General features: G+C 49.0%; 3 protein-coding genes and 1 long non-coding RNA gene across 8 annotated transcripts; 3 read left to right on the top strand and 1 right to left on the bottom strand.

Moving 5' to 3' along the window:
* Positions 1-9,274: 9,274 nt before the first annotated feature.
* Positions 9,275-81,057, top strand: XPO6 (exportin 6). 2 transcript variants are annotated; one of them, XM_075899073.1, is made up of 25 exons: positions 9,275-9,766; positions 34,028-34,118; positions 36,672-36,784; positions 40,626-40,823; positions 43,660-43,819; positions 44,409-44,486; positions 47,208-47,664; positions 47,929-48,000; positions 51,328-51,454; positions 53,233-53,342; positions 57,657-57,765; positions 60,320-60,412; positions 63,068-63,137; positions 63,848-64,007; positions 64,900-64,992; positions 68,676-68,820; positions 69,322-69,468; positions 70,752-70,941; positions 72,225-72,380; positions 73,811-73,925; positions 74,809-74,980; positions 75,420-75,581; positions 78,021-78,119; positions 78,890-79,120; positions 80,358-81,057. In XM_075899073.1, exons 1-25 carry the CDS (start codon positions 9,764-9,766, stop codon positions 80,457-80,459), a joined length of 3,453 nt encoding a protein of 1,150 aa, XP_075755188.1. In that variant the 5' UTR covers positions 9,275-9,763; the 3' UTR covers positions 80,460-81,057. The 2 variants fall into 2 exon arrangements, with proteins under 2 accessions (XP_075755188.1, XP_075755189.1); XM_075899074.1 differs by lacking the exon at positions 47,929-48,000 and having other exon boundaries at positions 9,277-9,766.
* A 5,234-nt stretch (positions 81,058-86,291) lies between these two features.
* On the top strand, positions 86,292-92,596 carry NME4 (NME/NM23 nucleoside diphosphate kinase 4). Its single transcript, XM_075899079.1, has 5 exons — positions 86,292-86,467; positions 89,842-89,972; positions 90,682-90,783; positions 91,734-91,846; positions 92,232-92,596. The coding sequence occupies exons 1-5, from the start codon at positions 86,329-86,331 to the stop codon at positions 92,350-92,352; spliced, it is 606 nt and encodes a 201-aa protein (XP_075755194.1). The 5' UTR covers positions 86,292-86,328; the 3' UTR covers positions 92,353-92,596.
* LOC142818563 (uncharacterized) lies at positions 86,796-97,546 on the bottom strand. Of its 3 annotated transcripts, none has more exons than XR_012896085.1 (3): positions 97,408-97,546; positions 95,452-95,544; positions 86,796-88,617 (listed from the first exon to the last, which is right to left on the bottom strand). It is a non-coding gene; the product is annotated as an uncharacterized LOC142818563 (long non-coding RNA). The 3 variants fall into 3 exon arrangements; XR_012896084.1 differs by lacking the exon at positions 86,796-88,617 and adding an exon at positions 93,492-94,756; XR_012896083.1 differs by lacking the exon at positions 86,796-88,617 and adding an exon at positions 93,492-94,753.
* Positions 97,385-119,917, top strand: DECR2 (2,4-dienoyl-CoA reductase 2). Of its 2 annotated transcripts, none has more exons than XM_075899077.1 (9): positions 97,385-97,524; positions 98,577-98,645; positions 99,862-99,913; positions 104,300-104,435; positions 105,906-106,030; positions 108,855-108,948; positions 110,315-110,419; positions 111,501-111,689; positions 113,010-119,917. In XM_075899077.1, exons 1-9 carry the CDS (start codon positions 97,445-97,447, stop codon positions 113,042-113,044), a joined length of 885 nt encoding a protein of 294 aa, XP_075755192.1. In that variant the 5' UTR covers positions 97,385-97,444; the 3' UTR covers positions 113,045-119,917. The 2 variants fall into 2 exon arrangements, with proteins under 2 accessions (XP_075755192.1, XP_075755193.1); XM_075899078.1 differs by having other exon boundaries at positions 111,501-111,718.
* The last annotated feature ends 517 nt before the right edge of the window (positions 119,918-120,434 follow it).

Here is a 120,434-nt window from a genome sequence, read left to right as displayed (position 1 = left end):
GGGCCTGGGAAAGAGCCATGTTTCCTGGCCCAAAGGATCAGGACTCCAATCAGGATCACACATGGATTGGTTACGTGCACACTACCCCTGATTTGTTGTGAGGTGCAAGAGGGAGAGCGGGGAGAAAGGTGGGGGGTGTGGCACTTGCCTGGGGCGCCCAGGCGGGGGTAGGGTTACCTGATAGTCTCCAAAAAAATACCAAACACACGGGCTAAAAATTTGTCAAGCAAAAAAAAAAAAACCACCCACACCAAACACATACCCTATGTTTAATACTTAACTTTAGTATAAACAATCCACAGTCTACATCCTACATCAGACATTTTGCATTAGATTGGGCAGGTTTTATCAATTTCTTATTTTTCAAAAACTCTTCTTAGACTTCCAGACAAGTAAAAGGTATATTAAAAAAACCACAACGGGACAGGGCTTCTCCTCCCCAAGGCATCACTGCTTCTCAGACGCAATCAGCTGAGGGCTCCCACCGCGGATCGCGCCCCGCCTCCCAGCCTGGGACTCCCTCTGGTTGTGTGCAGAAGCTGGGCAGCGGTGGGGGCGGGGGAGCATGGCTGGGAGGCGGGGCCGCGATCGGCGCTGGGAACCTGTGGCTGAGTGCAGAAGCCGGGCGTGGGGAGTGGCTGGGAGTCCCAAAACCAGACTGTCCGGCAGAATACTGGACACCTGGCAACCCTAGGCGGGAGCTCCAGGGGGTCTCTGCGAGCTGCTGCCTGCAGGGACGTGTCGGCAGGGGCGTGGAGCCAGCAGCAGGAAGGCACTCTAGCCATGCTGCACTGCCAGTGGTGGCGGCAGGGACCTCGGTGGCAGGAGGGAGCATGTGGGTCGGCAGGTAGGCCAGGGGATGCAGCAAGGGGGAATGAGAAAGGGCAGCAGGCCGGGCCAGGGGAGAGACCCAGCCCCAAACTTTGGAAGCCAGGCTCCCAGGCCAGAAATATTCCTACTGCCCGGGCACCATGGGTCCATGTAACACGCTGCCTGTGCTGGCGGGTGACCTGGGAGGTGCAATGCGAAAGCAGTGGCAGTATTTACCTGGGCAAATACCACGCCGGCAGCTTTTCATAAGGAAGCAAGAGGCAATCTGGTACCACAATGAGTGCGGGGAGGGGAGGGGAGAGAAGGGTGCAGAAATCGGTCTGGAATTTGTTCTTGTTGCTAGAAACAGGCCCAATCAGCCCTGACCGTACGTCAACATGTTGTGTGACACGAACTTTCTATCAGACACAAAACTGCTGTGACCTGCGTGTTTGGGGGCGTCTACACTGCAGGAAAACGGCCATTTTTCCGGAAAAACAATACAGGCGTCCACACTACCATTGAGTTTTTTCGACCGAAAGTCGAAAGAACAGAGAGGTTTTTCTGACAGTGATAAACCTCATTCTACAAGGAAGAAGCCTTCTTTCAAAAAAGCGTTTTCAGAAGAAGGCGTGGGTGGACGCAGAAGAGGGGGTTCTTTCGAAAGAAGAGGCCTCCAGGGAATAACACGGTGCCCTGATGGCCACTTTGTCCAGACTAATCAGAACTGAAATGCGAGATAGCGTCCGATCAACGTGGACGCTATCTTTCGAAAAAGCACATTGCTTTTTCGTTGCATGTTTGCTGTGTGGACACTCTCTTTCTAAATAAGCTTTTCTGGAAGATCTGTTCTGGAAAAGCTTCTTCTGAAAGAAGCTTGCAGTCTAAACGTAGCCTCTGTAGCACCCTTTTTTCTCCTCCTGCAGGCGTCTCCCCTTTTGTGTCTCAGATGGGACTCTACTCTGGAAAAGCTTCTTCTGAAAGAAGCCTCTGTAGCACCCTTTTTTCTCCTCCTGCAGGCGTCTCCCCTTTTGTGTCTCAGATGGGACTCTACTCTTCAGTCTTTTCCAGTGCCCGTTTTTGCAAGCAAACTTTTCTGTATTGTCTCCCTGGCTTTTTTACAGAACCTGTTTGAACATAATTCTTTGCTACACAAGATCTCTTTTGTTTGGGATTTCTTCCACCTCAAGGTTCCTCGTCCGGCATTTCCTCTCTCTGCATTAGTCTCCCTCTTCCATCACGTTCTCTCTCCTCTGTCCCTCCCCCAGAATTAGCTAGGCTGTCCTCTATACCGCCCTCCAGATGCAAGGGTGGAGGCTGTTTGAGACCATGATGAGGCAACTGTGTGAATTTACAGGCCTCACCCTTCAAATACTGGTGAGTCAACAGATCTGAAGAATTGCCATGGTCCTGCCTAAATTCTCCATGCCTTGTCAACTAGCTACTCTATATTCTCTTTTGTTCCAGTGTGTGTAGGGATGCTCTGCTCTCTCCGAGAAGTGCCTACCTTTCAGGGGTGGACACGAAGGAATTCCTGTAATTAAACACTTTGTTACTGGCTTTGGGATCTTTCTGGACAAGAGACACTATGTAGGTGTCTAGTATTGCTGTTCCCTCTGGTGGCTGTTCTCTTCCCCTGTAGCCTCATTATTCTGTAGATTCCACCTCTGCTTTCTCGGACTGGGCTGTTTTCCTTTGTCTAGTTTGTGTCAGTGTAAGCAGCTCGGCAGAAGCACTATCTCTCCCTCTCCAAACCAGCAGTGTCAACAAGCCCTTCCCTTTCCCTTTGCCTTGGCCTTTGAAGGACTCTCTTTGCGTAATGAGTGGCTCGGAGAAATGTACTAAGGAGGTGGTGGAAAAGGAAACACCATCAAAACCTCAGGAGTAACTAATGAATCCGGGCTGGCATCCCGCTGATGCAGCTATTCAAGTGAAAGGACAAGAGCAAAGAGAAACCCCCTCACAGGCAGACACACGGCCCAGAAACCAGATGGTACCTGATCGACAGGAGTCAGAAAGTAGGTCAGACAGCACGGAGTTCATTACAGAAGCAAGCCAGGCCTTTTGGGCACCTTGCTAGCTACCGCAGGCTCTGGGGAGCCAGGTTGTGCGGCATGGGGCTGCGCCTAGCCGGACATGCAGTGACAGCAGGAATCAATATCACCGTCCATGCCTCCGTATGCCCCCCTCCATTCGCGCTCTGGCATGGCTTACTGCTTGGACCGCAGCTCGCCCCTAGGGAAGCTGAGATGGTTCAGGGGGTTGGTAATGGGCCCCGGGGAGGGATCCACAAGCAGACTTCGCATTGCCACACTCAGTGGCATGAAGCCCTAATGTTTAGGTGCCTAGAAAATCCCAACCCCCATAGCCCACACTGCGGCCCAGCCCCTCTCCCGGTGGCAGGTTAAACCACTGACCCGCAGAAAGAGAAAGGGCAGGAGAGTAAGAAAGGCAGGGGAGGCAGGGAGACGGACGCGGAGTCCTGTGCATGCTGGGAGAGGGGAACGTGGGGCACACCACCCCTGAAATAAGGAAGGGGGGGTTGCAGGAAATCCCGGAGCTAGGGGGATAGGAGGGTGGCTCCTGTGGGAGAAATGAGGGATGCCAGAAGCCCCCACAATACACAGTGAGCTTTGCCCCCAGGCACTATGAACTGTGCAACCCGCCCCGCCCAGTCCATAGCCGCAGCAGCTGCATGTAGGCTAGGGCTGGGCCCCCATTATGGTGACCTGACGTCCTAATGGTATGGGGGCAGTCCTGCTGTTCGGGGCTTTGTTTTATAGGGCGCCTATCACCCCAGAACCCTGGCTCTGTTTCTTACACTTGCTAGCTGGTCCCCCAACCCTCTGCTGGTCCAATGCTAGAGCCTTCCCCATTGCAAAAATCACAAGTCTGCAAAGCACCAGCTAGATGGAGAGAGAGAGCAGGGTGGAGGCAGAGCAGGGGCGAGAAGGGGCAAGGTTGGGGCAAGGCCCCTTAGGGACGGGCCTGTCCCCACCTCCTTTGCTGCTACTTCAGCCCCTCTAGTGGAGCTTGGCAGGGGGAAGCTGGTGCAGCTCGTTTGCATGTGACAGTTGCCACAAGTCATGCCAGCGTTCCCTGTGAGCTGGGCACTTACGCAGTCGCTCGGGAGAGATTCCTATGCCACCCCACTCACTAGCAGAGCGCCTGCAGTTAGGTTTTGTTTCTACTGGTGGTGCACATTTGCACATGCCTCCGTGCACGTACAATTATTCTGCACATAGATGGAAACAATTAGAGGGAACACTGGTCATGACCCCTGCCCAGGTCCCTTGCTTCTGTTGCAAGGGTGAGCAGACATGGTTAATTACCTTCTGTTGCTACAGTTCTAGTGATGGGTAATATATTTACAGTGTGTGGGCAAAACTAAAAAAGGGTCAGTGATTATCAGTAGGTTATTTACCTTATAATAATTCATAAGACAATGGGAAGCAAACACTCTGGGTGTGTCTACACTGCACCCATAGCTTGGAATAAGCTACACAGTTTGAGCTACGCAAATCGCGTAGCTTATTTCGAGTCTACACAGCGCCAAATTTTGAAATAACCTGCTATTCTGAAACATCCCTCGCGCTTCTTGAAACGAGGTTTACAGGGACGTCAGAACAGCGAGCCTGTGATATTTCGAAATAACGGGCTTGCTGTGAAGATGCAGAACAGCTATTCTGGGATACCAAAAATATCCCGAAATCGTGTCTCTGTGACCATAAAACCTTTTCCTACCTTCCCTGCCATTTGCCTGAGAGAAGAAAGGGTTTGGACTCTAAAGCTGACAGGCAGAGTAAACACTGAGGTTCTGTGCTTGATTTTTAACTTTGTGATCTATGAAGGGCTGAACCGATTCTTTTCTCCATCTGTGCTTTACAGGGTGGATATGGCATGTGGTTGAACACTGTGGATGACTGCTCAGCCGCCATCACAGATCCCAAGGAAGAAGTCTGAGGGGGGAGTGATTTTTATTGAGACTTGTCAAATTTGTTCATGCCCGTTTAGCACCAATGATTAAGGAACGTTTAGGGGGAAAATCTCTCTCGACAGAGTTAATTCTTCTCTCCTTCCACTGAGGACAAACAGGGCTCTAAGCCCACTTCTCTTTGCGCTCCAGCAAAATCAAGGAAGATCTGGTCTTGAAACTGGTGATATCAAAAGGAAAATAAAGAAACCCCGCAAATCTTTCAGGCTTTCTTCGTGTGCCATAAAAACAGACACAGTCTCTTTTTTCTCCTTTGTAGGTCATGTTTAATAGCCAGCTGATGTCAGTCTCTTCGGCTGGGTCTCCCTGACCTTCATTCTGCCTTTAACACATGGAGTCATTTAGATTCTGTGCAAGGGAGCCGCGTTTTATCTTGTTTCATGGCACTAAAATCAAAATCCTCGATAAGCCCAGAGCCAAAACAATGGGGTTTCCATGGCTCCACATACTGACAAGCTGAGTGCTGGGAAAAGCAGATTTGTACTGGGAAGCCCAAGTGTTTTCTGTGGACTGAAATACACAACCTGGAGCCCTTGTAAACAAACAACGCATGGGAATAACAAACTGTGATCACAAGATTCGTCCTTTAATGGTCGCCATGGTAACCTGCTCATCTGAAAATGCTCTTATGATATCTTGATTTAACGACCATTGAAATAAATGGCAGCTTGCGGCAAGGCAGACCATGAAATACTCTTGTAAACATAGTTCACAGCTCACTTCAGCGTGGCCCTTAATGGATCCCACTAGAGGATTGTATATTGTGCCATGCAATACGCAGATCAGTTCTTTGGCAGATGAGGAGCACTGCTGAAGGACTTATTTGATAGGTTAATCAGAGCCTGGCTGCAGGGCGAGTGCATCTCTTTGCTGTGCCCCGGTTGATTCTGGGGAGAACATCGGGTTTCTTTGCTCTCTCTGTTGTTGCTTACAGGCCCAAAGATTCCTTCCACACCAGGGACCCAATCGTGTGTTTTGAACCAGCTGGAGACGTACTTCCTGCTTACATGGCTTCAAAACACCGGCTCAGACCTAAGTTTCAAAAGCTGGCCAAATTGTGCAAACTGAACTCATGTGAGTGGCCACAGGAAATGTCTGCCTGCTGAGGGAACAAGGTGCAAACTCTAACCGTGGCGTGAGTTTGCTTGCCTGTTCCTGTGTTTTCTTTCTCTTTCGGGTTATTTCTGTTACTGGGTCCATGGGGATTGTGTGTCTGGGGACCGTCTGAGCCTTTTTCCCTGGATCATCCTCGGTCATCTTTGATCAGCCTCAGCCAGCCTTCTGGTCACCTTCTCTCTGTGGATTAACAAGAGGGCAGGCCTGCCCTAGAAGAGAAGGCCTTAAAAGCAAGAGGCTACACCAGGGGTGGGGAACCCAAGCTCTGGGGGGTGGATACAACCCCGAGTTTGCATGGACCCAGACTTGGGGCTCTCCCCAGCACTGGGGAGCCCACACTGGTGAGGGGAGGGTTTTTTTTTTCTTTCTCACTTAGGTGCAGCCCCTGACTGATTTCTCTGTGGGTCAGTGGCCCCAACCCAAAAAAGGTTCCCCACCCCTGGGCCAAACGACCCGGGGAGTTTGAGACTATGGTTAGGAAGGGTTGCCTGTGCCAACGCTGTTCCTAAGTACACCTGTATCCAGAGCTGGCCCATCCAAAGGATGGCTTAGGGAATCCTCCCCGGGTTTAGGGGTCTCTGTGGGGCTTAGGGCAACCGAGGGAATTACTGGGGGCAGGGCTAGTGTCGGCAGCAAAGGTCGGTTGCAGGAGCCACAGGAAGTAGAGCGACCCACCCCCGGCCTGCTCCACTCGGCCACCTTCCAGCTGGGTGGCTCTGCTTCACCTCTGCAGCGGGAAGTGAGCACCCTGGCCCACTCCTCTCCCCAGAGCAACATGACTGGCAGCCGGACTCAGGGGAGCACCTCAGGCTGGGGCCAAGTTGCTCCACTTCCTGCCGCCGCGGCGAGTGGGGGGAAACCCCTGCTGCCAGCACCGCCCCCCCAAGTACTCCTTAAGTCATGTCACTCAGTGGAGGGAGCTTGGGGAAGTTGGTGGAATGGAGTGGAGCAGGGATGGGAAGAGATGGGGTGCAGCAGAGCACAGCCAGAGCTTGGGGGAAGAGGTGGAGTGGGGCTGGGGCAGAGCAGGGGTGGGAAAAGATGGGGCTGGGTAGGGGTTGGGAGGAGAGGGGTTGTCCCTATCCCCCCCTCCCACTCCCTTAAGAATGGTGCTGCCTGTATCCAGACAGACTGCCTGGCCATGGACGCATCTCTCTCCCCAAAACCTGGTGTGGATTTGCAGAGACTGTGGCCTGCATTTCCAACTCACAGAAAACCAGATAGTGGAGCAAATAATTAAGGAATCAATTTGCAAACCTCTAGCCCAGTGGTCACCAACCAGTAGATCGGGATCTCCTGATAGATCTTGGAGCCTCTGACAGGGGATCTGGACTGGCTTGGCCGGGATGCTCTCAAGTGCTGGCATCTCAGCTGCCCTTGTCCAGGGGCATTGCTGAACATACCAGCCACTTTTGAGAGCCTGCCTAAGCCTTACTGAGCCATCCCTCAGGGGCCACATGAGGTAAGCAGTGCCCAGCTGGAATACGCATCTTGAACCTCTGCCCCAGCCTTGAATCCTCTCCTGCACCAAAACTCTCATTAACAAACGAGTAAAATACAACCTAGATGGAGCTACTATAGGGCGGATACATAACTGGCTGGATAACCGTTTCCAGAGAGTAGTTATCAATGGTTCGCAGTCATGTGGGAAGAGCATAACAAGTGGGGTTCGGTTCTGTTCAATTAATGATTTAGATAATGGCATGTGAGTGCACTTATAAAGTTTGTGGGCGATACCAAGCTAGGAGGGGTTGCAAGTGCTTTGAAGGAAAGGATTATAATTCAAAATGATCTGTACAAACTGGAGAAATGGGCTGAGGTAAATCAGATGAAATGTAACGAGGACAAATGCAAAGTGCTCCACTTAGGAAGGAACAATCGGTTTCACACATACAAATAATAACTAGGAAATAACTGCTAAGGAGTACTGAGGAAAGAACTATAGAGGCCATTATGGACTACAGGTGTAACACTATTGCAAAGGAAACAAACTTCATTCTAGGAGGATTAGCAGGTGTGTTGTGAGCAAGACAGGAGTAATTCTTCTGCTCTGCTCAGGCCTCAGCTGGAGTATTGTGTCCAGTTCTGGGCATCACATTTCAGGAAAGACGTGGAGAAATTGGAGAAGGTCCAGAGAAAAGCAACAAAAATGATTTAAGGTCTAGCAAACATCACCCGTGAGGGAAGGTTGAAAGAACTGGGTTTGTTTAGTTTGGAAAAGAGACAGCACGCTATAACAACGTACAGATTCTTCTATTATTGTAAATGTTTCCTCTGTAGTGCTTTGACCTTAAGAATAAATGTGCTTGCTTAGAAAGAGCCATGTGGTAACTTGTAACTGCGGTCATTTACAAAGTGAGGGAGAAATGATGCAGTCCTGTTTCCTCTGGCTAGCTGTGGACAGGGAACTGTGCAGCCTGGAAAACCCCTGCTGGGGAGGGAGAGAGAAACATGGCTCACCCTTCAGAGAAGTGGCCCCCTGAGCAGGCAGCAGGCCGGCCAGAGGGGGGATACAGGTGCAGTTTCCCTGAGTTGTGGCAGGGAAGCGCTTTGCCTAGCAACATACTAGCCATGCAACACATCACTAGCTAAGCAACACTAGCCATGCAACACAACACAACACTAGCCATGCAAGACAACACAACACAACGCAACGCTAGCCATGCAACACAACACTAGCCATGCAACACAACATAACACAGCGCAACGCTAGCCATGCAACACAACACAACACAACGCAACGCTAGCCATGCAACACAACACAACACAACACAACGCAACGCTAGCCATGCAACACAACATAACACAACGCAACGCTAGCCATGCAACACAACATAACACAACGCAACGCTAGCCATGCAACACAACACTAGCCATGCAACACAACATAACACAACGCAACACTAGCCATGCAACACAACACAACACAACGCTAGCCATGCAACACAACATAACACAACGCAACGCTAGCCATGCTCTGCGGCAGGCGCCGCACGGCCCTGCGCTCCGCTCTGCTCCGGTTGCAAAGGCGGGTGTTCAGGGCAGCAGTCAGGCCTGGTGGCAGCGAGTTCCGCGGGTGGCTGCAGCCACAAAGGGGCCCTTGTGGGGGAGGGGCCGCGACCCCCCTTCAGAGGCGGGGGGAGGGGCAGGAGAGGGACACGCCTCCCTCCGCGGGGCGGGGTGGAGCCCTGGCGCCCCGCCCATGCGCAGTGCAAGGCCGCCGCTGCCCTTTACCAACACGGCGGCCGAGGAGCAGCGCATGCGCACTGCCTTACGCCCCGGCCGAGTTCGGATTGGTCCGGCCGCCGGCAGCCTCGTTGTGGGTCTGTAGGTCGCTTCCGGCGGGGAGGGGCGCAGCCAGCCCTCCCCCTCCCCCCCTCACTGAGGCGGACAGGAAGCGGCGAGAGGGATGCGCCTGGGGCCGCAGCGGCGTTGACGGGCGCAGCAGAGGGAGCGCGAGGGCCCCGCCTACAGCCCCCCCAGCCCCCGCCGCCCCCGAGGGGACAGCCCCCCCGCCCCGAGACCCTCCCCGGGGAGGGGCCGCCCCCACTTCCTCACGCGGCCTCCGGGAGCCCCCCCGCGCGCGGCCCCGGGCTCCTGAGCCCCCGGGGGGCGCGGGGCTTCCCGCCCCCACCCTGAGGGGCCTCGGCTCGTTCTGACCCCCGGCCGGCCCCGCGGAGAGGCCATGGCCCGGCTGGCTCTGGGGCCCGCGGGCCGGGGAGTGGCGGTGGCGGGCGTTGCTCGCGGCTGTGGGGGGAGGCCGGCCCCGCTGCCTCTGGCCATGGCGTGAGCCGGGTGGCCCCTGCCGAGGGACGCCGTCGCCTGCCCCGCTCCCGAGTCGCCATGGTAAGGGGGCATTGCGGGCCGTCGCGAGCCTCGTGCGGGGCGGGGGTGGCGCGCCCTGCTTGGAGACTTGGGGGGGGGGGGCTGTGCCTCGTGGGCTGCTGTGGCTGGATTCCAGCGAAGCAAGGGACAATGTATCTGTATGGGGACGTGCAGTCGCCTGTGCCTGGGATCAGCTGCCACTGGCATGCCTGTGTTTCACAGGGGGGAGTCTGCAGGCCGCTGGCATGCCTGTGTTTCACAGGGGGGAGTCTGCAGGCCGCTGGCATGCCTGTGTTTCACAGGGGGGAGTCTGCAGGCCGCTGGCATGCCTGTGTTTCACAGGGGGGAGTATGCAGGCCGCTGGCATGCCTGTGTTTCACAGGGGGGAGTCTGCAGGCCGCTGGCATGCCTGTGTTTCACAGGGGGGAGTCTGCAGGCCGCTGGCATGCCTGTGTTTCACAGGGGGGAGTCTGCAGGCCGCTGGCATGCCTGTGTTTCACAGGGGGGAGTCTGCAGGCCGCTGGCATGCCTGTGTTTCACAGGGGGGAGTCTGCAGGCCGCTGGCATGCCTGTGTTTCACAGGGGGGAGTCTGCAGGCCGCTGGCATGCCTGTGTTTCACAGGGGGGAGTCTGCAGGCCGCTGTCAACATGGCTGTTCTTGAGACAGAGAAGTGGTGTGTTTCAGCTGTGCTCTGTTAAAGCTGGAGCATGGAAATAGGGCACGACCGGAGTAGTGACCTGTAACAAAGGACCTGGTAAGGAGTGAGCGCTATAGGAATGCCCCTTTTCTGATTGACCGACTGATGCTAACATCAGGCCGTTCTTACGGCAGGATGTCATGTACTCTTTCTCCACGTGTAGCACGTATCTGCTGGGTTTCATGCTTTGTTCCTCTCTAGTCATACCTAGACCACCTCTCGGCCTTTTTACCATTGTGGGTCATCTCTGAGGACGTTGCTTGGGCCATAGCTGTGTGCTGATTAGGTCATGTAGTAGACTGGGTTGGGGAGCCTCAGGTCTGGGAGCCGGATGCAGCCCTCAGCTTGTATGGATCCAGCCCCCAAGACTCAGCCCCTCCAGCAGTAGGGAGCCCACATTGGTGCTCCAGCCCCCCACTGACCCACCGTGGGACTGGAGCACACAAAATCTGGGCTCTGGTGTGTGAGGGAAATGTGAGGAGTGTCTTTCTTCTTCCTAGTTGGGAGCCACAGTGAGGGGTGGTTTTTTGTTGTTGTTGCTTCTCACTTGTGTGCGGCCCCTGAATGATTTTTCTTAGGGTTAGTAGTTCCCCGCCCATGTGATAGACTTAGGATGACTACCAGTGAGCCCACTTGGCTTTTGGCTAAGGACGTAGGAGACTTAGGCCAGTTGTTCTAAACCTGTGGCCAGCAAGCCACTTGCAACCCAATCAGCACCCCCTCCAAAGAGTGCAGTGTTGCACTTGGTTTGGGGATGCCACAGATTAACTCATGCAGTAGAGGCTCACACATTGAGCTTCAGAGGTCCCAGGTTTGATCCTGGCCCCACACATTCACCTGCTAAAGTATTAAAAATGCATTCTAAAAATAAGCTAAACCAAAAGGTCTAATTTCCACACTCGGGTTCACTTTAGTAGATTCCACCGAGCTTTGGGTTCCATGCTGGGCTTAGTACCAGACATGCAGATCCTGCTGCAGAATAGGACCTAAAGTTGTAACTTTTCTTGTACGCAGTTGCTTATAGATACTTAACATGCAGTTTTTACTTTCGAAAGGACTGTATAAGAGCAGATTCTTCTTACTCAGCAAATTTTGTTTGTTCAGAACTGTACTACATTCCTTAGTGAAAACAGTAAGCTTGCATTATCCGTTACTTAAGTTAGTTGTTGGTTGTCTAATGCTATGGAAGTGTAATCAGGATTTTTTCCTTCCTGTACATCATAACATAATAGAAATATTAACCAAGTTCTAGGTATTGGACTGTCATTGTTTGAGACTTTGCTTTGCACCTCTGTTATCCCTGTAGTAGCATTTGATGGTTGACTCCAGTTCATCTGATGAAGAGGGTTTTACCAACAAAAGCGCATGATTCTCTTTATTTTTATTAGTCTGTAAGGTGCCACAGGACTTCTCATTGTTAGTCTATCTGCAAAAACACAGCTATCCATCTGAGTGTCTCCCCCTCTCCCCCATGCCAAATAAAGAAAACAGCTTGACTTTAAGACCACAGTGAGTTTGAGGCTGGCTGTTAGGAGTAAAAATATTCTGTTCCAAGTTCTTACGCTGTCTTTATCACTGTGCTGTAAGGATGCAACGTTTAACTGGTTAACCGATAAGCATTAACAACAGGTTATCGGTTAACCTTGTATGTTAACATCCAGGCTGCTGCCAACAAAGCCTTAGTCATGTAACTGATTGAATTTCTCAATAAATTACATGGTTACTGTTTTTTTTTAAAAAATTACATCCTTACTGTGCTGTTGAAATGGCTTCCAACAGTGTGTTAAATCGTATCACTAGCATCTGTCATGGCTGGGCCTTTGGCTCCTCTCTCTGATGGAAAATCACAGGAGGACTTTTTTAATGTATGGGATGCTGTGTTAGCTAAGATGAGCTGAAAAAAGTACAGCTTGCAGCTAGATGGTAAGTACTGAAATTTGAGGTAGGTTTTTTTGATCCTGCAAGGATTCATCCTATACTTGTGAACCAGCTTATGGGAAAGCTGTGTCTCTGGCACGCAAGCTTTATCCTTGCTGTAGAAAGTTGCACAGTATCTTATGTGTGGAGTTCTCTACCACAATTCTCATCCTCAAGCTTTAGGTGATCTCTTAGACATCCCGAGTCCCACGTTTTTTAATACCTTGAGTAAAAGACCTAAATTCTTGAATTAATGTGATATTTTATGAGGAGAATTGGTCCCAGATTTAATGTGTTTATGATAGACATGCTTTGCTGAGGAGGCTTGCTGCTGCATTCTGCAGTTGTAATACACTGATAATCGACTGTTTCATGCTCAAGTAAAATGCAATGCTGTGCTCTTTGGGGGGTGGCAAAGGTGTTTAGTACCAAAGAGAGGCCCTGATGTTCACCAGGGTGGGATGTGGTCCCCTAACTAGCTGTACATGACACAATCTGTTGCTTGTGGGCATGGCTCTGTTAGAACTTAGCACTAGTGAGGGGTACAAAAGCACTCCTTAACTGCAGCCTGACATGACCAGTTGTAGATGTACATTTTCAGACAGAGATGGATATTGCACGGCTGCAAACATCTCAAAGTTGTTTTCCTGTGCCGCCAACGTGACTTCAGTTTTGCTTGAGTTTAGCTTTAACCAACTATTTTGCATTCATAAGATCTCAGCCAAGCATTGGTCTACTGATGTGATTGGCATTTGAGCCCATGATGTTTCATCAGTTCTGTTGATTCCATGTAAATGAAGAATAAGACCAGAAGGAGAGGTTTTTTGTGTGACTTCAAATGCTGGGTCTGATGGCAGAGGTGCAGTTCCACATCACTGCCATTTGACTGCATTTCGAGGAAGAACTCTGACCTTTTCAGTACATTCCCTGCAATCCTCACCTTCTCCCTCAGGTAAGAGTATTATTTGTTGCCTTTCTGCCTGACTTCCGGATGTCTACTTGTAAGATGAGCACACATAATCTGAAATCAGTAAGGCACAATAAACGTGGAGCTCCATAGTGTCAGAGTAGAATTATCACTTATCATGTGAACAAGTGGACTCTCCATTAAATAATAGCTAAAGACTTCTATAACAAACAAAAATAGTATTTCCCACAGAGGGTACTTAGCCTGGGGGAATCTGCCTCAGGAGGTCAGGTAAATATCATAGCTAAGGCCCTACAAAATTCATTTTCCAGTTTGGTCAATTTCAATTACAGGGCTTAAAAATCCTAAATTTCATGATTTCAGGAATTTTAATCTGAAATTTCACAAGTTTGTAATTGTAAGGGTCCTGACCCAAAAAGGAGTTGTGGGGGCAGGATCACAAGGTTGTTGTAGGGAGGGTTGTAGTACTGCTACCCTTACTTCTGTGCTGCTGCTGACAGTTGCTGGCTGGGAGCACATCTCTGAAGGCAGAGCCGCCCCCAGCATCTGTATAGAAATATGGGTGGCATGTCATGGTATTCCCACCCTTTCTTCGGTGTTGCTGCTGCTGGCTCTGCCTTCAGAAATGTGCTCCTAGCCAGCAGCTGTCATTCTCTGGCCACCCAGCTCTGAAGGCAGTGCGGAAGTGACGGTGGCAATCCTGCTACTTCCCCCTAAAATACCATTGTGCCCTCCCCTCCCCCCGTCCCCCCCAAAACCACATTCTGGGTCAGGACTACCAATTTGAGAAACACAGATCTCTCCCTGTGAAAGCTGTATAGTATAGCGTAGGCGATGTGAAAGGTTATCCGATAAGCATCTCCCTAAACAGGTGATGCTTACTCTTTCCAGTTACCCAGTGAGGGCTAGAACAGCTCCCTGCCAGCTGCCATGGACAGGGGCTGCTCTCGTCTGGAGCAGCCTCAGTCCACGTGTACCTGGGCGTCGTGTCTGCAGCAGAGCTGGGCCATTGCAGTGACTGGGAGCTGACAGAGCCATGCTGGGTGGGGGCTGCTACAGCCCAGATCCTGCTTTAGTCGGTTAACTGATTAAACATTAAGACAACCTAATGTTTAACCGGTTAACTGAATAACCAGGATTTTACATCCCTATTATAGAGTTAGAGCACACAGACCAGATTTCATGGGGGCAGACTTAATGTCACAGTTTCATGGTCATGAAAAATGCATCAATTTGGTAGGGCCCTAATCATAGCTATATTTTTAAGAGGTTGATTAGTATTAGTATGAGGCTGCTCCAGATGAGATCAATATCAAACTAGCCATGCTTGTGAAGAAAAGTAATCGGGTTTCATGCTTCAGGGTATAAATTGATCATCCCAGGAATGAGAAGGGAATTCCCTCCTTCACATGCATGCAGAATAATGCATTTGGTCAGAGGCATTACAGCTTTGTTTTTCTTTTTTCTAAAGCATCAAATATTTTCTGCTGTTACAAGGATCATGATAAAGTATGGTAATGCCTGTGTTTATAACTATTACATTTCAGATTTTCCTTGTATTCATATATTTTATATTTCATTTGTGTAGCACTCGCCTGTGTGTCATGTCTATTCCCACCAAAAGAAAGGTCTTGGGAAGAGTGGTGGGGAGACGCTGGACCGCATAAAAGAAACGGATATTAGTAAGAACATAAGAATGGCCAGACTGGGTCAGACCAAAGATCCGTCTCGCCCAGTATCCTGTCTGCTGACAGTGGCCAGTGCCAGGTGCCCCAGACGGGGTGGACCGAAGACAATGATCAAGCAATCTGTCTTCTGCCATCCTTCTCCAGCCTTTGACAAACAGAGGCCAGGGGCACCATTCCTTACCCCCTGGCTAATAGCCTTTTATGGACCTAACCTCTATGAATTTATCTAGCTTCTCTTTAAAACTCTGTTACAGTCCTAGCCTTCGCTGCCTCCTCTGGCAAGGAGTTCCACAGGTTGGCTGTGTGAAGAAGAACTTCCTTTTATTAGTTTTAAACCTGCTACCCATTAATTTCATTTGGTGTTCTCTAGTTCTTATATTATGGGAACAAATAAGTAACTTTTCTTTATTCACCCTCTCCACACTACTCATGATTTTATAAACCTCTATCCGTATCCCCCCTCAGTCTCCTCTTTTCTAAACTGAAAAGTCCCAGTCGCTTTAGTCTCCCCTCATATGGGACCTGTTCCAAACCCCTAATCATTTAAGTTGCTCTTTTCTGAACTTTTTCTAATGCCAAAATATCTTTTTTGAGGTGTGGAGACCACATCTGTATGCAGTATTCAAGATGTGGGTGTAATATAGTTTTATATGGGGCAGTAAGATATTCTTCATCTTATTTTCTATCCATTTTTTAATAATTCCTAGCATCCTATTTGCTTTTTTGACTGCTGCTGAACACTGTGTGGACGTTTTCAGAGAACTATCCACGATAACGCCAAGATCTTTTTCCTGATTAGTTGTAGCTAAATTAGCCCCCATATTTCTCTGTTAAAATACACTCTAATGAGAATAGGTTACTTAAATGAAGTTGATTTGGATTGAAATTGAAGGGAATACATAGTAGGGCCAGGAATGGACCTTCTTAAAGCTGTTTTTCTCAAATGTGCTTAAAGTTTGTGTTTTGAAATAGGCGGGACTGATGAGAATTTCAGTGTTTGGAACAAATTCCACAATGTGGTACACTTCATAGCTAGTGGAGAAACTGCATTCCCGCAGTCAGTACAGCCATACACATCAAAGTCTCATAGGTCAAATGCTAATGTAGCTATGCCTAATTCTGTTAATGTCTTTAAAAACTAACAGTACCAAGTTAAAGTAATTTTGCTGTTCTGTCGATAACTCAAATCAGTGGGCAGCACTTCTGCATTCTGAATTGTAAGCGAGGCTCTTTTAAATAACTAAAAAATAAAGCCTTGGCATCATAATTGTGTGTGGTGCTGTTGTGAGATGGTCATGGGACAACAATTTGGGTAGAATAGTTATGTACCTTGAAAGTAATTATTGCACCATAGGTTTCTGGGGGAAGGGTCTATGACCAAAATCGATTGGTATCTTGATGTCTCACTAGTACAAAGAGGGATGCCATGCAAAAGTCGAATATAGATTAACCTTATCATTAACGCTGAAGAAATCCCCTTTAATATGCATCCCACACAATCAGATGGCAATATTCAAGCATTCTTCTAGGGTTAGGGTGATACTATAATGTAATGTGCTAATGATGTTAGAGTCCTTTGAAGTGATCTTAGCAAAAGGCTTCATGTCCACTTTATTTATTGTACTCAGTGATCATTCCTTGAATGTTGCCACATTTCAAATCCCACATTAGTGTCACAAAATTGTTCATCCCAACTGATAAACAGAAAGAAGATGGATTTTTATACCAGCAAGGCCAGTTAATCACTGAAATGGCAGTCAAAAGTCAATTATATCAAAAGTAACTTAGATCCAGCATAATTAAGTGGTCAACTGAATTCAAATGAAAATCTGCACAAGATCATTCATGACCCTGACAAATGCAGTTTTACCTCAGTTTGGATCCAACTCAGGATCTTAGGCAATTGTCATATAAAATACTTTTTTTAGCACTTATTATGCATGAAATACTGTGGTACTAAAGCATCTTGTCAAATATCATAGTAGTACACTTGACTGACCAAAAATGACAGTTTGGGTTGCTCTACTGATCCCAAGTATCGTTCCTGATCCTCAGCTTATGTGGGGAGGAATGAAGAGTGTATGATCCTTGAATTCCTTTAGCCGTGTTCCCTGTTAAAAGAACAGTGTTGTCTGGTAAGTGTCTTGGGGAGTGTGTCTTAAAACTCATTTTCTTCTGTGACGTGCTTTAAGTATCTCACATCAGCCCATCCCTTCAGTCATAGGCCTGGAAGGGAGGGATAGCTCAGTGGTTTGAGCATTGTCCTGCTAACCTCAGGGTTGTGAGTTCAATCCTTGAGGGGCCTTAGGGAATCTGGGGCAAATCTGTCAGAGATGGTATTTGCTCCTGCCATGAGGGCAGGGGACTGGACTCAATGACTTCTCAAGGGTCCTTCCAGTTCTAAGAGAGATGAAGATATACCTATATATTAAAATACATTGGTGCTGATCCTTGTTTGTTTCAGTGATGTGAGGCACTCCCTTACTTTAGGCTGGTCTATTCCATGCTGTATGTAAATTACGCTAGTTCAGGTATACACTTTGTGTAACTGAAGTTGATGTAACTTAGGTTGACATACAGTGGTGTGCAGCGCACAGTCATCTTGTGGAACTCCTTGCCAGAGGATGCAGTGAAGGTTAGAACTTTAATAGGGTTCAAAGAGGAGCTAGATAGATTCATGGAGGATAGGTCCATCAATGGCTATTAGCCAGGATGGGTAGGAATGGTGTCACTAGCCTCTGTTTCTCTGGAAATGGATGACAGGAGAGGGATCACATGAGAATTACTTGTGATCCCTCCCTCTGGGGCATCTGGTATTTGCCGCTGTCAGCACATAGGATACTGGGCTAGATGGACATTTGGTCTGACCCAGTCTGGCTGGTCTTATGTTCTTACTATGTTGGTGAGCGGGTCTACACTGAGTTTTCTTGGCAAAAAATATGCTAATGGGGGACTCATTTGTATGAGTCGCAATCTCATTTGCATATTTTCTGCCAGTCTGTTTTTGCGCTGGGGTTTTTGCTTAAAATCAAGCAGTGTGGACGTTTTCTTTTTGTGCAAAAACCCTTTTTTCCATAAGATCAGCGCAAAAACGGATCATCAGAAAATATGCAAATGAGATCGCAACTATTAGCATATTTTTTTGCCAAGAAAACTCATAGTGTAGGCGTAGCCAGAGGGTCTCACCAACAAAACTTCTGCTTCTCAGGGAGGTGTCTTCAGCCCCGCTACAATGATACTGCTGTATCCTTTGCAGTGGTGCTGGTTTAGCTGGTAATGTACCCCTGGCATTTGTGTTTTGACCAAAGAACTAAGTTCTGTGCTGCTCCTAGACCTCAACAAGGCATAGAGAAGTAAGAAGTATACAATGCAAGCAGCATCAGGGTGCAACCAAAGAATGTCTGCATAGAAGGATGCACAGGCTAACATAGCACAGTTTGTACATGTCAAAATGGACACTAACTGGGTGTAATTTGAGCCTTTGTTTTGTAAACCTTTATTGAGCAGGGATCTAACTGTGTTTGTGGGTGCTGTGAAATAAATTTTTGCAACCATATGTGCTATCACTTCCTCCTTTTAAGTGAAAAACTTACTCTGCAAAAATTGGCTATGTCTTAAGCTTCACACTTACCAGGGGATGCTGCCTGATAGCCAGGACTTAACACAGTGACAAGTTTGGCCCTTGCGCTGTCTTGCTGACCAGCTATACATTATATTGCTGTACAACTACTGAGGAAACCTGTTGCTGTACTGAGGTATCCTACAATTGTTGCATGAACAGTGAGTGGGCAGCTTTGTGTCTTCTAAAATTTCTCATATCCCTTTAAAACAAAGCCCTTTTAAAAACAACTCTGAGATGATGTGGTCTAGTGGATTGATCAAACAAATCCAGGAACTTTATAGAGTCCTAGTCCCACTTCTAAAACGTTATTTCCTTTTCGGCATTTGGCAAGTCACTTAATTTGTTGTACTTCCGGAGCACCATTTTAACGGATGAAGGAAATACTCTGTGAAGACTGAGGCTTAATTAATCGTTGTAAAGTGGTTTGTATATAAAGTTAAATTCCATTCGCCTGACTGATACCTGTTCAGTGCTGCAACAAGATTTACCTTGTAGATATATCCCAAAATGCATTGTTCAGTAATGCAACAGAACTGGCCAGCTAGCTAAGTCTGATACGATGTGGACTTTGTCAAAATTCCACCCTGGAATAGGATAAGACTGAGTTTATAGTTAATTTGGGGATGTTAGAGGAAAAGAAGATCAGAATGGAGATTGCTATGGGAAATTATCTTTGACCTTAACTAGTGGGTAGTATGCTGGTGTAAATTGATTTTACTGCATGCACTAGGGACTCCTTATAGCACTCCATTCTATATAACAAGTTCACTGTATCCTTTCAGTCCCTATCTATTTTAGAGACTCCATGCAACTTCCCTTAATCTTCCCCTGCTGGGGCCCCTGGGCACCTCTTATTCCCCCACTCCTATATCAGGGTTGTGCTGTCCCCCCACCTCTTATACCACAGCTCTCTGTGTGTGCAATTCCATTTGTCTCTGTGTCTCTCCCATTCCCCCATTTCCCACACCAGGGGCTTACCCCAATTCTGTCTGTACTGTGGTATTTTTTTATTGTATTTAATCACAGAATTCCCAGGAACAGTCTTGGCATCAGTGGCCAGAACCTTATTGATTTGGGGGAAAATTAGTAAACCAAAAGGAAGGAATGAAGGGAATTTGAAGCCCCTGCCATCTGTTCAGCATCTCCACAGCCTTATTGCAGCTCTGCAATTAAAATGCCTTGACTATAAGGCTTTCACAAGCTCTGCCATCATTAAGCAGTTACCATCTCTTCATAAAAAACACTTTTACTTTTAAAATAAGTTCACTGTCTTTGTAGTGCCATAGGCATGGTTTATGAAATGATGCAAGGAGTCACGCTCTGTTGGCATAAGGAACATGGCCAAAAGTAAATGCTCCATGTATAGTACAAGAGACATGGTCAAAACATTAGGGAAAATGTACTTTAAACCAAGAGAGGAGTTAATACACAGTAAAGGATTGTTATATTGATGTACTTTTATAATAATAATGATGAAGACTAGTCATTTGTCATGTTCACTTATTAAAACTCATGATTTGGTCATGAAATAAAACTGTTGATTTTAAGAAAAGCAGTCAAAGTTATGTAGTCAAAGCAAAATATTCTTTATTTGGTATTCAGCTAATAGGTTAATGTCACTTTGAATCACTGTACCTGTTAAGTCAGGAGGTTTCCTATAACAGCAGCAGCAACCTCTGAAAATTAGTCCAAATCTGTGTTTCTGCTATCCTGGCCTCAAGTACATTCCTGAGATTAATTTGGCAGGTCTCTCTGTTCTCATAAATGAGTTCACCTAATCCTCAGACCTCCTCTGCTGAAACTAAACTCTCAATGTCAGTTATACGTCTGCTGTACCAAGAATTTTGCTTCATAATTTTTTAATGATTTGCTGAATTGACCTCTCCAACCAGTGATGTGTTTTAGAAGTATGGCGTTAGCTGTGTGGTAGACAATCACTCAAAAAATGCTCACTCGGGATACTGTCCAAGAAGCAACTTGATCATCTGTGCATGCTTTGCTGTTTCCTTCTGCAGTCGTGAGTTCTGAGTTGAAGTGGTCCCTCAAATAAGAGGTCTGTTCTCTGAAACACAAGCACTGATGCTATTGCCCTGCTCTTAGAATCCTAGAGTAGATGAGCATGTTAAATCTGTGAGGAAAGTGAATTGCACGCACAAGGTGCCTTATTGCTAGCTCTTTACTTTGAGTTGTTTGGAAAGTTGTGGAATTATCCTAATCTTATTGCTTACTTGAAATAGGTCTTTAGCCAAATATCTGATTCTCCTTAACTGTCTTTCTGAAGGAGGAGAAAGGGAAGCCTTTCTTCTCCTTACTCCACCAAAAGTTTTTGAACAGAGCCTCCACAAATGTATAGATCTCCCATTTTGGGCCCCGTGGGCACACCTTTGTCTATGGCAGTGGTTCCCAAACTTTTTGGCATCATGCCCCCCCCTTTTTGATTTTTGACACCCCCCCCCCCCCCAAATAGCAGCAAAACTTGTTGAGAAAAAAAAAAAGGAAAAAGGGAACTGAACAGGGCAGCAAAACTTGATGGGGGGGAGGCGGGGTCGACTCATGCCCCCCCTGGAATTTTCATGCCCCCCGGGGGTACGCCCCCCCAGTTTGGGAACCTATGGTCTAAGGGCTCCACTACAGTGCTATTGCTATGCTGATGTAGCCCCTTTAGTAGAGCTGCAGCATATGCTGGCAGGTGAAGTAGCTACATCGTCCTTCCGAAAAACATTAGCTAAGCTGACAAACATTCTTGTGTCAGTCTAGTTATGCTTATGCAGGTGTTACAACACCACAGTTATGTCAGCCAGAGGGGTGATTTTTTTCACACTGCTAGCCAGCAGAGCTAGGTTGGCAAAACTTTGTAGTGTAGACTAAGCCTAATGAGTTCTGCCTTTCCGTTTTCTAAGATCTTTGACTTTACCTCTAATTCATTGTTTCATCCTACCCATATTTGTTGCAATAGCTGCATATTCATAGATGCCTGCATACATTTTGATTATTTGTTCTACTAGTTTCTTTCTTTTTAAGATTTATAATTGTGACTTCATAGATTTTAGCTCAGGAGAAACGTCTTTCTATCAGCTTTTGTGGAAGGGACGTATTGTTTTGTTTTTCCCAGGTGATTTAGTATACTGGCCAGTCAGAAAGCCAAACTCAGTATTGGCAACAGGTGACCTTTGTGGTTTACCAGAAAAGATTTTAAATTTTGGAAAAACTTTCTGGTACTTCAAGTAATACTTGTTTTTCCCCTCCCCCTTTTATTTATTTTTGCATCTTCTAAAATGAGAATTTAACAGCCTAACAAAAAGTGTCCTTTGTTTACTTGTGGCAACACCAGAAGGCAAGTAAATGCTTTCTTATAGACTGAAGGTGGCTTAGACAAGGTCTAGTGAGGTTCTCTCTCCTTGAACAGTCAGGCTCCAAGAAGACTGAGAGCAGCTTTTCCTGACCTTCAAAGTTGGTTCCCCAGTAAAATACAGTTTCTTTCTTTCCCTTTTTCCTTGTCAATTTTGTTGGCAGGGGGCGGGTTGCGGCAGAATTTTCAGCAGTTCCTGCTGCTAAGGGGAAGAAGAGGGAATCAAGTTCTTTGTAGCTGCTGTAGCTCTGTAATGTTTTGAGGTATGGTAGAAATAACGTGATCTAGTGGCTGAAAATTGAAGCTTAGACCTATTCATCCTGGAAATGAGGCATGTATTTTTTAGAAGAGAGAATAATTTAATCATGGGAGCAGATAACAAAGATCCGAATGGATTCTCCATCACTGACTTTTTAAATCAAGATTGGTTGGTTGTTTTCCTGAATGAAATTACTTTGGGAGTGTTCTGTAGCCGTTGTTTGTGCAGGAGGTTGGACAGTGGCTGCTTCTCGCCTTGGAATCTGAATCTGAGGGTACGTCTAGACTACATGCCTCTGTCGCCAGAGGCATGTAGATTAGGCTACCAGGCATAGGAAAATGAAGCGGCGATTTAAATAATCGCCGCTTCATTTAAATTTACATGGCTGCCACACTGTGCTCAGCGTGGTAGTCTGGACGCGCGGGGGTCGACATCAAAGGCATTTGTCGACCACCCAGGTATTTAAATCGCCGCTTCATTTTCCTATGCCTGGTAGCCTAATCTACATGCCTCTGACGACAGAGGCATGTAGTCTAGACATACCCACAGATGCTCCATAGAAAGGACTCTCCTACCTTGACTGGGATTAGAGAGGCACTTGGGATTCCCCCAGTCATACAACCTCCCCTTTGTGGGCAGCTGTGGGACTAGGAGAACAAGGTTGATCTCTGTGCTGGGGGCAGCGTGGTGAAGAGAAAAGGCAACTGCCTGCAGGAGCTATTCCCCAAGGCTCTGGCATCTGCTTGTTGCTTCTCATTCAGGGTAATCAAAGGCGGGGGAGGGGGGATGGAGAGGAGGGAGGTAGAGGAGATTGGAGTGCATCAACTCAGGCTGTGCCATACCTAGTCATATATTGGACACTTTTTATACTTCTTCTTCTAGTTTGGGGGTTCTCAAAGGGTGTGTCTAGACTACATCCCTCTTTCGACAGATCATGAGGATCTTACGAAAAAGGCTTCCATTTTCAAAAACTATGTCTAGACTGCGGTTTCACTTTCGAAATAGTGCTTTTTCGAAAGAGCATCATGACATGATTATGCAAATGAAGCATGGGGAAATTCAAATCCCTGCTTCATTTGCAGTTTCAAAGTGTCTAATTTACATCCCTCTGTCGAAAGGCATCGCAAACAGAGGGTTGCAAGGTTATTGAAAAGGGAGTGCACTTAGAGGCTTGCTGTGTGAAAGGGGTCACCAATACAAAAGTTTAACAACTCTGCTCCAGTTGAAATGGGATGGTCAGCCCTCCACTTGTACGTGCATTATACACACTGTGGGTCGCCTCTGCAGCTGAAAGAGGATTCCTGAGAATGAGAACTCCTGTACTAAAAGTATGTCTGTCTTTAATCAGTGGACTAGGTACGTATTCTGATTTTGCTGCTTTGGGAACAAATCTTTACAAAAAGAGAGTAGCGTTCCTCACATAAGGCTAGGTGAGAGCCATCTTAGGGCTTAAAATTAGCCCCCAACTCCCTGTATTGAGTCTACGCACTCATACTTGAGGCAGGAGTTACACTAAACAGCCTCAGCATTCCTTGTACATCCTTTCTCTGAGTCTCTTCCTCTGCAAAAATATGATGGTACCGTAATAGTAGTAGTATTTATCTTGAACCAACATCTGCACAAAGAAATGAAGCGCATCGAATGTTTGTTGCTGTATAAAGCATAAAACTCTAAATTTTGCCCTAAAAGATCTTACAATCTAAACATTTCAGTTTATAATTCTGTGCCAGTTTGTGTGGTAGTATTACAAGAGTTTCAATTAAAGCTCCAGCATTGGTTGCCTCTTTTGCAAGCTGAGCTGATCAGTTATTGGATTGTGTTTAAATTGGCTGGTCTTTTCAGCGGAATATGCCGTACTGTCAGTTTCTTCTTCTGTTCAATTTCTAATTGTATTGGGGAGCTGTATGTCTAGTAAATAGTATGTATGTCTGTATTTTTTAAGGCTCTGTAGGCTTGGGTTACAATCCAATACAAAACAGAGTCCTTGTTTGCTGGTTGTGAGAATTGTTTGTATGTTCAGCCAGCTTATTTTTGACTGTGTAGCTCTTAGTTCAGGTTGTTGACAAAAGTGTAGGATGTAAAGTATTCAGACTCATGCTCCTGAAAATCTACTAACGTAGCTAGTACAATTTGGTACAGGTAGGCAAATATGACACTGTTAAAATGCTTCTGCCACCCACGGAATCTGAACAAGAGAGATGCAGCTCCTAGTGTAAATATTTCCTACAGTATTTCCTTCAATAAATAGCTTATTAGAAAGGATCTTCTTTAAAAGCAGTTTCAAATGTGTTTTTGTGTGATGAGCAGGTGGAGCAATGTTCTGTTTTGAAAGTTCACTTAAAAGCTTCACAATAAAATTTCTCAGCTGCTGCTGACCTTTAACAAGAAAGCTGGGGGAGTTTATTGCGAGTCCTCACCTAATTCACATTGTCTGCTGCCAGTCTGTATTGTTGTATAATCTTCTGTGCCAGTCGTGGTGGTTCATCAGGAAAGCAAAAAGATTCCAGACTGTATTTTATAAAAAATCCTTTTTCAATGACTAGCTCTAAGACATGGCCAAAATATTGGTGATCTTGGGATACATGATGATCTCTGGAACCAGTTTTTCCATTTCTTTTGAATATGCTTTCCTCCCCCTGAGAACTTTCACTTAATTATTCACTGAAAATTTCAATGGACTTGATTAGCTAGAAGCAAAAACTGGTTGTACACATTTGTTTGGCATGTTGTGTGATCTTGTTTGTGCATGTTTAGACGGAATTATCTACGTAAAGGGGAAGTGATCTCAGGCTGTGGCGAATGACTTCTATCACAGATTGGTCCTTCCTATATTACCTTTCATTTTTTGATAGCTTCCAGAAATGTTCTTTGCAGGACAAATGGAAAGAGGCAGTTCCTGTCTCCAGGATCTTTCCAGTCTTTAAGTGTGACACAATGCATAATGATTTGGGGTAACAAGTATTAGGGAGGATGTGCAAGGAAGGGCAGGATTGTAAAGACTGCACAGTTCTTTGCTTTGGGCATATGAACTTCCAGATTTAATGAATAACATTTTAACTGTTCAGTCACTCTTTGCAGGCATTGAGGAAAAAGCAAGGCAGCTGTGTGACTAACCACACTGGGTAGGTATTTGACTTTGTTCAGTGTCTGCTGACCTCAAAAGAACATACATATATTTTATTTTTTCTTGAGTTAACTAATTTGATCCATGCCTGTCATTGTGATAGTTAGGAAAAAAGTTGGATATCCTGTATGGGGTGTTGAAGTGTGGAGTAGTTGGCGCTGGACTCTGGATTCTAATATAAACTCTGATATTGATTTTAACCTTAGGCAAATCATGGTGATTTCTGTGCTTCAGCTTAACTATAAAATATTATAGGTCTGAGATCTTCATTCTCTCATGGTATAGAATACTGTTTGTCTTGGGCACCTCCCCTCTTACTTAGGATCAAACAACATCCTTGTGGCAGCTATAGCAATTGCTCACAAGGGAAAGTAATATATTTATAATAGTACCTTAATGCAGCTAGAATCAAGGAAACAAGTTGGTATCAAGTTGGGGACGTGTTAGCACCCCACAGACTACCAGTGGCCTATAGATCAGTGTGTGAGTGGCTCAAGTAAAACTCATTTCACAGAGAGGATAGTCTGTGGCTGAGCTTTATGCTTTACAACTATTAAGCATAAACATTATTTTACGAATACCATATGCTAATTTTAGCATTGTTATTCCAGCTCTTCTAGCTTCATTTGACAGGTTACTCAAAGAAAATGTGGGCCCTCAATATAGCTCTTTTTAGTTGGGGTCTGTCCACAAACACAAGTGTTCGTGAAGAGCAATAACAAGGCACACTGTACTAGCTTTGCTCATTTGGAAGAGGAGGTGCATACACCTCCCAAAAGGCAGCAGAATTGTATTTATCTTTAGCCCTAATGCTATCATCAGTTAAGAATTTGAGCCCATTTTTTTTAAAACGTGGATTTATGTTTAACTGCTTCAAACTCTGTATGGGATGGTTTGAGAAATATGACATCCCCTCCCCCTCCAGGTCAGGGACAGTGAACAGGCGGCCTGCACACAAAATCCGGATAGTCAGGCACTTTTCAATGGACTGTGAAATTTTTCTGTTGATGTTTTTTAATCGGGATTGTTAATACCATGTGAAAACTGTTTCTGTGCAGTCTGAACCTTGTCTATACCTTTGCCAAGAAATTTGGACCCTGACAAAAAATAACTGATTATCCCCTTTGGAATTTTAAAAACTGGTTGGTCATGCCAGCTTGAGTACTTGTGCATATCAGGAGATGGTATTTTTATCTTAGTAGTGACAGATTTCCATGGCCCTGGCCTCTCTAGCAGTGGCCAATCTGTGACCACTTTCATCCCTTAAATAATTGCTAAGAAAATGTGTATGTATTTATAAACAGAAAATCAGCTGTGCCTTGGGACTTTTAAATGGAAGTGATGTTAAGTTTCTGGAGCAATTCTAACCTAATAGAGTACTCCAAGCAGCTGCAAAGACTGCTCAGCAGCTCGCATGCTGGGCATTGCTTCTCCCCCTCAACCTGCCACAGAGCAAGAGCAGCTCTTGATTACTCCATCACCACTTGATTTGTTTATCTTTTGTTGTTGAGAGATGCACCAATGGTACTTCCTAATGGTTTGCAGTGGATTTTGGCTTAAAATAAGTCAGTTTTGTAGATGGGATGCCATGTTGATGAATTGTTGAAGTTCTGGCTGTTAACATGAATGAAATGGATTACCAGATAGTGGCAGACTGCAAAAAGCAATGTTCTTCAGATAGCGCCATGCGTGTTAGCTGTTTCTGAACATAAAATGAAGCTTCATCTAGTTTCAATTCGTTAAACCACAAAGTGCTTGAAGTGCAATAAGGAAATTCAGAATGAAGCCTGAAGAACTCCCTTAATTTGCAAACAGTATATGAGTAATTTAGTACATGTAATATAGGGATTATTCTGCTGGTGGGTGTATTTTTTCAGACTTGTAACAGGAGACTTGCATTTGATCATTGCAGATATTTCTCCCACTATCAAGGAGACCCTTCCAACACACAGTATCAGAGCCTAGTAGCACATTGTAGACCAGTTTTTGCCTAATGGTATTTGTCATTCAGAATGTGACTAAAAGATAATGTCAGATTGACAATTCTAATACTGTCTGTTTCCCCTTTCAATTGTGCCTCCATGTAGTACATGTCACCTTTCTAGAGATGGAATTTGGTGCCTAAGAATTTTGCATACTTATTACACTTTATAATCCTATCTTGTATCATTAAATGGTGTAAATTCAGAGGCTATGCTTCAGCTGCCTCATTGGTTACTGTCTAAAACTGCCATTATCAACACAAATATACTTGCTTCATAATTTGTTCAACTGCATCTAGGGAACTAAAACTCTAAGGGGTTGGCTGGGTTATTAACCAACTCTGATGCTGAAGGTCACCTGAAGAAAATTATTTTACAATATGAACTTAAAATGGCTCTTATTTTTTTCTGATTCTAGTAGCTTATTTAGAGTTATTCATATCCTTCTGTGGCTTTCAGGTTCTCCAGGGATCACTTGAAGATTTTCTACCAACTCTTAATATAAATTGGTTAATGTGACTATTTTTCATGGTGGTTTAATGCATTTAATTTGGTGTATATTTGCCTTCAGCAAGACATGTGAACAGGTAACCAGTTACCCAGTAAGTGTCACCTAGTAAAGGTGATGCTTAGTACAGGTAACCGGTACCCGGAAGCAGCGCTGTGGGCTAAGGTTTAACCGGTTAACTGATTCACTGGGATTTTACCTCCAACTGAGTATTCTTAAAACTGAGCTACAAAGTTTTTTTTTCCCAAGTAGCTGTTATATTTCATGAGGAGAAATATCTACATTAAAATATATATTAGATGAAAAATCAGAGCTGTAGCACTTCCTGGTTTCTCTATTAGTGCGTGACATTTCAAATACCACAAATACTACTTTAAAAATGTACCATTTTATTTATTAAATAGCATTCATTGCATTGTGGTAGTACCCATTGTGCCAGGTGCTGTCCAAACACCGTAGACGTCTCCATTAGGGAACTTACAGTTTAGTTTGTCATCATAGGAAAGACAATGGAAAGAAGGTGGAGAAGGGTGATGATAAAAAATTGCACCTACAAAAGCTTGGAATATTCTGAATCACTGTTTAAAAAAGTTAGCAGTGCCCAATGGCTTTCTATGTGGTTGTTAATTTACTTCCTGTGTGCAGCTCAGCAATCAATGTTGGGGAGGAATCTGGAGGCAAAAGTAGTGCCTCCTGAGCTATTTTACTCGCGTGTTCCACGTAGAAGGGGGCTCTGCATTTCTCTCTTTTGTGTGGAAGAATGCACAAAGGAGAGAGATGCAGAAGCCAGTGGTTGATGCTGGCACAGTTGCTTTGGGAGGGAGTTGTATATAATTTGATAAGGTGCTCACACAGATAAGTATGGAAGGGCTGAGTTGTTAAGGCTCCGTGTATTGAATTTGTGATGGAAAGGGGAGCCAGAAGATTCCAGTGTGGGGCTGGGGTGGAGCAGGGACAGGGAGATGACGTACGATTGATGTCCAAGATGCTAGTTGCTGCATTTTGAATGCACTGAGGGTTTAATTCTCTGACTAGTGGGTGGTTAAAATTAGGGCCGTAAAATCCCAGTTAACCGGTTAAATGCTAGGCTAACCTAATGTTTAACCAGTTAACCGATTAAGCGGGTCTGGGCGGGGTACCACTCCACCCTGGCTGGAGCAGCCCTCAGGCCATGGTGCTCTCGCTCTGAGCCTGAACTAGGGCTGGCTCCCAGCTCCCATTGGAGTAACCTCTGCCTATGGGATGCCTAGGCTTGCAAGGGACAGCGGGTGCTCTGGAAATGAAGGAGCCCTGCCTGTGGGGCACCTGGGTCTGCCGTGGACAGGGGCTTTCCGGACCAGGGCAGTCCATGTCTGTGGCGGGTTCCCCGAGGACTGGAGCAGCCCCGTCATAGCAGGTGGGGAGCTGCTCCAGCCCCCACCAGTTATCGGTTAACCTTTCACATCCCTAGTTAAAATTTCTCAACCCTTGTTAATTTATGCATATAGTGAGGCCATTTACCCAACACTCATTAGCCCAGGTGGCCTCTGAAAAATATCTCTGCTGTCATAACTTCATGGTGCATATAGATATTAAATAGAGATGGAAGAGTCAACACAAAGGAAAGTGTGTTTGGATTGAAAGTGTGACCAGGGAGTAGAGGTAGGGGCACATGATGTAACAAATCAATGGGGGAGAGAGAGAGATTTTGTTAACTTCATTTTGAGAGGGAAGATAACAGTACCGTGCTACAAAACTAGATGAACTAATGGTCAAGGGGTGTGATTTGCGGGGTATAGATGTCAGCAGATGCTGCACTAGCTCTGTCTGAGACACAAATGAAGTTGTGTTTGTGATATTTGTGAGTGCAGTCAACATTTTTATAAGAACACTTAGATTTTAGTAGGTTTATCTGTATTTTTCTTAACAGGATAGGCGTGTCTTCAAATTCATACCTTATGAAAGCAACAAAAGACACCAGCTTCCTCATAAAAACATTTGGCATCAGAATGTAGGCACCATATATAGAGCATAGTTCTTGTTATGATCAATATTCTCTACTGAGCTGTTAATAGCAAACATTAAAAGGTTAACAGCTTGTGTTGGTATGGAAAATCATTAGTGAAAAGCTTTTAAAAATATTCACTTCCTTTTAAAAAGCATTAAATCTTGAGAGCAAAACCTGAATAATTCAATCTACAGGATTCAAACCTGAATAATTTGTTCTACAGGAACAAATGTTGGTGGGGTGGGGAGACTCACAGTATGTAGGTTTTGTTACATATTTGTGAAAATTTAGTTCTGCTTTTTACAATGTGAAATGAAGGGAAAAGCTGATGGTGGAGGGGAGGGAAAAAAACACCAAACTTTTAAATGGAAAAGTTTCCCAGGAGAACACTTTAAATTGTATTTAAAGTAATAAGTATTCTGGATTGTGGGGTGTTTTTTTTTCTTTACCTGGGAAAATAAAAGGGGAATATCCATCCTGTTTGAATCTGAAACAAATTCATATTTAAGCTAAATCTATGGTTCTTTGGAACCCTACAGCTTTAGATCTACCTGTGATTGGACTCATGCAGTGTTCTTGTGGCTGTTTGGTTCCATGATCGGATGCGTGAAGTAATATCTTGTGTTAGAATAACTTCTGTTGGTGAGAGATACAAACTTTGGAGTCTACACAGAGTCAGCTTGAGGGCTTGGCAAACACACTTTGCTTCTCTGACCAACAGAAACTGGTCCAATGAAAGCTATCACGTCACCCACCTTGTCATCTTAATTGATAGGCAATTTTTGGTGCTTCACTGGATGATGTTTGAATTCAAATATGAAGGCTTAAGTATTTACTTGTAATTTGCATCTTGGCCTATGCATACTTCACTGTAAATACTGTAACATTCACTGATACATAATCAGAATTAGTTGTCAGTCCCACATTATTTTAACCTTTAATAGTCCATTTTATGCCTAAAACAATATACTATATATTGCAGTAAAATACGGAATGTGGCTTTTAAATATTAGAAAGTGTGACGGACCGGGCCGTGTCTGGGCACAGCTGAGGGCGTCCGCTCAGGGCGAACTGCTCGAATCCGGGGCTACTTACAGCCCCTGACTGGTGACCTCTCCACACAGGCCACAAACCAGTCCCACAGAGTGCTTCAGCAACCTGCCTGAAGCCTCCTGAGCAAAACCCCTCCGACACCCCAGATGGCCCCGGGCCTCATACACAGGTGGGGGGTCCTAGCACCCAATCCCACCTACCCCGAACAAGTTCTGTCCGGTTCCAAGAAACCAGCCACAGATCCCTGGTCAATTTACCCTCTGGACCTTACCCACAAATCACGCTGGGCCAATCCTTTAGAATCTATATCTAAAGGTTTATTATTACAGGAAAGAAAAGCATGAGAGTAAGGTTATTAAAGTACAGTACGTTACATGCACCGAATCTCCCAGTTCTCGATGCAGGCTCTAGCAGAGATGTTACAGCTGCTGGTTTAAAAGTTCTTATTGCACATCCTACGATCAGGATGGGTTCACAGGTCTTCCGGGCTCTTCAATCCCTGCAGTGCTGCCTCTGGGATGAAGTGCTGAGCTGAGAACAAAATGGCATCGACCACATGGCCTCTTTTATCCCCTTCCTGGCCTCTTCTGGTATGCAGCAGGTCACCTGGTCCTCAGCCTCTCTCTGCTGGCTGCTCTTAGGTGTCCGCCCTCATGCTTTAGGTGTGTCTTTGGGCCATCAAGTGCCATTGTCCCACAGGGCTTCGCTACTCAGCCTGTCCATAGCCATGCTTAACCACATTCAGAGAAATATTCAGCTTCCACACAGATTACAGATCTACACACACAGACATTATATACTCACATAAACAGTGTACACAGGATCAGAAAACAACAAGCTCCCATTCAATACCCCACATGGCTCCCTTTCATACCAATTTCTGGGGCCAACACCCCCACCTACGGGTGCAGCAGCGATCTGGCTGCTTCCCTCCATTTCGGTAATGTGACAGAAAGATACAAAGATGTCAGTGTCAGTATAAGCTACAATAATTCGGGGTATTCAAAATCTAAAGAGTCAATTTGGCAAATCTTAATTCTCTGACCTAGAAATAACTAGAAGTTGGATATCCAGTTAATTGTTGTTAAGCCTTAAAATACAATGAAAGAATGAAAGCTCTGAAACCAGCCTAGCCATATGTACTCGAACATAAGCCCATTCATTTTTAAGATGATCCCCAAACTTAGAGGGGAAAAAATGGTAAAAAGTCACTGACCCATTTATAAGCCGACTCCAGAGTACAGACTTCCAGTCCCAGCTCGTCAGCATCAGCGCTGGCTGAGGGATGTGCGGGCTGCAGGCACAGAGCCTCTCAGCTCCCATTGGCTGCTGTTTACTGTTCCCAGCCAATGGGAGCTGAGGCTCTGTGCCTGCAGCCTGCACAGCCCTCAGCCTGCGCTGCTTCCTGCTCCCACTGGTCTTCTACCTTGGCTGCTTGTAGCTCAGCCATACAGTCTGTCCTGCCACTGCGATCCTAGTGGTGGCTTCAGGCACGCTGGGAGCTGAGAGGCTCCGTGCCGGCAGCCAGCATGTCCTTCAGCCCACGCTGCTTCCCACGGCTTGGAAAGAACCCATTCATAAGCCGACCTCCACTCTTCACTGCGGAATTTTTTCCGAAAAAAGGCGGTTTATGAACGAATATATACGGTAGTTTACTTTAGGGATCTCAAGTGGATTTTTCTGTGCAGCATCCCATTTTTAATATACATGGGGGAAAGACAACAGGGAAATGTGTACTTACTGCAGTTTAGCAGCAGAATGCTAAGTCGTACCAACCATCCATCATCAGTTGCAAGGACGAAGTTGTATTTATCTTAATGTCTTATTACATGATTGTTCCTTGTAGCATGGTTAAATCTGAATCCAACTGAATAAGGGAATGGGGAAGCTTAGACGTCTCCTTCCCCAACTTGTTTCTTCAGTGGCACTCTAGGAGAAACTGGGTGCCTTGCGTGGAACTGAACATTAACAGTAGAGAAACTCAGATGGCTTCTGTAGGTGGTGCAGACCAAGCATCCTGAAGAAGACTACCTGTCACAGTGCTACTCTGCCTTAGCAGAGTAATTTTTTTGTACTAGATATAGGACTGAAAAGTAGACGCTTGCTTGCACCTTTTGTACAGTTTCAAGGAAGGTCTGGGCTGAAGTCTGTGCTCTTATAGGTGAAAAAGCAATGCATTCCTTGAAAATATTGGCAAAATGACAAGTCTCATGACTATTTCTTAACAGAACCATTAGTGATGCACTGACAAGAGGGATATCCATTGTAAAAGCTAGATGAGAAGGCAAGCATCATGCCTCTATAGTTGCTGAGTCAAGTATCATCCTAACTCTGAAACAATGAAATTAGTTGCATTTATTGCAGGTGGCCCTTAAAGGAGAAATAAAGCTGTAGGTACTTTGTAACTGCTCCATACTGAGGTAGGGTCTTTGAGGTCTTCTAAAAACTAACCTGCAACTGATCCGTGCTGGCAAAAAGGAAAAGAAATTAGGTAGCTCATTCTCCCGGAATCAAATAGAGCATTTATATAGCACTTAGTCATCTCTATGAACATTAATTCTTTAAAAACCCCCACCCCTCTTTCTTTCACCAAATGGAACATGTCACTGGGCCCTTTTCTGCAAATGGGCAGACTGAAGCAAAGAGATGGCAAATTGATTGTGGTCACTTACTGAGCCAGGGATGGGAATAAGTTCGGGACTTCTAGCATCTACTTTTACGTGCAGTTTGCTATGCCTTGCTGCCTCTGAATTTCTGAAATATGTTCCTCTGAACCTGGTGCTCATATGAGAATTAATCCAATGGATGAACTAACGTTGGCAATGTGAACAGATATCTGTAATTAGAAGGGAGAGGAGCTTACTTTATAAAGTGTTGCTCTCATTAACGAGATTGATTGGACAAATGAGATTTTACATAACCTTTGCTTTTTATTCATCCTGGGCATACTCTGTCAGTATCTGTTGACTTCTTTCTGCAGTTAGCAAACTCCCTATTAAACTTCATCCTATAACTGCTGCCCTTTTGTTTGGTAGCTGAGACTGCTCATCCAGCATGCATTGCTAAGAGGCCCATACACTTTGTTTTAGAAGGAGGAAAACTTTACTTACAGTTGAATGTGAACCAGGGTCACTCTGACGTACTTTTCCTTTAAATGTCATTGTCAGGCATCAGAAGAAGCCTCCCTACGCGCTTTGGAGAGTCTAATGACAGAGTTTTTCCACAATTGCACAACCAATGAACGGAAACGTGAGATCGGTAAGTTCAGACAATCTTAAGGAACGGCCTCTTTTACTTCCCCACTCTCTACAGCCCTCAGCATTTTGGGGGTTAGAGGTGTGATCTCCAAGTAACAGCAGCAGCAAACTCCATAGTTTTGTTGTCTGCTGTAGGTGGAAATGGCAAGAGCGCTATTTGCTTCTCGGCCTGAGGGAAACTTAGCTAGTTGCAGGTCGGGTGCCAGCTTCTCTGCCTGTAAACTGCTGTGCTTCATGAAGAGCCTCTGCAACAGACAGCTGTGTGACAAGTGATAAAGCAAACGCATGAAGCTTTTCCTGCACTGTGAGGGGAATAAGGAAAATGTGGGAGAGCAGATCCAAAAGAGAAGGCATACGTTGCCCACACTGACACATTTGCGGTAGCTTCCTGGTAATACACAATGACAAGTGGAGCTATATTTGTGTTCCTTACTAGTGGGTCTGAGCAGATGCATGTTTGTGAAGACCAGAGAAATAACATGTGTAATATGCAACCAGTAGGATGGATGGATAAGATCTGCAACACACTAAAAAATGAGTTGATTGCACAGTCTTCTGATTCCTTTCTACAAGGACAAGCTGTGGATTTATAACCTCACACTTCAGTAATGTAGCCTGTATTCTCCAGGTTCCCTTTACTTGATCGTATATTCTCAGCATGTAAGCATGCTGTCTTCACCTAAAATTTTACCGTCTGGCTGAAAAAGGTTATGATGACTTTTTCTTTCGCATACATGCAGTCAATGGAGGAAAGGAGACTGGGGTTTGATCAACTGTTGGGTTTGATGAGCTTGTAGAACACAAACACATGCAGCTTTTCCCCCAGGCCAGACTTTTACCAAGAGTCACTCAGATGTGGTTATGCTAGAAACAGTATATCTGAGCATTTGAGAGACATTGTAAAAGCCAGAGGGCTATAATGCTCCCTGTCAGAGGTATATGTAGATCTAAGAATGTTTAGCATTAAAACAAGGAAAACTTTACTGCTGAATGTCAATATTGGGGCTTGTCTACATGGGTATTTAGTTGCGGCAAATTGGGCTGTGAATCTCTCCTGTGCTAGTCTACCCCAGACTGACTGTCCATATGGACCCCACTGACCTGCATTAGCACTTCTCTTGTCCTTTTGAAATGGGACTAAGTGACCGCTCATTAAACTGTTGGTGCTTGTCAGCAGAGACCACATGAACTGTCAGTCTGTGTCTAGCTAGTGCAAGGTAGGTTCACACTCCAGCTTGCTGCAAACTGTTCCTGTAGACAAGCCTTTCACCGTGGGCCAGTAGCCTAATCTTTGCCATTTGTTTTTCTTATTTATTAGAGGCAGAGCCGGTAGCATTGGCTCTCGTTAAGGTTTCTTGACAGTTCCCATTATTGGCTCTCGTTAAGGTTTCCTGACAGTTCCCATTATAAGGTGCAGTTTTCAGTTGGTCAGAACTTCGCCATACTTTAGGGTTAGGATTGACATCTTGCAGGCCAGGTGTCTGCCTCAGATTATTTTCCTTTGTGAAAATGTGAGCAAAAAACAGCCAAGTAATATCTGAAAATAAAATTACAGCATTATATTGGTTTGGGCATGGTTTTTTACAAAAGTTCAATAGAGATTTTAGCTTGGCAGCTAAATCCAGAAAAATTCCTTCTTGATTGATTGTTCCACCATGAGGCTGAGAAGGATTTTTACTGCAGTTGCTGCCCCTGATTTCTGTGAGCAGCAGTGGTGCTGGGCACCGGGGATTAAGATCAGGAAGACTCTTCTGTGGTCTCAATGCTCCCCCACTCCTCACTGTCCCTTTCCCCTGACTCTCATTGACAGAGGAAGCTGTCTGATTATAATGCAGTGGAGACGCAAGTCTGAGGTGGAGGAAAGACTAGGAAGAGGGCTTAGGAATATATTGGAACTGGCTGGGCAAGGAAAGGAGCCTGGGACAAGGTGGTGGAAGCAGGAGGACTGGGATGAGTACCCTGAAGTGACGGATAGGAGCAGGCTGGAGAACACTGGCAGAAGAATCTGTTCTCCCTTCTCTCCCCACCCCGTTCATGCCTCTATAAAACCTGCAACTGAAACTTAGAGTTCTGAGCCAGTGTTGCTGACAGAGAAGGAATTCTCCATAAAGTCCCCTGGCAAAATAGATCGTCTCCCTCTAGTACAGTATGTGGTCCAAGAGGATAGTAACGTACTGCTGCTCCCCTATCCTGTTGCTGCCCAGCATCTTATCTTTGTTGGGAAAGATCTGCACTGTAGAGCTAAAGGTTGCATTAGTATCAAGTTAATCTAGCCCGAGACTGTTGTTACATTATGCTTTTGGAAATGTTAAAATAATACACAACAGCTTCTAATGCTGTGCACTTAGTCATTGTGCTTGCATTGAAGGTTATAGGTAGGCTTTTGAAGTAGCTCAGGTTGTCTGAATATTATTAAACTGATACCAAATCAGTTTTGAAAAATATCTGAAGTTCCATTCAGATTTATGGTGCTATGGAAACAGATATTATCTTGGGCTTGAAGACAACTTATGAATATTAATGCGCATGTTTTGTTGATACTTGATTTTCCCAGAGGAGCTTCTGAATAACTTTGCCCAGCAGATAGGCGCCTGGAGATTCTGCCTCTATTTCCTGTCGAGCACAAGAAATGACTACGTAATGATGTACAGTTTGACGGTGTTTGAGGTGAGACAGAAGGGTAAACGTATCCAGAATACCATAATTGCCTTGATTAGTGGATTCTTCAGCTTTAACTCTCATTTGGTGTGATTTGTGTTTGGAATAGTTCTGGGAACGTTTTTTTTTTTTTTTTTTTAATGGAATAGTTCTGTATTGTTTTTAATACTAAAGTGAAAATCAACTGAAGTGCACATGGGCATCACTTGCTGTTATAGGTCTCTTGTAATGGACATTTTTAAAAATGCAGTGTGGGAAGGAATACAATGGAATATTAATCCTTGCATACAGGTTGCTGATTTTAGGTGATTAGGAATTGCCTAGAATTTAGGAGATGGTCTTACATTTTGATATAATTCACAGACTATGAATGGATCCTTCAGAATAGATCTTTCATATCCTTTACAGATCAGAAATGGTGTCTTGGTTATGTATGGCTAGATACCACAAATTAGCATAAAGGGTATAACAACATTCCTTGTATTTTATGGGATCTAAGAGTTCTGGGTGGCAGCTCACCCTACCTTGCCTATGAATTAGTCAAAGATGTAATATCTTCTGGAAGACCACATTCTTCTTTGTTACCTAGCTATTAAAGAGAGCCAGGTGAAAGTTTGAAACCTCAAATGTTAAATCTCTCTGTTTAGAACCTGAAATTTTGAAAATTAATTCCAGCTATTAGCACTGTTTGATCAGCTTTATATGTGAACAGAGATTTTTTCACAAGCAGGACAGTAAACCCAAAACTTATTCCAAGAGGTTTATGGGGGCTTGATATTTGCTGGAAGAGTTGGAAAAATAACAGCGGAGATTTAATGAAAATATTGTCCCCTTCCTTCCCCTCAATGTCCCCTGCCAGCGCCCACACTTCTCTCCTTTCAAAGGAATGCTGCTAGTGGACCTTTGGGGAAAAGGGAGTTTGTTACCAAAAATATTGGGCTGGGGAAGAAAGCTACCAGTTTAAAATCTCATATGCATGGGAGAAGTCTCCTATATGCACAGTACAGCGCTGCAATTGCTCCTAATACAGACTTTTGGTAAGGGTCCTCTGGGTTGTGGGTTTTGTCAATGTCCTGTATTCTTCCTATAAGCACTTTCTTTGTCTGTGTTAACCTGTAGCTCTGGATGCTGGCTCTATTCCATATAATTTTGACCTTTTTGGGAGACTTCATGGTGGCTTCAAGTCTAAATTACACTGAAGCCCGAATACTGTGAATTGGCTTGTTGTGCCATAAGGAAAGCTTCCTAGCTTTTATAATACTCCTCCTGCCTGGATAAGCTATTTCTTTAATTTCTGCCTGCCATGTGCTTGAAAATGGGTAGAAGCAGGCTTCCTGAAGCTATTATCCTCAAACATCTACTTAACAGGCTCAGCTACTAATAGCCACTAATATTGTAAATGGGGTTTCAGCATTGCAGGAAAAATGCTTCGCAACTCTGCCTTCATACAGATTTTTGTCATTAAGGGAGTTAGAACTCCTTTGCTAAAGTAAGCACTCTTCCATTAAAGGCCTATTAACGTAGAACATCTCTTTCTACATTTAAAAATTTCAGGATGCCACATTACATCACTTTCATCCAAAGCAGAGCTTGGTTCTCATTCTGCCTTATGTTTCTTTATTTACTACTAGAAGATTGACCCAGCATTACCTGGGTCCTTAACTCAAATAAGTTTTCTTTTTCTTCATTTATAGTGTTGCTTTGGGGTGCGGCTGGAGATGAGGGGTTCAGTATCAGGCTGCCTGAGGGGGAGAGCACAATCCCAGCCCCTTCTCACCACAGTAGACACACAGGCAAACTTTAAAATAGCTGTCCCTGTCTCCACCCCTGCTGGCCCAGTGGGGTTATAGCTCTGCTGGTCTCCTCTCTGGCCCCTTTCTGCCCTCTACCAGACCCCTCCTTTTCCATTTTTATGAGAAACAGTTGAATTCCAGGCTAACCAAACCTTAGCCTTGTTAAGCTCTGATGAGAGGAAGGTGAATACCACATTTGGTGGGCCTCGCTCTTAACATTTAGGAGGAGCTCTTGAACAGATATGGATGTGTAAGAGAACCTAGATGTCCCTGGTTAAGAGGGCAGTGAGTCTTTATTTGCAAAACTAGACCTGCTCCAGCCTGCATAGTTTATTCTGAGACTCGCCAACCAGTGACTGTTTTACAGGTTCATAAAACCACTGGTTCATTCTCGGGAAGTTAAATATCGGTTCATTGAATAGTTGGTTAACCTCCATTCATTCTTCTTGGTTACTCGACTATTCTATAGTACCCAGGGGGTGGGGCCAGCAGCCAGTACACTCTGGCCTGACTCCCAAGGACCCCCTGCCACTCTGCGCTGCTGCCTCTATCAGCGTGGGGTGCCAGGTGGGAGCTGGTCTGTGAGGGGAGACAGTTTGAAAGCCAGCTCCCCTCATGGACCGGCTGCCTGTCGCTCCGCGCTGCTGCCTCTGATACAGAGGCAGCAGTGTGTGGTGGCAGTAGCCCCTGTCCAGGGGGAGGTCTGAGCTCCTGGTCCCAGCAAGAGCTGAGACTGAGCTAGGCTGCCTGCCTGCCTGCTTAGCTCCTAATACACTTTAAATGCACAGCCACAGCAGGGGGAGGTCCTGGATCCATTGCAAGATAGGACTGAGTGGGCTGCTGGCCAGCCTGCTAAAAAAATTTCTGGTGGGAGGGGGGAGGAAGTAGAGAAATGCATGTAGTCTATAGCATTAACCTATAAGCTTTTGCTTATCAGTTAATTGAGTACACTATTACATCCCTAGGTCATTCAGGCCATGCTAGTAGAAAAAAAGATAGTATAGTAGTGGAAATTAACAATTTTCTATCCCGAGAAATATAAGTAAATGCGTTTTGATGCACAGGACATACATTTGACATTTGGTGTTTGAGCTGCTCTTTGGTGAGTTCTCTGTACCCTATTTAACATAGAATGCTGCTTACATTTAAAGCACTTTACAAACATTAAGCAATACCTCTCCCAGTTCTGTGAGGGGCCTGTCTCACTAACTCCTACATCAATTTCTTCATCTCTAGATGTGCCCAGGGTCACACACAATCACTGTTAAGGGCCAGATTAAGTTCTTGTGCTCAAGATTGTAATCACTGTTACCATTGTATCACATCTGTCACAACACGTAACTATATTTACTGCCAAAGCCAGGTAACTATCGAAGTAGCAATACGTGCGACTGCTAACTTAACCGATTAGGGTAGTTTTGGCCCATACACTAGGGCTATGTCTACATTGGCCCCTTTTCCGGAAGGGGCATGGTAATTTTTGAAATCGCAATAGGGAAATGCGCGGGGGATTTAAATATCCCCCGCGGCATTTAAATAAAAATGTCCGCCGCTTTTTTCCGGCTTTTAGAAAAGCCGGAAAAGAGCGTCTACACTGGCCCCGATCCTCCGGAAAAAGCGCCCTTACTTCAAAGTAGGAATAAGATCCTCCGGAAAAGGGCGCTTTTTCCGGAGGATCGGGGCCAGTGTAGACGCTCTTTTCCGGCTTTTCTAAAAGCCGGAAAAAAGCGGCGGACATTTTTATTTAAATGCCGCGGGGGATATTTAAATCCCCCGCGCATTTCCCTATTGCGATTTCAAAAATTACCATGCCCCTTCCGGAAAAGGGGCCAATGTAGACGAGCCCTAGGTGAGGATGACACGCTTATAGTTGTAAAACTCTGCAAATGAAATATATTGAAACACTAATTTTTCCCTAAGCATTGCCTAATAAATGTCTGCTCCTCCATCTGGTTCTCCAGACCTAGTGTCTAACCACTGAGTATAATGTTGCTCTATAACCAGTTCTCCGTGTGCCTTTTTAAGATCTACTAAATCAGGGTGTGCCTCTCTTTCAGAATCTGATCAATAAGATGTGGCTTGGGGTCCCATCTCAAGATAAAATGGAGATCCGCAGCTGCCTGCCCAAACTCTTATTAGCTCACCACAAAACACTGCCTTACTTTATCCGGAACAAGCTCTGCAAAGTCATCGTGGACATTGGTCGACAAGACTGGCCTATGTTCTACCATGACTTCTTCACAAATATCTTACAGGTAAGGGTGTTCTGGGGAAAGTGGGAGAGTCAGGAAATCTTCAGCGCACTTTGTGGAACACTTTTGTCTAAATTAAAAGCTACCTTTAATGGGAAGAGGGGTGGCTAAGTAAAAACTTTTAAATAAGCAAAGGACTAGACTTGATGCCCTCTCGAGGTCCCTTCCAGTTCCTTTGTTCTATGATTCTCTGATTATAACGATCTTATGAATTTATTCATTGATCATTTTTCTTTTGGAAAAAGCTGAAGAGGAAGCAAAAATTGCTTTTCTTTTCCACCTTCATTATGTTGACAAATAGCCAGCTATTAGCCTCTATTATAATTCTCAGGTTTCAAAGTCAGAAGCGACCATTATGACCATCTAGTCTGACAGCCTGTATAACAAAGGCCATAAAACGTCCTCAGAATAATTCTTATTACGAAAAACATCTCCTCTTGATTTAAAAATTGTATGTGATGGAGACTCCACTAGGAGCCATAGTAAATTGGTCCAGTGGCTACTTATAAAACGAGCAGTCCTGTGGCACCATAGAGACTACAAAAATATATAGGATCATGAGCTTTAATGGGCAAAACCCACTTGCTCAGGTGACCTTCGTCAGACAAAGTTGGTTTCATTATAACTTTCAAATCCTTTCCAACTGTACCACTTCCTAGTCTGTAGCAACACCATTTTGTAGTTGTGCATTTTATTTTTTCCTTTCTAAATGCAGAGTACTACACTTGTCTTTATTGAATGTCATCCCTTTCATTTCAAACCAACGCTCTAATTTGTCAAGGCTGTTCTGAATTCTAACCATGTTCTCCAAAGTGCTTGCAACTCCTCCGAGCTTAGTATCATCTGCAAACGTTATAGGTGTATTCTCCGCTCTATTATTAAAGTAATTAATGAAAATATTGACTAGCACTGGACCGAGGGCAAACCTTTGCCCTCCCAGTTTGACAGTATTCCATTGATAGCTACTCTCAAGAGTGGTGGGTGAATAGCTGGCTTGAAGAGGCTAGTTCAAGTCCTGCCCATTCTGTACCCATTGTGGCTGCTGTCCCCTACGCCAAGGCTAGAGGCTCTACTCCAGCTCTAGTCAACCCCTGACTGCCCTCGGGCCAGCCCTCCCTCAAAAGCCCCTCTTGGCCAAGCTGCCAGCACCCCACCAAGCTACCTTACTCTCCCCCCACACACACGCACCACCCCGAACGTGGCAGCACGGCCCCAATGCTGGATGGCTGCAGCTCCAGCAGGCTTCCTAGAGAGCAGCCTGCAGACGTAGGAGGCAGCCTGGTTTGGGAGGAGAGTGGATGTCCGTGGCCTCCCCTGACTATTAGGGAAGGCCTTGCCTTTCCTTGTCTTCACTATGCGCTGCCCATGGCTACTCCAAGTGCAGTTTTTCTACTGGTGTGCATCCACCATATAGTAGTTTTAGCCAGTGAATGATGTCCTAATGCATGTATAACTCAACTCACCTGAGTAGAATGGAGTTGCTGCCGTGCATCATGAGGCCTTGCGGAAGTTGGCTGCCATTAACGTTTATCAGCAACATAAACTAGAACATGAAAAATGTGCCAGCCTGACCGTCACCAATTAGACATGCCATGATCACTACCTCCAGGATGCTCAGAGTTTCCAAAATTGAAACTCCCTACAGTTTTGTCTACGCTGGCTCTTTTTCACTTGTGTAAAGTGTTGGGCTTTTTTAAATGCATTTCAGGCTAAACTAGTTTCTGATCAGGTTTGACAATATGAATGGGGCAAAAAACACATAAAGCCATTAGACTTATGACTTCCAGCAGTTACCCTATTATTGGGCTATTTTTAGCTATACTTGAAGAGGGAGTAGTGAATGCATGGCATCTGGTGTTTTGGGCTAAAAGTAAAGGCTCCTTTAAGTTTTGAAAATAGTTTGGGGTTCAACACATTCCCTAGTCTCTCACCTCGATTCTTGATTTTATTTTAATTTAATTTTGCCCTAATACCCACTCTGCTCTCTTCTGCACATGTTGGGGAAAGGAAAAGTCTCACTTTAAAGTAAATGTGACTTTTAATAGTATCAAAGTGAGTATGCTGGAGGAGACTAGAGAATCCTTAATTACCATTTCTTTTGATTAAATTTTGGCTGTAGGTACTTGTGGTCCAGTGCTAATATTATGGAGATCTAAGTTCCCTCTAGTGTAAGGCTGCCCTTGCTGTAAGTCCAAAATACGTTCCAAACAACTTGGACTTACAGCGAAACAACTTCAAGCAGAGAATTTTTTTCCCACGGCTGACTTCCATTTGGGCAAACGTGGGGTTTGGTTTATTTGTTTATTTGCACGACTTAAGAGCGGGAAATGGGAGGACTTAAAATGTATCCATTCCTACAAGCATCAACGAACAAATGTATACCTGGGCGACTTATAGCAGGGATGCCTTGTAACCGCTTGGCTGGTGGCATACGTTTGTGCCATGAAAAGACTACTTCAGGAGCAACTTGTCTTTTAAAGTGGTCTGTGAGGCAGGCCCTGTGAGTGGTGACCCCTACAAAGCAAGAGGGGACAGACTCTGAATTGTGAACATTTTGGAGCAGGGAACATGTGTGACAGCATGAAGGCTCTATCATAAGGAATCCCATACTACTTGAATTGACATGACATATGATGATAAACTGGTGCTTCAGGAAAACCAGGAGCCATAGTTCTATTCCCCCCAAAGGATACTGCAGATATGCTCTCGTGGTCAGCATGACCTCAGAAATTTGGGCGTGTCCATAAACTGTCAGCAGGAAGGCTGATCTTGTGGGCTTCAGTATCAATCAATGAACAAAATGGCAGTGACATTATTCACATTTCATTTGTTCTTCCAGTTGATACAGTCCCCTGTGACCACTCCTCTTGGGCTGATCATGCTGAAGACAACATCAGAAGAGCTGGCCTGTCCCAGAGAGGACCTTAGTGTGGCACGGAAAGAAGAGTTACGTAAACTGCTCCTGGATCAGGTACAAACGGTACTTGGGCTTCTCACAGGTAAGTGAAACTACACTTGTAGGGTTGGAATGAACACCTGCCCAGCCCCTTTCTGCAAAGTGTGTGAATGTCAAATGCTGGCAGACTTGCAGCCAGTGAAACAAGAACCCTGCTAGTTATGTAGTGATTGCTTCCTGCTGGCTGAGTTCTCTGCTGTGTAAATAGCTTCTTGAATCGTTTATAATGAAATCTGATGCTTAAAACTAGAGTATGCAGAACAGTAGCTGTAATAGCTCTGCTTGGGCAGCTTTGTTTATAAAGATGGACTTGGACCAAGCAGATATACTAGCATGCATGAGAACTTCCTGTTTTCTTTAATGCTTCATTTATAAAGTGCCGTACCTGTTCTAGTCTCCCTAATCACATGGGGAGGATACTTTATTTGTCTTGTGTGCTGTCACTGCAGTAAAAAAGGAATAAAGATCTAGCCTATACATCTGCAAGTATCTAGCTCTGATAGACTTCTCAGGTCAGTTGCACATACTTTGAGGTAGCTACCCTAAACTGAGTTTGGAGTAAAGATGCCGGCCTTGTTTGACATATCTCTGAACCTAGCTGGGCTCACAGTACTCTTCCTCTTTCTTGGCAGGTATTTTAGAGAGCATCTGGGACAAACATAGTGTTACTGCTGCCACTCCACCACCATCCCCAACTTCAGGAGAAAGTGGTATGGACTCACTAAAATGTAGTACTTAATATTTATACATTGGCCGTGGATTTTGGTTGCTAACATAAATCAAAACCGCTACGTAGCACAGATCCCTCCCTGTCATCATACCTCCTTCCCGAATGGTGATCCATAGTCACAGATGCATGACTGGAAAGATATGCCTTGTGCTGTGGTTTGAAAGCCACCAGATTTAGGTGGGCAAAGGCACCAGAAACCTGCAAAATTGGGGAGAGGGGGAAGCAACCATGATGGGCCAGATTTGACTAGTGTTGGAAGCCCATGTGCTCAGTGAGAGTGCCACTCACTCAGGTTCAGCCCAGCCATCCCTTTGCCCTACCAATCGGGAAGGGGCTTCACCATTACCCCACCCAACTCCCGTCAGTGCCGTTCCCATCTGATGCGTTGTTCAGATCTCTAAAGGGAGTGGTGGGACGTGGCTCCATCTTAAGAAGAAAGCCCTGTGGGGGCGAGGCCAATATTCCCCCTCATTTTCCCACCCTGCGAGCAGACTGAATCGTATGTGCCCTAGTACGGACATCACCTTTATATCAGGGCACATAACAAAATTCATGTGGGGGAGGTGGGGCTGAGGGGTTCAGAGTATGGGAGGAGGCTCAGGCCTGGGGCAGAGGGTTGGGGGTCTGGGTCATGAGGGAGTTTGGATGCAGGATAGGTGCCCCTTTTCTGGCCATGGCAGGTCCAGGCTGGGGGTGGGTTTGGCTGAGGGAGAGGCTCTGGCTTGCAGCAGAGCTGCGGTTGTGGGAGGGGCACTATGGCTACAGAAAGTCCAGGCCAGACCTGGGTTTGGGCCATGGCAGGTTAGAGACCAGGCTAGATTGGGGCCGGGGGACGGACCACAGCAGGTCCCCGAGCGGGCGTGTGTGCTAAGTAGGCTGCTGCGTAGCCATATAGCGTATGGGGAACTTAGGTTAAGGCCCTTTTGTGTGTTCCCTTGTGTCTGGCACATGTGGGACCACCGAAGGATGCAATCTCCAGGGCTGAGGATTCTCCACTGAAAATGGGCTACCTCCATTTGAGACAGCACATGTGGCATGTACGTGGTCAGCTCCTTTCCTGTTGCAGTGCTGCAGAGGAGGAAAGGCTGTTGAAACTTAGCCAGTTCCCACACTGAGAGACAACAAAGGGTTGGTTTGCATCTATGAACTGCAGCTGTAAGTGCACGGGAAGTCAAGAGTGACTGCAATCTTAGCTGATTTAGAAGTTCCAAGGCCAGAAGATCTGGTGTGACCTGTAGTTTATAATGTAGCTGTGGCTTTCAGCTCCATATCAGTAAATTAAACCAATACTCTCTCCCCACTTCCCCTTCCGACTGTACACACCGCCTCCTGCACATTACCATTAGGACAAGGAGCTGCCTTTGAGCTTGCCTGTGCATCTGCTTCACAGCCGACTCATGCTTGTCTTGCTTCACTAGCTTTGAAAATGGAGCGTGCACATTGCTTAAATGACGTAAGATCAAATCATGCATATTACACTTCTGCAATTTGGAGGAAAGAGCTTATAAGTTCAGGGGATAAAACAGTAGCAAATCCCACCCTACCATTCTGAGGCCTATCAGTTTTCTTACAGTTGCGTGTATCAAATGGTCTGAGTTGGGCTAGGCTTCTGTCTGCAGCAACTACATCTGTTGTAGCCCTTTCTTCCTCCCTTCTTCTGAGAAACAATATTGTGATGCAATTTCACATCTAGCTGTATATAGTAGAGCTTCATTGAAACAGCTGTTAAATTAAAAACCTCACCAAAGCTGGCTCTGCCCTCCACAGGAAGATTTCACAAACCTGTGCTGCTTGAAGATGTTGAGGACAATCTAAAATGTCAAGTCTCATGAAGCAAAGAGGAAATTCCTCTACCTAAACAGTGGCTTTTATTTCTTCACGCTAGTGTTGACACTCAATTGCAGTAAAAGCTTCTGGAGCATCCTGTGGATTAATACACTTCTTCTTCCTCTAGTAAAACTACAGATGTGTTTTGGAGCAGATTCCACTTCTGGCTTGCCATTAAGAGCAACTAGTCGTCTGGACTGCTACAGACCACTTCTCTGTGCTCTGACTAGAGCACTTTGTTGACTGAGATTGATTAATTCCAAAGTAACCAACTGAAAGAACTAAAATTTACAGTACGGCAGCTTTGGAGACTACACATTAGTATATTAAAAACAAGTAGTCCTTGTGGCACTTCAGAGACTAACCAAAAGCTCAGAATCATGAGCTTTTGTGTTTAAAACCCACTTCATCATATGAATTGGAGTAGAAATAACCGAACACGCCCATCCATCCATCCATCCATGCATCAGCAGAAGTACCTGTCAGTTGTAGGACCCGTGTTAATGAGGCTAATTAAATGTGTCCCATAAGTAGCTTCTGATGTGTAAATGTAGATGTTAAAGACAGGAGAAACTGGCCAATTCCAGCTTGTTTTAGGTCTCTCAACTTCAGTGCCACCTGCTGTAGAGTGTCTTAGACTGAAACATCGGTCAGTTTGAAATTTTAGAACACAATGGCGTGAGAAGGGGTTGGCCGGTATGTATTGTAGAATCATGTAGCTGTTAATGCAATGTTGCATTGAACACTTGTTAGACATGTTACTTGTTAGCTGCATAAAGAGCTGCAATTACACGCAAAAAAAATTGCTTTTGATTTAACTCTACACATCCAGTTGTACACTGAGATTTAGGAGTGCATGTGCTTTATTTCCTAGGTGGAGACCTGTTAAGAAGCTTGTTACAGAGTCCCAGTGCGGCCAAATTATTGAATCAGCCAATCCCTATCCTTGATACAGAGAGTGAATATATTTGTTCTCTTGCATTGGAGTGCCTGGCCCACCTCTTCAGCTGGATCCCTCTCTCCGCCAGCATCACCCCTTCGCTCCTCACCACCATATTCCACTTTGCCCGCTTTGGCTGCGACACCCGAGCTAGGAAGATGTCCTCTGTCAATGGCAGCAGCCAGAACTCTGTCTCGGGTCAAGAACGTGGCAGGCTAGGGATCCTGGCTATGTCTTGCATCAATGAACTTATGTCAAAGAACTGCGTGCCTATGGAGTTTGAGGAGTATTTGCTGCGGATGTTCCAGCAGACGTTCTACCTCCTGCAGAAGATTACGAAGGAGAACAACGCCCACACGGTGAAGAGCCGGCTAGAGGAACTGGATGAAAGGTAAAACAAATCAGCCAGCTAAGTAATGTAGGTAGGAGCTTTTGCTTCCTAAAAAGCTGTCTCTTCTGACTTGCTGTCATGCATGGTGTGTTTTAATCACCTTTTTTACAGAGCTCTGTGCTGCTGAAGGAGGGCAGGCAGGTAGGTGTGTCCAGGTGAGTTGGTGGCAGGGGGGTTAATTGTGCAAAGTGACTGGTAGTGTAGGTTTGTATTCTTTCCTGTCCTTTTCCTCCCACTCCCCCATTCGTTACTGTTTGACTGCAGGTGTGAGGTGGCACAAGAGCTGAGTCTGCCCTTCATTCAGTTGCAGCAGAGCAACGGAAGCGGCACAGTGAGGTAAAGGAATTGCAGTATTCCCTTTCTGGTTGGTATCTGCCCTCTGTGTGTTTTTCAAGTCATGTTCCAAAGGAGTGGGCGATATGCACCAGCCGCTCCATGGCTTTGAAGGGAATGAAACCTGGTCAGTTTCACACCTTCTGCTGGGAGTTGAGAAATGTATTTGTTTAAAAACAGTCAGCATTAGAAGATTTCTCATGAAGAAATGCTTCCACTTGTGTTGTCGGGAGGGAAACTTTTGTTGTGATTGAACTTCTCATGTGTTGCAATAGTCATTATTGTGGCATAGCAGACAGCTACTGATGTTCGTTTCTGTCACAGCACTGCTGTAGGTCTTTAGCTTTGGGACCTGGGCCGTCGTCTCCTGCTAATGTTGGCAAGATATCTTTTCTGATGTTGTAATTATGCAGATGTATCCAGATTCCCAATTGTCCCACGTTGCTGTGGATGCATGTTGACAGAAGTAGATGAGCATGGCACTGCACTACCAGTCTGCTAAATCATTGATCTTCTTCCCAGACATGGCACCCGCTTTTCGGTCAAAAGGTTAATGAGCGTCCTCAGTAGAGGTGCTTTATAACTTCAGCCCAGGTATAGGCCTTGATTTAGCAAAACTAGGCTAATGTCTTTCTCCACAGGCAGTGGAAGTTCTGCTAGAGCTCAGTGTGATGTTTATATGTTGCACTCATTTTGTGTTCTTTTGATGTAGCTCATGTTCAGAGATCTTGAGGTCCATAAGTGAATTTGCCTTTTTAAAAAAATGTTTAATATGATTTGAATCTGGGAGGTAGCCTAGATATTTTGGTTTCTCTTCAGCTTTTCCATGAGTGAAACATTCTCTGGACTGGTTGTCCTCCTATCCCTCCCTCTCCTGAACTAAAGAATCTGCAGTTTGTCAATTGTTTTCCCTTTCTTTGTGTTCACGTTAGCTACGCTTTGAATTCCAAGACTTGAAAACTTGGAAGTGACTCAAGTCAAGTTACCTTTCCACTTGCCACTTTTAACCTGGCATGCTGCTGGACAAAGCTGGCATTGTTGCAAAAGAGTATGAAATTATATAGCAATACTGTATCCTCTACTTCTGTTGCCTTGCGTTTACTCTTCCCTCAGACAGGAGTGTGACATGGGGGGGATGGTTAGTTACTAGTTACTTTGTCATGGAGTTAGCACAGTTCTGAGCCTTCTAGATCTTGAATTTGTAAGCCAGTTCAGAAAATGTATACCTTCACCATAGTTTGCAATTCCCTGCTTATGTGCTGTTTAATTTCACCTTGAATGAAACCCTAAATGTAACAGGTAATTCCAAAGCTAACGACAGGCTTAGTGACTCCTAGAAGCCTACATCTGTATAAAACGTACAGCAGATCTTGGCTTAAAAAAAGCCCTGAGCTTGGATAACTGTTTCCCAATAGATCACTCTAGTCTGGAAGTATTTGGCCAATGAGCAGTACATACCAAGTGGGAGTCCATCTTGCTAAGGTGCCGAAAGAGCTACAGGTTCAACCTCTCTAGTTCTGACTTCTGTAGTCCGACAGGATATATGATCTAGTGTCCCCAGGGGTGCTCCCAGACTGGAGCACTCGTGGGGGGAAAAGCCAGACCCTGAGCTCAGCAACTCCTGCCCTTCTCTCCCAGGGCTTCCAAAGCTGTGCTGTGTTCGGAGGGGTGTTCTAGGGGAAGAGGCAGGGCAGCCGCGGAGCCCTGCAGCCGGGCACCAGGAGTGCAGACTCACAGCCGGCAGCAACAGAGGAGCCAGCATTGCCCGAGTGGGGATTGGGAATAGACACGGCGGCTGTGGAGCCTCATGGCTGGGTGCCAGAAGCCCAGCCCCGTGGCTGACAGTGGGGACTGGTGTCCATGGAGGTCAGTGCAGATCCATGGGGCTTTGCTCCTGCCCCTGGCTGCAGGGCTTCACAGCTACTCTGCCTCTTACCCTGAGCGCCACTTCTCTCTTTGCTTGGTCAATGGCAGCCCCTCTGCTTCTGCCAGAGCGCCCCTGGTGTGAGATGGGCGAGGTCCCACGGATGTCGGACCAGAGAGGTACACGCTGTGTAAATATTGTCTCACTTCCAGCAATTGTGGGGTCCACAGGTTCATAGTGACCAGTCTGGGAACGATTCCACTTGTTGTTCTTGTTCAGCAGTGGCTCTCCAGTTTGGAGCTAGCTTTGTTCAGCTCAGAGTTAACAGTTTCTCTCACTGAGGTGTGCCAGACAAATCCTGTGTTTCCCCTCAGTGCAGCAGTAATAATGAGGGACTGTCGTTCCTGAGTGATACAATTTTGCCCCTAAAATTATTTTGGTGTCTTCAGCCGTGTGATATTTCTTGATCTTTTAGAACTGTAAATGTCACTTTAGGTGGGAGAGGGGGGTTTTTCTGCAGTGCAGTTCTGTAACTGCATCAGTGGGGTTCTTGGTATTAGTGTTCCACAATGGATGCTATGCAGCAATGCCAAACAGGTAGTTGTTTTCTTGCAGCTAATACATAATATAGGCTATCCTAAACTCCAGTAAAGCTCTGCATTGCACTGTGCATGTTCTCAACTCCACATTAGCAGCTCACACTGCAGTGACCTTCAGCAGTTATTTTAGCAGTGCTTCTTGAAGCTTTAACTACTTACATTGCCATAGAAGTGTGTCTAAATTTTGATGACCGGTTCCTTTGTGGGCCCTTCACTTCATATACTGTAGCATCAGAAAGACATAGTCTTGATCATGGGATTGAATAATTCTAGATCTGGGGGGGAAAACTGATAAGGAGTCTTTAAATTAAGATGGCTTCTTTTCTGAAAAGATGGTCTGGTCCACTCATGAGCTGTTGGATTGGATGCTGGAATTACACTGGAGGCTTGGGGAAGACAACCTAGTATCTCCATTTCACAGGGGTTGCCATTGTTACGCGTTTAATACGAGAAAATCAATTCCCAGTGTCTGTGTTTCCCATTCACCAGTATCTCCGGAGTGCTACGTTCTGTTGACCAGCCCCATCCATATCTATAGGGTAGGATGGGTCTTGCTGCTAAATACTTGTAGCACTAAGGGGATTGCTTATCTGAAGGCCTTAATGAATTCGTATTGTTTTATCTGAACACTAAAGTTGCTTTTGACTAGACTGTCTTTTCTGCTGTGTTTCAGGTGTTAATGGAATGAAGGGTTGCCCGTCCTGTAGGTAATTGTTGCAGGGCTTTATATTTTAATTGTACTATTGGCTATTAAATGTAGTTTTTCTTTAATGAAAGGGTTTTGAGTGAATTTTTCACTATTTCAATTAAATTGTCCCCCCCTGGCTTTCTTCGTGTTTTATAAGTTTTCTCTCCTTTTTCTTCTAGCTACATTGAGAAGTTTACAGACTTTCTGCGTCTCTTTGTGAGCGTCCATCTAAGAAGGATTGAATCATATGCTCAGTTCCCATTGGTTGAGTTTTTGGCTCTCTTGTTCAAATACACCTTTCATCAGGTACAGCACTGACCCTCTTCTTTTATCTGCCAGCCTTCTCCGTATGTTCCAATCATGTGTGAGATGAGTAAAAGAGAGCGTATGTCCCAGTACATCTGATAGCTCAAAGGCAAAACTTCATTTTCATGCTTTTTAGCAACTGACCCCCTTACCATGCAGATTTCTACTGGTTTAACATCGTGGGATTTCTGGAAACCTTTGTGCACTTTGCAATAGCATGACATGCAGGAAACCTTGCTCCTGGCCCCCAAATAGATGAAAACTATCAGATGTAGTTATCTTGAATGAATGACTTGGCCAGCTTTTATGATCTTGTTTTAATTGGGTTTGGAGAAGCTTTTCTGAAAAGTCTCTAGACTGGGGAGGGGTGACGTTTTCTGTCACTTCAGAAACTGTTGCTTTTACAGCGTCTCTGAGGCCTTATTGGAGAGGAGAGGAGGGGTGGACTTTTTTTTCCAGAAACTGTGACCTCAGGCAGTATTTCTCAACCAGTGGTACAAGTACCCTTGGGGGTATTTGAGAGAAGTCTGGGGGGGTACATCAGCACAACTGTAATTTGGAGAACTGAATTTTTATTTAGATTTTACAGCATTGTATTATTTTTGTACTTTTTACAACCAAAAATTTCATTGCCCGCCCAGCTACGATGAAGTTGTTTAAACAAATGTCTTGCAATGGTAGAAAAATAAATTGTGTGTCTGAAAACTGTAGGTACTGGGGGTGCTTACTCTTTATTTATTTATTTTAAAGGGGGTACTTTATAAAAAAAGGTTGAGAAACGCTGACCTAAAGCGAGGGTCCCTTATGCTGCAGCAAGATTAACAGCTTTCAGAGAATTCATTTAAACTTATAATTATTCATATGTTGTGACTGGGTGGGGAACTGAGACAGGAAGAAGGATACTTGCCTAGTTCGGTCAGAAGTAGGGATATAATACTGTAGTCAATTAACCAATAAGCAAAAGCTTATCAGTTCATGCTATAGACTACACACATTCTCTCTCTCTCTCTCTCTCTCTCTCTCTCTCTCTCTCTCTCTCTCTCTCTCTCTCTCTCTCTCTCTCTCTCTCTCTCTCTCTCTCTCTCTCTCTCTCTCTCTCTCTCTCTCTCTCTCTCTCTCTCTCTTCCCCCCCCCCCCCCCCCCTCCTCCTCCCCCCCTCCCTCCTGTGCCATTGCCAGTCAATTTTTTAGCATTCTGGCCAGCAGCCCTGATCAGTCCTGCCTTATGCTGGGTCTGGGATCTATCCCTGCTGCAGCTCTGCATTAAAAGTGTATTAGGAGCCAGGCGGGAAGGCAGCCCGACTCAGTTCTGGCTCCTGCTGGGTCCAGGAGCTCAGACCCCTCCCCTGGACAGGGGCTGATGCCACCCTGTGCTGCTGCTTCTGTATCAAAGGCAGCAGCATGGGGTGGCAGGGGGCTCCTCGGGGGTGGGGCTGGACTGCACTGGCTGCTGGTCTCCCCCCAGGGATTATAGACTAGTCGAGTAACTGATAGAAAGGAGTTCATGAGGTTATTGACTATTCAGTAACCGATATTTAACAACCCTAGTCAGAAGTGAGACTAGAACCTGGTGTAGGTCCTAAACTCAGATCTCACTCCCCTTTTGACAGTTCAGGCAAGTAGGGTTTTCCCAGAGACACTGAAAAATCCTCACTAAAGCAAATCTGCATGGATATGTCCTCCCATTTCTTTAAAGTACACCCAGCTCAAATTTTGGCTACACATGGCCTGCAGTGTGCTGTTCTCATGATGTTTAACATGGGGTTTTATGTATTTCAGCCTACCCATGAAGGTTACTTTTCTTGCTTAGACATTTGGACGCTCTTCTTGGACTATCTCACTAGTAAAGTTAAAAGTCGTCTAGCAGACAAAGAAGCAGTTCTCAACAGGTAAGCAACGGTATTCATTGCGGTGGGTCTGTCTTGCATTTCCTAATCGTTTTACCTGCGGAGCCATTATAACAAAATGTAGTTCAAGATGGTAGGTTCCATGTGCTTGTTCAGTTTAATACCTGATGCTAAAGAGGCAAGAACTGTTACATTGGAAAATTAATCCAGGCTCTACCCTGGCAACGTTGCATTATAGAACACTGGGTTGTGTGGCTTGCATGTGTTGATCTGGGGATGATGTGTTACTGCATGTGTGAAGCATCTAACAGTAACAGATGATCAGGTGGTTAAGTTTCTAGCCTTGGACTTGAGAGCTCTGGGGCCAGGTTCCTTGTATACCACAGACTCGCTCTGTGACCCTGGGCGAGTCACTTTGTCTTTCTATGCCTTAGTTTCCCTTTCAGTAAAATGGGGATAACAACAACACCTGCCTCATGGGGTGAGGATAAGCTTGGCTGCTACAGCTATGGAGACCATTAAAAGAGAACCATGTCCACTTGATTGAACAGCCATCCTGAGTCACCCTGAGTCATCCTGAGTCACCGTGGCTTCTGACAGTGGCCAATCATGTGATCTATCTCCTGTTTCCCATTCCCAGCATCTGACAAACAGAGGGCAGGGACACTTCAGAGCATGGTTTTGCATCCCTACCCACCCTGGCTAACAGCCATTGAGGGACCTAACCTCCATGAACTTATCTAGCTCTTTCTTGAATTCTGTTCGTTTTCATAACATCCTCTGGCATGGAGTTCCATAGGTTGGGTATGCATTGGGTGAAGAAATATTTCCTTTTGTATGTGTTTGAATCTTGCTGTCTATTAATTTCATTTGGTGACCCCTAGTTCTTGTGTTAGGAGTAAATAGCACTTCCTTACTTTCTCCAAACCAGTCATGATTTTATAGACCTCTACTGTTACCCTGCTTAGTCATCTCTTTTCGAAGCTGAAAAGTCTGGCTTACTAATTTCTCCTCATATGGAAGCTATACTATACCCCTGATCATTTTTGTTGCCCTTTTCTGAATCTTTTCCAAATCTTTTTTGAGATGGGAGTACGCACAATATTCCAAATATGGACGTACCATGGATTTATATAGAGGCACTATGATATTTTCTGTCTTATTCTCTATCCCTTTCCTAATGTGTTCCAACATTGTTGGCTTTTTGGATTGCTGCTACACATTAAGTGGATGTTTTCAGAGAACTATTCACAATGACTCCATGATCTTTCATGAGTGGTAACAGCTAATTTAGACCCATCATTTTATATATGTAGCTGGAATTATGTTTACTTTGCATTTATCAACATTGAATTTCATCTGCTGTTTTGTTTCTCAGTTACTTACAACTTTAAATGCCTGGCTGTTCCATTGTCTTGTGCTGCTGCTGAAGTAGTAGGGGTCAGTGAACATCGCTCATTATCATTTTCCGACACACAGTTGACACATGTTTGATGTCCAAATGATTTCTTTACAAAGATCCTTGACTTAATATATTTCTAAGTGAACCTATAGTAAAGTGGCTATTAAAAACCAGGTTTTGAAGACTGTTCCCAGTTCAGGTTAAAGCATGGTTAAAAATACATGCAATGTATGACCATGGAAACCAGGAAAAACAAAATTTTATTAAAAGCGACAAGGAGTCCTGTGGCACCTTATAGACTAACAGACGTATTGGAGCATAAGCTTTCGTGGGCAAAGACTCACTTTGTCAGATGCATGTAGTGGAAATTTCCAGAGGCAGGTATAAATATGCAGGCCAGAATAAGGCTAGAGATAACGAGGTTAATTCAGTTAAGGAGGGTGAGGCCCACTTCTTGCAGCTGATGTGGAGGTGTGTGAATTTTATTGATTAGAATATCTGATTATAATACTTTCTAACAAAGTCAAGAAAAGAATCTTAAAGTCATAAACCTAGATGTAACCTACACTTTAGACCAAAAATATAGCTAATGAATGATAGTTATCATTAATGAATCAGCAAGTTTTATACCAGCATTTTAGAAACAAAGTTACTTGGTGAAAATTGCCATCAGGATAAGGGTATTGAACGTATAACATAATGCACTAGGTAAGCAAAGTTAGTGGTTTCTCCTCTTTAGCTGCTTCACAGTTCAATCCCTATTTTGTAGATCCCTTTGTTGCCACCATCTTGGCAGCTCTGGTGTGTTAAAACTGTTTAGCATGGAACAAGCTCTAAATACAAGTTCTGTATTTAAAGTGGGCAGATTTAAAACCTTCTACCATTTAGCAAGGCCTATGCTAACTACAAGAAGAGCCTTCCTTTCCCAGTGACCATGGTGTCTTGCCAAAAAAGGCATTCTAACATCATTCATCCAGGAACTAGCTAACCTGGCCTGCCCTTGTCTGTTCCATGCGGGAAGTCACTTTATTGGATTTTTCAGGGGAGTTCAAATGTGAGAACATGTCGGTCTCAATAAAGTGTTCACCAAGCTGCACAGTTATGCTAGTTCTCCCTAGTCACTCCTCTTCTCCCTCTGGGGGGAGGGGGGAAGAGAGAGAGAGAGCTTCTCAGATCAATATGTGGAAGAAAATTGTCACAATCATATATACCAAAGTGACACAATCAAAAAAATGAACACATATGAAAAGGACATTTTTTGTGATAGATACAAATCAGAGCAATATTAATTTACTTTTTTTTTAAATAGAATATCTTTCTTTGACAATCAGAAATGTGGTGAGCTGCGTAAACTTTCTATTGTGTTTTCTGCAAAGATGCCTGTTAGCTAAAGCTTCTATGGCTCTATTGAACACGCAGAGAGTTGTAGAAGTGTTTATATGTCTTAATTTGATGATGTAGGTGTGGTTACACCACAGGCACTGCCGATGAAACTTCCTGTTCCCTGTGGTTTATGAATTGTACATTTTATCCGGTAGCACAACATGCCGTTTACTAAATCCAAGCTTACATCATCTTTTCAGTACCCGCCGGCAGTATAACAACTCTTCATGGAAAGCATCTGGCTATTCAGTCATAGGCACAGATGTTTGGGCTGTCCCTTACATTGCCCCATGCTCTGATTCTTCCTGTTACTAGTAAAGAGACATTCCTAGCTTTCCAGCTTGCTCTTTCCTGCAGAAAGGCAGCACTGGACATGCTTCAGGACAGTTTTCTAAAAGGATGGTAGGAATCTTTGGGTCTCCGGAGCAACTTGACAGTCCTGTGTCATCGTTGGTGGCTGTGGGCTGTGTTCCAGCCCAGGGCTGTTCTGCATTGATTTTGCAATTTGGCACTACTCATGGTTGATTGTGGGGGGAGCTCTTGAGTTTTGTATGCTATGTTGTAGCTACCTTGAGAGTAAATATCTGTTACTGGCTATAGTGGAGGTGAAAGAACTATCGTGACTTTCTTCTTGGACAATAATGGGCCTGCTTCAGTACAGCAAAACAAGGACAACGCAGCTGAAGTCAGTGGGAGCTATAAGGCACTAAGTGTTTCAGAAAATCACACCACTTATTTGGATGCCCTAAAGATAGGCACGTACGGTTTTGCAAATCGTAGCCTAAACCACAGGGTGGCACTGGAAGACATACGTACTGTACTCTGGGAATGACCTTCCAGTTAAACTGTTACTACTTGGCTCACAGTCCTGCTCTGAACCGTTGCTGTTAGACGTGAGGGTTAGTTTTCTCACTCGCCCATTTATAAATTGCTTCCTCCCTTGGACAAAGACTAATAGGCAGAAAAAAGGGCATTGGCATTTGAACGTTATTGAATTGGTTGCCCAGCAGTATTATAGATTTTGATGGCTGTGGCTGGCATTGTTGCTTAGCTTTTTAGCAGCAAGAAGCAGAATTTTACATTGGTTGTAACCTCTCTTTGGGCTTTTAATTCCTGCAGTCCAGTCCCGGACAGAGGTACAGGTTAAATGGGAATTAGCCAGCAGGAGCTGTTTTTTTCAAATGCAGGCCCTTCATTTAAAGCCAGCCCTGTCATCCTTAACCATCTTCTGGGTGCTTTTCTTGTCACTCCCCCAAGCTTTTCCCATAGTCTCTGGAGCCTTCTGCTCCCTCTCTTACAGTTAATTAGCTGTCTAGTTTTCAGAGTTGATGGGTTATCAGTTCTTTGCTGCAGTATCTCTGAGCCATCATATCTTGTATACTGTAGCTTAGAAAACCTGTTTATAATTAGCACTGTTGTGGCTGTGTTGGTGTTTCCCCAGCAAGCAAATCTTTAAAGCTTCATTGTACAGGACCTACTACAGCTCCTCCCTAGAAGGAGGCGAGGGTTTGCAAGAGTATTGCACTAGAACTCCCTTTCCTCAATCTCGTGTTTCTCTCCACTCATGGCAGGTACGAATACTCCTTGGTTCTACTGCTGAGAGAGGTTTTGAATCGCATACAGTTCCGGTACAACCAGGCACAGTTGGAGGAGCTGGATGACGAGACTCTAGATGATGATGTAAGACACTGCTGGGTTGCACCGAGTCGCTTCGAAACCCCTTTCCAGGATCTGGTCACTTTTCCAGTACGCTGGCTCGACCACTGTTTCCCACTAGTAGTGTTCACCTCGTGCTGATATCTCTTGTACCCTACATTTCAATGCTGCCACCATAGTGCATGTGTCCAAGCAACTTGTCAGCAGCCCGGCCATTCCAAATCAAAAGCCGTAAAGGGATCAGCAGTGATACACTTCCCCACTTAGCCTCTCTGAATGCAGATTTTAAGTGCAGAAGTGTACACCGTTCAGAGGCAGCTGCCACACGCATGAAGCGAGATGCATAGTGCTTTGTGGGTTTTGAGGTTGAAAGAAGCATGAAATGTTTTCACTATTGGACTTTGTGTCATGGGCCTGCCTGATTCTGTTTTTTGTGTGCAATAGAGGCAGGGAATTTTCATTATAGTGCAGCAGATAAAATGAAGCACAAAATATTTCTTCTCTGAAGTCATGGGAGCTGTACTGAATCCGTACGATGCTTTAGAGCAGCGTTTCCCAATTTTGTTTGGCCACAGAACCCTATAAATGTGAGAATTTTGCAGAGCCCCTAATAACAGTTTTATATATGGAGCTGAAAAAGTAGACCACAAATAAGTAAAGATAATAATAAACAAATGCTAAACAAGGTCACGAGATCAACACAAATTAAAATTATTTTCAGTAAAATTAATAAATGCTTAAATTTTATTTTTTAAAAAAATCATAAAATGTTGTTGTAATGGAATTCTCTCGCGGAACCCTTATTTTTGCTTTGTGGAACCCTGGGGTTCCGCGAAACATCACTTGGGAAACAAGAGGGGTAGCCATGTTAGTCTGGATCTGCAAAAGCGACAAGGAGTCCTGTAGCACTTTATAGACTAACAGATATAGTCCAGTTCATCTGCAAGTTTGACACCATCAGCTCAGGATTAAACAAAGATTGTGAATGGCTAGCTAATTACAAAAGCAGCTTCTCCTCTCTTGGTATTCACACCTCCAGATCAGCTGCTAGAAGTGGGCCTCATCCTCCCTGATTGAATTAACCTCGTTATCTCTAGCCTGATTCTGGCCTGCATATTTATACCTGCCTCTGGAATTTCCACTACATGCATCTGACCAAGTGGGTCTCTGCCCACGAAAGCTTATGCTCCAATACATCTGTTAGTCTGTAAGGTGCTACAGGACTCCTTGTTGCATTTGGGAAACACTGCTTTAGAGTGATATGTCTGAGTTAGAGAAAGAGGCTGTGAGAGTAAAACCAATTGGGGGCTTGTTATAGAAGGGAGCCAGGCTGGTAAGAGTACAGAGAAACTGACCTTGTGTCTACTTCTGTAGTGACCATTGTCTAAAGGCATTGTCTTTAGTTCTTTATATTCTTAGAAAAATCTCTTTTAGACCAAGGCAGAAATTGGTTCTTTAATTTCAAACACTGTTGTCATATGACACACGTGGACAGTTAGCCGTTATTTGATATCGGTCCTTTTATCCAGGGGGCATGTCTGAATGCAAGACAATTAATGTTTTGAAAATGTTCCCAAAATAATACTGATGGATAGGCGCATATAAACAGAATAAAGGACACTGCAGTGACTAGAAGGCCAGAAAGTGATGTGATGTGGATGCACAATTACAGGCAGTCCCCAGGTTACATACAAGATAGGGACTGTAGGTTTGTTCTTAAGTTGAATCTGTATGTAAGTCGGAACTGGCGTCCAGATTCAGCCGCTGCTGAAACTGATCAGCGGCTGATTCCAGGAAGCCGGGGGCAGAGCAACTCTGCCTCGGGCTTGCTGTAGTCAGCCGCTGGTCAGTTTCAGCAGCGGCTGACTTGGGGACGCCTGGGGCAGAGCAGCTGGGGTGCTGCCGGGTTGGTCCAGTAGCGCCGAGGAGCGGCGCTGCGAGACCAACCCAGCAGCGCCCCAGCTGCTCTACCCCAGGCGTCGTGGGCAGAAAAGCCTGGTCTGCTGGGGGGGAGGGGGCACTAGCTGCGTGCCCCCCCCTCCCCCCAGCAGACCAGGGAGACGCGGAGCAAAGCCTCAGAGGACAGCCCAGGCGCACCGCAGCTGTCCCGCTGCGGGCGTCCTCCGCGGTTTTGCTCCGCGTCTCCCTGGTCTGACCAGCAGACCAAGGAGACGGGGAGCAGCTTTTCTCGCCCCGGAGAATGCGGACGGCGGGACCGCGGCTCATCTGGGCGTCCCGCCGCTCCCGTCCTCCGGGGCGAGAAAAGCCCCGTTCGTAACTGCGGATCCGACATAAGTCGGATCCGCGTAACTTGGGGACTGCCTGTATTAGCATAGTTAGCAGCCTTTGTCAGTGAAAGCTCGCAAATCTTACCTCCTGCTCAAATTGCTGTCAATGTAGGAAATTCCTAAAAAAACATATTTCAATTCTAAGCTGTTTAGGGAGGCCAAACACTGGTAGATACAGGTTAGTCATTTCTCCAATACTTAAGGCCTGCCAGCTTGTTACATATAGGCCAGCAGTTTCCAGTTTCCGGCTTGGAAGGAAACAGGTGATTACCATGTCTTTCTCCCCACAGCAACAGACTGAGTGGCAGCGGTACTTACGCCAGAGCCTGGAAGTAGTGGCAAAAGTCATGGAGCTCCTGCCGACTCATGCCTTCTCTACGCTAGTAAGTAGTTGAGATGACACGGCTTTGCACCACATGACGGAGCTGTACTCTCCAGAGTTTGTAGTACAGCCCCTAGTGAGAGGATGGGGAGTCGAAGGCCTGGGAGCTGGATTTAGCCCTAACTTTTCTGTGGCTGTGACCCTGACCAAAGAGGTTCCCACTCCTGCCCAGTGCCTTTGCTTCCACACACCCTCCCCTCCCCCCAAACATTTATGCAGGAGGGCCCGGGGTGTCCTTTTGGATTCAAAACTGGGCACAGTGAAGGCCCTACATTTAAAAGGGGAAAGGGTTCCTATTTTCTTCTGGGCTTTGAGAAGTTTTCTACCATATTTTGGAGGCAGTGCCATGGCACGCCTTTGTGCTTCACACTCTGAATGGACAGGGATGTTTGAAATTTGCATCAGTCTAGAGATGAAAATTGGTCAGAGCAGAGTCAGTAGCTGTGTCCCTTCCGCATATTCATCCTAGCAGATGATGTTCCCAGAAGGGTGGAGTGTTAACTTAAAATACCCAGTAGTATGTAGAGGACTGAGCTTCGCAAACTGTAGGGAGGCAGAAATAAGAATCACTGAGACATCGTCTGTGAAAATGTCACTACTTTGACCTTTGTTGAGGTGACAAGGCCATGAAAGAGACTTTTCTTGTAGCTGGGTGGAAGAAGAGCAGTTCGAAAGTTTCTCAGGCTGCTAATCTTGATGCATGAAACTGTTGGGTTCAGAAGTGTAGCAGGGATTGGTCAGCGCTCTTTCTGAAGGGGAAGAAAAGTGCCTCATTTCACTAGGATCACTAGTGTGATATATGCCGTGGAACTTTCTGCATACCTGAGAGCATGGGACATATTCCCCCCCAAAGCAGAAAACGTGTTTTGCAGAAGAGAATGAGGCTTGCTTGCTTGCTTCCTGTTGCACGTACTGGCATTTCGTCTAAAGAGACGCTTGTCAAGTTGCAAAAGTATCTTTGTGAAAATCTTCTCCAAGACTAACGCTAAAAAGTCATGGGTCGATTTCTGTTTAATTCCAATGAAAAATTGTTTGTATAAATAGAAACATTCCCCTGCAGTGTTCACAGCACCCTGCTAATGCATGAGTCCGCAAGTGAACCTGATAGCAAACAAATGTGAAAGGGTCTGGGTTTCCTTTCACTGGAAGTCTGTCATGAAATACAGAAAGCAAGCAATGTGGTGAACACCTGGTTTTAACGTTCCCCGTGGTGTTAACATTCCCCGTGGTTGAACTTTTTAAAGGAAGTTCTAACCCTGTGGCTACATAAAAGGCACACGACTGTGTGTTTCCTCATATGAGCTCATATGTTTCAGTATTAAGTATATTTCCTGGGAGCCCTACTCACTTCATTCTAAGACATTAGATAACCCAAGAAACTTTAATGAGTCTCCTATGCTTGTTACAGTAGTTTGCAAAATGCTCTGGCAACATGTACCACATGTTGTACCACCACCCTTTGTACCACAAATCAGCAAATGAAATTGACTCCAGAATAAATGGAGTCGCTGTACATCTTGTCTCTAACCTGTGGGACATTCTGCATGCGGTGTCTGGCACTGGGGAGGGAATGGCCACGTTTTGGCAGAGTCGGTCTCTAGACATGTGCAGGGAAGAGAAGCACCAGTAAAGTCCCAAGCCTTAAACTGCTCAAGCTGTAGCATAAGCCCAAAGAAACCTCTGTCCTTGTCTGTAGGAATCGGGGGAGGATTATCTAGCTCTTGCATTCCAACTGAAGGCATCAGGGTTGACTTAGCCACTGGCGATGTAAATAGCCCTGCAGTTCGCCTAGAGTAACATGCTTTGTCGAGGAACCAGCCAATGCGTTTCCTACTCATGGTGTTTTGTGTGCAGCATCTTCCTTCTTATCGTTGACAAGCTCGAGCATTCCTAATCATTGGTAATGCAGCTTCCCAAGGGCTTGTGTCTGGGGCAGTTGAATGCCTTGACTACCTGGATGCGGAGACAGCCTCTGACCTGGGATGTTCCTTCCCTTGCTTCCTTTGTCTGAGGGTATCCAGCCCACTCCTGTGCTGCCTGCAGCTTCCAGCAGAGTGGCTGCAACACTTCGCCTTGTGCTACACCAAGGAAGTTCTGAGAACATTTGGTCTCAACCCTTTGGCTTTGTGTGGTGGATATTAGGCGTGGCATTAACAGCTGCAGTGGGAGTAAACTGCTGGAGATGGTACCATGCAAGTTTCCCACACCCATCCCTGCATGTGCACCTCAGTCCTGACCTGCAGCCCCACCTTCTGTTCACCCCTGGGCCTGCACAGAGCTCCTGGCTGGGTGGGTGGGGCCGGGAGCTGGGCGGCCCGGGGCCCTGAATGCTAGGCCTGTGCACTTCCCTTGCAGCCAGGCAGGTCAGCACTGACTACTACTAGGGTTGATGTGGAAAGGGCAGCAGTTGCTTCAGGAATTCCTCTAATACAGGGAACTTCTGGTTTTCTGGAATAGAAAAGCTTAGAGCATCAGATCCTCCGGAACCCACACCGTACGCGTCTTCCAAATGCTTCTGATGGGATTCAGTGTGGGGAGGAAGAGGAGAAAATGGGAAGCAATTGCCCTCTGACCCAAATGTAATTGTAATGGTGAAGCATTAAATCGATGTGCCTTAACATTAAAATCCCCTCTGTGTCCCTTTTCCCCCTTCCAGTTTCCAGTGCTGCAGGATAATTTGGAAGTGTACCTGGGACTGCAGCAGTTTGTGGTACCTTCAGGGACAGGTAATTCCACTCTCTGGTGTTACCTTGCTCAGTTCTTTTTGCACTTTGCTGCAAAACTGTTGCATTCAAGCGCGAAGCTGCTACTTTCTATCAAACTGTTACTGAAGTCAGCATCAGTGTTCTAGAGGTGCGCCCTAGGAGTTGTTGAGTTCTGTTGCTGTACAGGCAGACAGCAGAGGGAGCCAAACTAACAAACGTATCCTAGAGCTGGGACTCTCATTTTTGCAGTGTCAATCCATAACCAGAAAGCTACAATTGAATCCAAAATCAGGCAAAATACACATGGAAAAGCCAAATGGCTGGGGAACTTTATTTTCAGCCATTTGTAATAATTACAACTGATGGGTACTGAGAACTTTAATTTATCTGCAAAATTCTACATTGACAACCTATATTTAAACTTATTTTATTCATTTGTGTGGTGCTCAGAACTGGACTGTGACCCAGGAGATAGTTAATTTAAAGAGAGTGCTTGTAATGTAATTAGCTTAAATTCTGCATTTCCTGTAGCTACATAATTGGGTTTCTTGTCTGAAAGAGCTGTACTTATTACAGATATAGATTACATGTGCCTTGGCTCGAATTGTATAATATTTGAGAGAGTTTCCAAACTGCCTGAATGTTGAACTGTGATTAATAGCAAAGCAAAAGAGCCTTTACGCTTGAATCTTGTCTTGCTTTATGGCTAATGGACTACAATGTCGTTTCAGGTCATAGGCTGAATATCACTGCAGAGAATGACTGCCGGCGCTTGCACTGTTCCCTGCGAGACCTTAGCTCCCTGCTGCAGGCTGTTGGTCGTTTAGCTGAGTACTTCATTGGGGATGTGTTTGCTGCCCGGTTCAACGATGCCCTTACAGTAGTGGAGAGGTAGGCAAAAGGTCACTGTATCAGGCAGGAGTGCTGCCATTCCTTCACCTCTGCAGAAGAACTGCTTCATGCTTTTACGGCTTGCTCGTCCCCACAATGGATGGCAAAAAACACAAACTGCCTTCTGCCACAGAATAACTGGGATGTCAGTCCATCACATGCCAAAGGTGCGGCTTCCCCGTGCTACATCTGTAACTCTTGAAATACCTAGTTTAGCGATAATTGATTACTGGATGTTCAGTTCCAAATAATAACTGGGAAGATCAAGAATTCATGCTCCTGATATAACTGCAGCTGTTCTAGCCTACTGATACCGAGGTTATAATTTGATTACTTCAGGTCTGCATCATTTAACACAATCTCCATTGGATGTCTGTCTTTGATAAACAAATGGTCCTGTGGCACCTTAGAGACTAACAAATATACAGAATCATGAGCTTTCCTGGGCAAAACCTACTTCCTCAGAAAGCTCATGATTCTATTTAGTTGTGTTAGTTTCTAAAGTGCCACAGGAGTACTTGTTGTTTTTAAAGTTACAGACTAACATGGCTACCCCCTCTGTATCTTTGATAAAGTACATGTAAGAGCGGCAGATCAGATTCCCGCCTGTCGCTCCTCCTGGACTCCCAAATAAACATATGTTTAATCACAGCTCCTACACCGTCCTGTGCTGCATTCAGAAATACTGTCCCTATTCCCTTTTATCACAAGCAGACTAGGTCTGAATGCCCCTGTTGTGCTTTTGTGTGCGTGCGTGCGTGCGTTTAATCAGTGTGCAGTCTCACGGAGTGCCATGTTGTGATAAAGTATATTCCAGTAGTTCTTGATATACCTGCACATCCGTATTTTACAATTCCTCAGCAAACTGCTTGCTTTGCTTCTTCACTGGCAGGCTGGCTAAGGTAACGCTGTACGGGTCGCAGATCAAACTGTACAACATTGAAACAGCTGTGCCATCTGTACTGAAACCTGATCTTATCGACGTGTGAGTATGAGTCTTTTACTGCAACACAAATTCTACTGTAAACTCTGCGAGGGGAGTAGCTAACGCCCAGCGCTGGAGCTCGGTTCACACTGGCGCTTTACAGCCCTGTAACTCGCTGTGCTCGGGAGGATTTTTTTCAAGCGCCAGCGTAGGCTTGGCCTAAGGCTGGGAATAGAATCGTCAGTCTTTATTACTGTTTTGATGCAGGAGCCAGAACACAGCTTAACACTCAGATTCCAGAGTGGCTGTGCCTTTGTAAGCTATAATGCCCCTTTCTTTCAATTTATAACATGAGGAAACTTGACCCACAAGTTAAAACACGAGCATGGCATTGAGACTCTACATTTAAAGTAGAATACCCCTTAATGGCCTTTGTCTCCATTATGCTCTGTTGCACATGCCTTTCTCTGCCCGCTGACCTTGTGAGCAGGGTTTAAACCTGTCCCTTTGAAGAGTTTGTTTGGATTGGTGACTGCATATGGATCAAGCTTCTGAGATTCCATGCTAGTAGTTGGTTTTATCACTCGGTCCCCTGAGGCCTTTTGCTATTAATCCAGACTGACTGTTGCTTACATTAACTTCAAACTCAGTTTAACTTTTTCATGTAAAATAGCTCTGTTACCCCTTTCTCAAAACACCCCGACAGACTGGAGTTCTGCTGGATTTGTTGGCCTGCTTTCATCCACTTGCGATCAATAAATCAAATCCTGTCAGTCAAAGCAGAAACGTGTATGGCCCTAGTCTGACATGTTCTGCTTCATTCTGTGACTGAAGTTGTGTAACTTTCACCTCTACCTTCCCCTCAGCACTATCAGTAACCATCATGCTGCTCTGTAGCTTTTGATATGGCAGTGAGCCGAAACACAGAGCGCTTGCAACACCAACCCAGCGATTGATTTTAATTTGATCTCTTGCTAACTTTCCTGTCCTCCTGACTTATGCACGATGGAGCAATAGCACAGGAGTCCAGTTATACCACATATCGCAACCCACCTGGAGGGTGCAAGTACCGGACAAAGGCAACAGTGTGAAGTGACTGCATTTAATTACTGTTGGTTAAATTCCCAATTCGTGTGTGAATCCCTGGCAACAGTTGTCTGGAGCTAAACTGCAAACACTGCGGAAAGGGAGCAGTTTAAAACAACAAGGAACAAACATTTGCTTTGAAATCGAAAATTAAGTTAAACCTAAAAAGGATATTGAAAGTCAGCTGTGTGGGATGGAGGCTTTCAGAAAGCCCTTCCATTTGCTGTCACAAGCGGCAGACCACTTACAGGTGTGCGCCGTGTGTTTTATTTGCAGTGTGCCAGCCATGTAGGGAGCATGCTGGAGTGTGGAGCTGGAGGTTAAGGCATAAAGTATCTGATGTGCCTGTGTGAAGCCCTCCACCACATGTCCTTGGTGTGCAAGCACTTCAGTTTTTGGTCCAACCCTCAGTGCTCCTAGCTTCACAAACAAGGGCTGACATCTTGCATACTCCTGGGGAACGGACTCTAACCTGGGGTCTTGGGCAGAGAGGTGCAGAGGCTTGACTGCACATGGCTCAGAAGAAAAGCTTACTCTCGGGGCTGTCCCTGAGGGGGTGAGGGCCTGGGGTAATCCCCCCTTCGCCACAGGTGCAGGGTTCAGAACAACCACCCTTCTTCGCCCCTAGCCCCACCCCGCCCCTTCTGTCCCCATTGCACCCTTTCCTGGAAAACCCCGACCCAGGAGATGACCACAGGAGCCTAGTGCAGGGTGGCACAGAGGCTGGGATCCCCCACAGGAAGTGAAGTGATGCAGGCACTTCACCATGGTGACAGAACGCGGAGCACCCGGCCTGTTGCTCTCTGCTCCCCCGAGCCCACATCACTCAGCGGAGCCGAATGGAGCGAGCCGGGTGCTTTGCTGCTCTGCACCAGGAAATCCTCCAGACCACTCTGAGCCCTGTGAGCTAATTGCAGTGTGGAAGACCACCCCTTCCGTGGGACGATTGGGGCAGGGCCGCCCAGGGCCTGTCCTATGGCTGGCCCACTCTGCTTGCTGTAGTTCTCTAAGGACTCCCCTCTGTTTGGAAGAAATGGCAGTGTGCAGGCCTGACTTGCTGTGCTGCCTGATAGACCAGAGAGGTGCCTGGTCAGTGTTTGGAGTCTTTGATGTGGTGATATCTGCACCTTGCGGCTCAGCCATGTTTTCAAACTTTCAAATGGCGGACATGCCGCCTCGGCGTTGAAATTTCAGGCTCTGTAATAGGTTTTTGTTTTGTGTGGGTTTTCTGTATGTGCGACATTCAGGGTTGTGTCTTAAATTTACCTTCAAGTTCCCAGGCTGAGACTTTGCATAGGTGTCTGAACTATGTACAGAATTGTTCAGTGACGAGCCCTGTGGCTCCAAGCCATGTGGGGCCACCCCCAAACTGCTCAACGGCAGGATCCCTTTTCTACCAGTCCAGCGAACAGTCACATGGGGATGTGTTACCAGATTTGTCCATTCCCTCCCGATGGCTCTGCGTTCTCAAGGGCGGGGTTCTTCCCAGCCTGAAATCAGATGAACATGTACACACGCATGAACAGAGCATGTCCGAGAAGACTGGATTAATCGACACCCCCAAGCTGACCCCTTACGTCCGTAGAATTGGTGGGCTGGGTTGAACCGCACTTCAAACTGCCACCCTCCTCTGCACCTGGGTTCGCCAAGTTCCTCTCCCCACTGTTGTATTACATTCGTTCTGTTAGAAACCCCGTGGAGGAGCAAACCCCGCAGGGTTTTGGGGAGCTGCAGGAATCTTTAGCTTAGGTCCAAGAAGCATTGCTGCAAAGCCAACGGGGAAGCCAGAAACATCCATGGGGGGAGATGGGGAGGAAGTTCCAGTGTTCAGTGCAGTTCAATGCAGCTGATGGTAGGGGAGTTTCCTTAACCCTGTCCCCTTTGATGGAGGGGACTAGGGGTGCCTTCCCCCACCTTTTCATTGCCTTTTTAAGTCTTTCTTGTGATCGGCTTTGGTTCAAGCAGAGGCTGGGAGGGGAGGTCTTGTATGACTCAGCCAGTTAGATCGTGTATGTGGGTTCCTCAAAAACACAGAGCTGATAGATAACAGATGGGAAGGGTAAAATGAAATGAATTGGTTTAGGGACTGGTCTCTAGACTGCAAGAGGGGTCCCCACTCTTCACACGGACAGACTCTAGTCTCTCATCTTGGCTGCCTACTGTGGCTTCCCTCCAGCCAGGTTCTGCCAGCTATCATTAGAGCCAGGTGGAGTTAGGAACTCTACAAAATTCCCCATGTCACCATAAATGGCTTTTCATTCCTTCCCCGTGCATGCCTATAAAACCCCTTTACAAGCTAGACAGATCTGAGGCCTCAGCAGCGACTGAAGTGTGGTGAGGAGACTGGTTTCAATCAGATGGGCTCAAGCATGGCCAGCTGTTAACATCAAAGAAAATTAGAGAGATGGTCTAGATGCACAGCCCTTCTGTTTCTCTCTCTCGACCAGTTGCCTTAAACTTTCCAGACAAATTCTAAGAAACTTGTTAAACTTCAGACCTGGAGAGTTTGACATCTTGTAATGTCCCCTTAACTCTGGGGAGCTCTGGGTAATAAGTCATCAGAGGTGCTTACGATATTCTAGACTTTTGTCATCCTGTTGTGTCCTCTGGAATGTCCTTTAGTACGTGTGTGTTAAACTGTCTCTTCCTCTTTCCAGCCATGCTCAGTCGCTGGCAGCACTGCAGGCTTACTCTCACTGGCTAGCCCAGTTCTACAGCGAAGTCCACCGGCAGAACCCGGAGCAGTTCGTCTCTCTAATCTCCACCGCCCTCGATGCTATTACTCCACTCATCAGCTCCAAGGTACCTTCATCAAACAAGGCAAATAAATACTGCTCTGAGATACAAGGGGCTAAACCCTGAAACTAACAGCCAGCCTTGCCTGCAGATGCTACTCCTGTCTCTCTGCATCTGCTTTCCAGAAACATGGTGCGAAGGCAGTGTCCTCCAGACAAAAAGCTGCCTTAAATAGCATCATGGAAATAAATCCCAGCCAGTCGCTGGGGGAGCAGCTTCCTAAAGACAGATTAATAAATATCGAATTCTACTGTGGCTCCTTTAGCCTGGGAGTTGAAGAGTCTTCACTCCTGGTGGGAAGGTGCTGACCTTTGTTCTGATTATAGGCCACTGGATTCTGACGTATGCTTGAAGGCTGCGTTGTGCACATGTTCGTGTAATGCCTGTCTTTCAGAACAGGCTCGGAGCGCTGTTGCATGCCCGTGCTGTGTGGCAGAAAGTCCAGCCTCTCCTTGAGACTGTAGGAATGCGTAACTGCCGAGCTTAACAGCTCCTGCTCTTTTTCAGGTGCAAGAGAAGCTGCTGCTGTCTGCCTGCCACTTGCTGGTCTCGTTAGCAACCACTGTGCGGCCAGTGTTCCTAATTAGTATCCCAGCAGTACAGAAAATTTTCAACAGAATCACAGACACCTCTGCTCAGCGGCTTCCTGACAAGGTGATGCTTGACTCTAACACAAATGCAGACTGTCCGTTTAATTGGATGTCCCGCAGAAACAATGCCACAGCTTTTACCAGCATGGTACATCCGTCTCAGGGAAAGAGAAGTTACTCCTGGCTTCTATAAACTTTGGGTGCAGTGATCCATATGTCCTGATAGGTCCATAGCTTTTAATTTTCAGAGTTGAAGTACTAAAAACGAGGAAAAACATACACCTCGAACTCACAAATCTCATTACCCAACATCTTAGCTTCCTGGAACTTGTACCTGATGTCCTGGCTTGTTTTATAGTGGCAAGAGCGCTGAAGTATCTGTACTTGATAGCTGGACCTCTGCATTCTAGGGCTGGCTGGGACTCATGGGGAGGAATAATCCTCAGTCTGCATTCCCAGTGCAAAGAATGATTTGTATTAAGGGGTATATCAAGGCCTTGGCAGAAAGCAGGGTCTCCTTCTGTGGGGACTGTACAAACCTAGCACGCATGTGTCCTAAAAACTTACACTACACACAGCAAGTCAGACAGTAGGTGGGAGCAAGGAAGCATTGTCCTGGGACTTGTATACATGACGCTGTGGGCTGTAGAGGGGCCAATTGCAGATCTAACTGCAGAGTGTGAACGCTGCTAGCACAAACTCGACGATGCTGAGTTGCATTAATGTATGTCCTCTTTCAAACGGGGCTGGATACCTTTCAGGGTACATCACACTGCGGTAAAACACCTGTGGCGCAGCCATGGCTGGCCTGGGCCAGATGACTGGCTGTGGCGCTATAACATAGCAAAGGGGAGGAGGATCTCACACCTGGGTTCCAGCCTGAGCCCAAACATCAGCCCTGAGTAGCAGCCCGCTAACCCAGACTCAGTGCTGCAGGTGTTTTAATGCAGTACAGAAATACCCCTAGTTCGCGCCAGCAGTGTCCCTGCAGGGCCGTTAGATCACAGCACTTCAGTGGGCTTTGCAATTAACATACCCATCGTTGAGGCTGCTGTGCAGCATAGACAGGGGCCTTGTTACTCACATGCAGAACTGAAGCGCAAAGATTGAGATGAATTGCTTACAGTTTCCCAGAAAGTCTGGGGACTGACCCCAGATCAGAGTCTGGATCTAGCATCTTAATCACAAGACTCCCCTTCCCATTTGTAGAGCTGTAAGAGCTGGCTTTGTTCAGGATTTGCACTGGACTTGCATTTCTGCATAAGATGTGAGGCCTCCCCCTTCCATGAGGTAGTAGCAGGTTCCTTAAAGCCGTGTTGTCAAGACTCAATGTTTCGTTGGTTCCAGGCCCAGGTACTGGTGTGCAGGGCGCTTTCCAATGTCCTGTTGCTGCCATGGCCAAACCTCCCCGAGAGCGAACAACAGTGGGCAGTCCGCTCCACCAACCATGCCAGTATGATCTCGGCCCTCACAAGGGAGTACCGCCACCTGAAAACCAGCGCCGTCCTGCCGCCCAGGAAAGTGCAGCTGGAGGACAGTAAGTGCTCTGTGTCCTACTAGGACCCACCTGCCGGGAAAGCTGCTGGTAGGGAGTGAGTAAGCAGACTTCCGCCAATCACTGCACTAGCTGGAATGCCTGGGCTCGGGAGGCAGAGCGTGAGCAGTTGGATCCCATGACTTAGTGTTTCCCAGCTTGCAGGGAGTGCTTTACAGGGCACTTGTGCGCCAGCGAGCTCTCATTGCCCTAAGAGCAGGGTCAAGTGTCGCTTTTAGCCTAGGCAGCAGAGATTGCATTATAAAAGACTCGAGCTGGCTGATGCACTAGTTGGGGGGGGGCTACCGTTCGGCTGTTATGCTGGAAATCCAGGTTGCAGGTTCCATTTCCAAAGAGTCCAGCTGTGAGAATTGCGAGGGATGGGGGGATCTGAGAGGAAAATAGGACGGCTCTCGTCAAGACTTAGTCATAGGAGCCTTATTGAGGAAGGAGAGTCAAAATTCCGTGTTCCAATGCATGTTGTGGGGCTTTCATTTTAGTTTAGTTGGGATCATTCAACTAAATACTGTTTGGAACCTGCATTATCGCTTACAGCTACACCTTTTAAAAACGAGTAGTCCTGGGCCACCTTCGAGGCTAACGAATATATAGATCATAGCATGAGCTTTGGTGGGCAAACCCACGTCGGAGGAGGTGATCTTGACACTAGACACAAAGCATACAAACATGGCACATTTTGGAGAGCAGTGGTCTGCTTCATGTAGGAGATGTGTGTGGGGGCTGGGCTGTCTGAATCCCAAAAGGACAGTTGATACTCCACAGAAAACTGCTTTGCAGCTTGAATTGGTCCAGTGTTTCCTCTGTCCCAAAGGTATTTACACAGTGCTTGCCTGCAGTATCTTCACTGCTGCTGTCATGACATGAGTCGTAAATTGATCCAATGCGTCACATTGTTCAAGCGAGCTTATTCCGTGTTTTCTTGTCTGGTTTTACTGTAACTAGCAAGGTAACTAGCAGGGTATTTAAACAAGGCCACTAATCCAACCTTTTTATGACCAGGGCCTCTGCCCCTTTATAGAAGCAGTGACCATTTGGATAAGCAAGGTACTTGAACACTGGGCTAGCACTCAGGATGTGAGTTGTCATCAGTAGGCCTAAAACTAGACACACTTCTTCTGTTGGGAGCTTGAGCTGGTTTATAGTCAACTTGTTGCAGAAAGACTTCTAGCTTTTGGCCATTGTAGCTAGTGATTTCCCCCACTTGGTTAGTTTCCTTATTGTCCCTGGCAAATCTCTCCTAATGCTTTCTCCATCTTGATTTGCAGCCAAAGTGATCATCCACCAGACGCTCAGTGTCTTAGAAGACGTTGTGGAGAGCATCTCTGGAGAGTCCACCAAGTCTCGGCAGATCTGTTATCAGTCACTGCAGGAATCCGTGCAGGTCTCGCTAGCCCTCTTCCCAGCTTTCATTCATCAGTCAGGTATAACAGCAAGACAAACTTGAATGCTGTGAGTAGCTCTCACGACCTACTGACAGATGGCCGAGACCCAGTCTGATCAAACTCGCCTTGACACACGCGTGATGTGCTTAGATTTGTTTCCCTATGTGAAATGGGAATCAGCAGCTTTTGAATCGGGAACTCTTGGGTTAAGCTGCATGCAATTGCTACTCCACCTGAGGAGGACGTAGTCCCAAAAGCTTGTGTAAGAGACTCCTCTGAATGCCCTACAGCTGCTCCTTGGGACCGGTCTCATGCCAGCCACACAGGGGAACAAACATGCGTAAAGGATTTCAAAGCAAAAATGTGTTTTGCACAGAATGTTACTTTGGCATTTACAAGATCTTCCGAGTCTCGAACAAGTGTGGAGGTGTAGCCTTGTTCAGACCAGACAGACCATACTTGCCTGCAAGGCTTGGGACTGCTTGTGAAGCAAAGAATCCAGGGTCAGAGCCAGGCCACAGAGGTCGCTGCTAACCTGTCTTCTCCTCAGTGGAGACGTCAGTTAACCTTGTGAAACTGGCTTTGCAGCCCATGAAGGCAGCTGGCAGCTACCCAGAGTACCCAGCACTTTACCATAAGAAGCACTAGGGCAGCCAGATAAGGCCATTGTGGTCACATCTGGTTCCTCAAAGAGAGGTGGCAGTTCCTGCAGTGGGGCAGGAATACAGAACTTTCCCCAGGGTGTATGTAGAAGTAAGGACTTGGGGTGTGGGAGGAGTGAGACAGGCGAGAGGACAACTTCAGATGCAAACAAAAGGCAATAGGATGAGCTGCGGTCACACTGGTCACCATTGCTTTCTGGGGGGGAGCTAGCAGGCAAGAGACCAACGACATGCTCTCGTGCAGTTGCAATATGTATCCCTGGGGGGACATGCACAGTGAAAGAAATGAGCGCATCCGACGTGAACATGGTTACCCAATCCAGTGTGCGAGACGGGGCTAGCACAAGACTTTGACTCTGCCGTGATAATCAGTTAAGCACACAACCATGTGCTGGGAATTAGCTCTGAACTCAGCCAAGTGTCTTCTAATTATTACAAAAATCAAACCAGCCAGCTTCTGTTTTCTCCTCCCACACAGGCAGTTTTTCAATGTTGTTACTTCCTGCTGAAGCTCTGACCGAGCGGGGCCCAGGAAGCACCGAGTAACAAAGTGGGTTCTCAGCTGTTGGCAGTAGTGGCTCCGTGGTACTGGCTGGATGTGTAAGACCCTTCCAGCTTGGCTCCCACCGGGCGTCGGGTCTTAAGCCTTTTGCATCAGCCCTGCATCTCCTCTCGCTTGCAATGTGATCCCAGCACGAATGAGCAAAGGGGAATTCAACAGAAGAGGAGCAGATCACTAGCAAAAAGAGGGGGCTTTAAAGCTGTCTCATGAACCCCTTCCCTTGCCTTTCTTGTGTCTATCTGTAGATGTGACCGATGAGACCCTGAGCTTCTTCCTCACCCTTTTCCAAGGACTGCGAGTACAGATGGGCGTGCCTTTCACTGAGCAGATCATACAGACCTTCCTAAACATGTTCACCAGGTACTGTCGCTTCGTTTCGGGCCTCACGCTGTTGGAAAGTTCCTTTCTTTACCTTGAGAACTTCTGCTGTAGGAGCAGCTTGCTGATTGGCCACTGTTCTAAATTGCCCATTCATATTTTCAGTCCCTCCCTCCCAAAAGTGCTTGGATTTCTTTCCCTGTCCCACAATAGGGAGGGAGGCAAAAATACGTCTGAGAAACTCCAGATGACTTGGAGTGAGGAAGCAGGTGACAGACACAAGAAGTTACCTCCTGCCCACAAAAGCAAATGAAATTCCCACACTCCTAAATAGGGGGCGACAGGCATTGTGTGAACAAAAGAGGGATGTTCAGTCTCTGAATCTGAAACCACATTCCAGAATTGATCTCTGCCTCCAGTGCAGGCCAAGACTGGGAGATCCTGCCCCTCTGAAGGAAAGCAACTTTCCCAGGCGACTGCGCTGTGCGTGGGACTATGAACAGCATCAGTCCCTCATTCAGGAAGGGTTAGGCTGTGCTGCTGCTGTTTCTAGGGGCGGAACAGACTGCCCACCAGTCGTTCGTCTGGGGCTTGCGCACGGATGCTGAGAGGCGCATTGAGGGAATGGCAAAGCTGTTACCATGCCCCATCGTTCAGACTGAAGCAGTATTGCAGAGCAGACTTCGTGTCCCCGTGCTTTGGTGCCGTTTCAAGTCTGTCTCGGGATGATTAGGGGACACTCACTGGAATCCTAAGTGGAAACCTGGAGTGTTTTGTGTCGCTCACTTAGAGCCAGCTCCCTCCTGAGATGTGCTACCCCCTAGCTACATGAGTGGCATTTCGCTGCTGCCACCTTCCAGCGTGTAGCGTGGCCGACGCGTCTCCTCCAGACGTCTGACAGCGGTGGTGGCTTTGTGTGTCTCAGAGAGCAGTTGGCGGAGAGCATCCTGCATGAGGGCAGCACCGGCTGCCGCGTGGTGGAGAAGTTTCTGAAGATTCTGCAGGTGGTGGTACAGGAGCCCGGCCAAGTGTTCAAGCCTTTTTTACCCAGCATCATCTCGCTGTGCATGGAACAGGTCTACCCCATCATTGCAGAGGTAGGACAGCTCCCATACAGCAGGTTCAGTGAGTGGCCACTTAAACTCCTGAGTGGCAGAGAGGGGAAAAGCAATTTTCTTGTGACAGTCTGAGCCACCGGCTGGCGTGAGCTGGGGCAGAAATAATGCTAGACCTGGGTTGAGGTCATTGCAAAATAACTATGAAGAAGCTAAGTTTGCAGGTGTGCTTGCGGCACGGCTTCAGGCCTCGCTGCGGGTACAGTGGGCTTTTTGCCTGGCCAGACGAGCCCTAGAGGACTATGAGCTTTGAGTTCTTGGTCACCAGCTCAGGCCTTTCCTATAATGTTGCACCTCTGGTCTGGATTACTGTTCTGAATGGCCACCTGCATGTCACGGGGAAGAGCTGTGAGTAGCGGGAGCCACTAAATGAGCTGCCTTCTGGCTGAGCAATGTATTCCAAGATTCTTTCTCTCCCTAGCGCTCCTCTCCTGATGTCAAAGCAGAGTTATTTGAGCTGCTTTTCCGGGTCCTCCATCACAACTGGCGGTTCTTCTTCAAGTCGAGCGTTCTGGCAAGTGTCCAGAGGGGGATAGCAGAGGAACAGATGGAGAACGAAGCACAGTTCAGTGCCATCATGCAGGTAACTCAACGGCGCTCATACTGTGAGAGCTTAGGGTTTCTTGGCGGGATGTAGTGCTCACTGGAGCAGGCAATTAGAAACTCACAGAGTTGACTCGAACTAGGATTAACAGGGGGAGTCCTCGTTTCACAGCCAAGGAGATGTTAGCTGCTGCTTTGACTATTGTCCTTGTGGGTGCTTCACTTCAGGTATCGGTGTGCCCCATGCCATCAATCGGAGATTTTCAGAAGCCGTGTCCATCCAAGCTGCATGTATGCATTGGTCATCTCGCAGCTCTGTTGGCCTGCTGACCAGCGAGCACTAGGGACCCTCAGTTCCTGCTCCGTCGTCCTCTGCCTAAGATGGAGCTTTGCAGCGGGGCACCAACGTCTTCTCAGGCAATCTGTAAAACAGTAAATTAGTTACGTTAGTTTTCCTTCACAATAGTTGTGAAAGAGTTTAAAACAATTGTTTTCTTCAGTCTCCTTTCTTTTGGAACATTCTGGCTCTGAGCTGCGGCTCCTGTCGTGAGGTAAGGCCGATCTGATGGACACTTCCTGTGTCCAATGTCTTGATGCGTTGTACATCCTGCAGAAGTGCACTCGCTAGAGTAGCCTCAAAGGCAGCCAGATGGGACCGGGATCTACCTTTCAAATTGATTTTGCTGGAAAAGTCTCTTCACCTTCGCCCTGAGTCGGAGGAAGTCACTCCTCCATCAGGGGCTCTCTTCACCTGCTCCAGGCAGCTCGATCCTCAGCAGTAACGAGGAAAAAAGCGTCGGCCTCTCCTCGCAGCAAATGCAGAAAGAGGCAGCCTCCAGGGAGATTGCTGTCCTCCGGGACAGTCTCCTCGCGGGCAAACACCTTCAGATCTCCAGACCCCTCTGGCACCGTCGGCTGCAGCACCTCTGCCACGTGCAGCTTGAGAAAAGAGGAGTGGAGGCATAAACTGAGACACACCTCCTCTGTGACACTGACCACGCTGGTGTGTCTGCATGGAGACCCTCCCCCTAGGCTATTCCAGCACCCGTGGTCCTGCCGGCACCAGCTGCCTCCTCTGCACCATTGGTGTCCTCAGCCACGGGTGGGCTCTGTGGCAGGGAAGGAACGGGTTCAGGGTGTGTGCGTGGTCAGAGCAGCAGTGGCACCTCGAGATGACCAACGTGCACTCTCAGCCCTGAGGGACATGGCTACGAAAAATCACCGCTTGGCGGTGCAGGGATGCACGGACACCTGAAGTTGAGCGCCCACATCTTGGAGACCCTCGGTTACTGCACAAGGGGAGGGAATGTTCACGCGTGAGCTGTGTGGCCGTGTGGCAAGCTGCAGAATATCTTACCGTGGGGAAAGGGAAAGGGGACTAATCCTCTCGGTGGGTCACTCCCTCGGTGTGGGGTCCTGCACTGCAGTGCTGCCTCGCTGGTACCTTCGCCACGCACCTCTTGACTTGCAGTAGGACAACCTGGCAGTGAGGAAAAGCTCGTATGGTCCTAATGTGCCTCTTCGAGGGTTGCATTGACTGGTTACTATACCATGTGCCACATTTAGCAAAGATAACTCCGTGGGCTCTGCTCTTACGAATAGAGAAGAGAAATGAGCTAGAACAACCGTTGGTAGCGCCTACAGCATCCTTTCCAGCCTGGGAAGGCAGAGTCCTAAAGCCCATAAGACTTCCTTGTTTCAGGTTTGAGTCTGGCATGTACCCGAACCGCTCAGACCTGTGGGTATTTCATCTTTAAGGGCAGGCTTAGCTCTCCAAAGCCTTAATGCAACTTGCACCAAATTCAAAGCCTCATCCCAATCGATATAGCCCACTCGGGCTGTCTGACGCAATGCCCTTCACCTCCTGCCTACTTCAGAGCAAACAGAGCCTTGCACCATGCCCCCGAGTGCTGGCGTCTGGCAGCTCATACCCGGCAGTAAGTTCCAGAGGGCAGAGCCATCCATTGAGAGGTCAAATCAAAGGCCTGTCCACAAAACTGCCTGCGCTTAGGAGTGATCTCTCTGGTTCTAGAGGTGGGGTTAGCCAGGTGTTTAAAACAAAACCCCAACATGCACACGTTCCCTCTCCCCAGCCCACAGAGCTCACTTAGCGCTGGAAGGGCCCTCCAACAGCCCTCAGGCTCTGGCTTGGGGGGAAGTGGTGGTTGGGCTTGTAGGGGCCAAAGCACTAGTTCTGCCACACGGGTGTGTCTGAAAGGAGACGGCTCCCTTGTCCTCCTGAGCCTGGCTGCTCAGCAGCAGCACCCAGCGGGAGAGCACAGCCGGGGTCAGGGATAAGGGCAGAACAGCTGGTTCAGGAACACGAGCTGAGCCTGCAAAGCTCAGACAAATGGTGCATGCTCTGATGCCAGGAGATCCAGTCCGGCCCCGAGTCACTCGTGTATAGACCGGGCCTGTCTGACAGACCTGCATGCCGGCCGTTCTCGTTCCGTCGCCTAAAACCAGGCTCCTTCCCTAGGCGTTTGGCCAGTCCTTCCTGCAGCCAGACATTCACCTCTTCAAACAGAACCTCTTCTACCTGGAGACCCTGAATGCCAAGCAGAAGCTGTACCACAAGGTGAGTCCCAGTTGGCCAACCCTGTGTCCGCCGTGTGCAGCAACATTCCCCTCTGCCTCTTGCCCTGGTGTCTGGACCAAAAGAGATCCCATCACGGCACTGGTCACAGTAACAACTGGCGGGCTCTGGGGTAGAGCATCCCCCAAAATGGGGCACAGAATAGGTGGGCCCCCACCATCAATTCACCTCTCCAAGGCATGCAGAAAGGGGAAGAGAGCGAGTCCAGATAGGAGCTTCCCCCTTGTGGAATCTGCCGTCCATCCCAAGAGCTGGGGAGAAGCCGGGTATGGGACAAACAGAAGGACCCAAACTCTTGTCCCTCGGGGTTTGAATGTGGCCAGGGCTGGCTTTGGGGGCTGGGGTTCGGACTCAGTGGGGGAGGCTAATGATCGCTGTGTGGGCTGGAAGGAGAAAGGGGCTTGTTGATCTGCTCAGGTAGTAGATACTTAAAATGCCGGGGTGCTGAGTGGGGCCAAATTCACCCCTGCCTGGTCCCAGGGATCCCTTTGGCTCCCTGTTCCGGCCCTGCAGACTCGGCATGCTGCGCTGGGTCTGTTCCTAAGCGGCAGCTGACATCCTAGAGAAACCAATGAGGCCTCCCGCAGAGTGGCGGAGGTGCAGCTCGGCTTGCGGCCTTGCTCTGGCCTTTGCCCGGGAGCGTTGCCACTGCTCTGGGCGGGTGGGCTGCCGTGGCGTTGGACTGGCTCAGCCCGACGCCGCGCAGGGGCCTGGCAGCGGGAGGATGTGACTCTGCTTCTCTTGCCCTGCAGAAGATCTTCCGGACGACCATGCTGTTTCAGTTTGTGAACGTGCTGCTCCAGGTGCTGGTGCACAAATCGCATGACCTGTTGCAGGAAGAGATTGGCATTGCCATCTACAACATGGCCTCGGTGGACTTTGATAGCTTCTACTCCGCCTTTCTGCCGGAGTTCTTAGCCAGCTGTGACGGCGTGGACTCCAACCAGAAAAACGTCCTGGGAAGGAACTTCAAAATGGACAGGGTAAGAGCAGCGACGCTGCAGAGGGATTCCCGCTGGGCCAGGTACAAGCATGTCATGGCGCAGTCACCGCCAGCGGCAGAGCTGACCGCTGCAAATTCCCCCCAGATGTCAGGGGTCTCCCAGAATGGCCACTGATGGCGGGCGGCTTTACTAGCGTCCTCTGCCTGCCACTGGGATTTCCTAGGGCAGCTAGAGAATCCAGCCATGGTCTTGTCGCAAATGGTCCCTTGCCCAGCCAAGAGCTACGCTAGCAATTTGCCTGGCGCTCAAGGGCTGAGTGAAGCTGTAATGGTGTAGCTGCAATCTCACCCATCTCCTGCAGGCCTCTTGGGAACAGGTGACTGGGAGTGGAGGGGCTGTAATCTCCCCAGGGTGCCCAAACTTGCGAGACACACAGCAGTGGCAACAGATCAGCTTCCAAGCTCCTGTGTGCACATGGCTGTTAGGTCCTTCCGGACGAGGAGGGGGTTTGTATGGAGGGGGGCAGGAAACCTGGAAGAAGTGACTCTGGCTACATCTACACTGGCGGCTTCTTGTGCAAAACACTTCCACGAGCGCGTCCACACTGCCACGTGCTTTTGCACAAGAGCATCCATGGCAGCGTGAACGCTCTCTTGTGCAAGAAAGCTCCGATGGCCATTTTAACCATAGGGGCTTCTTGCGCAAGAAATTCATGTTGCCTGTCTACACTGGCCTCTTGCGCAAGAGGGCTTATTCCTCGGGGAGAGCGGAATAACTCTTCCGGCAGAAGCCCTGTTTTCCGACGCTGGATGGTACATTTACGTGCGCAAGAACGCGCGTGTAGTGTGGACAGCCGGCAGGTTTTTGCGCAAGAGCAGCTGCCAGTGTAGACGTAGCCTCCGGATTTCCTTGCTGGCTTCTAAACTAGCCAAATGCAGGAGCAAGGTGGGAGTCTTTGCTTCCCTGTGCCCTACAGCCCGAGGAGTCCTGGGAAACGCAGGAGGCTCCTCCCTGGCCACACGAAGCCAGCTCATGTTCTGCAGCCTAGGCACACTAAGAAACCAGTCCTGTTACTAAACCCCAGGATGGTGCCCTGGGGGGACCCGCCACGGGGTGTTCTCCTGGCAGCTCCAGGAGAGCTGGGTTACGGGTAAACAAATGGGCGCTTTTATCTTAAGGGCGATGATTTGCTAGGACGGTGCCAGTCCGGCTCCCTCTGCCCGGAGGCTGCAGGCACTGCTCCATTGTCCTGTAACGGCTGCTTGATCTTCCCCAGGACCTGCCGTCTTTCACCCAGAATGTGCACAGGCTGGTGAACGACTTGCGCTACTACAGACTCTGCAATGACAGTTTGCCCCCCGGCACGGTGAAGCTATAGTGTCTGCACTGGACTCGTGTTTGGAGCACTGTACAGAATGGATTTGTACTTTTTATGGTCACCACCTCCTCTCCTCCCTGATCTCGTCAGCACTGCAGCGTGATGCGCATGGGCCCACGTTCCTGGATTCGCGCCCCACCAGGCTTCCTTGTCCCACCCAGAACCCGTCCCCCATCGAGTCAGCAGCACTGCCTGCAAGAGTGTGTCTTAACGCCAACCTCGGGCATTCCCGCCACGTGAAAAGTCACCTTGCCGGGTCCTTGTTTTGCTACCGTAGCACTTTGTTGCGTCTGGAGATTTCGGCGAGTCGTCCTGATGGATCTGGGGTGTGTCAATCATGAGGCAAAAACTCCAAAGACAACTTCAGACATTCGCACCTTCGCATCATTCCGCCTTCCCGCCCGGCTCCCGGAGGAGGATTGCGATGTCGAGCCTGGTTCGGCACCCTCACTCCCCTTTGGTTTTAAATTGCCTTGAAGCTGCCCTGCCATTTTCAGGGATTTTGAGACTTGTGGTTTTTTTTAATGTTTTCTCATCATTCCATTGTGATACTAAAACATGCTTAATGGAAATAAAGTGCTTCCTTGGTTGTTTTAAATCGCTTCTCCCCTCTTCGCTCCAGCAAGCTGCTTTGCTAGATGGAAAAGCATCTCTGACCATGGGGAGAGGCGCTGGGTTGTTGCCCTCCTGCCCTTCCCCCAAAGGGAAGAAAGGTTCAAAAAGCACAATGCTGCGGCGTAGGATACTTGGACGGAAGGTTCATCTTGGGAGCCCAAGGGATTTTTACCTTGGTGGTTGGGCTGTGGGTAAAAAGTCCAGCAGTCTCCATTCAGAGATGCCTGATGGTCTTGGTAGCACTTCATGCTCTTTGCTTTTATGCTCTCTAACTTCTGTGATGGTCCAGTGTGAATGGGACTTCATCTGGGGGCTTTTGTCTGGTCCCCACTAGGATGGTCTAGAACCAGGACTGAGCGATTCGTGTACCCTCGATTCAGAATGTAGAATCCCATTTGATTAGTTAACTGGTTAAACGTGTTAGTCAATTAAACGGGGCGGGGGTGGGGGCGGCTCTAGCCCAGCTGGACCTGCCCGCAGCAGCTGGGTGGGGGGAACTGCTTCAGCCCCTGCTGGTTAACCATAGCCAGTTAACCCTTCCCATCGCTACCCTTGTGTCTGTGGATTTGCGCTCACCGCCGAGGGAGCAGTGCTGCCGGTTGGAAGAGAGCGCTGGTTTCTGTGGTGCACCCGGAAACGTCAGGCAGGTTTCCCTGAGGTGATAGGTACCTGACAGAGTTCCCGGCGCGAGAGCCCGTCTCGCACTGCTCTGTTGGCAAAGAGCCTGCCACTGGCCATGCTAGTGCAATGGAGTTCCTAAAGGGGCCTTTGGGGGAGCAGGAAAGTGGCTGAGTCCCACTCTGCAAGAGGGCTCAGTCCTAATCTGGTTCTGAGAGCTCCGCTTCCATCTGGTGCTCCTGAATCCAGGCTCTGCAGCTCCGCAAGGAGCTAGCTGGCAGGCAGTCGGGGCTGCAGAGATGCCCGTGGGTGCTCAAGGAGGTACGTCCACAGTGGCGTTGCCTTCTGCCAGGACCGCAGCCCTGCTATTTCAGTGCACTGCTTCCCGGGCTGGTGCCCATTGAGTGCCTTTGCAAACTACCTAGTGATCACAGGAAAATATTGACCAGGGATGGAAGGGCACGTTTTCCCTGGACTGAACCATTAAGCAGTGGCAGTCCCCTGGAAGGAATCCAGGCTGGGATGACGGGGTCCTGGAGCCCATGCTTAAAACTCCCAAGCCTTATTCATCCATGAAAAGAGTCAAAAAGGCACCAAGGTCATTGTGCTTTGCAGGTCCCCGTGTGGCGGCTAGTCTCACTACCAAAGGAGAGTCTCCTCTGGGGCTCAGAAGTTCCCTTTGCCCTGCGACCGTCAGCCTGAAATTGGATGCCTGTCCCTCTGCCAGCGTGGGAGGTCACTGCGTTGTCAGGCAGAGTTGCTCTTCCATGAGAAAAGCTTTGGTCTCTGGTGGTAATTGGAGACCCTGGTCCTTGCATTCTGTGGGCTGTCCCAGACTTTTCCCGCCTGCCCCAGTGTTCCACCACGGCCTCCCTGGCAGGCAGACCCCAGTGCATGTGGCTCGGGATGGTCTTTCTGCTCTCCCTCCCCATCGTTGTGGGGCCTGGGCGTGGCCCAACGGCTTAACTTGGCCTCCAGCCCTGCTGGCTGAGGGAGGCCAGTGGCGGGTGAGAGGGCTGTACCCCAGCTAGTACAGCGCCTGGAAGAGCCTAGGAAACGTGTGAACTAAAGCCGTGAAATTCCTGCAAAATTCTTTCCAATTAAACCCAAAAGTCTGTCCGTCCGTCCCCCTCCTCTTCCCCCCCCCCCCATTGCTCGTGATTCCTGGGGTTTTCCTTTGGTGCTGGTCAGCAGGCTCCCCGCCCGGCGAGCTCCATCAGCCTGTTACAGCTCTGAGGGGAATGAAGCTTTGTCGGGAAGGGAGGATGTTTCCACTGGCTGCTGGAGATGCTGCAGGGAACGGGGTGCCACCCTCCCGAGGGACTGGGTGACGGGTACTGGGAGCAGAGGGCCCTGCGCAGTCCCTGTGTGGAGCGTCAGCACCAGGAGAGAGTCCTTGATACTTTGCTTCTTTAAAAGAAAACAACTCTCCTGGAGCCATGGTTCTGGGAGCAACGACCTGCCACCTTGCAGCGAGCGGTGCCGTTTGCCCTGGGAACGCGGCCAGATCCGGGGCTGTTTGGGGAGCGACTGCTGCAAAGGTTTCATGCTGGGGGCCAGCAGAGACGCTGAGCCCAGTGGGAGCAGGCCAGGAATGTGGCTAGGAGGAGTATCGAATGGCCTCGCTGTGGAGCCGGAAAAGGGGAAGGCAGCCCCGTCTCCTTGGCTAGTGATAATGCTGCTGGGCAACAAATTCCCACACTGCTGCTTGCGACGTGCGTTGCTCTTTTCTCTAGTTGTGTTGGGAGAAAGAGATGAGGTGTCCTTGGTATCAGGCTGGAGCACGCCCTGGGCATGGGCAGCACAGGTGTCTGGTTGCATTGACCAATGCCGGTGGGATGACTGTGGATTAAGCTTGGTGTAACTGGCCATTGAGTCAGTCCTGAGGAGACTCTTCCCTCTGTAACAGGGCAGCCACCTTCTTCTGCCCTGAAACCAAATGCCCTTGTGCAAAAACTTCCTACCTGTCAGGGGGGTTAAACACTGGAATGAGTTGCCCAGGGAGGCTGTGGAATCCCCATCCCTGGAGATATTTCAGAGCAGGTTGGACACACACCTGTCAGGGATGATCTAGACGGTGCATGGTCCTGCCGGGAGGGCAGGGGACTGGACTTGATCTCTCGAGGGCCCTTCCAGTTCTAGTGTTTCTGATCCTAGGATTTGCTGATGCCCTGGTGTATATCGGGACCATCTGGAAGGAGGTGGGAGGCAGAGAACACCCCTTCCTCACTGGTACATCCCCTATTGGAATCAAAAACCCTCCCTGGCCAAAGCCAATGGTCTGAGTCCATTTCCTGGTGACTTCATGTCCAGCCTGGCTCCCTGGTGCGCAGCGTCAGCAGAGAAGTTAGCAGTCGGGGGACACTGAGACCAGCTCCTATTCCCCCAGGGAGCTGGTGCATCTACCAGCCGGGGGATGGCAGGAAGCTTTGACACAGTTGCAGGCTCTGCAGTGCTGTTGGTCTGTGAACATCCCCCTCTTCCATTTGCGGAAGCCTGGGCAGCGGCAGATGGTTTCCACTGACAGGAAATGAGAGGCCAGCTCTCCAAGTTCAGTCTAGCCTCAGCAGGTTGCTCCCTGCATGGTGGGAGTCTAGAAGAGCGGTTACCTTTGTCCCCCTGTCTCCACTTGCTGGCCTCCTAGGAGGGGGAGAAGGGAAAGGCAGGTCAGGCATCAGATGGGAGAGCGGTGGGGACTTTCCCTTCGCTGGCCATGTGTTGTCTGCTCAGAGGGTCAGGCTGGTGACGGGAGGGAGAACGCACCCGGTTCTTCCCGAGCTGCTGCTCTGGAGCCGGCTGCTGTCAGGACAGCGAGAGAAGCAGCATTTATAGCCTGCCACTCTGTAACCCACAGCTGGACTTGGAGCGGGATTGGGGATTGCCCTGCCCCAAAGAAAACCCCTTCTCCTGAGTGCATGGCCAATCCTTCGCCTTCGCCTGCTTGGCCACTGCCTCCTGCCCCAAGGAGTTGGACTGCTTTGTGCCTCCATGTTTGGCCTCTATCAGTGAAGTGAGCCTTCCCCTAAGGCCTCTTCTCTTCCCCTCTCATTTCTCCCAGCTCCTGCCTTTGGTCCCCTTGCTGGCCCTGTCCAGAGCAGGGAGCTGGACTCCGCTCTCCATGCAACTGGAGTGTGTGGTGCCGGACCAGAGAGATTCAACTGGTAATATAATCAGATGCAAACCTCTGGGTTAGCAGCCTCTCTCAGTAGTGAGCGCCTGGAGAGCGTGAGCCTGTTCTCCACATTCCTACTCAATTAAATATTTCTGTTCATTAGGAAAGGCCTCCAGTTGGGCTTCTAGCTGGCTTGGAGTGGTGGGGGTGGTCTCTGGTTCTCAGGGCTGCAGGAGTCACGCTGATAGCTGTCCTGCCATCAGCATGCAGAGGATGCTGATCCTCCCAGAGGCTGTCTGCTCCCGTCACTACACCCCACCCATGTTGGCAGAGTGGGCACTCGCCACAGGGAGGCTGGCAGAGAAGCAGCAGGCCAGACCTGCGATGCAGGGCTAATGTGGGGGTCTGGTCTGTTCTCACGCTAGGCGCATGGCAGTGGGCTGAGCAGGAGCAGTGACTCACCCTCTTGTTAGTGCGTGATCGGGCACCTCGGGGAGAGCGCAGCAGCTGCCCGAAGTTTAAAATCTGTCCCCATGTGCACAAGTGTTCAAGGCGGGGCCAGCGTCTAAGCAGCCCACCCTGCAGGCGCCTCCTTCTGTGCAACTTCGGGCCCCTGGGGCAGAGCCTGGAAGCTGAAGCTGAGTGGGGTGCGAAGGCCACTCCCGGTGACCCATGCAGCGAGAGGAAGGCCCGGCCACGGGGAGGACAGACCTGAAGGGTGAGTGAGCTGGGGCTGCCCTACCCAGAGTCCTCCGGACTGATGCAAAGCGGGCAGAGGCACCCATGCCTCGAGGAGGGGGGATGGGGCTGCGTTTTGTCGGTGGGAGCAGAGCCCCAGCTGCTATGGGAAGGGCTCCAGAGAGTTCAGAGGGGAGGGAGGGAGGGATGACACCTGCCTGCCTGGAAGGTCACAGGCTACGGGGGCAGGCCAAGAACTGTAGTCAGGGCTCCAGCCTTTGCAGGCACCATGGCAGCCGATCAAAAGCCACCTGTTGCCATCGGTGGGCCTAGTCCCCAGCCCCTTTCTCCTACGCCCTGTTTCCTATGCCCTGTACTGCACTGCATCCGTCTGCTGTGCAGCCCCCCCCCCCCCCCCCCCAGCGCCTCCCAACTACCTGCTCTCTGCCCCGGGCCGCCTCCTCCCCGGCCCCACTTCGGGCTGCAAATCGGGGGGGGGGGGGGGGGGGAGCCAGCTAGGAAGTGGTCCCAGGCTATCGATGCTTTAACGCCAGCGGGCCTGCCTTGGCCTCCAGGCCTGCCCCTGGGTGCGTGAGACCCAAGCCCCTCCAGTGTGGGTCCCCGTGCGGCGCCCATCACCGGGACTTCGGGCCGCAGGAGCCAGGCCCGGGGCGGAGGCAGCGCAGCGCAGCGGGGCCCGGCCGTGGGGCTGGCGCCGCGTCCTCTTTAAGGGGTGGGGCGGAACCCGGCCCCTCCCTTGTCCCGGGCTCGGCCCGGCCCCGAGCGAGCCCGGCTATAACCCGGGCCTGGCCGAGCCCCGCCGCGCTGCGAGGGGCGGGCCGGGCCATGGGCTTCCTGCAGCGCTGCGTGGCCAGGAGCCTCCTGCAGGGCCCGCGCAGCCTGGCCGGCCCCGAGCGCCGCAAGCCGGAGGCGGCGCCCGCAGCCCGCTCCCTGGGACCCGGCCCCTGGCGCCCCTACAGCGCCGGTGAGTCCCGCGGGCAGGCGGAGCAAAGAGCCCTGCAGCGCCCGCCCCCCATGCCCGCTTCTGCCCCCGCAGCGCCCGGCCCCCCCCCCATGCCCGCTTCTGCCCCCCCGCAGCGCCCGGGCCCCCCCATGCCTGCTTCTGCCCCCCCCGCAGGTCCGGGCTCCCCCCCCCGCTTCTCTTCCCCCCCAATCCCCACTTCTGCCCCCACCGCAGCGCCCAAGGCTCCCCCCGCCCGATACTCCACTTGCGGTCCCCGCAGAGTCCGGGAATCCCTGGCCCCCATCCCCGCCCCTCCCGCTCCCATCTGCGCCCCTCTCCCGCGGGGGGGGCTCAGGGGTTACCCCGGGATACAGTCTCCCTCCCCCCCAGCCCCCGCTCCCAGCGGCATCCGAGCCCGGCGGGAGCGGGCCGGGGTGTCCGCCTGGGACCGGCCGCGCCGGGCGGGATGTGCCCTCTGGCCGAGAGGAGGGTGCGGGGCTGCCTGAGAACTCGCAACAAAGCCGGGGGGGGGGGGTCGAAGAACAATATCAGCACGTGGCTGGGGAAACCCCGCCCCTTCCAGTGTTTGGGCTCCCGTGCCGCTGGACGCGCTGCCCTGCCCAGGGTGGGGGGCTGCTTAGAGCTCCAGGCCTGAGCCAGCGAGCCCCGCTGCTGCTTTGCACCGCCCCACCCCCCATTCGCCCCACCCCTTATTCAGCTCCCCCCCCCCCCCCCATCCTGCTCTCCTTGATGCTCACAGCCGGCTGGTGACATTCCGCTCCCACGCTGCCTGGCTGGGGTTAAAGTGTAACCGGCGCGGCGAGCTGGGTTGGGTGCTGAGCGCTGGTCCCTTCCTCCCCGGTGGGAGCCGATGGGTTTCCGATCTGGGCCGCCTGCGACAGCTCAGCTGTGTCCCAGCTGGCTGGTGCCGGGTGCCCCTGTGTGACCCCTGTGCTGTGCCCTGGGCAGGCGGCCAGACTGTTTTCCCCGCTTGCGGGAGGAAGGAGGGAGTGTTCGGAACAGTGGCGATCCCACACAATCCCTTTCCGAGTTGTCACAAGGGGGTGTCGCTAGGTAAAAGGCCCCCCAGCCCCATTTGGGCTCCCCCGGCATTTGGCGCATGGCCAGCAGTGCCAGCTCCAGAAAAGCCCCGCTTGATCGAGTGGGGGCCCCGGCGTTACCCCCTCGAAGTGCTGTCTGTGTTGGGGCTCGCACCATTGCTAGAGGGCATCTCCCTCGCTGCAGGGCCACCGCGGGTGACAGGCCCTGGGTACCGCCACACCTGATCCCTCTGTTCTCCCCTGCTGCAAAGGTCCTGTGGGATAGACAGGGCTCCAGGGCAGCCAGCTGAGCTCACTGTAAGAAAAGGGGCAGCCAGTTCCCCAAAGCGGGTGGTTATTCCAATATTCATCCTCACTGAGCCAGCACAAACCAGCATCTGTGAGACCTTATGGGTGAGTCCGAGTCCAACCAGGCAGTGCCCGGAAAGTCCCCAGCCTCAGGTCACCAGCCAGACACCCCCGCCAGCCAAATAAAGTTCTACCAACCCTGAAGGACTGGACACGTCAGTTGCTGGGGGGCACTGAATATTTCAGCCCTTACGCCAAATACACGAACCCAGCCAGTTCTCATTAACTGTATGAAAAAAGGGCTGGCTAAAGGGTGGGTAGAAATGCAGACACGAGTTCAGTCACGCAGCAGTGGTGAGCTGGTGGTGGCAGATAGTTCTTTTAGAACTTAGTCCGCGGTTCTGGTCCAAACTCCACAGCCAGGATGACTCCAGCCAACGCCCGGGCCTCCGTCCTTGCGGCTTAGGGCTCTGTACGAAACCTCAAGCCGATCTGAGACCACAAGTCAATGTTCATGAAAGAGGCTCTTGGGGTCTCATTTCTCATGGCCTGCAGCTTTCCCCGGGATCGGAGACCAAAAGGATCCCATCCAAAGGGCCTGATCCCCAGAAGAGCCCAACAGCCTTGTAATGTAGCCACTTGGTAATTAAACATCAGGTCATTCACATGTATCCCTTGAGCAGTTTGCCACAAACTTTAGTTAGAGACATCTTGGTAGGGACATTTTTTCACCCAAGATTCATCTAACTTGCTATTCCTGTTGGATCTCTTGAATCAGCAGCTATAGCATGGACAGGAACTGTCTATTGACAGGGTCAGCATCTGTAAGAGAGAACTTGTATTGCCTCTGATTTCTAAGGAGACAGGTTTGCATTTCAAAGTTCTAGCCTAAGGAGCATTGAATGGCCTTAGTTCCGGTGTGTCTGCTTTACCCCCCTGCCTCCATGCCGGTTGGCTCTGGGTCCTTTGGCCTGGGATTGTTTAACCCTTTCTGGCCTCCTGGCCTACTTGGCACGGTCTGGAGCCGTGATCGCAGACTGGATCTCTGGCCTCGCCCGGCTCGTCAGAGATCTGAGTTCCTCCCTATTGAGGCACGGAGCAGTGCTCTGCCGTCCCACAGTGCGGGGATAGGGCCTGTGCCCCATCGTAGGTCACTTCTGCTGGTCAGCCCCAGGACCGGGGGGCCCTGCCTGCCTTTTCTCACAACCAGTCCCCGGGGCACTGACCTCTCCCCGGGGCCTGCGCTCTGGCTCAGGGGCAGGGCGGGGTGGAACGGAGCCCAGCTCCCAGGGCTGCGACTCCCCACTGAGCAGGACTGATGTTGGCACCCTGTGCTCTGGCTGGGCTGCTGCCATGGGCTTGTCTCCAGGCTGGCGGCTGCACTGTCCCATCCCTCTCCCTGGCATCCCTGACCTGCTGGTGCCCACAGGCAGAGGGCACTGGCTGCCCACTGTCCCAGAGGGTTTTCCGCCCTGAGTCCGCCCATTGGTCCCACTGGCTCAGCATCCTGCCCGTTCCAGAGGGGGAACCTGGCACCCGGCCAGTCAGTCAGTGGCAGGCAGCTGGGGGGGGGGGTTAATTCCCTTGGCTGGGCCCGTCCTTTCACTAACGCCCGCGAGATCTGTGCTGGCGACTGCTGCGTGCCCGGCACCATCTGCCTTGGGAGAGGCTTTGCAGGGCGGCTGCAGGAAGCGGTGCGGATCTTGCAGACCACGTGTGCCCAGTCCCTCCGTGTGCCGCTGTCGATGCTGCCACCGCTCCTGGGATCAGCGCACGGCCTAGCCCAGTGCCCCCGGGGCATTTCCAAAGGGCTCAGAGACCTTCAATTGTTCCTCAGTCCCCAGAGCTGCCAAGCACCTGTCTCAATCCCTGGGGAGCCAACCCTGGCGGGGACACCTGCCCACCCTGCAGTGCCCAGCTGCGGCCAGGCAGCAAAGCCCCGATAGTGCTGGGAATGCTGCCGGCCCCTGGGGTCCAAGCGTGGCACTTGGCTCCCTGCTCGGCCGGGTGCTGCAGGGCGCCCTGGAACCTGCCCTTCTCCCTCAGGGATCCCCGGGGTCCAGGAGCGGACGCTGGTGGCGGTGAAGCCGGACGGCGTGCAGAGGAGGCTGGTGGGTGACGTGATCAAGCGCTTTGAGAGACGTGGATTCAAGCTAGTTGGCATGAAGCTGCTCCAGGTACCTGCGTGGGGCTTGGTGCTGGGGCCAGCGACTGGAGACCTGGACAGACCAGCCACATGGCGGGGGGGGGGACACGACTTGTTAAACCATGGCCTGGACTGGACCGGCGCTGGCCTAAGCTGGGTCGTGCTGGCCAGGAACTCTGCGAGCTTCCCCAAGGGTTGCAGTTCGTCCCTGCGTTCCCCTCCAGTGTGTGCGTCTCCCACTGGCATCTCGCAGCCCAGGCTGCCTGTGCTCCACTACTGCGGGGTGCAGCCCCCTCCCTCTGCATTGCCTGGCTTCCGTTGCCACAGCCCTGCAAGCCCCAGCTCCAGGGGCTGCCCCTCCAAACCCACCTGCCCAGCCGCCCCCTGCTATTCCAGGCCACCTGCGCCGGAGCCCAGGGCTGCTTCGTGGCATGAGCCAGCCCGCTAGGGCTTCGGCTGCGTTCTCCAGGCCATCTCTGTCCGTGAGCCCTGTCTCCGCTGACCTCCCCAAATGGGGAGACCCCCCTTGGCCACTGCACAAGAATGGAGTTTGATTTCTGGCTGTGCCTTGGACCCACTGGCACGCAGCCGCCTGGGCGGCAAGAGGCAGGGAAGGGGGAGAGGGGACCCTGGGAGCTGCCTGATGAATTCTCTCTTCTGGCGGCAGGGAGAGGCATTGATTTCCCTCTGACCGGGGCTCAGGGCTTGCTTCTCCCATTGGGGTCCCCGCTTCCTTTCAGGCCAACGAGGGGATCCTGGCAGAGCATTACCATGAGCTGCGGAGGAAGCCCTTCTACCCGGCGCTGATCCATTACATGACTTCGGGCCCGGTGGTTGCCATGGTAAGGCCGTGAGCCCAGCTGGCGCATGCGCTGCTGTTTAGAGTCACTGGGTGCGGGGGCGGGTTGATGCAGGGGGTGCAAGTGGAGGATATTGCTTTGGTTCCCTTGTTGCTTTCTCCCGGCCCCTTCTGGCCTGGGATCCACATTCTCTGGGCCTTTGCTTTCTACAGCCCAGATCCAGTGCCCAGCCTGGCCCCTGCAGGGCTCGCAGCTTATAGCCCCCGGCCCCTCTCCGCGGGCCGCGTCAGTTACACCAGCGACTGCTGGAGCCCCGGCCCCTTTCGCTGCCCAAGTCCGAGTGGAGAATGCTCCCCGCCCCGCGCAGTACGGGGGGCCGGGCTCTTCCTGTGCTGGGCCGGGTCCCAGCGCCCACCCCGCTCAAGCAGGGGAATCGGCTAGTGAGGTGAGCAGCCTTGTGTGCTCACCCCCGCCAGCGCCAGTGCCAGCACCACGGAACCCCCTCGCCCCAGGGACCAGCAGGGCCTGTGCTGACGACAGCCCCTAGCCCTGGCCCAGGCGCTTTGCCGCTTGCTCAGCCCTGAAGGCTTCTGCCTTGGTTGCGGTTTGGTTTCTCCCCCTTGCACATCATGCTGCCTTTGCTCTTTTCCACCTCCCCATACCGGCGCCCGGAGTGCCAGTGCTGCCCGTGTAGGCCAGGACTCTGCGCTGGCTCCGTCTGGCAGGGCCCTCCCCACCTCCTGCCTGGCTGGGCGCTCGCGCTGCTTCTTCCACCCGGGGCAGCGGGGTCTGATGGGATGAGGAGCGCAGTATGGTCGCAGGTGACCCCTGCCTTCCCCAGCCCCAGTCTGCGGGGCCCAGCCAGCCTGCGCGCGCCGCTTCACGGATCAGCCCTGAAGTAGCGACCTGGTTTGGCCACCGGAGTCGAGTTCTGTCCCCCCAGGGGATTCTGAGCAGCGCCCGCCTCGGCTCACGCAGCCTGGTTATTGCAGGTGTGGGAAGGTTACAACGTGGTCCGGACGTCCAGGGCCATGGTGGGCGATACCGACTCCGCTGAAGCCAAGCCGGGGACGATCCGGGGAGATTTCAGCATCCACGTCAGCAGGTACGAAGTGCACGGAGCCAGCCAGCCTTGGCTCTGGCATGCTGAGCAGGACCAGGAGCCCCAGCAGGCCTGAACCTCCTTGGCAGTCCCCTGGCATCTGGACCCGTCTGTCTGGAGCCTCCTGGAGAGCATTCCTGTGGAGGGCCGGTAACCCCATCCCAGTGGCGCGGGGCAAGGGGGGGCACTCGCAGGAGGGTCGCTATGAAACTCCAGGCACTGAAGTGAGGCTCCAGTGACCAAGTCTATTACCTGGGCTTATCGCCCGCCTGTGGTGGCCGGAGCCAGGGGAAGGGTCCTGGCGGCAGGACCGAGTCCCCAAGGGCACCCTAGCTCTGCCCTGGAGGCTGCCGTCTGCCCTCTGAACACGGGCGTCTCTTGGCCGCAGGAACATCGTCCATGCCAGCGACTCTGTGGAGACGGCCCAGCGGGAGATCAGTCTGTGGTTTCACAGCAGCGAGCTGGTGGACTGGGCCTGCTGCGATTACAGCAACACTTACCAGCTCTGAGGGCCTCTCCTGGCCACCGGGCCTGGCCGTAGATCTACTACCTCTGACAGCGCATTGCCTTCTGTAGCTCCTCGGGCCCCGCCAGCACGCCACCGGCCTGGCGCGGCAGGGCGAAAGCCTTGCTTCCTTCGCCCTGCTGCCTCCTCACCGTAGTGCCGGTGAGCCCCTGGGAGCCGCTGTGCGCAAAGGAAGAACGATGGGTGTAAGTCCTTGAAGGGTTCACATTAAAACCCAATTGGTTACAGATGTGACTCCGGTTTCTCTTCCTCCTTCTTGCCCTTCTGGGGGGTGAGGGTGGGGCCAGCAATCCCCTCTGTTGTAACATGCTGCAGGAGCCGAGTAGCCATGGGACAGCCCAGTCTGAAGCCCTGATATTCCCCAGATCCACTAGCGAGGACCCATCGGGGAGCCTGGTGGGTGGTGCTGAGTGCCCCACAGCCAGGCATGCAGCAGCAGCTGATCTCTGTTTGGCAACGCACCCTAGTGGTTGGAGAGAGAGAGGCTGAGCGGGAGGATGGATAGGACAGAGCTTGGCGGGCTGTGGGTGAGGAGCAGAGGCTGAGCGGGAGGATGGATAGGACAGAGCTTGGCGGGCTGTGGGTGAGGAGCAGAGGCTGAGCGGGAGGATGGATAGGACAGAGCTTGGCGGGCTGTGGGTGAGGAGCAGAGGCTGAGCGGGAGGATGGATAGGACAGAGCTTGGCGGGCTGTGGGTGAGGAGCAGAGGCTGCCCATCCTGCGGCTCTGGGGACAGCTCCATCAACTGGAACCAACAGAGTCAGCCTGGGTCATGCGTCCCCCCCCACCCCCCGGCGCTATGAAACTTTGCCAAATGGAGACTGGCCAAAGTCAGATACTGCTGGGCGGTGTTCCCTATAAGCCGTGCACTTGGGCGGCCACCCAGGAAAGATTCAGGTGCTGCCCAGCTGATTGGCAGAGCGCCCACAGCTGGCAGCCTGTCTTTCTACTTGTGGTGCACAGCCACACATGCCTCAGTGCACACACCAAAATTGATTCTGCACATGAATGGAAAAATGAAGAGGGAACACTGCTGCTGATGGTAGTTGGCTGCAACCTGCTTAGTGACCTAGTCCGGCATGGAAAGATTTACGATCGGTCGATCCAGAGACGGTTGGGGGTCTGTGATTCTTTTCCTTCTGAGCGTTGGCTGGACTAACATGCTTTAGGATCCCGGGCAGTTGCCTGCTTTAAGCGATACATTGACCACACCAGTGCAAAATAAGGGGTTACAGTGGATGAGAAGCTGGATATGAGTCAACAGTGGGCCCTTGTAGCCAAGAAGGCTAATGGAATATTAGGTTGCATTAGGAGGAGCATTGTCAGCAGATCCAGAGATGTCCTCATTCCCCTTTATTCAGCTCTAGTGAAGCCACATCTGGAGTATTGTGTCCAGTTCTGGGCCCCCCACTACAAAAAGGATGTGGGTGGACGCATTGGAGAGGGTCCAGCAGAAGGCAACCAAAATGATTAGGGGGCTGGAGCATATGACCTACGAGGAGAGGCTGAGGGCGTTGGGTCTGTTTAGTTTGCAGAAGCAAAGAGTGAGGTGGGGATTTGAGAGCAGCCTTCAACTTCCCAAAGGGAGGTTCCAAAGAGGCTGGAGAGAGGCTGTTCTCAGTGGGGGCAGATGGCAGAACAAGGAGCAATGGGCTCAAGTTGTGGTGGGAGAGGTCCAGGTTGGATATTAGGAAAAACTATCTCCCTAGGCGGGTGGTGAAGCACTGGAATGGGTTACTAGGGAAGTAGTCTCCATCCCTAGAGGTGTTTAAGTCTCGGCTTGACAAAGCCCTGGCCGGGTTGATTTAGTTGGGATTGGTCCTGCCTAGAGCAGGGGGCCGGACTTGATGACCTTCTGAGGTCTATTCCAGCTCTATGGTTCTATGATTCTATAAGACCATGTGGTTTTCCACTTGATTTCCCAATCCACAAAACATCCCACAATACTTCCAGGGCCTCCAGCATTTCCTGGGACAGTGGTAACGTGGGGGCATGGTGCTTGTCTGCCCTGTAGTGGTTTCTGCTGCTTGGGCACTCAGCCACCTTTAATCCCCCCGGCCCCTTCCCCCAGTCCATTCGGAGGGCAGTTCTGTGAGGCTGAGCCTGGAGGTGTCTCAGTGGGGCCTGGTGGTTCAGTGCCGCCGATGAGGATTTGGCCGTGGCCGCGGGGTGATACGCCGTCTTGTGATCTGTTGCAAGGCTCCTTGTATCACAGGGGATGTGCTGCTGCTGCAGATTTCTGCTGTCACCAGATAGGCAGGAGACCCCTTTGTCTTGTCCACAGTACCCCTGCTCACATCCACGGCGGGCCTGTTGAGTGCGCAGTGCGGGCCACCTGAGCTGTGATGGGCGCTCTGAGCCGGGCTGGTGATTAGCACCAGGTGCTGCTGGGGCAGGAAAGGGAAAATGCTGCTGCTTTCAGGCATTGTGGTTTGAAACGCCTCTTAGATGCCGTCCTGATACCCCCTTCATCCACCATCCCACAACGGGCCAGCGAGCCAGTCTCCCTTTGCCCCCCTTGCAAGGCCTGGAAACCCCACCGCACCTCCCGCTTTCATGCTCCCTCGAGTGACCGAATGAATTCCCACCACTCACGCGGCCCCGAAGGCCTCCTCCTTGCCCCAGATCCTGGCTGCAGCCCCACGAGCGAGCCAGGTAAGTGGGAGTCCGGCTTCCTTGTGCCTGAGACTGCAGCAGCCAGCATCTGTTGCTGCCAGAGCGCAGGCCAGCTCAGATCAATCACCAAGCGGTGTGACCTCTCTAAGCCCTCCCCTCCCCCACCTCTACGTCTTAAACACGTTCTCATCGCGGCACTTGGGAAGGTGAGATTCCTTTCCCAAAGGCTGGGATTGCTCAGATATGGGCCCTTCTCTGGATCACGAATCTGTTTTGTTCAGGGTCATGCTAGACTATATAGCCCTCCCCCCAGCACGAGAGAAAGTAAGGGAAAAAAGAAACCCATTGCTGAGGGTTACATCCCATGACACCTCCGCATGTAAAGACGGAGACCACGTGAAAATCAGCAATGTGGTTGTTCCCACTGGAAACAAAGCCAAGGGATATTTGAATGACAGCTACTAACCTCAAATCAGACTCTTTGGTAGGTCAGGGATTGTATTAATTTCTTGTCTTCATGGACTTTCCTAAAACAGCTCCTAGAGGTTCTGGTATGGGCCTGATGGGAGGAGAAAGAAGACACACGTGATCAGCTCATCTAAGTCCTGCGTGTCAATGAGCATAACAAATACATATTACATTAGATTGGGCAGGCAGTGTTGCCTAGTGATAGGGCAGGGTTCTGTTCCTGGGTCGGCCACTGGCTTACTGTTGATGGGCAAATCCCTTCACCATTCTATACGAGTTTTCCCATTTGTAAAATGGGGCTATAACGATGTAAAACACTTGAAGATCTACTGCTGAAACGTGCTAGATGAAGAGCGAGGTGGTATTAGTTTGTTACTGTTGTTATGCTTTACCTATTGCAGTGAAGCTGATTAAATACACTGTGTCTAATTTCCTATACAAATCATGCAAGTCAAGATGTGACAAGAAGTAACACATCTTCCAGTTGTTTCATGCATATTTGGGTCTTGGATGAAAAGGAAAGTCCAGATGGTGCAGGAAAAGCTTTGTGATTCAACCAATAGATGGTGTGTATCTGTTAAAACTGCTCCACCTCCCCCCTCACACACACTTCCGAGGATGGTCTTAGGTGCTACCTTGTTGCTGGAGCAACCAGAAAACAAATACAGTCTTAAACTCTTGTGGTCCTTAAAGATGCTCTGGCAATTGCCACAAGAATTGAGGATTTCTCTCTAATGTTGTGGCTACAATGCAATGCAGACAGTTATACCCTGCACCTTATCTGCCGTTTAATTTTGAAAAAAACAACAAATGGTCTGATAGCACTTTATAGACTAACAAACGCTCATGATGCCATCTACATGTTTTGTTAGTCTATAAAGTGCTACCAGCCCATTTGTTGTTTTTTTCTGTAACAGACTAACCGAGCTACTCCCTGAAGCTTCTGAACATGCAAGGCATTTAATTTTGAGTATGGCACATCCTTTGATGTGCAGGAGTGCTGTCATGTGTTGGTAATGAGCAGCTGCCTGTCAGTAAAAACAACCAGGAGTCCTGTGGCACCTTAAAGACTAACAAATGTATTAGGGCATAAACAAACCCACAAAAGATTATGCCTTAATACGTGTATTAGTCTTTACAGTGCCACAGGACTCCTGGTTGTTTTTACTAAACACACTAAGGCAGCTCCCTCTCAGACAGGTGTTAGTGGTGTGGTGTACATGCACTAGGCGGTGCAATATCAGCTAAGTAGGCATGACACTATATTGCAAATATGAGTCTCTGTAAACTGGTGCTGTGTCTCTGGGGCAGGATCCCTCCTTGCCCAAGGGTCTGGGGTTGGAGCCTGGCTCCCTGCAAGCTGGGCCCCTGTGATTCTCATGCGCCCACAGCTAAGATTTGTGTTTCCAGGGGTGGTGCCCATTGGCACATGCCTTGGTGCCCATAACATTATTGCGCACATCGAAGGAAAGGCGTAGCGGGAACACTGGTTGGAGCAGGTGCTGCTGCCAGAGGAGCCCGCAGCCCGGCCCGGCTCGGCCCCGGGAAAGGGGGAGGCCCCGGCTCCGCGCTCCCCTCCGGCTGGCCCGCCCCGTTGGTCGCTGTCCCTGCGGCCGCCCAGGCTCCTGGGCACGAAGCCATCGCAGCCCACGCGCCACCTGGGGGCGCTTTGCGGGGAGCCTGGGCCGGCGCGCGCCGTGCCTCAGTTTCCCACCGGCCATGTGCGCTGACCCCGCCCCGCCGCCTGCCGGAGACCAGCCCGGCCCCGCCCCCCCGCTCTCGGCTCCCTCGGACACTGCCTCGCGCGCAGCAGGGCGCATGCGTCGCGAGAAACCCCGCGCGCGCACATACACCCCTCCCCTCCCGGAACGGACTACAACTCCCGGCGTGCCCCGCGCGCAGCAGTCGGGGGCGCAGGCGCGAGCGGGCAGAGTCCGTAGCCGCGCGCCCCTACCCCGAGCCTGGGCTGCCCCGGGGCGGCGCGCGCTGCCATGGCCCAACCGCCGCCGGACGTGGACACGGACGACTGCCTGCCGGACTACGCGCCGCTCTTCAGCGCCCGGCTCCTGCGGTGAGCGCGGCCCCGCTTACAGGGGAAACTGAGGCACGGCGGGGTGACGTGGCTCCCGAGCCCCTGCCTGGCGCCCCGCCCCCTCGCGCGGGTCTCTGCCGCCTCGGGGGAGCGCTCGGAAGCCGCGGGGGGCGGGGCCCGGCTTGCGCATGCGCCCGAGAGCAGAGCGCCCCCCCCCCCCCCCCCCCGCGGGGCAGGTGACTCCTCGCACCTTGGTGCAGGCGGGTGGAGCCCGTCGGCCCCTCGGGCTCATTGTGGCTGCGTCTGGACGGGCCCGACTTTCCGCACACGCTTTACGTTCTCCCGTTACAAGCACTTGCGGAAAAGCGCGTCTGGATCCGCACGGGCACTGTTGTGCAAAAGCACTTTTTGCGGGAAAGCGTCGGTGCCAAGCCAGACGCGCTTTTCCGCAAGAAAGCCCCAAGCGCCATTTTCGCCTTCGGGGCTTTTTTGTGCAAGACAAATCTGAGCTGTCTACACTGGCCCTTTTGTGCAAATACGTTTGCGCAAGAGGGCTTTTTCCCGAACGGAGCAGCACAGTATTTGCGGAAGAACACTGACAATCTTACATCAGATCCTCAGTGCTCTTGCACAAATTCAAGCAGCCAGTGTAGACAGCTGGCAAGTTTTTCTGCAAAAGCAGATGCTTTTGCGGAAAAACTTGCCCGTGTAGACGCAGCCAGAATGGTTGTCGCTAGGGAAGGACCTGCCCATCTGATGGAAGGGATTTCTGCAGATGAAAAGATGGGCATTGCTGCTTCAGGAGCCTGTGAACTGGCCCCTGTATTCAGGAGCCTGGGATTAAATATCCTGGTCCTGTTATAATTTAACATGGTGGGTACTAGTGTCAGATCTGCTTCCTAAAGCAGCCCCCATGCCAGCTGCCCCCTGTGGAACTCCAGGGGGTGGGCTTTCGGTTGCACCCTTGAGGCTGCTGTGCATACATCTCCTGTCATTTCTATGCCTTTGATCAGTGCTGCCCTCCATGACTGACTCATTAATTCCATGTGCAAGAGTTTGGCTTTGAATGGCTTTCCTTCCTTTGCTGACAGGGGCAAAGTTGCGTTCATCACTGGAGGTGGTTCTGGGATTGGATTCCGTGTAGCGGAAGTTTTCATGAGGTATGGATCTCTGATCTTCCTTGACAGTTTTGTTCTCAGCTAACCCCTGGTCTGCTTGCTTTACTTTCATGTTCCCCAGCTCCCTCTTTTTGCTGAGCCAGCCCAGAGAAAATAGGGATTTCCATCTGTATAACTTTTGTCTGATTCCTGAGCTAGCCCTTTGGAAAAGCCTACCTTTAATTTTTGTAAATGTCCTCTCTCAATAGATTGTGGCATGATCTTGTGATTTCCACTGCAGCTTTTCATGTTCAAACAGTTAGTGCTCATTTACTTTCATAGCAAATATTATCTGAAAAACAAAGTAAAATCACTCCAGGATATCTGTGCTGTATCCTTTGTGTATTTGGACATGGATAGCCGGTCCAGAGAGGAGCCATTCCATTAGCAAGATGGATGATTGAAGGAATGCTTGTGTTCCATTCCTGTCTTTCAGATCCTGGTCCTTAGATTGTATTAAATGCCGAGAGAGACTTCCCTGGTCATGTTAAACATCTAGCATATTTAAGTCTTTCCTTTTGTGCACTGAACGTACTGTTGATGATAAATTAAATTTTAACAAATGTCTGCCATTGTTGGCCATTCCTCTCCTAGCATTCGGGACAAGTTACTATAATCTGATCGTTCTCCAGAATAATTGAGTAATAGTACCTTTACTCTTGGTAGCCCTTGTAACAGTCTCATTACTTGGGTAGAATTGAACATGAGCATGCTATGAATTGAACACTGAATTCACTTCCATGCTGACTCGGTCAGCCTCTCTTTTCTACAAGTTCTGGTTGTACTCTTTTCAGATGATGAATCCCCATATGCATAGTTACTGACACACAGATTTTAGGCCAGAAGGAGGCATTCTGATCATGTCGTTTGACCTGCATAACACAGGCTGGACAACCTCACCCAGTGATTCCTGCATCTCACCTGTAACTTCTGTGTGAGCTAGACTAGATCTTTCAGAAAGAAAGAGGGAGCCAACGTACCTTTGCAGGTGCCCATTGTGGGGCAGGCACATCAAGCACTATAGAAAAGAGAAGTGAGTTTAAACTGTCTCCTGCCCCTGAACACACCGTGGTGAGAAATTCTGAGGCATTCCTGTAGCAGTGCTCAGCGTCTGGTTTACAAAGGGACTGTGGGTGTGACAGTAGCTATACGCATTTTGAAATGAGCTGTTTGAGATCTGTATGAAGCATTCAATGTCCCCATTGGGGTTTCTTTGCAGGCATGGCTGCAGTACAATCATTGCCAGCAGGAACTTGCAGAGAGTAACTGAGGTGAGTAGCTGGGAGTCTGGTGGAGTAGGAGCTGGAGATCCAAGAACATTCTTGCATATGTCCAGAGACCCCAGACTAAAATAGGGGCAGTAAGGCATGGTGTACTAAATACCTAACACATTTCACTCTTTCCTCTCCATGCACATTTTGGAGCCTGATCAGATACCGAGGTGCCTGGAACTGAAAGTGAGCTGAGTGGGTATAACAAGGAGTATTAGGATAAGGCTAGGCTAAGCCTCCGCTTGGTGAAATCTGTTGCATTTTGGATTAGTCTTCCAAAGTTAGTGGTGGAAGTTTCAGTGCCTGAGTTATTTGCAACAGGACTGGATGAAGCACTGGAAAAATCAGTTGTAATTGCACCACTACCTAGCTTTGTCAAGTGATTTCCATCCATAGATCTCACAGTGCTTTTTTTTCTCATAGAACTCTCAAAATGTCCATCCATAGATCTCAAGGGGGGGAGGAGAGGCAGTATCATTATCCCCATTTTACAGATGGAGAAATTGAGGCACAGAAAGGAAGTGGCTTGCTCAGGATTATCCAGTTGAACTAGTAGCAGAGCTAGGAATGGGACTCAGATATCCTGGGTTCCAGTACACAGTAAGGACTAATCTTTCATTGAGGATGGACTACATAGGACCTAGCAGAGGTTTTTTTGGAAGGGAGATAGAAAGAATAAAATTCTAGAAAGCAGAGAAAGAAAAAGGCCTCTCAGACTTAACTAGGAGTGAGGAAGATGCCTTAAACTGAACAAGTTTGTTAAATTGAGCTTTATTTTATTTCACTTGAATCAAGCCTCTAATTGTGAGTGGCTAATTTTCATGCAGATTCATAAAGTAACTGCAGAACATACAATGTAAATCAGCATCTGCTTCACCCTGCATAGAATTCATTGAGAGAGTTTGGGTCTGGATCTTTATTCTAGGGAGGGAATTGGGGTAACTGATGGGCTGCTTAAGCTGTGTGGCATTGCAAAACTGAGCAATTGAAAAATCGTGAGTTGGGCTAAAAAAAAACCCACAAGATTTTTAAAAGTACTGAATGTTGGGTTCGTTCTTGTATTTGCCTTTTGGGTCACTAAGTCATGTTTTCAAACTTTTTTTCTGCAATTGTGAGAGCTGGAAACTTCCTTGTAATGTATTTCTGAGAGTCTCTTGAAATCACCTGACTCCAGGAGCTGGGCTTAAAAAGAAACATCAAATGTTGTGAGACTTGCGCTAAAATTGCAAGAGTTGGCAACATGGCAAGTCATGTGCATATATCAGCTCATTGTGATTTGCACTTAGTTAATTGTTTGAAGTTGCTGTGGGAAGGTAGAAAGGCCAACAAGCTTTAAAAAAAAAAAAAAAAAAGTCCTGAAACTGTCAGGGGCAAAGGCAGCAGCCCTACCTCCCCAGACCAGGGGGTGAAGCTGTTCTCACCTTGCTCATGGTGATGCTGCTATAGCTGAGGAGCATATAGGCTCTGTCCATTTCCTCGTTCCCTCACCTGCCCCATGCTCACTGGCTCCACGCCTTGGTTTTTCCCACAGCAGCAGCATGTAGGGCTCTGCCAAAGTTGTGGCTCCTCAGGAGAGGTGGCATGTAGATCAAGGGCAGCCTGGCTCTGTGGTCTGCCAGTACCTTGCTGGCTTTCCAGCAGCTGTGATTGCAGGCAAGCATCTGTGCGCAGAACATTCCCTGTAGGATCTGTCCCCCAGCTGGGGCCTGGAGTAGGGGAAGATGAGCTGCAGGATCCAGCCTGAAAATATGGGAGCCCCAACTGTACTTTAGGGATTTCCTTTTTGGGTCCAGCCTGATCTGCCCGACTCTAGCCATGAGCAGTCTCCCAACTCAGCCCTGCCATCTGCCCTGGGAGGATGGTGGGGGAGAGAGAGGAAGAGAGAAATAGTATGGTGAGGAAAGATACAGAGAGGAAAGACACATGGCAGGGAGAGGGATCTGCAGGCTCAGGAGCTGCTGGAGGAGACATGGAAATGGCTGGGCAAAGAACCTTTAGGGCTGAATGAATCATATGAGCAGGGATGAGCAAAATATGGTCCGTGGGCTACATGTGGCCCACAGCCCAGTGGGAACCTCAGCCAGGCTCTCTGCCCCACCCCCTCTTTCACCCCTCTGCACAGTGCTCAGAGCAGCAGCTGCAGGGGCCATGTGTGCTTCTCTGAGTGCTACGAGACCACGGAGAAGGGGGGGGGGGAGAGGCTTCATGCAGTGCCCCCATCCCCAGCAGTATCTTGCCGCTCCCATTGGCTGGAAACCATTGACTGGAGGAGATGAATCTTAACTCTGCCTTGCTCCTGCACAGAAGCAGCAGCTTCCAAAGCAGGAAGGGGAACCTTGGGGAAATGAGGAGGTGGTGCTGGTGGAAGGTGAGCTCCAGGCAGCTGCCAGGAGAGGCATTATCCAGCTCTGGCAGAAGAGAAGTCTTGAAGCGGCTCCCCAAAACAATGTGTGCCCAACAAGGTAGTGGGACGGGGCGGAGGGCTGAGCCAGGACAGTGCAGGGAGATGGGAAGAGGAGGAGAAGCTTCTCTTCCAGCAGGAGCTCTGGCCACCCTGGATGGGCTGCTCGGGATCCTGACACTTGAGTTCTGTCATGAGGCAGACTCAGAAATGGCATCTCTCACCATTAACTGGCAGGAGTTGGCATGTTGCTGTTGGAAACATGTGGTGAGAAACTTCTGCTTCGACTCTAATATAACTTAAGCCAGGCACTAGAAATGCTTTTGTCTCTTTTATTGTGATCAGTTCTGACTTTTATGCTTGTTGCTCGTACTCACTTGAAATCTCTCCTTGAGGTTAATAAACCTGTTTCTGTTACTGAATCTAATCCAGTGTATTTAACTTGAAGTATCCTGGCAACCAAGATAACAAGCTAGTGTATATTATTCCCGTCAAGGAGTAACAGACTTCATACATTTGGCTTGTTCAGGAGAGAGCTGGACAGTATAAGACACACGTTTCTGGGGACAACTCTGGGCCTAGCAGTCTGTTGGGATCTCCTGGTAAAGGTTACTAAGGCTGGTAAAAGCCAGAGCAGGCTGCAGTCACCTACAGATGCTCTTGCATGTTGTTTGTGATTGGTCCAGCTGGACCAATTCTCCTTAATCTGATGATAGCACAAGAAGCAATGGGCTTAAATCGCAGCAAGGGAGGTTTAGGTTGGGCATTAGGAAAACTTCTTAACTGTCAGGATGGTTAAGCTCTGGAATAAATTGCATAGGGAGGTTGTAGAATCTTTATCCAAGATTTTTAAGAGCAGGTTAGATAAACATCTGTTGGGGATGGTCTGGTGCTTGACCGTGCCATGAGTACAGGGGCTGGACTTGATCTGAGATTTCTTCATGTTCTGATTCTGTAACTAAGGGGGGAGGGGATATGATAGAAGTCTATAAAATCATGACTAGTGAGAGCTTCATGGCTTGGGGAGAGGGATTTCTTCCCACAGCAGCCCTGAACCTCTTGCATGGGGGGGCTTAATGGGAAGCTGCACAGCGGTGCAATTTAGGAAGAACTATGCTGCTAACCCTTATGATAATAACATCTGTTGAAAGTATTTAATGGATGCTAGTTCTGTGTCTTCTGCTGAAGCTTTGAGCCTGTCTCTTAGCAAATGGCTTGTGAGAGATTTTTGATGAGATTTCTCTGGAGGTTTACCCGTGGGAGGAGGGTAGGAAGTACACAGAAAATCCCATCGTCGGTGTTGCTCAAAAGGAACTGATGACTCCTACTTGGCAATGAAACGGAGGAGTTGGAGATGAAAAGATCTAGCAGCCCAGCATTGTCCGCCGGGCTTGTCCCAGTTCAAATGAGCCGGGCAATGATGCTTCCGCAGTCTGGTAGATCTTGCTGTTAGGAAGCTTTTATTGAGCCTACATGTTACTTTTCTGGGTTTTGTTCTATTGCTTCCAGTTATATCCCCAGCCTAAGCGATTCCTCTCCTTACGCCCTTCGGGTACTGCAGACTTTTAACACATCCCCATTAGCCATCATTTAGCCATGCTTACATTTTAGCTCTGTCTTCCAGTGTAAGCCAGCACTTGCAGCCTCTTTGTTGTGTGTTGTTGCTTCTCCTGTGGCTCCCTTTAATGTGTCAGTCTCTCTCTGATAATAGAGTGCCCGGCACTGAACGCCCATTCCTTTTGTGATCTTTCCAGCAGAGCCTTGATGCTCTTAAGAGTAATTTATAGGTTATAGCTACATACAAGAATCACTTCATCCACCATCAAAATGCAGCTACCTCTGTGGTGGGACAAGACAGCTGTTTAACAGCATAAACAGCTGCCCCAAGTCGTTACAGGAATGGAGGGTCCTTCTATGTGATGTCACCATGCACCAGGAGGGTAGCCAGGATCCCCACTAATACAAAATCTTTTTCTCTTTTCCAGGCTGCCAAGAAACTAGAGACTGCCACTGGTCAGCGATGCCTGCCTCTTTCTCTAGATGTCCGGCAGCCCCAAACCATCATGGCAGCAGTAGATGAGGCTCTGAAAGAGTTTGAGCGAATTGACATCCTCGTTAACAGTGAGTTGCTTGCAAAGTCGGGGGAAGTGACAGGATCTTACAAACCCTCTTCAGGGAACAGTCCTCACCAACTGAGGGTCAGGAAGAAATTTGCCTCCATCTGCCTTGGAGAGGGTATTCTGTTAATGTCGAGGCACATCGCTGGCGTGCATGCCATTGTCTCAATGCTCGTTCCTCTGGAAACAGGATTCCAGGCGAGAAGGAAGGTTGCTGTGTTCTAGGCGAAGATTTTGTGTTCATAGCCACATAGGATCCTGCAGTGCCAAGTGACATGAGTCTGGGAATACAGGTCCCAGCGAGGTAGCGAACTAAAAAATGTCTACCAGAAACAGAACTGTCCTTGCCAATATGCAGCTGCATAAGTGCTGGAAATGTGGGTTACCACTGGGTCGTAATGTCCACCCATCCACCGCTTCCTATCCCTGTGTTCTGTGGCTCTGCTACCCCAGAGAGGATCTAGTCAACTTAACAGTGACAAAGCCTGCCAGAGCCATTGGCAGACACTGCTCTTGTGAAAGAGCCGTGCAAGTGGGAATGAAGCCATTTCACAGGCATTTGCGAACCCCAGGTCTATACTGTCTGTTTTTTATTGACAGTGTTAATCAACAGGCCTTAGTTTAAAATGTGCTTTACAACACTTCATTAGTGTGTTGCTGAAGATTATAAAATCACATCTCTAAAAAAATTGTCACCCCTTTCCCAATTTTGCTTCAGCTACCCCAGACTAACACGGCTACATTTCTATCAGTTTAATAGTACTGCGTAGGGCCCCGTAAATCCTAAGGACGGCCCTGAGCGGAAAATGAAGCGAGGTCGGAGGCAGGCAAACCTCATTCCCAACCCAGCAGGGTTCTCCATTCATCTCTGTTTGACTGTACCCCACACTGGGTAGCCCACATAAGCATCAATTCAAGAAGCCTCTGCTTGGCTGATGTGGAATTTGGTTGCCGCCAGCCCTTTGATACCCAATTGTCCCACTGACACTCTTCCTCAGAGGCGGCGGCGGTGGTGCCTGGAGACACTGCTTCTCTCTGAACAATGAGCCCTTCACCCGCTGTATGTACAAGTCAGTCTCTGCCTGAGAGGCCTGTGCGCAGCTGGCTGCTCTGCTAGGGACTCCAAAGCAGGAGCTGTACGCCTTAGGGGCCTTCCCTGACCAGTATGGCAGAGGCCCTGGGGGCACCCTTCAAAATGTCTCTAGCGAACTAATGTGAAGGCAGCATAAGCAGGATGAACTGAGGAACTGGAGCCATCCATGCCAGGAGCCAGTGGGAAGTGCAGCCTGGGTCAGTGTGGCTCTGGGTTGGTGATCTCGGCAGACCCCATGTTCTCTGTATAGTGAACCGTTCCTGCACATGCACACGCTCCGTGTCCTGCTGCAGAGGAAGGGAGGGAGCAGCGCCCTAAACCCACCTGGTAATAGGTTCCCTGCTTCCCACTGACTGTTCCCTGGGTGCTCTCTGTCTCCAGATGCTGCTGGTAACTTCCTGTGCCCAGCCAGCGCTTTGTCCTTCAATGCCTATAAAACAGTGATTGACATTGACACCCTCGGCACCTTCAATGTCTCCAAAGTGCTCTATGAGAAATGCTTGCGGGTAAGTTCCTCCTGTACTGAGGACATGCTGCTGGGGAGCCCATCGCAAGGGGATGGGAGAGGGTCTCGGATCCTAGCATGGATAAGCTATTCCTGAAATCCTTGCTTGTTACACAGCGATAAACAGTTAAGTGTGGTCTGGTGTTCAAGGGCTTGCTATTGCCAGCGACTGCTTTTGTACCAACACCACTGAAAAATCTCTTTAACCTTTTGTTACAGCACACACAACAAGGAAAGTATTAATTGTAACACTGTGCCTTAGTGCCTTTCCTTTCAGCTCCGTAGGGACTTATGGGGGGGGGGACTCTTTCTCATTTGCCAGGTGTTTGGTTGACTTATCTGGGGGTGGAAGACGGACAAAGAGAAAGGGTTAGGGTTAGATATTGTGTCGAATTCCAGTCCTGTTTCCTTTAGACATAACAAGATGCACATGTGCTTGTATCCGTTCAAAAAGCAGCTGCAAATCTCTTTTCCCTAGCCCGTCGCTGTGACCACATCACCCCTCGCTTTCCATCACTCCCCTGGGCTCCTTTTCTCCAGCATATCAAACCTAAGCTGCTTGCCTTCACTTCCAAAGGACCCCCTCACTGCCCCACCCCGCCCCCCAATCATCTCATGCAGTACTGAAAGGCTGACTCCAGCCCACACTGGACCCATGATGGCAATTTTTGTTGCCCAGTTGTTAAGCTTTCCAACAATTCCCTTTGTGCTATCTGCCAGGCTGTCCATCCTGCCTGGGAAGAGCTCCCCTTAAACATCCTAAAGGCACCTGATGGTTGTCCTCCAGGCCCCTCCTTAGAACTCTCCTTTGCTGTGACCCACACCCACACCCACACCCCCCCGACGACGACGGTTGAGGCCACTGCAGACTGTGCTGATTCATCTTGTCTCATTGGCAGCCGATGTTGGATCCCGTCTCTGTCTCTGCGTGTTGCCTGTCCGAACATGCCTGTGCTCTCAGAAGTGGTACCAAACCTTCCCCAGGCACAGCCGTTCATCTGTGTGGGTGAATGTGCTTAGGGTGACCTCTAGAAAGTGTCTGCCTGAAAAATGTGGGGGATGCATAAAGCCCTGGGAGAGGGTGGCCCTGACTTAGTGTGTCACAGGCTCTCATCATCTCCTGAGTCTCTTCAGCCCAAATCCTCCGCTTCACCTTGTGGCCTCTAATCTTCTGCCTTCTCCAGCCTCCTTTAGGGGCTTAGACCTAGAGCCAGGCTGCTGTTGCATGATATTTAGATTGTGTATTAATTGTATGGATTATTTATGAATTTCCAGAACTCCTCCTAAACGGTAAGAGCTAGGACCATCAAATCTGGTATGCAGCTTCCTCTTATCATAACTTAAAGCAAGGCCGGAGTTTGGTTGTGCGGAGAGAGCTCCAGCTCCCTCTCCCTCTCCCAGATGCATAAGGGGCTGCATAAAGCCACACAGAAAAGACAGAATCACCAGGCAGGTGAAAGGGGGCTAGGGTCATGCCCCCTTCCCATCTGGGGCTTCCCTAGCCTCAAGCCTCCCACTCCCTCCCTGGCGCAATTTAGGAAGGCTCCCCCATCGTTTTTATGCGGATATTGCTGGCTGTTCCCCTTCATCAGGAGCGAGGGGGAAATGCAAAGTTTGCTCACCCTGGGGAGCGCAGGGGGACCTGGACCTGCCCGAGCCAGGGGACATGCACCTCTCCTTTAGCTGTGTCTGCGGAGCTGCAGCGGCCACGGAGAGGCGCTTATCAGCTGGCTCCGGGCTGCTGCGGTGAGAGGGGACAGCCCCAGGACAGCCTGTAAACTGAACCCCTCCTCCCCAGCCCCGCCCCAGAACAATGATTTAAATGAGGAAAAACAAATTGAGTTAATGACCTGAGCACCACTGGGTAAATCTGTTAATTATTATAGACACTGATTTGTTACTATGGCCCCTCTTGTGGTTCTGTATCACATTTGTAATTTCTGTTTTGACCTATTATTCGGTTTGGTTTTAGCCGGTTATTTGGGTGGGTTTTTTCCAAGTTATGATGTACCTGTTAAGTTGAAGAGTATTCTTGGAAGCTCCCTTTAAACTCCATTAAAGGTTGCTTTATCTTATCACTATCTATCTAGGGCATAGGTTCCTAAACTGGAGGGCATGAAGAAATTGCCAGCCCCCCCACATCCCCCGGTCAATCCCACCCCAAGTTTTGCTGCTATTTTTTTGGAAGGGGGGCGTGAGGGTTTCTCAAAAATCGAAAAGGGGGTGTGATGCGGAAAAGTTTGGGAACCACTGGTCTAGGTGAAAGGTCCCGAATACATGCCTGTTGACTTTACTATTTAGGTGAAAGTTTCTGTGTATATGTACATTGACTTTGCTATCTATGTGAAAGGTCCCAGATACCTGTATGCTAATTTTGCCTTCGCTTAACATACAGGATGTGGGCTGTAGGTCCTTGTGTTGCAGCCGATTACTTTCATATAAACCTGTTGTATCCTATTATAATAAACAGATAATCAAGCCACAAGGAAATAAGAAATCTGTAAGAAAATAGATCTCGATAGGCAAGAAAGCAGGTTAGCTCATAGCCTACCCTGAAGATAGAATATACCAACTCTCGAGTACAGCACGAAGGAGAGCCATCCTGTTACAGATCCCAGGCTAGGAGGTGTTCAGAGAGCCAGGCAGTGATGGCTGAACCCCAAGAGTTGGACAGACAATCCCCATTCCTCACCAGACCGGTTTTGCCTTCAGGGTATTTCTCTAGTTGGTCTCTGTATTCTGACCCACATGCAGGCCCAGGCCCTCTTCCCCAACAGACGAGGTCTCTGCTCTGTTCCCTATCTAACTCCCTGTCTTGTTTATAGGACCATGGTGGGGCTATTGTTAACATCACAGCAACCTTGAGCTACAGAGGTCAGGCTCTCCAGGTGCATGCTGGGACTGCCAAGGCAGCTATAGGTACAGTAATCACATTTGACCTGTTCTGTGTCTTTTCAAGATGCCAAATCCCAGCCATCTTACTGGTTCTTTCCGAGCGTCTGATGGAAAGACTTGGTATAACTATACCGGGATCTTGCATCGTATCCCCTTGGTATGGGTAGGCTGAAGGCACAAGCTGAATGAAGCCCAGATCTCTGCGGAGCCCCTCCCCAGGCCCATGGGGGTATGCAGCCTTGATCGCTAGGTTGGCTTAACTAGTTATTTCTTCCCTTGTGCAATCTCTGTACTTGCCACTTCCCAGGAGGTGACATTGAAGAATTGTCACAGGATGATGCATTCTGGGTATCGCCAGCAAACCATGCTCTTGCAAAAGAGGAAAATAACTGAGAGGAGACTACTGAATGCTGGTTTGGCCCTGCCCCCCGCCTGCGATGGAGCCTTTGGCAGATTTGAGCCTAACAAACTCACCTCTTGGGGCCAATCCAAAGCTCACGTGAGTCAGAGAGAGCATTTCCAGAAACCACAGTGGGCTTTGGACGTGGCACTAGGTGACTTTCCAGGGTCACAATGAGCTGGGGACAGTTCTGTTTAGAAGCCAGGTCTGTGCTGACTCAGTCTAGCGGGCCACACTAGGCCACCAGTCTCCCCGGCTTGCGACATTAGTCTCATGGCCTGCAGGGCACACGCACAAATTCACACGTTGTCTGGGCAACTGCTGGATCCAGATGGCAGCAATAGAAGGCCTCCGTCAGCAGGCAGGCACAGCTCCTTGGAGCAGGTATCTGCAGAAGGCCAGCTGCTTCCAGAGTCCTGCGCAGTCTGATTCCCCCGCTTCATTCAGACGCTCAGGGCTAGTGTTCCCTGTGAGCAGGGCACGTGTGCAGCTGCCCGGGAGAGATTCAGATGCTGCCCAGCTGATTAGCAGAGCACCCCCAGCTGTGTTCTTGTTTCTCCTGGTAGTGCACACTTGCACATGCCTCCATGAACATACAATTATTCCACACATGGATGGAAAAGATTAGAGAGAACATTGCTCAGCACCCGTCACCTTCCTAATTTCCTTCACCCTACAAGTAATGCTCAGTCCTGACTTGCAACAGCCCTGCTATTCCTACCTGTCCTCTCTCCTCACCTCCAGCCCTCCGCTATTCCAGTTCTGGACACACACTCCCCTCCACAGCTCTGCCTAAGCTCCTTGGTCCTGGCACACAAGATCCCCTGCTAGTCAATCCTGATCACTATTCCTCCTTTGTTCTTCAGACCTGCACCCCCACACATGGCCCTGCCAGTGCCTTGGGCTCCGACTGGCCCTCTCTGTTGGTCTGAAATCCCTTCACTGTTGTGGCTCTGTTCTTCATTCTGCTTTTCTTGTCCTTCCTCCCAGATGCAATGACCAGGCACCTGGCAGTGGAGTGGGGGCCCAACAACATCCGGGTCAACAGCCTGGCTCCAGGCCCCATTGCAGGCACGGAGGGATACCGGCGGCTCGGTAAGAGCTCCCTGAGAAGTCTCAGGTGGAGGCTTCGGAGAGCATGGGCTTTCTCTGATGAGCACAGCTGTGAGTGTGCGAGGCAGAGGGGATCTGGATGGTGTCCGAATGCTGCCTCTGCCTTACCAGTGTCTCCTTGCGAGTGGCTAGTGTGTGTCCTGATGCGCACTGGTCCCCTCTTGTGGTGAAGCTGGGTGGGGACTTTGTACCACCTTGTTAATTATCCCTTTGGCCACAGGAGCGAGTATTGGTCCCTCTGATTAACCACTGAGCTTCTTGCCCTTGACACTGCACAGAGGCTTGTTTCTTGCACTCCGTGGGTATGTCTAGACTGCGTTCTCTGTCGCCAGAGGGATAATTAGGCATACCGAAATTGCTAACGAAGCGGGGATTTAAATATCCCGCGCTTCATTAGCATAAAAATGGCCGTGCTTTTTGTCACCACGGAGCTTTGGCGACAAAAAGCAGCAGTCTAGACGCGGCTCTGTCGCTCACTAAAGCCTTTGACGACAGATCCCGTTTACTCGAGGCATACGGGATCTGTCGCCAAAGGCTTTAGTGAGCAACAGCACCACGTCTAGACTGCCGCTTTTCATCGCCAAAGCTCCGTGGTGACAAAAAGCGGCGACCATTTTTATGCTAATGAAGCGCGGGATATTTAAATCCCCGCTTCAGTAGCAATTTCGGTATGCCTAATTTACATCCCTCTGGCGACAGAGGATGTAGTCCAGACAGGTGTGGTCCCGCAGCATCTCAAACACTCACACGTGATCTTGCACTGCCTGCTGTCTTATCCTGGGGGACAGTCACCTCCTGAGCAGAGAGCCCACTGGTAGAACTCATTCCTGCTCTTCAGCCTCATTCTTCCCTGGCTCACTCACCTCCCTTTGCCCATGGGCAGATCCTTGTGTGCGTTTCAGCATTTGCTCCAGTTTCTTAGTGTGGTTCCCATCACTGTAGCGTCTGGGTTTGTTGGACTATTGAACAGTGCCGGTGGGTGGCAGGACTTCACCCTGAGTGTGAGGACAGGCCCCCAATGGATAAACAGCCCAAGGGCCTTAGCTTGTTGTTCTCTCTCTAGGTGGTGCTCATGCAGAAGCCGGCAGCTACTTCACTACAGTGCCCCTGCAGAGGGCTGGGAATAAGACCGAGATTGCCCACAGCGTGCTGTTCTTGGCGAGCCCCTTGGCTTCCTATGTGACTGGAACAACCCTGGTGGTGGATGGGGGCAGCTGGCTGACCTCCCCTAACAACTTCCCCGGGCTGTTGGGTATTGCATCACACTCTGCTAAGCTCTAGGTGACTTGTATTTTCCCCTCGTGGGACTAGATACCCTGTCCGGGCCTGAGGCCTGAAACAGTCCTGCTCTGCTGCAAGCAACCCAGTGATACTGGCGCAGGCAGGTGTCGGGCACGGTGCTCTCCGGTCCCAGGCATTTGGGGTCACCACACGCTTGGCAGCCCTGGACTGTCTGCCTGGCAGGGGCTGTGTTGCAGTGGTCACAGTGGACCCCAAGCTGCCTGTTAGTCACGCTGCTTTGTCAGCATTGCTCATCGGATTAATAGCTGCCCTGGTGCTGAAGTTGGATGGGGTGCGTCACATTGCAGAAGAGCCTCTGCCTTTCCCATGCAGACTTTCCAAAATCAGCAGTGGGAAATACCATGAGCTTCGCTGGGTCCCGTGCAGATTTTTCGTAGCCCGTGGCCGTGTGTGCATTTGGCTCCCAGGCATGTGGGGAGCAGAACTTGCTCTCCAAAGGTCCTGACGGTTCTGGGATACTTCCCCTGCCCACATAGTCCTAGTTGCTGGCCCTTGCTGAGGAAAATCAGTGGCACCAAATGTGGAGCTTCCTGGATAGGCCTCTTGGGAGAAGTCCTCATGTGTAGTTGGGGAACACAAATGGGTGATTATTAAACCTTCAGTCTCTCACATGCTTAGCTCCATTTCCCAGTCTCCTTCCCCAAAGCCCACACGCGAGGAATTCCAGGCCAGCTGCTTTAGTGTGGGCAGCATTAGAGAGTGTGTGCGCCAGAGGGTGCACAATGAAGAATCTGCCCCCAGATGTTCAGAGAAGGCAAGCCACAAACAGAACTCCAGAGAAAAGCCACATGGTGTAGACACAAACTGGAGGGGCTGGTGCATGCTTGCCCACTGAGTGGGGTGGGTCGTTGGCAGAGGGAATTAAACATGGGGTCCCTGGATTTTTCTGCCTGAGCAAAGGCCAAGCTCTGTTTGCCAATGCTGACCTGGGCTCATCATCCACTACAGTATATGCTGGGCGGGGGGAGCCCCACGCCGAGTGAGCTGCCCACCTTCACAGAATGCCCCAGAACTCTTAGTTACAGCTGGATTTGGTGACCACAGCTCACCTGATTCAGAGCTGGGATTTGAAACTCGGTCTGCCATGTCCCGGCCAATGATCAGCAGGCTGCAGAGTCAGTCTTGCTCTGGCAACAAGCTACTGATGTTTGCATGAAGGGGCTCCCTTTCCCCCAATCTCCCAGTGTTCTTGTTGAACCTTGCCTCGATCTAGGCCAGTCCATGATAGATTTTGTGTCGGTTTCATTCCGGGAATTCATTTGTCCTACAGATCATTGGGCCATGGAAGCGAAGAAAGGCGAATGATGGACAACCGGGGACTAACAGGACACTGAGCAAACACTACAGGCACAGGGTCAGAGGTGACAGCCATGACCTCTGTCCATCAGCTGTTGGGATGGCCTTGCCCAGGACAGAAGTGAAAATGGCCAAGTTGAAGATTCAGTGCATGTCTTGGTGGGGGAGGCTACTGGAGTCTTGTCCAGAGGGGAGCTGGGCCTATGTTTGCTCCTGATTTTACATATTGAAGCCGGTCTGTGTGGGGCAGGCAGGTTTTTGGAGTTGTGCTCCCCTTCACTTCGCTGTTTTCATTCCTGTTACACCAAGCCTGTTACGTGTCTGCTGAGTTGTCTTGAGAGCAGCCCTGCCACCCCTCTGTTCCAATTCCCAGTAGATTCTTCTCAGCTTTAACCTGTATACTGTCAATATCTCTCCACCTCCCTGGCAGGTAAGTTCATCTGAGCGACGTTCTCTGTAGACGGGTGTTCCAGGCAGCCAGAGGGTTATGCAGCATGTCGCCCTTCCCTGTTGCCGACTCAGTTCACTCCCATTCCAGCAGGATCTGTTCCGGAAACTTACTGCCAGCTTGCAGCTGGATCTCTCTGTGGTGCATGCCACCGGGGCCAACCCTGAATTTCCATTCCTTTCCTGCTCCTAGATGGGCTAGTGAGCACAGACAGGAATCAATATTTCCAGCACTAAACATCACCTACAGCAAGTTGCAGATGGCCACTACCCACTGAAAGAAGCACACACCTTGTTGCCGCTTGGGAGCCAGAACACCAGAATTTCATAGAATCATAGGACTGGAAGGGACCTCAAGAGGTCATCGAGTCCAGCCCCCCGCCCTCAAGGCAGGACCAAGCTCCGTCTACAGTTTGAGTTGTGGATCAGCACCCAAGGAAAATGGAAGCTTTTGAAGGAGAGGCCCAGGTGAGGTTTCTTTGCTTGCCTGTTGTGGGTCTTTGGCAGCAGCCCATGTGCCCCTGTAATACATCAGCACTTCTGGGTGCTGATCTAGCAATGGGCTGCATCCCGCAGAATGTTCAGCTCTAAAACGTACCATTTCTTCTCTGGTCACCCCAAATCTTCCCTAATGCCCAGAATCAGAGGCAAGTTTGAAGCCAGTATATCCATGTATCTCCTGCAGCTGATCCCGTCTCCAGTAGCTTTATGCCCAGATCCAAAAAGCAAGTTAGGCTCTGAACTTCCACAGAAATCAACAGAAGTTGGGAACCTAAATACCTTTATGTTCCTACGCCCTGATCCCCTTGTGCCTCAGTTTCTCTGGAAAATGGGGAGCAATGGGAGTAGGCTACCTCTCTGGGGTAGTGTGAGGTTTACAACCAGCCTGTAAAGAACTTTAAAGAAGAAATCATCTGAGTCAGGAGTGGGCAGTAAGCAAACTGCGGGCTGGGTGCACCCTACTGAATTGTCCAGCCCATGGGCTACTTATGGCCCACCCTTGATCTAAGTGCTGAGTGCTACCGTTCTCCTAGGCTTGGGTCCCAGCTTCTCAAGTTTCCGCCTGATACAGCAGATGTGCAGTGGGCTGGTGTACTGTATGGAATGCTAGGAACTGGAGGGGTGAAATGTCCAGAATTGATGTTGCGCGTTTGTGTTGCTGTTCTCTTTGACTTGGCATCAGCTAGCAGGATTCTGAGGCCCTGAAGTCAGACCAGCTTGTGGTGCACTCAGATCCTTACCAAAACTGGTCGTACGAGCCTTTATTGCTGCCGACTGGTGTATATGGAAAGCCAGCCTTGCCGCCTGTGGTTCTGAGAGGCAGAACCTGGTCCACACTGGGCAGGGGAGTCTTGCTGGCATTGTCTTTGGTAAAGGACTGAACAGAGCTAGGGAACTTTCTCCCTAACATTTGTGCCGATTTGATCAGACGCCACTCTCTGCCATGGAACAGCTGTTTTGCAGCGTTCAGAGGCTCTGGGGGGAAGGGGGGAAGTAAGGATGTGGCAAGTTCAGGGGAGGGGATGAAAAAGGGGTGGAGGCTTGAGAGGCGGGGTGGAAGGAGGTGGAGCAGGGCCTGCAGAGTGTGTGTGTGGGGGGGGGGGGGGGAATGTCACGTACCCTCCCAGCTAAAGCAGAAGTTGGTGCCTACAATTACAACAGTCTTGTCTCTTCTGTGTGGCTGCCTACAGCACAACCCTTTGGTAAATCCAGGGCTGGATTTTGGTGCCCAGCAGAACTAGATCCTTTCTTAACAGACAAATCCGCAGATCCTCCGCTGCACAGTGCGAGCTAGCACTGTACCACCGATTAAGCAACATGCTATGCACCAAGGGCGTGAGGGACTCTGCGAAAGGCTCCAGCAGGTGCATGGCAGCCTCTGGGCGCTTAGGAATAACTTCTCATCCGTTTCTAGTTTTGTAAAAGCTTGTTTCAGAAGATTCCGTTTCTCACTTGATTGTGGTTTTGCTGATTAATCCTCTGAGTTAACACTAAAGAAAGAACCCTCTCTGAGCTGTTGTGTGTTTGCCCGCCAGGGTCTTTTATTCTGCAAACCAACCTCTGCCTCCAGTCAGTGTGGGTTTGAAAAGACATGGTGCATCTTCATTTCCTCTCATGTGCTTAATAGCTCTTAGAGCAGCAGCCATTGGAGTTACAAGATCCAGGCCGCTCTTGGAGTGGAGCAGGTGACAAGCTTTGTGTGTGGGCCCAGGGCTCTGGAGCCAACCAGTTTGCTGCATTCAGAGCTAATGAAAACAAGACCAACAGGCTCCTTGGTGTAGCGGTGTTCTTCCTGCACCGCAAAGGATGGAGATCTGCCTTTTTCACCATGAGGGCCTGATCCAAAGCCCAGTGGCTGTGTAGAGAGGGTAATCGTAAAGCCAGAAGTGTTGCTTGAACACTTGTGAAAAACTGTGGGGTTTATAGTCGGTAGGATGGCCAGAGCTCTGCAGAGTGTGCATACACACCCATAAGAGAGGGTCTCTGGCTTTTCCGAGTCAATCTGCTATATATTAGCTAAAAGAGGTCATGTTACAAATACTTTCCCCTGAATACATGGGGGTTGCATAGTGGAGTCCCATGAGGCTTTGGGGCATTACCCCATTGGCTTCAGTAGTCTCAGCAATTGCCTCTCGCCTATCTGGCCAGGGATCTCAAACTCTGGCTGCCTCGGCGAAGGCCCCCATTATTGAGGAGCTGAGTCCAGAATCTCCTGCTGCCCTTGCTTGGGTCTGAGATCTAGTCCTTTGTGTCACCGGCATCCAGCCTTGGTACAGTGCTATCCTGCACTTGATCTAGAACTGCCTCTTGCTGCAAGATGCTCTCCTGTATCAGCCATGCCCGGTTACAAATGCACATCTGCCCTTTAGGCCTCTGGATTCTTCCGGTGAGAGAAACTTGGGACATAACCGTGGGGGAGAAAGCAATCAAATCAGCCACTTCATGCAGCAAATACAGGGGGCTGCAAAGTAAACTGCGCAGCAGAGCAGGTCTGAGGGAAGCCCCATGCAAACCATGACATCCAAAGCTGACTGGTGGCTGAACTGACCCGGAACAGGCACACAAATTAGACATGAAATATTTGAAAAATGCAGACAATTGGCCACTAGAGTCCCAGTTTGCAAGAAGACATCTCTGAGCGGGCCTGAAGAAGCAGCAGGATTTAGTGTTCTAGGAATAGAACTAGGGGACAGGTCTCTAAACATCAGTTGTCAATGGGAATGAGAATAACAACTGATGCCTTAGTACAGACCCTTGGTAATCTCCAGCTGGAGCGCAGACTGTTCTCCAGAGTGCAGCAGGGAGCTACCGGCTCATTAAGACGTGGTTACGACCCTCACAGGACTTCTGCCAGGAAGCTCCAGGCTCCGTCCTGCTGCTGTTATTGTCAATGGGAATTTTGCTGTTGACTTCAGTGAGAGCGTTGAGTTCCAACTATGCTCCCCTTGCAGCTCTATGCACGCACAGTGGTGTACTCTCCTCCACTCTTAAATGGGTCCTTTGCTCATTCAGCGGCAGAATCTTTCTGTGCTGGATCCCCCAGACGGCTAATAAGGCCGTGCCATTGTCAGCTCTCTTGTGGTGGAGCTGAGCAAGAGGAGTGGCTGTTTGGCAGTGTGAGTACTGTGGCGTGTCTATAAACGGAGCACATGTCTGGCCCCAGCATTAGAGCTAATCCTGCTTTTGGGAACATAAGTGCCTGTAGTGCCAGATTCTTTGGTAAGGCAAGAGGCTGATGCCCAGGTCTTGGATAATGCTCCTGCATTCTGACTTCTCACTTGTAGACACAGGCATTTCAGTTCTTGAAACAGCCGTGATGTCCACAGCTGCTCTGCTCTCCGGTGCTGTCTAGTGGTGCCTTTCTAAATTTCAATTAAGTTTGAAAGCTGCCATCAAGCTGGGCTTGAAATGGCTTGTCAAAATTGATTTCTCCAGGGAGCTAAGAAAGTAATGACCCAAATTTCCATTCCTTGGTGGAAGATGCAGTGATGCACTGTCAGCTGCATCTTCGCTGCATGTTCTGTCAGAGTGCTTCATTCGGAGACTGCTCTGATTTTTAACCAACATTATTTTCGCACAGCACAGGAAGCTGTGGGCGATGACTGGAAGAAAGAAGTGATGTGCTGGTGAAAGGTCAGCTATTCGGAGGTCTCAGTGTGTATGTAGCTGTCATGGGAATTTTCCTTTCATGGATTGAGAACTGGTTAAAAGATAGGAAACCAAATGGTCCATTTTCAGAATGGAGAGAAGTAACTGGTGGTGTCCCCTAAGAGTCTGTACTAGGACCATCCTGTTCAACATATTCATAAATGATTTGGAGAAAGGGGTAAACCATGAGGTGGAAAAATTTGCTGATATAAAACTGCTCAAGATTGTGAAGAGCTCAAAAGGGATCTCACCAAACTAGATGACTGGGCGACAAAATGGCAGATGAATTTTAATGTTGATAGATGTAAAATAACGCACATTAGAAAACATAATCCCAACTATATGTATAAAATGATGGGGACTAAATTAGCTATTACCACTTGAGAGATCTTGAAGTCATTGTGGGTAGTTCTCTGAAAACATCCACTCAATGTGCAGCAGCAGTCAAAAAGCAAACAGAATATTAGGAATTATTATAAAAGGGATAGAGAACAAGACAGATTATATGTTATTGCCTCTGTGTAAATCCACGGTATGCCCACATCTTGAATACTACATGCAGATGTGGTCATCTCATTTCAAAAATACATATCTTGGCACCCATGCTTTTTTGCAAAGAAAAAGGTGCTGGTACTCTGGGGGGAAAGCTGTTGAGGAAAAAAAAAGCCACTCTGGGGCCAAAATACCATTGCGACTGCTTTAAGAGCTGTGTGTCCCAACCCGGCTTCTGTTGGGAGCCCAGCCCAGGAAAAGAGGTGCTGATATACCTGAGGGGATTGCCATTCATGTATGTTATGTGGGGAAAATAGGTGCCGGTATGCTGTCCCAGTGCGTACCATCACAAAAAAGCACTGCTTGGCACTGGAAAAAGTTCAGAAATGGGCAACAGAAATTAAGGGTATGGAACAACTGCCACACAAGGAGAGATTAATAAGCCTGGGACTTTTCAGCTTGAAAAAAGATGACCAAGGAGGACATGATAGAGGTCTATAAAATCATGACTGGTGTGGAAAAAGTGACTAAAGAAGAATTATTTACTCCTTCCCATAACACAAGAACTAGGGGTCACCAAGTGAAATTCATAGGTAGCAGGTTTAAAACAAATCAAAAGGAAGTACTTTACACAATGCACATCAACCTGTGGGACTCCTTGCTGGAGGATGTTGTGAAGGCCAAAGCTATTATAGGGTTAAAAAAAAGCTAGATGGGCAGAATGGTGTGCCTAGTCTCTGTCAGAAGCTAGGACCGGGAGACAGAGGATGGATCACTTGATAATTACCTGTTTTGTTCATTCCCCTGGGGCACCTGGCATTGACCACTGTCAGCAGACAGGCTACTGGGCTAGATGGACTTTTGGTCTGACCCAGTCTGGTTGTTCTTGTGTAGTGGAGAGAGATGGGACTGTCTCATTTGCTGAATAATTTAAATCCACTTCACTCTCATTAAGTTTTCTTGACTGTTCTGGATTGTTTTGTTGTTGTCCTCAGCTGAGGCGCCTCCCCCTCTGGTCAAACCCCCTTGTTCCGGAGCTCTTGGCTGGACAAAGAAATTCGTAGATTCATAGCATGTACATTCAGATGAGACCGTTAGATCTTCTAATCTCACCGCCTGTAAATCACAGGCCATTACATTTCATTGTTTCCCCTGAAATGAGCCTGATAACTTTGTAATTGAGATGTAGCCGTGTCAGTCTGGTCTTGCTGAAACAATAGACAGGACTATGCAGCACTTTAAAGACTAACTAATAAACCATCTTGTTAGTCTTTAAAGTGCTGCATAGTCCCGTCTTGTGATAACTTTGTATTTTCCCCAAATCATGTATGAATATGTTGAACAGGATTGGCCCCAGTATGGACCCCTGGAGGACACCACTGATTCCTTCTCTCCATTCTGAAAACTGACCATTTATTCCAACCTTTTGTTTCCTGTCTTTTAACAAGTTATCAATCCATGAGAGGAAAATTCACTCATCCCATGACTACTCCATTCATCTGAAGAAGTGGGCTATGCCCACAAAAGCTCATGATATTATCTACATGTTTTGTTAGTCTTTAAGGTGCTGCTAGACCATTTGTTGTTTTTTAACTTGTGTTTAACCAGCCTTGAATTGAAGACACCAGGAGATGGAGAATCCACCACTTCCCCTGTGAGTTTGTTCCAGTGTTTAATCACCCTTGCTTTAAAATGTGTGCCTTATTTCCAATTTGGATCTGTCTGCCCTCTGTGTCCAGCTACGCATTCTTGTTCTGCCTTTCTGGCTAGATTAAAGAGTCCGTTATTACCCAGTATTGTCTCCTCACGAAGGTTCTTCTCCCGCGTCCCCTCAGTCCTATAAGCTACACAGTTTGGTAAGCTAAACAACTTGATCTCAGAAAGGTTCTTGCTAGTTGTGCAGAACTGTCTCAAGCCTATTGGAGCAGCCCCACAGCTCAAGCCGTAACATTCAGCATCTGGGAAATGGATCTGGATGTGCAAAGGGGGAACGGATGGGTGGTTTCTAGTCCCAAGCCTCCTTCCCTGATAGTGCACATGCTTCCCCTAGGGGGCAGCAGAGGACAGAGGCAGACGGCTTGGAAAGTTGCCCATCACTTCTGTTCACTGCAGATTCCCGTCAATGTCCAGGTGTTTTGTTTTATCGTTTACCTGGGAAACGTCTGTTCTGGCCAGTATTGGGGCCTGGAGGAGCCAGAGACAGACACGGTGCATTTGCATGTGTTGTGACAAAGCCGGCTGAGCATAGATGTGTGGGTTCTGAGATGAGATTTCCAGTACCCTCCTCTCACCAGCAGGGGAGAGAGAACCA

The sequence above is a fragment of the Pelodiscus sinensis genome, chromosome 16 (assembly GCF_049634645.1).
Source record: "Pelodiscus sinensis isolate JC-2024 chromosome 16, ASM4963464v1, whole genome shotgun sequence".
NCBI classification, from domain to species: domain Eukaryota; kingdom Metazoa; phylum Chordata; order Testudines; family Trionychidae; genus Pelodiscus; species Pelodiscus sinensis.
Note: the sequence above shows the minus strand (reverse complement) of the source record. Positions and strands in the feature narration are given on the sequence as shown.

Bases quoted from the DNA above. Each gene is read 5' to 3' on its own strand.
- XPO6 (XM_075899073.1), top strand. The intron at 48,001-51,327 runs GTAAAGGAATTG...TTTTTCTTCTAG, and splicing joins AACGGAAGCGGCACAGTGAG to CTACATTGAGAAGTTTACAG. The intron at 79,121-80,357 runs GTAAGAGCAGCG...GATCTTCCCCAG, and splicing joins GGAACTTCAAAATGGACAGG to GACCTGCCGTCTTTCACCCA.
- NME4 (XM_075899079.1), top strand. From the start codon at position 86,329: ATGGGCTTCCTGCAGCGCTGCGTGGCCAGGAGCCTCCTGCAGGGCCCG. The intron at 89,973-90,681 runs GTACCTGCGTGG...GCTTCCTTTCAG, and splicing joins TTGGCATGAAGCTGCTCCAG to GCCAACGAGGGGATCCTGGC. The intron at 91,847-92,231 runs GTACGAAGTGCA...TCTTGGCCGCAG, and splicing joins TTCAGCATCCACGTCAGCAG to GAACATCGTCCATGCCAGCG.
- DECR2 (XM_075899077.1), top strand. From the start codon at position 97,445: ATGGCCCAACCGCCGCCGGACGTGGACACGGACGACTGCCTGCCGGAC. The intron at 98,646-99,861 runs GTATGGATCTCT...GTTTCTTTGCAG, and splicing joins GTAGCGGAAGTTTTCATGAG to GCATGGCTGCAGTACAATCA. The intron at 99,914-104,299 runs GTGAGTAGCTGG...TCTCTTTTCCAG, and splicing joins ACTTGCAGAGAGTAACTGAG to GCTGCCAAGAAACTAGAGAC.